Source organism: Anomaloglossus baeobatrachus, chromosome 1 (assembly GCF_048569485.1).
Source record: "Anomaloglossus baeobatrachus isolate aAnoBae1 chromosome 1, aAnoBae1.hap1, whole genome shotgun sequence".
In the NCBI taxonomy this organism is placed as follows: Eukaryota; Metazoa; Chordata; class Amphibia; order Anura; family Aromobatidae; genus Anomaloglossus; species Anomaloglossus baeobatrachus.
The window spans coordinates 55,333,021-55,456,517 of record NC_134353.1 but is presented as its reverse complement, the minus strand read 5'-3'; the positions used below and the strand labels follow the sequence as shown (position 1 = coordinate 55,456,517).

Sequence of the window (123,497 nt, the reverse complement as noted above, 5' to 3'; positions counted from 1 at the left end):
GTGCATAAGTGTGTGTGCATGTATGAGTGTGTGTGTATGTATGAGTGTGTGTGTGTGCATGTGTGTGTATGTATGAGTGTATGTATGAGTATGTGTGTATGTATGAGTGTATGTGTATGTATGAGTGTGTGTATGTATGAGTGTGTGTATGTATGAGTGTATGTGTATGTATGAGTGTGTGTGTATGAGTGTGTGTGTGTATGTATGAGTGTGTGTGTGCATAACTGTGTGTGCATGTATGAGTGTGTGTATGTATGAGTGTGTGTGTGTGCATAACTGTGTGTGCATGTATGAGTGTGTGTATGTATGAGTGTGTGTGTATGTATGAGTGTGTGTGTGTATGTATGAGTGTGTGTGTGTGTGTGTGTGTGCATAACTGTGTGTGCATGTATAAGTGTGTGTGTATGTATGAGTGTGTGTATGTATGAGTGTGTGTATGTATGTGTGTGTATGTATGAGTGTGTGTGTATGTGTGCGTATCAGTGTGTGTGTGTATGTGTGCGTATCAGTGTGTGTGTATGTATGAGTGTGTGTATGTATGAGTATGTGTGTGTGCATGTGTGTGTATGTATGAGTGTGTGTGTGTGTGTGTGTATGAGTGTGTGTATGAGTGTGTGTATGAGTGTGTGTGTGTATGTATGAGTGTGTGTATGTGTATGTATGAGTGTGTGTGTGTGTGTATGAGTGTGTGTATGTGTATGTATGAGTGTGTGTGTGTATGTGTATGTATGAGTGTGTGTGTGTGGTGTGTGTGTATGTATGAGTGTGTGTGTGTGTGTGTGTATGTATGAGTGTGTATGTATGAGTGTGTGTGTGTGTATGTGTGTGTGTGTGTGTGTGTATGTATGAGTGTGTGTATGTGTATGTATGAGTGTGTGTGTGTGTATGTATGAGTGTGTGTATGTGTATGTATGAGCGTGTGTGTATGTGTGTGTGTGTGTGTGTGTGTGTGTATGTATGAGTGTGTGTATGTGTATGTATGTGTGTGTGTGTGTATGTATGAGTGTGTGTGTGTGTATGTATGAGTGTGTGTGTGTGTATGTATGAGTGTGTGTGTGTGTATGTATGAGCGTGTGTGTATGTGTGTGTGTGTGTGTGTGTGTGTGTATGTATGAGTGTGTGTATGTGTATGTATGAGTGTGTGTGTGTGTATGTATGAGTGTGTGTATGTGTATGTATGAGCGTGTGTGTATGTGTGTGTGTGTGTGTGTGTGTGTGTATGTATGAGTGTGTGTATGTGTATGTATGAGTGTGTGTGTGTGTATGTATGAGTGTGTGTATGTGTATGTATGAGCGTGTGTGTATGTGTGTGTGTGTGTGTGTGTGTGTGTATGTATGAGTGTGTGTATGTGTATGTATGAGTGTGTGTGTGTGTATGTATGAGTGTGTGTGTGTGTATGTATGAGTGTGTGTGTGTGTATGTATGAGTGTGTGTGTGTGTATGTATGAGTGTGTGTGTGTGTATGTATGAGTGTGTGTGTGTGTATGTATGAGCGTGTGTGTATGTGTGTGTGTGTGTGTGTGTGTGTGTGTGTCTCTTCTCTGAGGCATCCCATACATCCCCAGTGACTATTGCCCCCCTGCAGACAGTGGCTTGTATGTGCCACCCTCTTGAGTTGTGCCCCTTGTTGGCTGCTTTCTTGGCTCGCACTCCCCGGTGTGTTTCATCTTTTGCATACTTCTCTCTTTAGCTTGATCTTGGACCCTGCCCTCCTCCGGCAGTGAAAGGGTGGGCTGCACAATAATAATATCATGTCTCATTTTCCTGGGATTCCTCAGTTCTAAAGGAAGCAGCTTATTCACATTCACAGAACAAAGAAGGGGATTGGCAGCTGTTACACAGGGAGAGGGGAGAAAAAGGCTTCCTGCCCCTTTAAAGAGCGGCTGCTGTGTGCGGCTCTGGGCTGGAGAGCCTCCTGGCTGCGCAGCGGCGGCATGCTGACTGATCTCACTAACAGGGGCTTCTGTGTAAGCCGAGGCTAAACAAACACAGATGGGGAGCTCAGTGCGCACTCACCAAGTATGCTGCCAATGCGGCCGGGACAGCAGATGACAGCGCGACTGCCCGACACAGGAGCCTCGCCATCCTCACCACCACTGCCCCCCAACTATGAGGAGCCTCCAGATCCTGCAGGACCCCCAGTGGAAGAGCCACTGCCTGAAGGACATCAAGAGGCTGAAGAGGAAGAACAGGGAGCTCCTCAAGCAAGTCAATGGCTACCCAACTTTCCAAGTGGACCTGGGTGGTCATGTCAAAGGGGAGGCTAGCCCAGGGCAGGAGACGGCTGCTCCCTCTGTGATGGACAGGAGGGTGGCTGCTGAGGATGCCTTGGACTTGAGTGGGGGGCTTTCTGGGCAAAAGGGGTTCATGCCTGCCACTGCTGCCTCTGCAGGGCTGGAGATTGGGGAGCAAAGGGTGCAGTCCAGGGTGCTGGTGTGTCACCGACCCCCAGAGACCTCCTACTTGTCAGTGACTTACAATGACAACAGTCCAGAGCCCTGTGCATCTCCAAGGAAGAGGCTGGGGGAGACCGCAGAGGTCAAAGCCATCCAGCAGACCCGGAGGCTCCTGGCCAACGCCAGGGAGAGGACCAGGGTGCACACCATCAGCGCCGCCTTCGAGGCTCTCAGGAAGCAGGTATGGACCCCCCTCAAATAACACCCCCCTAATCATGTGTTATGGCATTTACATCTATCTTCTGCACATTGGCCAAAGAGCTTGCAATCTAATGTCTATCTGAATGCATTATGCCATTTAGATTTGTCTTCTGCACATTGGCCAAAGAGCTTGCAATCTAATATGGCATTTACATCTGTCTTCTGCACATTGGCCAAAGAGCTTGCAATCTAACGTGTATTTGAATGCATTATGGCTTTTACATCTGTCTTCTGCACATTGGCCAAAGAGCTTGCAATCTAATGTCTATCTGAATGCATTATGTCATTTACATCTGCCATCTGCACATTGGCCAAAGAGCTTGCAATCTAATGTGTATCTGAATGCATTATGCCATTTAGATTTGTCTTCTGCACATTGGCCAAAGAGCTTGCAATCTAATGTGTATCCGAATGCATTATGGCATTTACATCTGTCTTCTGCACATTGGCCAAAGAGCTTGCAATCTAATATGGCATTTACATCTATCTTTTGCACATTGACCAAAGAGCTTGCAATCTAATGTCTATCTGAATGCTATATGGTATTTACATCTGTCTTATGCACATTGGCCAAAGAGCTTGCAATCTAATGTCTATCTGAATGCATTGTCATTTACATCTGCCATCTGCACATTGGCCAAAGAGCTTGCAATCTAATGTGTATCTGAATGCATTATGCCATTTAGATTTGTCTTCTGCACATTGGCCAAAGAGCTTGCAATCTAATATGGCATTTACATCTGTCTTCTGCACATTGGCCAAAGAGCTTGCAATCTAATATGGCATTTACATCTGTCTTCTGCACATTGGCCAAAGAGCTTGCAATCTAATATGGCATTTACATCTGTCTTCTGCACATTGGCCAAAGAGCTTGCAATCTAATGTGTATTTGAATGCATTATGGCTTTTGCATCTGTCTTCTGCACATTGGCCAAAGAGCTTGCAATCTATTGTGACATTTACATGTTTTCTGCACATTGACCAAAGAGCTTGCAATCTAATGTGTATCTGATTGCATTATGGCATTTACATGTCATCTGCACATTGGCCAAAGAGCTTGCAATCTAATGTGTATCTGAGTGCATTACTGCACTATAATGTATACATTATTGTGGCACTATAGTGCAGCACTCATCTCACCAGGCAGCAGAGCTTACACTCTAATCTCGTAGAATCAATGCTGTGATATTTTATATGGCCAATCCACCAGTGTATAGGGGGTTAATGATTTATTTAACCCTTGTGATATGGGAACTTCCCAATGATACATAACACCGGAGATCTGATACAGAGAAGTGGGCTGTCAAAATGGGACCAATGGTCACCGGGTAGAAAAAAAAAAAAACTGGCAGCGACTCTGGAAGTTTGTTTTGTGCCTGTCTGAACTCCGCTGTCAGACGCCAGATGTCTGCGTTACTGTTTCATCCCATAATAAGGGAATGGTGCCGCTGTAGTGCACCCATGGGTGCGGGGTCGTCCGGTGGCCAATAATCTCCAACCAATAGGAATCTCGTCGGATATTTTTAAGGATTTAGTAATTTTGCAACAACTGTATTGCTTTATTAATATAAAATATAGAAATGTTTATGAAAGCTGAGCTGCAATACCAGACATGGCCTATAGGCAAGAGTGGCGCTGTTTCAAGTGGAGGATAGACTTTAATTTTCCAATACTAGACAACCCTTGTAAATATATATGTGTGGTCCATAAGCCCTGTTCCTACTGACTAATGACTCCCCCCTGATTTTACAGCACGTCACACAGGTCAGTAACAGTATATTGGGTGACTTGGTATACATGTGTCAATCACGTCATGGTCTCTGGTGCTCGGATATAATCCCAGGCCGGGCCCATACTGACTGGGACGAGAGGTTACAGGTCACTGTTCATCTGTCATTGTGCGGGATAATTTGATCCCGGTGCCAGCACTGGCTGACATTGACCAGATGGTGCGGGGCTGACTCCGGTCCGTGACAGGCAGAATGTGGTGTGACATATAATAATGCAGCAGGTGACACCAGGACCTCATAATCATGGCCATTTCCGCATTCATTCAAGTCATCGGAGATACAAGTTGGGTTCCATCATAGTCCTGCATGGGATATAGTTGTCAGACCCCCGTATATGAGTGTTATTTGCGGGGTCTGACAACTTTACTACTACACTGTGGAGTGTTGGGACTTTTGCCAGTCTTTTAATAAGTGTCCATTGCTTACTATGTGGCATTAGACTGCACATTTGCAAATTTAAAGGGAATGTGTCACCCCTAAAATGTAAATGATTCTGCCATTGTAAAGTATCGGCTTTTTTATGGAAGTAGGGGGGCATGATAGTGACGATGCACAAGGCACAGGCGGGCATCAAGGGAGCACCAGTGTGCCTGTGGCGCCACTGAAACCATCAGGGTGCTACAAGGTTCTGCATCCCCACCAGGATGCAGGGCCTACCCCCTTAGGGACCCAGAACCCCAGTGCCGGTAACTCCAGGTAATTCCAGTTTTCCCCAACAATACCCCATACAATGGTACTTAGCTAGGGTAGGACCAATGGATGGCCGCCTAGAGGTGGAGTCACTCCAATCCACTAGTTGACCAGGTGGGAGGGGCAGACTGTGGAGAGTAGTCGGGAACACAGGAAGTCAGTAGGAGACAAGAGGTGACTGTGGAAGGTGGAAGTGAAGTGACGTTCTGGCTCGGGTTGATGGTGACCTGGTACCCAGGAGAGTTGGTTGCCGGTCGATTACGGTGGAGTACTCCCGGAACTACGCACTGACGGGGTACAGGACCCTAGGACAGGAAAGAGCTTCAAGCCGACCTGTTAACACCTGCACAGCAAAGGGGACCATCAAGGACCTTGCTGACCCTAAAGAATCCGAAGACTCAGTAGCAAAGAGAGAGTCGGGGACAGGACCAGAGACTCCATCCCCACAGGGTTCACGCTACCATCAGGCGGACAGAGGTGGACAAACCACAGAACGGGGACCCCCAGTGTTTTATACCACGGGGACCCACTTATCAGAGACAGGTCCAGGGGAAGAAGGTACCAGAACACCAGACTGGCACTGGGACGAAGGGGACCTGGAGGCGAATCCATCCGGCCTCGGGCAACCAGTTAACACCTGAAAAGTGAGTAAACCAGTTGCGCTGAATACCTGTCTGGACTCCTTCCTCCGCTCACTGCACCATACACCCGCTGGGGTAATACTTTACTTGCGGAGGGCTCAAGTCATCAAAGCTGCACATTCCATTAGCCCCAGCAAAACCTGCAGCGGCGGCTCCCTACACTTAACCGCAACACCGCAAGTGGCGTCACAAGTAACTTTATTCACAAATCCCCTGCAAACATCCCCATTACAAAAAGGGCCCAAGGCACGGAACCGGGTAACGGCCACCACCGTGACATTCCCAATAGAGACTCTGCCCTGAACCGAGTACCCCATATCCCTGGGTGCTGCATGCCCTTATGTGCAGGCATAATAAGGGCATTATTATGCCTGCCTCCTCCACCACCGAGAACAGCGGATCGGCGAGGGTGCCAGCTGTCAGATCACAGACGATCAGATACTGATGATCTATCCTAAGGATTGGCCATGAATATAAAAGTAGTGGACAACCCCTTTAAGCTTCCGCCTGTACTTTAATGTTCTACTTTGTGTAGTTTTGGAGCACAAATCATATTTGGAGATAAGCTGTATCACACACAAATCACTTCCCGGACCCTGAGTGTAATCACTCATATCTGGTGATAATTGTCACTCACCATAGAAAGTTTATTATTTCTTTCACTCATTTATATTGCAGCACTGATTCTGCAGCAATTTACAGAAATAATCATCACTGTCCCCATTGGGGCTCACAATCTATACATTCTGTAACTGTATGTCTTTGAAGAGTGGAAGGAAACTCACCAAAACACGGGGAGAACATACAAACCCCCCGCAGATGTTGTCCTTTTTGGAATGTGAACCAAGGAAGCAAAGCTTCAGCTAACCACTAAATAATAAATAAATATTAATAAATAATAAATTGTTATTAAAGGGGAACTTAACTTTAATAAAGTTTTGATGTTGCTTTGGTCAGTAAGGATCCAGATTCTCAGACCCCCACAAATTGCTCAAAGCAAGGAGCAAAAACGAGCAGGCCAGTATACAGACCCATAGACTTTTTATTGAGCCCGTATATTTCTTTGCTCTTACTTACCCCTTCTGTTCCAGGACTGGGACCCCCAGCCATAAAAAATGACTAATCCGTGGCTACAGCATATAATAACTAACAATGAGTGAGCACTACCATGCTCGGGTGCTCAGTACTCTTAACTAGTGATGAGCGAGTGTTGCGGGCGGAGGGGCTGCGCTCGCCACGCTCGGGTCCGCGGCTGCTGCGGCTGCTCGGTGGCTCGAGCGGTGGGCCGGACCCGGGGACTCGAGCAGCGCTCCTCGCCCACGAGTGAAAGGGATGGTTTGTTTTGGGAGATAGTTCATGACGCCACCCACGGGACGTGATGATGATGGGCACCACCGCTGCTGGTAACGGGGATCCCGGGAGAGATGGTAGGGAGCAGCTAGGATGCTGTCCCCTCCGTGGGTAGGGGTTGGTGATCACGGGCTCCGGTTGTGGAACGGGGAGGCTGGATGGCTGGGGTGCAGGGTTGCAGGGGCAGCGCGGCGCGGTGCCGGATGGCACTGTGGTACTGACTCAGGCACAAATTCACAGAGTCTCTGGTAAACCAAACGGCTGGATGGACGGGTCCCGCAGCCGGCTGCAGTGTCTTTGCTCTCCCCGGACAGGTTGGTGGTGGCTGTCTTTCCCTTAGAATGTTTTGACTCCTGTGGTTTCCCAACGGTAGTCCGCTCCCCGGTGTATAGGTACCGAAGGAGCCCGTTTTGCCCGCAGGCGCTGGCCCTTGGATCTCTAGCCTATGGTGGTGGCTGTGTATCCTCACGGTGTGGACTGTTGCCTTCTGTCAGGTCTTGGGTGTTAGGAAACCCCTGGAGTTCCGGTCACTTTCGGATTTGACCGTTATCGGCGGCTCCAAGCCTAGTCGGGGTCTGATGGCCCTGCCTTTGTGCTTAGCTTCACTCCGTTCCCCGGTTCGGTACTGGCGGGCCGCCGCCCGACCCCGGTCCTACAGTTCCGCAGAGGCCCACTAACTCCTGCAGACGGCCACCACCGTCTGCCGACTTTGCTGTTTGTGTCCGGGTCCCTACCCAGACACCGACAGTTCTCTCCTCCTCACACTTCCACTGTCTACTCAATTCTGTCTCTTTTCCCGCTTCCAGACCTGTGAACTCCTCAGTGGGTGGGGCCAACCGCCTGACTCCACCCCACCTGGTGTGGACATCAGACCCTGGAGGGAAGCAACAAGGGTTTTGTTTGACTGGTGTTAACTATCCAGGGGAGGGTGTGTGTGTGGTGTTATGTCTGTGACTACCTGGCTAGTCCAGGGCGTCACACGAGCACTACCATGCTCGGGTGCTGCATACTTATAACTAGTGATGAGCGGGCACTACCATGCTCGGGTGCTCCATACTTATAACTAGTGATGAGCGGGCACTACCATGCTTGGGTGCTCCATACTTATAACTAGTGATGAGCGGGCACTACCATGCTCGGGTGCTCCATACTTATAACTAGTGATGAGCGGGCACTACCATGCTTGGGTGCTCCATACTTATAACTAGTGATGAGCGGGCACTACCATGCTTGGGTGCTCCATACTTATAACTAGTGATGAGCGGGCACTACCATGCTTGGGTGCTCCATACTTATAACTAGTGATGAGCGGGCACTACCATGCTCGGGTGCTGCATACTTATAACTAGTGATGAGTGGACACTACCATGCTCGGATGCTCAGTACTCGTAACTAGTGATGAGTGAGCACTACCATGCTCAGGTGCTCAGTACTGGTAACTAGTGATGAGCGGGCACTACCATGCTCGGGTGCTCAGTACTGGTAACTAGTGATGAGTGAGCACTACCATGCTCAGGTGCTCAGTACTGGTAACTAGTGATGAGCGGGCACTACCATGCTCGGGTGCTCAGTACTGGTAACTAGTGATGAGTGAGCACTACCATGCTCAGGTGCTCAGTACTGGTAACTAGTGATGAGTGAGCACTACCATGCTCGGGTGCTCAGTACTGGTAACTAGTGATGAGCGGGCACTACCATGCTCGGGTGCTCAGTACTGGTAACTAGTGATGAGCGGGCACTACCATGCTCGGGTGCTCAGTACTGGTAACTAGTGATGAGCGGGCACTACCATGCTCGGGTGCTCAGTACTGGTAACTAGTGATGAGTGGGCACTACCATGCTCGGGTGCTCAGTACTGGTAACTAGTGATGAGCGGGCACTACCATGCTCGGGTGCTCAGTACTGGTAACTAGTGATGAGTGAGCACTACCATGCTCGGGTGCTCAGTACTGGTAACTAGTGATGAGCGGGCACTACCATGCTCGGGTGCTCAGTACTGGTAACTAGTGATGAGCGAGCACTACCATGCTCGGGTGCTCAGTACTCGTAACTAGTGATGAGCGGGCACTACCATGCTCGGGTGCTCAGTACTCGTAACTAGTGATGAGCGGGCACTACCATGCTCGGGTGCTCAGTACTCGTAACTAGTGATGAGCGGGCACTACCATGCTCGGGTGCTCAGTACTCGTAACTAGTGATGAGCGGGCACTACCATGCTCGGGTGCTCAGTACTCGTAACTAGTGATGAGCGGGCACTACCATGCTCGGGTGCTCAGTACTGGTAACTAGTGATGAGCGGGCACTACCATGCTCGGGTGCTCCATACTTATAACTAGTCATGAGCGGGCACTACCATGCTTGGGTGGGGGTGTGACGCCCTGGCAAAGCCAGGTTGTCACAGAAAGAGTTAGGCTATGTGCGCACTAGAAATGTGAAGTTTCTCGAGAAAATTTCTTGAGAAACTTCTGCCAGTGAAAGATTTCCGGACCTGCGGAAAAAATCCGCACCAAATCCGCATGCGTTTTTGCCGCGGATTTGCCGCGGATTTGCCGCGAATTTGCCGCGGATTTACCGCGGATTTACCGCAGGTTTGTCCCTGCAATAAATAATAAAGATAATCGATAGACAGATAATGGATAGAGGGAAAGATGGATAGATGAATAGAGGGATAGATAGATGAATAGATAGATAGATAGATAGATAGATAGATAGATGAGAAAAACCTATATAATGTTCCACCTCCCTGCATTTTCTAAGCTGGCACCCTTTAGTGACTTTCATGTGGCACTTAGGCTACTTTCACACCTCCGGTTTTTGCTATGCGGCACAATCCGGCACTTTGCATGAAAATCGCAACCGTTTTTTTTTGCTGCCGGTTGCGATTTTCCTGCATAGACTTTAATTAGTGCCGCATTGTGCCGCATGGCCTTGCGTTCCGTCCGTTTTTTGCCGCATGCGGCAGATGTAGCCGATGCGGCGGCCGGATGGAACGTTGCCTGGCACGTTTTTTCGTGCGGCAAAAAAAACCGCATCGCGCCGCATTCGGCCGATGCGGCACATTTTTCAATACATGCCTATGGCGGCCGGATGCGGCGCGATGCGGCAATAACCGCATCCGGCCGCCGCATGCGGTTTTTGCCACTGCGCATGCTCAGTAGCATGCCGCAAGCGGCAAAAACCGGACTGGCCGCAAAGGAAAAACCTATGCAAAGGATGCGGTGTTTTCACCGCATCCGTTGCATAGCTTGCACAGCCGGATTGAGCCGCAGAGCTCAAGCCGGATGTGTGAAAGTAGCCTAAAGGGTGCTTAGCCTTGTATTTAGCCATAAAATAAATAAATAATTAAAAAAAAATGACGTGAGGTCCCCCCATTTTTTGTAGCCAGCTAGGGTAAAGCAGACGGCTGCAGCCTGCAGACCACCGCTGGCAGCTTCACCTTGGCTGATAATCCAAAACAGTGGGCACCCCACGCTGTTATTTTAAATTATATAAATAATTTAAAACAAAAAACGTGGGGTCCCCCCCATATTGGATCACCAGCCAAGGTAAAGCGGACAGCTGGGGTCTGATATTCTCAGACTAGGGAGGTCCACTGTTATTGGACACTCCCCAGCCTAAAAATAGCAGGCTGCAGCCGCCCCAGAAGTGGCGCATCCATTAGACGTGCCAATCCTGGCGCTTTGCCCCAGCTCATCCCGCGCCCTGGTGCGTTGGCAAACGGGGTAATATATGGGGTTGATGCCAGATGTGTAATGTCACCTGGCATCAAGCCCTGGGGTTGGTGAGGTCAGGCGTCTATCAGATACCCGACATCACCAACCCAGTCAGTAATAATTAAAAAATAGACAACAAAAAAAGTTTTATTTGAAAAAACACTCCCCAAAACATTCCCTCTTTAACCAATTTATTGAAAAGAGCACAATCAATTCCACGTCCGGCGTAATCCAATAAGGGGGGGGGGGCACGGCGATCCATACCATAGTCGCTGTCCCAGTCAATGAAAAACAGAATGTTCCCCATTGGCTGGGAGAGCAATGCAGTGACCTGAGCTAACATCAATAGGTCAGCTCACTGCAAGGGATGACGAGCGCTGCCATCAGGAGCATAGATGAGATCATTACCTTCTGTGATCATCTCCTGTACTGCTGACGTCAGCGCTGTCACTGACTTATCGCGAGAGCCCGTGACGTCACCGCTAGTGACAGTCTCGGGCCGCTCGCGAGACAGGCATAGACAGCAGTGACAGCGCTGACGTCAGGAGGCAGGAGATCGTCACAGCAGGTAATGATCTCACCTCCTGACAGCAGCGATCGTCATCCCCGCGGCTGCCAGCACTGCTGTGTGTCAGTGTGTGCCCGCAGTATCGGCAGCTTGTCACCCGGCAGCGCAGGCAGACACTGACACAGGCAGACACTGACACTGCACTGCCGTGTGTCAGTGTCTGCCTGCGCTGTCGGGTGACAAGCTGCTGACACTGCGGGCAGACACTGACACTGCAGTGCAGGCAGCCGCGAGGCCGGAGCAGGACACACACTGCACAGACACCTGGAGGTCGCACGGAAGTGCTTCTGTGCGGCGTCCAGGGAGTGTGACGTGTGTTTCCTCTGCTCCTCTTCCTGGCATAATGACATCGCTTCCTGCAAAACCGCAGGCAGCGATGGGCATTACCGCAGGTAAATCGCGGCTATTCCGGTGGTATACCGCACATCATTGCTACCTGCGGAATACCCCCGGAATACCGCAGGTACCTGCGGAAATTAATGGACATGCACATTTTCTCAAGAAAGTTTCTCGAGAAAATTTTGTCAAGAAATTTTCTTGAGAAAAATCCGCACAGTGCGCACAGCTATTTTTTTTTCTCATTGAATTTCATGGGAAATGTCTGCACAAAGATTGCAGACATTTCTCAAGAAATTTCCGGGGCAAATCCGCGGGTAAATCCGCGGGAAAAACGGTCTAGTGCGCACATAGCCTTAATCCTCCTTGGTAATCTGATCCCACACCGTGCAGCAGGACAAACCACATCCCCCAGGGTAGGAGAAAAGCAGAGCAGAGGGGAGGGGCTGGAGCAGAGTGTTGGAGAGACAGACAGAAGAGGAGTCTGGAGTTGTAGCTCCCAGGCTGATAGTGAAGCGTGCTGCGAGAGGGCCGGGACAGGCTGCAGTGAGGAAGGGGCCAGAGGTAGCGAGAGCAGGGTAGTGGCCCGACGGTACCTAGGGTGACCCGGATCACTGCAGGGGAGTGGATTCCCCGTTCCCGGCTGAGGAGAAAGAGGAAGAGAGTGGAGAGAAAGGCACCTGGCTGCAGGGAAAGAACAACAGGAGCTGCTGCACCGTGTGTGGGACACTAACACTTCCGTACCGAAGGCTGCAGACATCGGCAATTCCTAGTTACCAGTGACTCTGCGTGAAATACTTGTGAGTACGCCCGTGCCCTCGGGCACCGCACCGCAGCACTGCGCCCTGCTCCCTGCTTACCCCATCACCGGGCCCCGGGACAACCAACCCCCCTACCCACGGAGGGGAGAAATAACAACCAAGCTGCTCCCTGTCACCGCTCCCGGGATCGCCATAAAGAGCAGCGGTGGTGTCCACAATCACCACAACCGTGGGTGGCGTCACGGACAATCTCCCTTACCAAATCCCCTTTTACTGTGGAGCCTGGGATCACAGACCGGGTCAAGCTACCGTGATACCCACAGGAGTGACCCCGTGGCCCGGATCTGAGTACCCCCTGGTCCCCGGGCGACACATTTTGGCGTCACGAACAGGATCGAACCCATCCAGTTACCTGGAGGAAGTGCGCCTTGTTCTGGACTGTCAGCGGTGATCCGCTGCAAAAATTTTGAAAGTCGCCATCTTTGCCGCCATTTTGGGCACGAAAATCTCCCGCCCAGCGCCTTCTTCCCCAAGCGGTGGGCGCGAAAAAAGAGGCTCCGCCCACTGAGAACACGGGCGGAAGTGAAGCTCCGGAGGACCGGAAGCGAAAGGAAAACTTTAAAAGTTGCTGGAAGGACTGCTCCCGAGTACCAAGGGGGAGCAGGAAGAAGGAACCGCAGTTCATGTGACCAGGACTGTAAAGGCAGGGACGCCAGGACTTTGCCTAATTCCGTTCCTGGACAAGCAGTAGCCGCAACCCCGATGACATCTTACCCGGCTCCGGGAGTCCGCCCAGCCGCCACGGTGATGACGTCGGCTCCGGCAGTCCGCCCGGCCGCAACGGAGGTGGCACCCGATTGGAAGTCTGCCCCAGATGTGGTGCCAGCCGCTCCCAGGTACCCCGTCACGGCTGTGGAGCAGCCGGAGTGCACCTGCAGAGAGGAGGAGCAGGCCAGTGAGAGATGGAGCCCTCGGCAGTTAGCGAGGCCGGTTGTAGCCGGCGCCGAGGGCATCCAAGTGGGCCTGGCTTCTGAGCAGGAGGCAGAGCACGGAACCCGTGCCCCGTACTGGGAGTGGCGGCAGTGGTAGTGGAGCATGGACGGCTACCCACAAGTTAAAAAGTTGACTGTTTTATGGACTGTCACCCCTGTTGAACGCCCTCAAGTTCAGGAGGAGGCCATCTGCTCCGCAGGTGTGGGGTGGCAGAACGGTTTAAAGTTTTAGAAAACGTACCTCCCGATGTGGGAAGATGTATGATTGTAATGTGTTGATTTTTCCAGTTTTAATAAATGTTGGTGGCCAGACGGCCCGAGGACGGGCAGTGTTTTACCAAGGGGGTGTGTGACGCCCTGGCAAAGCCAGGTTGTCACAGAAAGAGTTAATCCTCCTTGGTAATCTGATCTCACACCGGTGCAGCAGGACAAACCACATCCCCCAGGGTAAGAGAAAAGCAGAGGGGAGGGGCTGGAGCAGAGTGTTTGGAGAGACAGACAGAAGAGGAGTCTGGAGTTGTAGCTCCCAGGCTGATAGTGAAGCGTGCTCCGAAAGGGCCGGGACAGGCTGCAGTGAGGAAGAGGCCAGAGGTAGCCGGAGCAGGGTAGTGGCCCGACGGTACCTAGGGTGACCCGGATCACTGCAGGGGAGTGGATTCCCCGTTCCCGGCTGAGGAGAAAGAGGAAGAGAGTGGAGAGAAAGGCACCTGGCTGCAGGGAAAGAACAACAGGAGCTGCTGCACCGTGTGTGGGACACTAACACCCCCGTACCGAAGGCTGCGGACACCGGCAATTCCTAGTTACCAGTGACTCCGTGTGAAATACTTGTGAGTACGCCCGTGCCCTCAGGCACCGCACCACAGCACTGCGCCCTGCTCCCTGCTTACCCCATCACCGGGCCCCGGGACAACCGACCCCCTACCCACGGAGGGGAGAAATAACAACCAAGCTGCTCCATACCATCACTCCCGGGATCCCCATAAAGAGCAGCGGTGGTGTCCACAATCACCACAACCGTGGGTGGCGTCACGGACAATCTCCCTTACCAAATCCCCTTTTACTGTGGAGCCTGGGATCACAGACCGGGTCACGCTACCGTGATACCCACAGGAGTGACCCCGTGGCCCGGATCTGAGTTCCCCCTGGTCCCCGGGCGACACAGGGGCGTGACTTGTGTGTACAGAGTATAATGGAAGTCAATGGGGACTCAAGCATTTTTGGGGCAATCTTTTGGAAAATGCTCAAGTTCCCCATTTCTTCCATTATACTCTGTACACACAAGTCACGCCCCCACCCAAGCATGGTAGTGCCCGCTCATCACTAGTTATAAGTATGGAGCACCCAAACATAGTAGTGCCCACTCATTACTAATTATGAGTAACATTTTAAAAGTTAATTTACCCTTTAAAACTCCTATCTTTTTCTTAATTCTATCTCTTTCTACGACATTTGAGTGACTTCCGTCATGGTTTACTTATCAGGGGTTGTCATTCATTATTCCAAAGAGCCCTAAATGACCAATCATCCAACTCACGCAGTGATATATCCCGGCCGCCTTATTTGCTAGATTCCCAGGCACATTTGCTCTTCAGGACTGTGAAAGTTAGGTGACAACTCCTATAGGGGCTGTAAAAATCTTATCAAATATAGGATTGACAATCTACAATCGGGTTATGGAGGTGCGTGATTAGTGGGTGCATGGAATTTACTTATAGGGTCTGTTCCTTTTTTTTGGTGCCTACAGCTGCACCCGTCATTCAGAAGTTGTCAGAAAGGTTGGGACCTGGTCATTGGTGCGGGGTCTTGGCTGCCGGCACACGAGGGGCTGTCAGGTTGTGTTTTCAGGAAATATTGGTACAATTTGTTCTCGGTTCTTTCAATATTTGCTTTTTATGCAGAATGAGATGTGGTAAGAAGATAATGAGGGGTGATACATAACTCTTATGTCAGTGCATTTCCTCCATCCACTCCTATGAGACGCCAGTGGAGTATCGTTTAGGGCCGAGAGATTGGGGCCAAAACAATCACTAGATGTTGCTTTTTTGCTACTTTTTTGCTGCAGCCAAATCCTGCACTTTCAGCCGGATTTTTTGCTGCTTTTTTGTTGCATTTTTGCTGCAGATTATATGTCACGTGCCTACAGCGCATAGTTAAGGCTGCTTTCACACATCCGGTTTGAGCCATGCAACTCAATCCGGTTGTGAAACCTATGCAACGGATGCGGTGAAAACACCGCATCCTTTGCATAAGTTTTTTACATGTGGCCCGTCCGGTTTTTGCCACTTGCGGCATGCTACTGAGCATGCACAGTGGACAAAACCGCATGCGGCGGCCGGATGCGGGTTTTGCCGCATCGCGCCGCATCCAGTGTCCATAGGGATGCATTGAAAAATGCGCCGCGATGCGTTTTTTTTTTGCCGGAGCAAAAAACGTGCCAGGGAACGTTCCATCCGGCCGCCGCATCGGCTAAATCTGCCGCAGGCGGCAAAAAACGGACGGAACGCAAGCCCATGCGGCACAATGCGGCGCCAATGCAAGTCAATGCTGGAAAAAACGAAACCTGCGGCAAAAAAAAAACGGTTTTGTTTTTTCAGCAGAGCACCGGATTGTGCCGCACTGCTACAGCCGGATGTGTGAAAGCAGCCTAATAAAGTTAGTTTCATTCACTAAGGCTACTTTCACACATCCGGTTTGAGCAGTGCGGCTCAATCCGGCTGTGAAACCTATGCAACGGATGCGGCGAAAACACCACATCCTTTGCATAAGTTTTTACATGCGGCCCGTCCATTTTTTTCCGGTTGCGGCATGCTACTGAGCATGCGCAGTGGAAGAAACCGCATGCGGCGGCCAGATGCGTTTTTTTCCGCATCGCGCCGCATCCGGCGTCCATAGGCATGCATTGAAAAATGCGCCGCAGCGGCCGGATGCGGCGCAATGCGTTTTTTTTTGCCGGAGCAGAAAACGTTCCAGGCAACGTTCCATCCGGCCCCGGCATCGACTAAATCTGCCGCATGCGTCAAAAACCGGACCGAACGCAAGCCCATGCGGCACAATACGGCACTAATGTAAGTCAGTGCTGGAAAAAACGAAACCGGCGGCAAAAAAAAACGGTTTTGTTTTTTCAGCAGAGCGCTGGATTGTGCCGCACTGCTACAGCCGGATGTGTGAAAGCAGCCTAATAAAGTTAGTTTCATTCACTAAGAAAGCAACAAAAACGCAGCGGTTGCATTTTTGCTTTCTATGGTGAAAAAAAAATGCTGCAAAATTTGGAACTATTGACAAAAATGCAGTCGTTTTCCTTTTCACTCTGGAAAAAAAGCAATTGTGTTCAGATTTGGAAAATCTCATAGTTTTTCCTAACGCAACGTGTGAACAGAGCCGAATACTGGTTCCAAATTTCGTGAACCCTCGAGTTTCAGTTTCCATTTTATAGTCCCATTCATTTTTAGGAAAGTGCGTTCAGAATTAAAGAGGAGATGTGACCCCTCCTGACCCGTCCATTTTAGTAAATCTTTGTACTTTCCATGAGTTAAGAATTTTATTGCATCTGTTCTTATACAAATGTCTCATGCTGTTCCTCTGCCTGGAAACTTACAGAAAACCGATAACTGGGTGTTAAGGCCCCGTCACACGCGCTGATATATCGTGTAATCACACCCGCCCCCGTCGTTTGTGCGTCACGGTCAATTAGTTGCCCGTGGCGCACAAAGTCGTTAACCCCCATCACACGTACTTACCTTCCTAACGGCATCGCTGTGGGCGGCGAACATCCACTTCCTGAAGGGGGAGGGACGTTCGGCGTCACAGTGATGTCACACAGCAGTCGCCCAATAGAAGCGGAGGGGCGGAGATGAGCGAAACATAACATCCCGCCCACCTCCTTCCTTCCGCATTGCCGGCGGGATGCAGGTAAGCTGTGTTCGTTGTTCCCGTGGTGTCACACGTAGCGACGTGTGCTGCCTCAGGAACGATGAACAACCGGCGCACAGAAGGAGGAACGACATTATGAAAATGAGCGACGTGTCAACGAGCAACGATAAGGTGAGTATTTTTGCTCGTTAACAGTCACTCGGAGGTGTCACACGCTACGATATCTTCAACAATGCCGGATGTGAGTCACAAATTACATGACCCCGCCGACATATCGTTAGATATATCGTAGCGTGTGACGGGGCCTTTACTCTTCCCCAAAGGGGTGCACCCCTACACAGTTCGACACATTCAACCCTGATTTGACAGAATCAAGAAGTGCTAAGTTTACTCCCAAAAGAAGGCAGACACCCCCAGGAGAATCGCACTTACCAGACCCTGGACATATTAAGTTGGCAAGTGAATGGGCTCTCACATACAAGCGTCGTTATCAGGTCCCCCTGCGTTCTACAATGGTCGCTCCCCCTGTTGGCAGGAAGCAGTATCACTTGCGCAGAGTTCCAACCCAATGTGTCTGTATGAGCAGAATGGCAAGGGAACTGACAACGACGCAGATCTCTGTGTGAGAGCCTATTCACCACTAGTTGTTCGGGGTCTGGTGCGTGCAATTTTTTTTTTTTTTTGGGGGGGGGGGAGGCTGTCTTCTCTCTTTTGGGTATATCTTCTCTTTTTGGGGAGATGTCTGCTTTCTTTAATGTAGTGTTCTGCTGTATTCTTTTTTAGCTGCCTGGACACTTGCTTAGGGCTTAGTTTTGAAGTAGGGCTTATATTTTATGCTTACTCCAAGAAAGCTAAAAATTCCTGCTGGGGCTTATTTTAGGGTAGGTCTAATTTTTGGAGAAACACAGCTATGTACTGCTAAGTTTACCCCCAAAAGAAGGCAGACACCCCCCAGGAGAAGCGCACTTACCAGACCTTGGACATTTTGAGTTGGCAAGTAAATGGGCTCTCACATACAAGTGTCGTTATCAGGTCCCCCTGCGTTCCACAATGGTCGCTCCGCCTGCTGGCCGGAAGCAGTATCACTTGCGCAGAGTAAAGGGTGCTTTACACGGTACGACCGATTGTGAAATTTTACAATCGATCGTACCCGCCCCCGTCCTTTTTGCGTCACGGGCAAATCGCTGCCCGTGTCGCACAAAGTCGGTAACCCCCGTCACACGTACGTACTTCTCGTGCGACCACGCTGTGGGCGGCGAATGTCCACTTCCTGGAGTGGGAGGGACGTTCGGTGTCACAGCGACGTCACACGGCCGCTGGCCAATGGAAGCGGAGGGGTGGAGATGAGCGGGACGTAAACATCCCGCCCACCTCCTTCCTTCACATAGCCGGTGGCGGCCGTGTGACGCAGGTGAGCTGCTGTTCATCGTTCCCGGGGTGTCACACGGAGAGGCGTGCGCTACCACGGAAACAATGAACTATACTGCGTCGCTAGGAGGTGTCACACAGGCCGGCATCGCCAGCGATGCCGGATGTGCGTCACAAAAACCGTGACCCCGACGATCTATCGCACGATAGATTGTCTGGTGTAAAGCAGCCTTTATTGAAAGGGGAGTGATCTTCCAACCCAATGTGTCTGTATGAGCAGAATGGCAAGGGAACTGACAGCAATGCAGATCTCTGTGTGAGAGCCCTTTCACCACCGGTTCTTGCCAGCTGTAGTTGTTCGGGGTCTGGTGAGTGCGATTTTTTTTTTTTTTTTTTTTTTTTTGGGGGGGGGGAGGAGGCTGTCTTCTCTCTTTTGGGTATATCTTCTCTTTTTTTGGGGATGTCTGCTTTCTTTAATGTAGTGTTCTGCTGTATTCTTTAACTTTTTTAGCTGTCTGGACACTTCCTTAGGGCTTATTTTTGGAGTAGGGTTTATTAAGCCTACTCCAAGAAGGCCAGAAATTCCTGCTAGGGCTCGGGGTAGGTCTTATTTTGAAGGAAACACATAGAAAAGATGTTGTATAATCGGTATATTCTGAGGAATACAATTATTTACTAAAACAGACAAATCAGAAAATGTTATATGGATAGGTCTTTTTCACTCACACAAGTGGATTAGATCCAGATAATACAATCATGAACAGACATTTTCCCTGCAGTGGCTGTATTCGGCGCTTAAAGATGGTGGTGGAAGGGATAGGGGGATTGGAGCAAGCGTGTTATACTTACCAGTCTCCGGTATGGCTGTAACTGCCTCTACGCTGCTCACTCTTCTTTCAGGGCTGCTCAACCAATCACAGATGCCAGGACTGCCTGTGGGCGGGGGAAGTGGTGAATACTGATGAGCAATAGTGAGTGGCTCCTGAGGTAGAATGAGCGACCTGGCAGCAATTACAACCGTGCCGGAGATTCGGTAAGTATAGCCCACTTGCGTGATTCTTATTTTCTTTATTTTTCCTTTTTTTTTTTTTTATTTCCTGAGTTGCCGGATATGGATCATTAGCCAGAATTGCCTGAGAACTCCAGGCCCGGAACTCGGGTACGTCTGAAACCGTGCAGATCCAGACTTTAACACTCTGGGTCCACCTATCTCTAATGAGAAGCCATTGTATTTCGGTAATATGATCAGTATTTTGTAATTGGTTGGAATAAAATCCCACCCCCGAGGGAGCCCCCCTCTATGGGTCCTATTGGTCATCTACATAGTGGGTTTCTTTAATCCCTTTAATGGCAGCCTTCTTGAGTGACACCCCATATTTCCACATTGCAGATACCCTATATGCTATCACATATCTCTCCTAGTATCCCACAGTCAGATTTCCCTCTTTCACGTTTATTTAGTATGGGGGATTTTTCACCTTAATCAATAACAGAAACACAAAAACTCATCCATGAATGTTTTTGAAAAGCTGATTTCTCCTTCTCCAGGAATTTTTCTGTGTAATATCTGGTTGCCGTTTGAGTCCATTGTTCTGTCTGTTCGCACAGGAACTGATTTTGGGATAAATAGAAGATTAGACTAAACAATAAGCTGCCTTGTCATCTGGAACCTGTTACTGACCCCACAAACGCTCAATCCCTTAATATTTTATTATAAGTTAATGCCATAGACCTATACGATATATCCATGTGTATTCAATATCCAGTATAATGGAATTTCATGGCCATCATCTGTCTTCAAAACTATCTGTATTAATATATGGGAACATTCCAGGTTATGGTGTATGTAATGCATTTTCACCGAATGAGCTACTCAATTTTGACCAACCCTTTGTCAAATAGTTTATTGAGGGGCATACACATTACTAGGGGAACATACACATTACTAGGGGGCATACACATTACTGGAGGGCATACACATTACTGGGCGGGTGAAGTGGTGAATATTGATGAGCAATAATGAGTGGCCCAGGAGGTAGAATGAGTGAACAGGGAGCCGTTCCAACTGCGCCGGAGACTCGGTAAGTATAGCGCACTTGCTTGATTCTACTGTGGGGACATACACATTACTAGGGGGGCATAACCATTTCAAGGTGGCATATAAATTACTAGGTGGGCACATTACTGGGGGGCATACACATCACTGGGGAAAGGGGCACATACAGCTTTGGGGGCACATATAGCTTTGGTTTTGGGGCTCATACATCTCTGGGGGGCCCATACAGCTCTGGAAGCACATACAGCTCTGGTGTTGGGGCTCATACATCTCGGGGGGCCCATACAGCTCTGGAGGCATATACAGCTCTGTTGTTGGGGCTCATAGAGCTCTGGTGGGGCACATACAGATCTGGGGGCACATACAGCACTGGGTCCGTTTGACGTTGCCTGGTGCTGCGCCTTTTCTCTTATCTGTGGGACAGGAGCGCAGCACGTCTCATGGTAGCTACTCCCACAGATGAACACAAGCACCCCAGCATTCAGTAGTGAATGCTGGGGAGCAGTTCCCGGATTTAGAGGGCCGGCAGCCAAGAAGGTGCGGCTGGGGTTACCACCCTGAGATCCGGACCTCAGCCCAGGGACTGCAGAACTAATCACCGCCCCTGACTACGGGGAGTGGGCCCCCCCGGCTGTCCAGGGCCCCAGCACTTGCCCGTGTGTGCTGGGTGCTGACACCAGCCCTGCCTATACCTATCTCTTCTATCTCCCCCAAACACATGATCTCGACTCAACCAAGCTTTAGTTTTATCAATGGAGAGCGAGGAGACACTTCTTCCAGACTCCTCTAGAAGCCCACTATTTCCTCTGAAAACAAAAAGATCGGGTGTTATGGTGAAAATCTCAGGTCGGGGGTTGTATTAATCATCTGGACAGGTTAACAATGCAACAATTTGTATTTACAATAGTCCTTCTGCTCCTCCAGACAAAGGATATCAACAATATTTCTTAGGACAGTTCCTCAAATCTAGTTTACGTATATCAACAATAGTCCCTAGGATAGTTCCTCAAATCTTGTTTATGTACATCAACAATAGTCCCTAGGATAGCTCCTCAAATCCAGACAATAGATATCAACAATGGTCCTTAGGGATAGTTCCACAAAGCCAGATGGCAGATATCAGCAATAGTCCTTGAGATAGTTCCTCAAGTCCAGATGATAGATATCAGCAATAGTCCCTAGGATAGTTCCTCAAATCCAGATGATGGATATCAACAATGGTCCATAGGATAGTTCCTCAAATCCAGGCGGCAGATATCAGCAATAGTCCTTAGGATAGCTCCTCAAATGCAGATGAAGGATATCAACAATAGTCCTCAGGATAGTTCCTCAAATCCAGATGATGGATATCAACAATAGTCCCTAGGATAGTTCCTCAAATCCAAATGATGGATGTCAACAATAGTCCTTAGGATAGTTCCTCAAATCCAGATGATGCATATCAGCAAAAGTTCCTAGGGTAGAGATATCATGACCTTAGCACATGTATCCAATCTCTATAGTCCATTCATGGGCACCAGAACCTGGCTGCAGCAACAGATCCTCGCCACTCCATGTCAAAGTAAATACTCACAGACAAATGGCAGAAGATGTAAACTGCCCAGGCCAAAATAACTAATGCACTACCAGGATGCAGCAAGACCTCCAATAACTGGAGACATCACAGGTCCAAAAGGAGCAAATCACCCTACCGTTTCCAATGATGGAGGGGAGCAATTGCTTGATGGTAAAATTGCACACTTGTGGCTTTCATCTAGGACATTACCTCTATGGATAAATTCATATGTGACCCTTAATTGTCTGTCCTTTAATGGAATACTTCAAGAAATGGTATGGATTGAGTACAACCTATTCATTTGATCACCTCATTCTAGACTTTGTAGTCCAGTGGGTGGTCCTACATAGAGATTGACAGATTTCCTTATAACAGTGCATACAGAGATATCAGGTAAGGACCGCCTATTGGACTACTAGTCCCAAAATTAGCTGAAATTAAAATTAAAGCAATACGAGTTATACTTAATCATTTCCAGCAAAACTTTATATTATTCGTCACGGCTTCTCGTGCTCTGTACCATGCCGCCTGCAGATCAGAGGCCATGTTTAAACTCCCCTTTAAGATATCTTAACTTTGTTAGTATTGAAAGTCTTTAAGTGTGTCTGTATTTAATACAACAACAAAAAAAAAAGGATAAACTTGAAAGAGGTCATGTGAGAGGCGAACAGCAGCAGCGGGAGGTAGGCCCTTCTTCAGATCTTACATACCTAAGCTTATTTCCAAGATCTAGCGGAATACTAAAATCCCATCTCAGGCCTTTCCGCGGAGCGTTGGCTGCACATTCTGTTTGGATGGGGAATCTATTCAGCATCCAAGAAGGTTTTCTCTTTGTTTTTTTGCAGCGAACTCTCCCAAAGTGATTCCAGACTGGTAGCCAAAATGTACGTTTCGTCGGTGAAGTCTCTACATTCATTGTTCATTTTCCACACACGTGATCACCTCAGAATTCTAAGAGGTAAAAAAAAGAATTTGGGGGTTATATTAAGCTTATCATAAATGTTGTACCTCATCTTTTAAGTCAGGGTACTATTGTGTAGGTAAATAGGTTGTCCACTACTTTTACATTGATGGCTTAAGGGGGCTTTACACGCTACGATATTGCTAAAGAGATCTCGTTGGGGTCACGGAATTTGGCTTTAGCGATGTTGTTGCGTGTGACACCTATGAACGATTTTGAATCGTCACAAAAACGTTCAAAATCGTTCATCGGTGACACCCCCCCCTAATCTCGATTATCGTTGCTGCTACAGATACGATGTTGTTCCTCGTTCCTGCGGCACCACACATCGCTTTGTGTGACACCGCAGGAACAAGGAACATCTCCTTACCTACGTCTCGCCCGCAATGCGGAAGGAAGAAGGTGGGCGGGATGTTACGTCCCGCTCATCTCCGCCCCTCCGCTTTGATTGGGCGGCCGCTTAGTGATGTCGCTGTGACGCCAAACGAACCGCCACCTTAGCCGGCGTGGCTAGGCAGGTAAGTAGTGTGACGGGATTTTGTGCGCCACGGGCAGCGATTTGCTTGTGTCGCACAAACGATGAGGGTGGGAACACACACTAGCGATATTGGTAACGATATCGCAGAGTGTAAAGCGGGCCTTAGCCTAAAGGCCCCGTTACACGCAACGACATATCTGACGATATGTCGTCGGGGTCACGGAATTCGTGATGCACATCCGGCGTCGTTAGCGACGTCGTTGCGTGTAACAGCTCCGAGCGAGTGTTAACGATCAAAAATAGTCACCTAATCGTTGATCGTTGACACGTCGTTCATTTTCAAAATCTCGTAGGTCGTTGTGGACGCAGGTTGTTCGTCGTTCCTGAGGCAGCACACATCGCTACGTGTGACACCCCGAGAACGACGAACAACAGCTTACCTGCGTCCTCCGGCAACGAGGTGGGCGTGTCGTTAATGCGGCTTTTCTCCGCCCCTCCGCTTCTATTGGTCGGCCGCAGTGTGACGTCACTGTGACGACGCACGAACCTCCCCCTTAACGAAGAGGTTGTTCGCCGCCCACAGCGACGTCGCTAGGAAAGTAAGTATGTGTGACGGGTGTTAACGATATCGTGCGCCACGGGCAGCAATTTGCTAGCGATATCGCTGCGTGTAAAGCCCCCTTTAGGATAGGTCATCAAAGTCTGATCTTCCGGGGTCCAACACCTAACACTCCCACCGATCAACTGTTCTCTGTGCCGGCGGGGGTAGCAAGTGGTTGGAGATGTTCAGTTTCGGAGCTGCCCCATCAACTGCCTGGTATCCACTCATTCCAATAAATAGTAGGCGGATGGACAGTACCTGGCCGCTGCCGCTATCACAACACGGGGCAGCTCTGGAATTGAGCATTTCTGGCGGCTTGCTGCCGCCGCCGGCATCAAGGACAACTGATCTGCGGGGGTGCCGAGTGTCAGACCCTGGCCAATCAGACACTGATTACCCATCTTAAGGACAACCATCATTGTATAAGTAGTAGCCAACCTCTTTACATGGGCTGATCAAGGCAAGGCTAAGTTCTTTGAGTTATATGTGGTGCCCTTTTCAAGTTCCCTAAATCAGCATGTTTTGGCCTCTAAATCGTACAGAACGTCTGTCTTAGTATAATTATCTATAATTATTTCTGAACATTTGGGTGCTTTAAAGAGTAACAAACTTTTCATAATGTTGTCCAGAGTTGAAAGTTATAAAACTTTCCAAACCATTCTATTAGGAGATTTGTGTTCATTCATGTAAAAAATGGATGTAAGTGGCTTCCCAAACCCTGCTTTTACCCAGTCTATTTACCCGCCTTTAGCTGCATCAATATCAGAATGTACTCTTTTGGAGTACAGATGATGGCAGTGGTAGATCAGCTCAACACCCGAGTCTCACTATCTCTGGGGAGAAGCTGCTGCAGGATACTGCTCTGATAAGGGCTCACTCACACAAGCGTATAGCACAGACGAGGGCTACCTGATGTTTTATCGGATATCCCTCAGACCACTATACTATGGGGCAGTGGTGACCAGCGCTTTTTTTTGTCATGCCAATTCGGCATGCTGCAATTGGCAGCGTATATCAGCTGCCAGACACCCATTCAAGTCTATGGGTGCATGCAAAACATTGGACAGCACTCGCATGCAGTCCGATTTACGTGGACAATGGAGAAGATGTGAAATTAAGTTCTCCATCTTTTCCTCACCTATGGTACAATTCTCTCGCATCATAGTATATGAAACTCGTCTCAAACTCTGTCATTAGTGTAATCAGACAGATTCTCTCGCATGAATATACGCCCGTATGACCCTGTTCTAAGTCGAAGACTCAGATGAGGAGACAGATGCTGACCCATCACTGCCATCATCTGTACTCCACATGATATCAATGCAGTTGAAGGAAGGCAAATAGGCCCAGAAAATCAGTGTGGTTTAAAGCCAGTTACATGCATTTTCATTTAGGAATAAACACAAATCTCCTAATAAAGTGATTTGTAAAACTTCATAACTTTGCATGCTGGAAAAAATAAAATAAAACATTTAAAGTTTTGTTGCTCTTTAATGAGTACCAAAGTTGACATCAGTTTTCTTTTCCCGACATTATATAATTAGTCCAATGCACCAACAAATGTCAATGGCTGCCAAATTCTGTCCTGTTGCCCACTATGTCCTGTTGCCCACTATTGGAAGCAAGATTAGAAGAGTTAATATTTCCAGTCCAGTCCTATTCTTTTGAATTTGTCTACACTCTGAAGTCAGAAGATGCTGTATTCTGGTCACACAATGTAGAATTACATACCAGCCACATATATATATATATATATATATATATATATATATATATATATATATATAAAGCTGAATGTGTATGTGTGTGTGTGTGTGTGTGTCCTCTAAAAGAATCCGCACTATCGCATTCACAATCACGAAATTTTGCACAGACACCCCATGTGACTCAGGGAACGTCATTGTTACGGTTGCTGCGAGCGCTGGAGACTAAGTCCAGATTTCTTGCTACTGCACATGTGCGAGCGCTGGAGACTAAGTCCAGATTTCTTGCTACTGCACATGTGCGAGCGCTGGAGACTAAGTCCAGATTTCTTGCTACTGCACATGTGCGAGCGCCGGAGACTAAGTCCTATCTTGGAGCCATTGCACATGTGCGGGTGACATCATCGCTGACACGAGGTCACATGTCTCTGACACCTTCTATGCCGATTGGTCGCTGGTCATGTGCTTGTGATGCCTTGCTCGGTGATAGGCCAGCATGATGTCACTCATGTCGTTCTGGCAGCGGATTGGCTCTGGTGCCCTCCATCTTGGATGAGGCAGAGTCTATATAAGACCCTGACACACGCCGCATGGCGCTCAGTCCTCTTGGTTCATGCATAAGAGTAGACGCTCTGTGCGCGTTCCTCTAGGCATTCCTCTGTCTATGCTAGGTGAGCGCTACCGGCAGGGTAGCGTTCTTATACCTTACAGCTTTGGCTGCTGTCCGTATCCTTACCTCTTAGGGGAGCGGACATAGGCAGGTGCCTGAGGCACATGGTCTGGCTGGGCCTTGTGGTTCGACTCGTAGGTGGACGTTGCCGCTAGGGTAACGTTCCTTATACTGCGACTAGCAGTTGTTCGTATCCTCGCACACTAGGGGAGCGAACAGAGGTAGGAGCTTTGTGCGGCTTACGCTGCTGTTCGTCTCTTTTGCACCACTAGAAGAGCGGACCTAGGCAGGTGCCATATCTAGTGGTTCGTGTCCTCGCACACTAGTGGAGCGAACGCAGGTAGGAGCTTTGTGCGGCTTACGCTGCTGTTCGTCTCTTTTGCACCACTAGAAGAGCGGACCTAGGTAGGTGCCATTTCGCACACATTGTCTTTGTCTCTGTGATTATTAACAGAGATCATTCCACACACCCTCCAAGTAAGGGAGGAATTGCTTTACTTTCTTATTATATCCTTCTGTGAGTTAACAGAGGTATTGCACTCTGCCATAGTCTGCAGCAGAGTCTTTGCACGGTGGACCCTGACTGTCTGATACTCCTTTATGTTATTATCAGACAGCCCCCCGTAACATTAGGACTGAGCCAAGGGTCTGGCAGTTATGGCAGAATATCAGCAGTTACACCGTTACATACAAGTACTTGAGTCACGGCTCAAGAGTATAGAGGATAAACCTCAGACCATGGTGACATCTGCACATGATCCTCGACTTGCTCTGCCAAACAGATATTCTGGCGATGCCAGATCATGTCGTGGTTTCATTAGTCAGTGTCAGATACACCTAGAGGTCAACTCTTCTCGCTTCTCTACGGAGAGGTCCAGAGTAGGCTTTATCATCTCCTTACTTCAGGACAAAGCCTTAGAATGGGCGACTCCCCTATGGGAGCGCTCTGATGTGGTTACTCTGAGACATCAAGACTTTCTTGATGCTCTTAAGGCGGTATTCATGGGACCGCAGGTTACCCATGATGCGGCCCTGAGACTGTTAGATCTATCTCAGGGTTCGTTATCCACTAGTTCTTATGCCATTGCTTTTAGAACTCTGGTGGCAGAACTAGATTGGCCAGAGAAGGTGTTGATTCCTATCTTCTGGAGAGGGTTGGCAGGCTATGTCAAGGATGCTCTTGCTACTCGTGAGGTCCCTGCTTCTCTGGAGGACTTGATCACAGTAGCAACGAGGATTGATGTACGCCATAAGGAACGTAGACTCGAGGTCTCTTCCTCACGCCCTAAGCATCGGGCTATTCCAGTTGTTGAGGGTCCACTACCATCTTCCTCAGCATCTGAAACATCTCCCACTCCTATGGAGTTAGGTCATACGTCTTCCAGACTACGCAAGTCTGGTCCTCCTATATGTTACGTATGTCGTCAGGCTGGGCACTATGCCAACAAGTGTCCTAGTCGTCAGGGAAACTCCCTGGCCTAGTAACCATTAGAGGGGGGTTACTAGAGACGTCTTCTGCACCCTCTAAGTGTTGTATCCCAGGTCAGCTCTCGTTATCTGAGAATACATGGCCTATTATGGCTTTTGTGGATTCCGGAGCTGACGGGACTTTTGTGTCCTCAGGATTTGTAAAGGGACACAATATTCCCTCTATCATGTTAGAGGCGCCTATTCCTGTCCGTGTTGTTAATGGAACTATGTTGTCTGACTCCATTACATTGAGGACAGTTCCCTTGCGCCTTTCCCTGTCTCAGGGTCACATAGAGGAGATTTCTTTTCTTGTTTTGCCTGAGGGTATAGACGACATCCTTCTGGGTCTCCCATGGCTTCGGACTCATGCTCCTCACATTGACTGGGAGTCTGACAGCATTATTAGTTGGGGTTCGAAATGTCAGTCCCGATGTCTTCCCTTACCACCTAAGGTCATTGCGGTTGCATCTACTGATCTCTCTCCCATACCTACACCCTATCTGGATTTCGCTGACGTGTTCTCCAAACAGGGTGCTGAGGTTCTTCCACCCCATAGGCCGTATGACTGTGCCATAGACCTTATCCCAGGTTCGGTTCCACCTAAAGGCAGGGTTTACCCCCTGTCGATACCTGAGTCGGAGGCCATGTCGACCTATATAAGAGAGAGTTTAGAGAAGGGGTTCATTCGTAAGTCTGTCTCTCCCGCGGGAGCTGGGTTTTTCTTTGTTCGGAAGAAAGAGGGTGATTTGCGTCCCTGCATAGATTACAGGGGTCTCAACGCAATCACAATAAAGAACAAATACCCATTACCTTTAATTTTGGAGCTCTTTGACAGACTGAGAGGAGCTCAAGTTTTTACGAAGTTGGATCTGCGGGGTGCGTATAACTTGGTACGAATTCGAAAGGGTGACGAATGGAAGACCGCTTTTAACACCCGAGACGGTCACTATGAATACCTCGTCATGCCTTTTGGGTTATGTAATGCACCCGCAGTATTTCAGGACTTCGTAAACGATGTGTTCAGGGATTTACTGTTATCCTCAGTAGTGGTGTATCTGGACGACATCCTGATTTTTTCTCCTGATCTGGAGACTCATCGTCAGGATGTCGTTCGTGTCCTTTCCCGTTTAAGGGAGCACTCATTGTTTGCTAAACTCGAGAAATGTGTATTCGAGCAGTCCTCATTGCCTTTTTTGGGTTACATTATCTCACAAGAGGGCCTGGCTATGGATCCTGCGAAGCTCTCTGCTGTCCTGCAATGGTCCGAACCTCATTCCTTGAAGGCGGTGCAACGCTTCTTAGGATTCATAAATTATTACAGGCAGTTCATACCCCATTTTTCTACTTTGGTGGCCCCTTTGGTGGCCTTGACTAAGAAAGGTGCTAATCCCAAAGCCTGGTCTACTGAGACATCTCAGGCTTTTGAGGCAGTAAAAAGACACTTTTCAACTGCTCCCGTTCTTCAAAGACCCAATGAGAGTAAGCCCTTCCTCTTAGAGGTTGATGCCTCTTCAGTGGGTGCTGGTGCGGTCTTGTATCAAAAGAACGGTGCAGGTAGAAAAAGGCCGTGTTTCTTCTTTGCGAAAACCTTTTCACCGGCAGAGAGAAACTATACCATTGGGGATAGGGAACTGCTCGCCTTGAGATTAGCCTTGGAGGAGTGGCGTCACTTGCTGGAAGGAGCGAAACATCCTTTCCAGGTCTATACAGACCATAAGAATCTGACGTACTTACAAACCGCTCAGCGTCTGAATCCTCGCCAAGCCCGCTGGTCCTTGTTTTTCTCCCGCTTTCACTTCTCCATCAACTATCTGTCTGGGACTAAGAATAACAAGGCAGACGCCCTGTCTCGCTCTATGCTTTCTACCCAGGAAGAGATTGACGAACCTCGTCTTATCCTTCCCTCCAGGGTTTTTCATACGCTCTCCCCTGTGACGTTAGACCAAATCCCACCGGGCAAGACCTTTGTTCCGCCTGATCGACAGAATGATATACTGTCATGGGCCCACACCTCAAAGGTGGGTGGGCATTTTGGTATTAGACGGACACGAGAGTTACTGGAGAGGTGGTATTGGTGGCCACACTTAGCCAGCCACGTCAAGAGATATGTCGGTTCCTGCTACTCGTGTGCTCGCAACCGTCCATTACGGCAGAGACCGGCTGGGCTCTTGCATCCTTTACCAGTGCCAGATAGACCATGGGAGGTGGTAGGCATGGACTTTGTGGGTGATCTTCCATGTTCACAGGGACATAGATTTGTGTGGGTCATTACGGACCATTTCTCCCGGATGGTTCATCTCGTACCGTTATCGAGAATCCCATCTTCCAGGGTACTAGCCAAACTATTCCTCAAGCATGTCTTTAGGCTTCACGGGATGCCAGATCGTATCATTTGTGATAGAGGCCCGCAATTTACTTCCCGTTTCTGGCGAGATCTTTGTAGCCTTCTGCAAATTGAGTTGAATCTCTCTTCGGCATACCATCCGGAGACCAATGGCTTGGTTGAGCGTACCAATCAATCCATGATTATATACCTTCGACACTTTGTTGCTGAGAACCACGATAACTGGTCCTCCCTCCTACCCTGGGCAGAATTTGCCCTTAACAATTCGCTGGCTGAGGCCACTGGGCAGACACCGTTTGTACTCAATAATGGGCAACACCCTAGGGTACCGGTACCGTTTCCCGCTGCTGCACCTCCTCCTCTTGTGGCCGACTGGGCAACTAATGCCAGAGAGGTTTGGGATCGGACTCAAGAGTCGATCCAAGCAGCTAAGGACCGTATGAAGACGGTGTCCGATCGGTTTCGTCGCCCGGCTCCTGTCTTTTCTCCAGGGGACTTTGTGTGGCTCTCTGCAAAACACGTGAGACTTAGAGTGAGCTCTGTCAAATTTGCTCCTCGCTTCCTGGGTCCTTATGAGGTTCTTCGACAGGTAAATCCTGTAGTCTACCAATTGAAGTTACCCGTCCATCTTAGGATTCATGACAAATTCCATGTCTCACTGCTAAAGCCGGCTATTTTACCTCACGCTCGTGAGGTGCACTCTCCTGCCTCTGATTCCTCTCGCTCTAGCTATGAGGTACGAGCCATAGTTGGTTCTAAGATGGTTAGAGGGCGCAGGTTCTTCTTGATAGATTGGGAGGGTTACGGCCCGGAACATCGCTCTTGGGAGCCTGAGGAGGCTGTCCATGCTCCCAACTTAGTTGCCGATTACCTGCGTCGCCGGGAGGGGGGCCCTTGAGGGGGAGGTACTGTTACGGTTGCTGCGAGCGCTGGAGACTAAGTCCAGATTTCTTGCTACTGCACATGTGCGAGCGCTGGAGACTAAGTCCAGATTTCTTGCTACTGCACATGTGCGAGCGCTGGAGACTAAGTCCAGATTTCTTGCTACTGCACATGTGCGAGCGCCGGAGACTAAGTCCTATCTTGGAGCCATTGCACATGTGCGGGTGACATCATCGCTGACACGAGGTCACATGTCTCTGACACCTTCTATGCCGATTGGTCGCTGGTCATGTGCTTGTGATGCCTTGCTCGGTGATAGGCCAGCATGATGTCACTCATGTCGTTCTGGCAGCGGATTGGCTCTGGTGTCCTCCATCTTGGATGAGGCAGAGTCTATATAAGACCCTGACACACGCCGCATGGCGCTCAGTCCTCTTGGTTCATGCATAAGAGTAGACGCTCTGTGCGCGTTCCTCTAGGCATTCCTCTGTCTATGCTAGGTGAGCGCTACCGGCAGGGTAGCGTTCTTATACCTTACAGCTTTGGCTGCTGTCCGTATCCTTACCTCTTAGGGGAGCGGACATAGGCAGGTGCCTGAGGCACATGGTCTGGCTGGGCCTTGTGGTTCGACTCGTAGGTGGACGTTGCCGCTAGGGTAACGTTCCTTATACTGCGACTAGCAGTTGTTCGTATCCTCGCACACTAGGGGAGCGAACAGAGGTAGGAGCTTTGTGCGGCTTACGCTGCTGTTCGTCTCTTTTGCACCACTAGAAGAGCGGACCTAGGCAGGTGCCATATCTAGTGGTTCGTGTCCTCGCACACTAGTGGAGCGAACGCAGGTAGGAGCTTTGTGCGGCTTACGCTGCTGTTCGTCTCTTTTGCACCACTAGAAGAGCGGACCTAGGTAGGTGCCATTTCGCACACATTGTCTTTGTCTCTGTGATTATTAACAGAGATCATTCCACACACCCTCCAAGTAAGGGAGGAATTGCTTTACTTTCTTATTATATCCTTCTGTGAGTTAACAGAGGTATTGCACTCTGCCATAGTCTGCAGCAGAGTCTTTGCACGGTGGACCCTGACTGTCTGATACTCCTTTATGTTATTATCAGACAGCCCCCCGTAACAGTCATAGACTATGTTTTGACGGGAAAATGTAACCCTGCGCTTTACAGTTACTCTCCAAAAAACCTGCCTCCATTAAAGTCAATGGAGATGCGAGCTATAGGTTATTAATAGCAGCTGTGAGTGATTGCTATAGGAACAAAATAAATTGTTAGTATAAGAAGCTTATGTGTGAGGTAAAAAGATATCGGTGGGGAGACGTTTAGAGAGACAGAAAGAGACAGACATAGTCGTAGACAGAGTAAGAGGCAGACAGAGAAAGAGACAGAGAGAGAGAGAGGCAGACAGTCAAAGAGACAGACAGACACAGACAGACAGGGAAAGAGACAGACATACAGAGAGACAGACAGAGAGAGAGAGACAGTCAAAGAGATAGAGACAGACAGGGAAAGAGACAGAGAGAAACAGACAGACAGTCAAAGAGACAGACAGACACAGACAGACAGGGAAAAGACAAGGAAAGAGACAGACAGACACACAGACAAGAACAGAGAGAGAGAGACAGTCAAAGAGACAGAGACAGACAGGGAAAAAGACAGACAGGGAAAGAGACAAAAACAGGGAAAGATACAAAAACAGGGAAAGAGACAGGCGGGGAAAGAGACAGATGGGAAAGAGACAGGCAGGGAAAGAGACTGACAGACAGAGATAGAGAGAGACAGACAGACACAGAGAGAGACAGACAGACACAGAGAGAAACAGACAGAGATAGAGAAAGACAGACAAAAAGACTGATACAGAGATAGAGACAGACAGACATGGATAGAGACAGAGACACACATGGATAGAGACAGACAGACAGAGACAAACAGGGAAAGAGACAGACAGAGAGAGACACACAGAGACAGACATACAGAGACACACAGAGACACACACACAGAGAAAAAAAAAATCAGAAGTTTGAATTTGGGTGGGGGGTTGTGTCGCCATTTTCGAAGACCTGTAATGTTTTCTTTTTTCAGTTGATGAAGCTGAGTGTTGGCTTATTTTTTGTGGGGCAAGACAGCATTTTCATTGATACTAATTTGGTATAGATATGACATTTTAATCGCTTGTTACAGCATTTCTTATGGTATTGCATTGACCAAAAAAACATAATTTCGGCGTTCTTGAACATTTTCGTTTGTGTTTACCGATTCAGTTACTGTAATTATTTTTATATTTTGATAGATTGGACCTTTCTGAATGCAACGATACCACATGTTTATTTTTATTTATTTTTTTATTATTTGTTTTTATGGGGCAAAAGGGGGGAGATTTGAACTTTTAAAGTTTTTTTTTTATTTTTTTCATATTTTGTTCAAACAATTTTTTTTTACTTTTCACTTTTTTTCGATCACTTGTGCTATTTATATTGATATACTGTGCCACAGTATTGCTGCATATAGTAAATATCACAGACTTCTTTGAAGCCCGGCCACAGGCAGGTTTCAGAGGAGCGCTGCTATGAGAAACACAAAGATCTTCAGCAGATCCCCTGCTGTCATAGCAATCTATTGGCGACCCACAATCATGTCACGGGTGCGCCGATGGAGCTTAAAATGGCACACCCTGATGCCGATGCTTTTTAGGTCCTTCTTCAGTGGGATTTAAAAGGTTAACAATCGTAGGTGGAACTTCTGCTCCACCCGCAATTGTTACCTGCCGAGTATCCGTGCACTCACCCCCATAAGCCAACTCCATACACCCGCTACCAACTTTCGCCGTACATGTTTGGCCGATGTCGTAAAGGAGTCTTCTCATGATACGTAGAGGACCATTACAAGGACAGTGATCTCCGTTAGCAAATTCAAAGTGCCAACCTTTCTCAATTGAAATTTTGGGAAAGATAGTGTTGCACAAAGACTTCAAATCTCAATGGGGAAGGCCAAAGCTACATTTTTTCTGTCTATATCTGAGAGGAGAGGGTCTCAGAGAAGAGGCCTCCATCTCTCCGCCATCTATGCCATATCCTATCCATTCACAAGAACCATTTTGCCCCACTCAGATACCAATAGTGTTGCATGATTGAGATGTTAGCCCAAAAAAAACACAAAAAACAGTGAACCGTGTTATTCACGGATTCTTGTCAATGTGCACACCAACCTAATAATCTGTTTTTGTGAAATGAAATAATAAAAAATTGATATAAAATAAAGTGTCTTTGTTTCCCATAGCAACCAATCACAGTGCAGATTTCATTTTACCAGCGCTGTTTGAAAAATGTAAGCAGAGCTCTGATTGGTTGCTATGAGCAACAAGAGCAGGTCTTCTTTTAACTACTTTTCGTAAATTAGGTCGAGTAGGCCTCATTTACCAAAGCGGCCTTTGTTGCCCTTAGCAACCAGTCTAACAAAATGAAAGCTGCGATTGCTTACTATGGGGCAACAAAGGCAGTTTTCCATTTTAGACTCTTTTGATCAGTCCTATACTTTATCACCTATATGTCTGTGTCGTAAACATTCGGCAAACCCCGGCACTCGTGTAAAACAGGGTTTAAAAAACCTCCACGACTTGTGAAAAGGTGAATAAGTTATTGGATTTAACAAGTATGAATGTAGCTCCCGAGGGGAACGGCGCAGCCTCTCCAACAGGGAGGAAGGGGGAAGGGGGGAGGATATAATAATAAAAAAAAACATGCTCCTATTTATAAGAAAGAAAAAATACTTTTGAGAAGCCAATGACGTAATGAAGCCAGAAGTGGACATTTATGTGAACCTTCTGGAAGACGTTTTTGGCGTCTTGTGCCGCTGAAACAGAGACAGTTCAGTTATACAGAGCGTTCCAATAGACTCATCGAGAGCGGCCAGCGACCTCCCTGGTGGGACTTTAAAATACTTCGAATCCCCGAATAAAAATAAACTGAATGAATTAGAAGATATGGGAGTTCAGCGGCTTATTATGGAACAAAGTCGACTCAGCTCTATGCGAGATATCCCCCGGCCCGCCTTCGAAAAAAAAAAAAAAGCCGTTTTCGCCGTCTGCTTGAAAAACAGATGTAGTTTTATTTTTCTTTCTTTTTTTTTTTTTGGAAAAGAAAGTCTACAAAATCAATGTTATTTTTTTGCATCAGTGGGGACTACTGCAAAAAAGCAAAACTTCCTCAGATATTTCAGAGTTAGATATTGGGGTATTCCAAAAACAGACGTGATGAGTAAGGGTATGTGCACACGATCAGGACTCGCTGCGTCCTGGACGCGGCGGTTGCTGATTTGCGGGGCCGCGAGTCTCCTCCGCAAAAGAACGCAGGAGGCCACAGCTGCTCGTGCCCATGATCAGAGTTTGGGGTCTGCGGCCTCTCGCTTGTGTTCTCCCTATGGAGGACACTTGCGACTCCGCTGCAAACAGTTGACATGCTGTGGCTCAGAAAATCACACCGCAGGTCAGTGTTTGCTGCGTGCAGTACACACACAGTGGGCATAGGATTTTTAGAAATCCCATCCACTGTGCTTGTACTGTACATTGCAGCGTGCCCACGATGTGTGTTTGCAGCGTTTTGGATGTAGCGTGTTTTCGCTGCATCTAAAACACTGCGTTGTACAGTACAAGCCTAGTGGACGGGATTTCTAGAAATCCCGGGCCCACTATGCTTGTTTTTTCTGCAGCAAACACTGACCTGCGGTGCGTGTTTCCAGATGGCAGCATGTCAATTGTTTGCTGCGTACTCACATGCATCCTCCATAGGGAGAACACAGCGAGAGACCGCAGCGCACTGAACCCTGATCTTGGGCACGAGCAGCTGCAGTCTGCTGTGTTCTCCTGCAAGGAGTCTCGTGGCCCCACAGGTCAGGACGCGCCCGCTGCGTCCAGGATGCAGTGAGTCCTGATCATGGGCACATACCCTAAAGCGGGCTTTACACGTTGCAACATCGGCAACGAGATATCGTCGGGGTCACGTTGTTAGTGACGCACATCCGGCGCCGTTACCGACATCGCAGCGTGTAACGCAAATGAGCGACGATCAACGGGCACAAAAACGTCAAAAATTGTTGCTCGTTGTCACGTCGCTCATTTCCATAATATCGCTGCAGCGACAGGTACGATGTTGTTTGTCGTTCCTGCGGCAGCACACATCGCTGTGTGTGACACCGCAGGATCGACAAACATCTCCTTACCTGCCTCCACCAGAAAAGGAGGAAGGAAGGAGGTGGGTGGCATGTTCCGGTCGCTCATCTCCGCCCCTCCTTTTCTATTGGGAGGCGGTTCAGTGATGCTGCTGTGACATCACTGTGACGCTGAACGAACCGCCCCCTTAGAAAGGAGGCGGATCGCCGATCACAGCGACGTCGCAGGGCAGGTAAGTTAAGATAATGTTCGCTACGTCAGCGATCACCACATATCGGCCGTACGACGGGAGCGGGTGCTATCGCGCTCCGCATCGCTAGCATCGGCTAGCGATGTCGCAACGTGTAAAGCCCGCTTAAGGGTATGTGCGCACACATGGCAGTTTTGTTTCTCCAGCGAAAAATGCACCCTCTGGCAGAAAAATGCATCTCTGGACGAAAAAATGCATCAAAAAACGCATACGTTTTTGGTGCGTTGTTGCCCCTGCATTTTTTTAAACATTGTCAATGGCAAAACGCAGTGAAAACCGCAGAAAAAAAGTGACATGCTGCTTCTTTTGTCTGCAACCAAAACTTGAGGCAAAAAAAGAAGCAACGTGCGCATGCGCATAGCCTTTCGGATTTCTCATAAACTTTGCTAGGGAAGGTCATACATGCAGTTTAGGTCCAAAAACAGCAGCAAAAAAGCAGCAAAAACGCAGCAAAAAAAAGCAGCGTGCACACAAGGCCTTAGGGTTGGTTGACACAAGCTGACAGGCAGCGCTAAACAACCACTGATCAGTAAACATTTACAGACAAGCCTGTTTACACAGACAACTTCTCTGAATAATCTATAGAGGACCATTTCGTGTACAAAGACTTACATTTTTCTTGGAAAGTCTTGTTTAATTAGGATGATGCGCTGCCGAGAACAACGATTTTTAAGTAAGCTTAAAAGATCATTTCACCCGATGAGCGAGCGTTTTGTTCGGCATCCTGTTTACACTGGAATGTTATCATGAACGCTCATTCACAATAATCCTTCTATTTAAATGCAACTTAGCATTGTCCAAAAATGATAATTCATTTAGACAAGGCAATAATCAGGGAACAAGCGCTCCTTCCTGATATCGTCTTGTCTAAACAGGCCGGTAATCATTCTACTAATGATCAAAATGTTCATTAATCAGATGCAATGATCTCTAAGTCAGCTTGAAGATCATCATTCTTGGCAGCTTATTGCCCCATGTAAACAGGTGATGTGCTGCCAAGAACATGATATTCTTTGCGCACACAATGGTCGTATTAATGTAGCGTATTTGTCAGCCAGTCTCTCTTTCTCTGTTGTTATTTTTCTCTCTCTCTCTTTCTCTTTCTCTTATTCTCTATCTTTCTCTCTCTTTCTCTTTCTTTCTATCTCTTTCTCTTCCTCTCTATCTTTCTCTCTCTGTTTTTCTCTTTCTCTCTCCTCTCTTTCACTCTCTCTGTCTTTCTCTCTTTCTTTCTCCCTCTCTCTCTTTCTCCACTCTTTTTCTCTCTCTTTCTCTCTGTTTCTCTCTCCGTCTTTCTTTCTCTCTCTGTTTTTCTCCTTCTCTTTGTTTCTCTCTCTTTTTCTTGCTCTCTCGCTTTCTCTTTTTCTCTTTCTCTCTCTGTCTTTCTCTCTTTCTTTCTCTCTCTGTCTTTCGCTCTCTTTCTCAAATTCAAATTCAAAATAGCTTTATTGACAGGACCAAGTATATGTTGGCACTGCTATACCAAGTGGTAAAAATAGGGATGGGGATAGAGGCTTATCCAGGATGGGGATAGAGGCTCATCCAGGGTCGGAATAGAGACTCATCCAGGGTTGGGATTGGGGCTCATCCAGGGTGGGGATAGAGGCTCATCCAGGGTAGGGTATAGAGGCTCATCCAGGGTGGGAATAGGGGTTAATCCAGGGTGGGGATAGAGGTTCATTCAATGTGGGGATAGGGGCTCATCCATTGTGGGGATAGATGCTCATCCACGGTGGAGGCTCATCCAGGGTGGGGATATAGGCTCATCCAGGGTGGGGATGGGGGTTCATCCAGGGTGGGGATAGGAGCTTGTCCAGGGTGGAGATAGAGGCTCATCCAATGAGGGGATAGGGACTCATCCAGGGTGGGGATATATGCTCATCCAAGGTGAAGCTCATCCAGGGTGGGGATAGAGGCTCATCCAGGGTGGGGATGGGGGCTCATCCAGGGTGGGGATGGGGGCTCATCCAGGGTGGGGATAGAGGCTCATCCAATGTGGGTATAGGGGCTTATCCAGAGTGGGAATAGAGGTTTAACCAGGATGGAGATTGAGGCTTATCCAGGGTGGGAATAGGGGCTCATCCAGAGTGGGGGTAGGAGCTCATCCAGGGTGGGGTATAAAAGTCCATGATATATCAGGTTCTTCTTAATCTGTGACAGGCACTAACATATTGTGCTGCTATGACCACTGCACTTTCCTCTTCCCCTAGTAGTATGGGCAGTTTCTCTTCTTCATCTATGGAATTGAAGTTTGGGAAGAGATCAGACCATCTCCTGAAGTGAGTGGCCCTCACTGCGGAGTATTTGGGGCACCTCAACAAGAAATGGGCCACATCCTCCACGGGCTCCTGGGGCCACTGTTGGCACAGTCTGCTCTATCGGGGTCTGTAGTTCTGTCGATACCGCCCGGATTTGATGAGTAGACTATTGGCGTTCAGTCTGTACCTGTGATCTGTTTATGTCATTCTTCCAGATGCTGAGATATTCTTCCTTTCCTTTGTGCACAATATTCTGGATTTCCCCTTTTGTTAGGTCATGTAGGTTGGTGGCTTGGTCAGGCTGGTTTTGGGTGCTTTGTGTTGGAGGGCTTTGTTCTCCTGGGTTTTCCTGGTGTGGCCAGTCTTTGTGATAATAGGAGCTGGGAATACTGTTTTGTAGATGAGCCTTGAAAGACAGCACCTTCTTCTGGATCACAAGGTGTAGAGGGAATCCGCCCAGCTCTGCTCGGCAGGCACTGTTTGATGTGCTTCGTTGGGCTTAGAGGAGGACCTTGCATAACTCTAGGTGGAATATTTCTGTTGGCCCAGCTTCCATCTTTGATCAGTTTGAGTATGAGACTGGGCCCCAGACTTCACTGCCATACAGAAGGATTGGGGAAATTAAGGTATCAGAGATTTTTAGCCAGACGTTTACAGGTGCCTTGAGATGGTAAAGACGACTTCTGATGACATAGAAGGCCTTGCACAACTTGTCTTTCAGAAGCTCTATGGCTTGCTATAGCACGAGCAACTAACTATTACTATATTAGTGGTCGTAACCATGGGATACCTAGGCTGCAATGCCCTGCACATGAGATAAGAGACGTGGCTATATCAGGAGAACTATACTACATTCTACAGTAATCGGAGGTATGTCTATGAGAAATTTCATGAGAAGTGGTGATCATGATGTCGGAGGAGAGAAGGACCGAACACAACCAGTTGATGGTGGGAGAAAAAAAGATCAGGAATGTTGAATATCTGGCCGCATCTTATTTCTCTCTTCTCTATGAGAAACACGTGCACACTCAGCTTAGTGTGCACCTACATGAGCCCACAGTCATCTAACCTTATTGAGCACTTTATCTGTTTTCATTTTTCCCACAGACTTGGATGGAGCATGCCTTGCACATTTGCAGTGTCTGCTTCATTCATCAATTTCACCTACTTCCAGTGTGGACTTAGAGAATGGAGGCCACCCAAACACTAGGACCCCTACTGGTCTAATATTTAGCACATATCCTTTAGATCAGAGGTCTCCAACCTCTATGACCTTGAGAGACACATTCAGCTCTGAGAGAGCATAGTGAGCTACATCCCCATCACATTAGTGATGCCCAGAGCCCCCATTACCGGTATAATCACAGCCAAAGCTTCTCCACACAAATCACACGGAGGCAGTATACCAAGTTCCACGGGTTCCTACCTTACTTCCCCTTTCAGATCTGCTCTTCTATGTTTGCTGTTTGCTTGATCTAGTGCTGGAAGACAGCCGCGAGCCACACATCATGGACCCGCGAGCCACAGGTTTCGGACCCCTGATTTAGATAATACATGTAGAGGGCACCACTATACATCTGTCTATGATGATGGCTAGTGGTGTAACTAGAGTCTGATGGGCCCCGTTGCAAATTTTGAACCTGGGCTCCCCACACGTTAGTCAGATGTATGGGCCGTTGCAGCATTTTAAATCCTATAAAGACCTACAAGTTGACTCACCCTTCATTGTGTAGTACTGACCCCATCCTGTATTAATGTCCCCCATCCTGGGCCACTTTCTGATAAATATGATCCCTATCCTTATGTATGACCTCATCATTGCTATATCCTAGAATATATGGTTATCCTGCTATATATGTCCCCATCATGACCCCATCCTATCATGACCCCATCCTGGTATATGTCCCCACCATGGCCCCATCCTTGTACATATATGGCCTCATCCTGGTATATATGTCTCGATCATGACCCATCCTGGTATACGTCCACATCCTAGTCCCATCCTTGTAGATATATGGCCTCATCCTGGTATATACAGTATATCTCCATCATGACCCCATCCTGATATATGTCCCCACCATGGCCCCATGCTTGTGTATATATATGGCCTCATCCTGGTATATATGTCTCGATCATGGCCCATCCTGGTATACATCCACATCCTAGTCCCATCCTTGTAGATATATGGCCTCATCCTGGTATACATGTCCCCATCATGGCCCCATCCTAGTATAGACGTCCCCATAATGGACACTTCCTGGTATATATGTCCCCATCATGGCCCCATCCTTGTGTAGATATGTATATGTATATATATATATACAGTTAGGTCCAGAAATATTTGGACAGTGACACAAGTTTTGTTATTTTAGCTGTTTACAAAAACATGTTCAGAAATACAATTATATATATATAATATGGGCTGAAAGTGCACACTCCCAGCTGCAATATGAGAGTTTTCGCATCCAAATCGGAGAAAGGGTTTAGGAATCATAGCTCTGTAATGCATAGCCTCCTCTTTTTAAAGGGACCAAAAGTAATTGGACAAGGGACTCTAAGGGCTGCAATTAACTCTGAAGGCGTCTCCCTAGTTAACCTGTAATCAATGAAGTAGTTAAAAGGTCTGGGGTTGATTACAGGTGTGTGGTTTTGCATTTGGAAGCTGTTGCTGTGACCAGACAACATGCGGTCTAAGGAACTCTCAATTGAGGTGAAGCAGAACATCCTGAGGCTGAAAAAAAAGAAAAAATCCATCAGAGAGATAGCAGACATGCTTGGAGTAGCAAAATCAACAGTCGGGTACATTCTGAGAAAAAAGGAATTGACTGGTGAGCTTGGGAACTCAAAAAGGCCTGGGCGTCCACGGATGACAACAGTGGTGGATGATCGCCGCATACTTTCTTTGGTGAAGAAGAACCCGTTCACAACATCAACTGAAGTCCAGAACACTCTCAGTGAAGTAGGTGTATCTGTCTCTAAGTCAACAGTAAAGAGAAGACTCCATGAAAGTAAATACAAAGGGTTCACATCTAGATGCAAACCATTCATCAATTCCAAAAATAGACAGGCCAGAGTTACATTTGCTGAAAAACAACTCATGAAGCCAGCTCAGTTCTGGAAAAGTATTCTATGGACAGATGAGACCAAGATCAACCTGTACCAGAATGATGGGAAGAAAAAAGTTTGGAGAAGAAAGGGAACGGCACATGATCCAAGGCACACCACATCCTCTGTAAAACATGGTGGAGGCAACGTGATGGCATGGGCATGCATGGCTTTCAATGGCACTGGGTCACTTGTGTTTATTGATGACATAACAGCAGACAAGAGTAGCCGGATGAATTCTGAAGTGTACCGGGATATACTTTCAGCCCAGATTCAGCCAAATGCCGCAAAGTTGATCGGACGGCGCTTCATAGTACAGATGGACAATGACCCCAAGCATACAGCCAAAGCTACCCAGGAGTTCATGAGTGCAAAAAAGTGGAACATTCTGCAATGGCCAAGTCAATCACCAGATCTTAGCCCAATTGAGCATGCATTTCACTTGCTCAAATCCAGACTTAAGACGGAAAGACCCACACACAAGCAAGACCTGAAGGCTGCGGCTGTAAAGGCCTGGCAAAGCATTAAGAAGGAGGAAACCCAGCATTTGGTGATGTCCATGGGTTCCAGACTTAAGGCAGTGATTGCCTCCAAAGGATTCGCAACAAAATATTGAAAATAAAAATATTTTGTTTGGGTTTGGTTTATTTGTCCAATTACTTTTGACCTCCTAAAATGTGGAGTGTTTGTAAAGAAATGTGTACAATTCCTACAATTTCTATCAGATATTTTTGTTCAAACCTTCAAATTAAACGTTACAATCTGCACTTGAATTCTGTTGTAGAGGTTTCATTTCAAATCCAATGTGGTGGCATGCAGAGCCCAACTTGCGAAAATTGTGTCACTGTCCAAATATTTCTGGACCTAACTGTATATATATATATATATATATATATATATATATATATATATATATATATATATATATATATATATATATATATATATATATAGCCTTATCCTGGTATATATATATCTCCATCATGACCCCATGATGGTATATGTCCCTATCATGGCCCCATCCTTGTATGTGTGTATATACAGTTAGGTCCAGAAATATTTGGACAGTGACACAATTTTCGCGAGTTGGGCTCTGCATGCCACCACAATGGATTTGAAATGAAACCTCTACAACAGAATTCAAGTGCAGATTGTAACGTTTAATTTGAAGGTTTGAACAAAAATATCTGATAGAAATTGTAGGAATTGTACACATTTCTTTACAAACACTCCACATTTTAGGAGGTCAAAAGTAATTGGACGAATAAACCAAACCCAATCAAAATATTTTTATTTTCAATATTTTGTTGCGAATCCTTTGGAGGCAATCACTGCCAAAAGTCTGGAACCCATGGACATCACCAAACGCTGGGTTTCCTCCTTCTTAATGCTTTGCCAGGCCTTTACAGCCGCAGCCTTCAGGTCTTGCTTGTTTGTGGGTCTTTCCCTCTTAAGTCTGGATTTGAGCAAGTGAAATGCATGCTCAATTGGGTTAAGATCTGGTGATTGACTTGGCCATTGCAGAATGTTCCACTTTTTTGCACTCATGAACTCCTGGGTAGCTTTGGCTGTATGCTTGGGGTCATTGTCCATCTGTACTATGAAGCGCCGTCTGATCAACTTTGCGGCATTTGGCTGAATCTGGGCTGAAAGTATATCCCGGTACACTTCAGAATTCATCCGGCTACTCTTGTCTGCTGTTATGTCATCAATAAACACAAGTGACCCAGTGCCATTGAAAGCCATGCATGCCCATGCCATCACATTGCCTCCACCATGTTTTACAGAGGATGTGGTGTGCCTTGGATCATGTGCCGTTCCCTTTCTTCTCCAAACTTTTTTCTTCCCATCATTCTGGTACAGGTTGATCTTTGTCTCATCTGTCCATAGAATACTTTTCCAGAACTGAGCTGGCTTCATGAGGTGTTTTTCAGCAAATTTAACTCTGGCCTGTCTATTTTTGGAATTGATGAATGGTTTGCATCTAGATGTGAACCCTTTGTATTTACTTTCATGGAGTCTTCTCTTTACTGTTGACTTAGAAACAGATACACCTACTTCACTGAGAGTGTTCTGGACTTCAGTTGATGTTGTGAACGGGTTCTTCTTCACCAAAGAAAGTATGCGGCGATCATCCACCACTGTTGTCATCCGTGGACGCCCAGGCCTTTTTGAGTTCCCAAGCTCACCAGTCAATTCCTTTTTTCTCAGAATGTACCCGACTGTTGATTTTGCTACTCCAAGCATGTCTGCTATCTCTCTGATGGATTTTTTCTTTTTTTCAGCCTCAGGATGTTCTGCTTCACCTCAATTGAGAGTTCCTTAGACCGCATGTTGTCTGGTCACAGCAACAGCTTCCAAATGCAAAACCACACACCTGTAATCAACCCCAGACCTTTTAACTACTTCATTGATTACAGGTTAACGAGGGAGACGCGTTCAGAGTTAATTGCAGCCCTTAGAGTCCCTTGTCCAATTACTTTTGGTCCCTTGAAAAAGAGGAGGCTATGCATTACAGAGCTATGATTCCTAAACCCTTTCTCCGATTTGGATGTGAAAACTCTCATATTGCAGCTGGGAGTGTGCACTTTCAGCCCATATTATATATATAATTTTATTTCTGAACATGTTTTTGTAAATAGCTAAAATAACAAAACTTGTGTCACTGTCCAAATATTTCTGGACCTAACTGTATATATATATATATATATATATATATATATATATATATATATAGCCTCATCCTGGTATATATGTCTCGATCATGGCCCCATCCTGGTATATGTCCACATCCTGGTCCCATCCTGGTATAGATGTCCCCATTCTGGTCCCATCCTGGTATAGATGTCCCCATCATGGCCCCATCCTGGTATAGATGTCCCCATCATGGCCCCATCCTGGTAAATATGTCCCCATCATGGCCCCATCTTGGTATATATGTCCCCATCATGGCCCCATCTTGGTATATATGTCCCCATCATGGCCCCATCCTGGTATATGTGTCCCCATCATGGTGGCACAGTCTATAGCGGAGTACCTATTTAGGTTTTGTAAATCTTAGACGATACACAGTACATTATTCCACACATCTATTGACATTGCATTATGTATAGGGATATTCTTCCTTCTGTATTCTTGCTGAGCTATGAATCTGATTATGAGCTGATAGCGGCGTTAATGGATCTGTAATTTGCTCCGGCGCCTAAAGGAACTTCCTTCTGTAATGTTACACAACTGTCTGTGGTGTTTGGAATTTCATTTTCCTGCTGCTTTTCACTCCCTCTACCCAAGTTGTTGGTAAAAGGTCTGATCTATGTAGCAGTAATATATAAGGTAATTGCTTTAAATGTAAAAGCTGGAGTGTAACAACCGTTCCTTTAAGTGTGCCAAATACAAGGTCATTAAGTGTAAAATGGAAGTCAAGACTTATTTAACGCAAGAAGAGAACAATGCAAAGAAGTGTTGGTGTTGGCTTAGACATGAAGCGCTCGTTTCCATCCAGTCGCTAGATTTATGGTTTATTACAACATGGAAGACGGATAATTATACTCAGTATCATACCAGACAAGGCTGCCACTGTATACAACTTTATATAGTGACAAAAAAAAAATCTGTAACAGGGGCACATCTGAACCTTACATGTTAGGTTACCGTTAGTGAATCTCAATGATGATCTAATATAGAGGAGGGTATAACTAGAGGCTGGGGAAGGTAGTATTCCACCTGTGTTTTGGTGCCCAAGATGGCGTGAAGAATCCCCTGCCACAAAAGAAGACACCGTTTTTATAAAAAATGTTACAATTGCAAATTTTTGCACTGAGGGGTACTTTGCACGTTGCGACATCGCTACTGCGATATCGTCGGGGTCAAATCGAAAGTGACGCACATCCGGCGCCGGTAAAGACGTCGCAACGTGTAAAGCCTAGAAGCACCGATGAACAATCGCAAAAGCGTTGAAAATCGGTGATCTGTGTAGTGTCGATCATTTCCATAATTTCGCTGCAGCGACAGGTACGATGTTGTTCCTCATTCCTGCGGCAGCACACATCGCTGTGTATGAAGCCGCAGGAGCGAGGAGCATCTTCTTACCTGCGTCCCGCCTGCAATGAGGAAGGAAGGAGGTGGGCGGGATGTTACGTGCCGCTCATCTCCGCTCCTCCGCTTCTATTGGCCACCTACCGTGTGACGCCGAACGACCCGCCCCCTTAGGAAGGAGGCGGGTCGCCGGCCAAAGCGACGTCGCAGGGCAGGTAAGTGCGTGTGAAGCTGCCGTAGCGATAATGTTCGCAACGGCAGCTATCACAAGATATCACATCTGCGACGAGGGCGGGGACTATCGCGCTCGGCATCGCTACAATCGGCTAGTGATGTCGCAGCGTACAAAGTACCCCTGAGGCCCATATACCCGTCTGTGATGTAAAGACCAGGTTGTACCAAGTATATAGTTGTTGCCTATCACTAGGATAGGGAATAATTTATTGATCTGAGGGGGTGTGACAGTTGCGACCCCCAATGGACTCCAAAAAAATTGTTTCACCTTTTGTGACTTTTTTAAGCATCAAGCATAGATGGAATGAAGGACTTATTATGGAGTGCCAAGATGGAAAGCTCAAACATGGGACTCCTACTCAATACAAGGAAGACAAAGATATTGACTACTGCCAGGTATGACTGTGACACATTTGAGATGGACAGCGACAAACTGAAATTTGTAAAGGACTTCAGCCAACTCGGATCAATGATCACGCAAGATGCAGAGACGACACCAGAAATCAATAGAAGGATAGCTATGGGCAAACCATCATTGAAGTCACTGGACAAGGTCCTCAAATCGAGGAACATTTCACTTGATGATGAAGATATGACTTGTACACAGTCTGGTCTTGCCTCATACATAGTCTGGTCTTTTCTGTGGTAAGATACGGATGCGAAAGATGGATGATAAAGAAACAAAACAGAAGAAGAATCCATGGCTTTGAAATGTGGTGCTGAAGAAGGATGTTATCAATATCATGCATGGCAAGGAGAGCAAACAAACCAATTGTGGAACAAATCAAACCAGACATGTCACTCTGAGCAAGGATCACCAAGCTACGACTTGCCTACTTTAAACACATCGTACAAAGAGATCAACCACTGGAGAAGGACATCATGGTCTGAAGAAAAGAAAGAACAAGGTGGACGGGAAGACCAGTAACCCAATGGCTTAATACTATCAAGATAACAGTAGAGAAGACCCTGCTGGACCTAACTAGGTGGAGAAGACGCTTCTAAACCTATCTAGGCGGAGAAGACCCTGGTGGACCTATCTAGGCTTGCCCGCGATCGATCTTCCTACAGAGTGTTACCATGGCTCGAGATCGAGCTGAAGGCCATTAAAAGAAAGAAAAAAATGCTTCTTTTTGTGTAATAAATCTAAAAGTTACTAAGTTAGTTCTTCATTCCTCTAACGTAGCCATGCACTTCAGGAGAGAAAATAATTTGATTCTGTTACCTTGTAGCCAGAACACAAGTAGTGAACCTTTCAGACGCTTGGGAAAACTAGGTGTGCATGTTTACCAGTGTGTTGCCCAATACAGGCATCTTGCAATAGTTGGCAGCATAAAGTGATAAGTGGATGTGGGGACTGTCCGTGGGGGGTTGCTTAGTTCATTGTTGGCCTATTGTGATAATTGGGTGGATGAGTGGGTGGGAAGCGGAGTCCCCCTTTATGGTTACATCTGTATGTCGTGTGCGAGGGGTGTTCGTGGCAAATTAGTGGCAGTAGTAGTATTGTTTGTGTCAAATTGGTGGCAAAGGTAGGGGTGTTTGCGACTATGCTCCAGAGGAGCATCACAGCTATAGGACTCCTCACTGGCAGCCAGATTGGTTTGTCAGTCTCCGCAAGGAGAACATTTTTCCCCTTAGACCTGACTATGCTCAAAAACAGACATTGAAGATAATCATTTGGGTGCACATGCACTGTAATGTGAATTATCGTACAAACCATGGTTTCTGGTCTATGCCACCTGTCAACCCAAACCACGAAGATCTGAGGATCCGCTACTAAACACCTCAATTTCTCATCCTTTGGAGGACAGAAAAGCAACTTGATACTTGGGTCATTTCTCTCCTTTGCCACTTTGATGAGATTTGGAGACCTTGCCGGATGAGGGGAGCTGGCGAACTTGAAATTTGACTTCGGCTTTCCACATTCCCCATAACGATTGTAGCACTGGCTGAGAAATGTATCTAATTTTTAGCAATGTTTCAGATTACTATGCATTTCTGAATGCGGTTCCAGAAGAAGACTAACCACACTGATGTCTACGGTGCTACTAATAAGAACCTCGGAATGTCCGGAAAGCCCGTTGGCCACAGCTTGGCAACAAATAGCAATAAAGGAAGAGAAAAACTAGTAATTCCATAAAATATAAAGTATTTCATTCCTAAGCCATGAAAATAGAATCGTCGATATGGAGAGGTAGTTCACGTTGATGCGTTTCGACCAATATGTCTTAGTCGTTACTTTGTATTTTATGGAATTACCGGATTTTCCTTATATTCCCCAACTAGAGAAACATTGTTAGACTTCTCTCCTTTCAAGTAGTGATCAGTAAATCAAGTCAAAAATGACTGCCCGCTGTTCTGTCTCTTTTTGTACACGGTGGTGGTCTGAATTACAATAACACCCCCCCCAAGCTTTCCAGATGAGCTACAAATATGATTGATCTATATATGTATACACATCTTACAAATGTGCAGTTTTATCTTCTTATTCTTTTTGTTTTTCCATAGTGCATGTCATTTCATCAGGCTGCCATGAGTAGGAAGCTGTAGATTAGCCCATGTGTTGAGAAGGAGTCTTTCCTCCTTGGAGCAGACCCCAAGTGTCAGGAATACCAGCCGCTGGATACAAGATAACGAATGGGAAGGGTGTTCCAGCTGATGGAAATGTGTCTTGATAAATAGAGCAGATGGAGCCAGCCGGTAGATACATAGAGTGCTTGATCTATAGGTTGTGTTTGTTAGTGCCTTGGCGTGACCTGACACTTAGGTCAATTTAAGGTTGTCAGCATATATCGGGTGGCAGCTGAACTTGAGAACTGAATGAAGTGTGTGTAAAGAGGTCTAGACGAGGATTGAACGATTTGGGAATTGTCCTCATGTCTCAAATTTGTCTATTCTATTTCTGCATTAATTGCCTTTACAATACAATGACGAAGTATATCATTGCCAACATAAAACGTAGGTCTTTGACAACTTGACTTGGTGGCCTAGGCCATTGGCAACCAAAATTAATGACTTAGACCTTTTCACCATCTGAATTGGTGACCTAGAACACTGACAAACTGCATTGTAAACCTTGAAAGACTGGGTTGGGCTTTGACGTGAATGGTTTGCTTCGATGACTGATGACCAGAATTGATTGCCTAGATCTTTGTTAATCTGAGTTGTTGTCACTGACACACGATATTTGTCTAGATGACTGACAAAAGACGTTGATGGCCTAGATCATTGAAGCCAGGAATTAGTGCCCTAAATTATTAGTAGCTTTCATTGTAAACGTAGTGATAGCCTTTAACTTTTATAACCTGAGTGGTTTATCTAGGTAACTAGTGACCAGAATTGATGACCTTTTAACAATCTGAATTGGTGGACTAGACAGTGGTTCTCGAGGCTCCTAAAACAATTACCGTACCTCTTTCTTAAACTGCTAAGGTTATGATTAGTGATGAGCGACCACTACCATGCTCGGGTGCTCTGAACTCGTAAAGAGCAGTTGGCGCTAAGACGGGCTTGACTGGTTCACTGAGTATAATGGAAGTTAATGAGGAACTCAACCATTTTTCCCTAAGATTTTCCAAAGAAATGCTCGAGTTCCCCATTGATGTCAATTATACTTACTAAATGAGTTAAGTCCGTCCGAGCATCCAACTGCTCGTTACGAGTACCAAGCATGTTAGTGCCCGCTCATCACTAGTTATGGGAACTGAGCACCCGACCATAGTAGTGCTCACCCATCACTAGTTACGAGTACCGAGCACCCAAGCATGGTAGTGCCCGCTCATCACTAGTTAGGAGTACAGAGCACCCAAGCATGGTAGTGCCCGCTCATCACTAGTTAGGAGTACAGAGCACCCAAGCATGGTAGTGCCCGCTCATCACTAGTTATGGGAACTGAGCACCCGACCATAGTAGTGCTCACCCATCACTAGTTACGAGTACCGAGCACCCAAGCATGGTAGTGCTCGCTCATCACTAGTTAGGAGTACTGAGCACCCGAGCATGGTAGTGCCCACTCATCACTAGTTAGGAGTACAGAGCACCCAAGCATGGTAGTTCTCGCTCATCACTAGTTAGGAGTACTGAGCACCTGAGCATGGTAGTGCTCGCTCATCACTAGTTAGGAGTACTGAGCACCCGAGCATGGTAGTGCCCACTCATCACTAGTTAGGAGTACTGAGCACCCGAGCATGGTAGTGCTCGCTCATCACTAGTTAGGAGTACTGAGCACCCGAGCATGGTAGTGCTCGCTCATCACTAGTTAGGAGTACTGAGCACCTGAGCATGGTAGTGCTCGCTCATCACTAGTTAGGAGTACTGAGCACCCAAGCATGGAAATGCTCGCTCATCACTAGTTACCAGTACTGAGCACCCGAGCATGGTAGTGCCCGCTCATCAATAGTTACGAGAACCGAGCACCCGACCATAGTAGTGCTCACTCATCACTAGTTACGAGTACTGAGCACCCAAGCATGGTAGTGCTCACTCATCACTAGTTAGGAGTACAGAGCACCCGAGCATGGTAGTGCCCGCTCATCACTAGTTAGGAGTACAGAGCACTCGAGCATGGTAGTGCCCGCTCATCAATAGTTACGAGTACAGAGCACCTGAGCATGGTAGTGCCCGCTCATCACTAGTTACGAGTACTGAGCACCCGAGCATGGTAGTGCCCACTCATCACTAGTTATGATCACAGACTAGTGACGCAATTTCATGATGTTGGTCATTGTGTTTATCAACTCCATCATCATGAGTGTTTCTTGCCTCAAGTCCTCAAGGCCCCCCAACAGGTCATGGTTTCAGGATTTCCTTAGTATTGCACAGGAGAAGGAATTATTAGTAGGGAATCAGAAACTGGCATAGGTTATCTCTATAGAATATCCTTAAATCATGACCTGTTGGGAACTTTGAGGGCTGGCGTTGAAAAACAATGGCCTAGATTGTTCAGAATAAGGAATTGAGTCTACATGGATGATGTAGATAGGATATTCTGGATTATTAGATATTTTTGTCAGTACAATATAGTGTATTAGAAGTCTTCCACTTACTTTCATGCCCCTTTAGGCTTCTTGCCCAGATTTGGCTCGCTTGACTTGCTTTGGGCATTTTTCTCTTGTACTTCTATCACAAAATTATTGCCAATTTAATGTGCACCCAAGGTCATAAGCTAACTATGAAGGAGGTTTAGCTGTACAAATTATGTGTAGGCTTATTTAGATAAAATGTACACCATTTTGAATCTCTAGAAGTAAAAAAACACTTTTCTAGAGATAGTGTCAAGCGATGTTCGGCTCTGCACACACCTACTGGCACGGCGTTGTCAGACACTGTTCACACCAGAGTCTGGCAAGCAATCTGAGGCTTCTGGATTGCTCAGCCAGAGCCAGGCGTTGGCTGGTTCAGGTTCACTGGTCTTCAACTCTGCAGGAGTTAATTTCTGCAGACATGTGAGCAGGACCTAAGAGCTCAGGTTGCTATTTGTCACGTGCAGCGGTCTCCTCCCTATTTAAAGCATGGCTTTCTTCCAGTAGGCGCCGATGATAGCTTCAGCATAAGCTCCAGCGATCCCGGTCTTGGTGGTTATCCTGTTAATGGTGATCCGTGTTGCACTTTTGAGTGGTGTGAGCGTTCCCCTGTTGTGCGTTACTTCCTTCCCTTTTTCGTTGCTCCCCAGTAAACATATTGTCTCTCCTGTGTGTTTTGAGTGCTGTGTGTATGAGTTTCCATTGTCCCTTGTCCGTGTCGTTTTGTGGGGTTTTGTCACTGTGTTTTCCAGCCCGGGAGTGGGAGAGAGGGAGTAAAATCAGGGCTCGGATAGGAGTTAGGGTCACTCTGGGGGCTCGGACCTGGCTACCATCAAGCCTACCTCCAAGATAAGGAACAGCGGAGGGTCTCAAGTCTGAGAGCCAGCCTAGGGGCCCCTGTCTTGTCATTACATACCCCGTGATAGATAAAGACAGACTAAATATGGGTTGTATGGAGTGTAGGAACTCAAATCATTTTGGTTCCATCTAATTGGAGATATAAATATGAGCAGGACTCCCAGGTCACACAAATCATTGGAATGGATGCAGGGCGAACAAGTGCTAAGTCTTTTCCTCCTGGTATAATGTTTATAGTAATTTGCATGATGAGAGACCGCAGAACAAGACATAAGTAAAGTCAATAAACGTTCCGAGCCACAATTTTTGTTAATCTGCTAAGCAGTTATGAGTCAATTTACTCTAAAATTGTTTGTATTACCGTAATTTATTTACTGCTAATAATATAACTACTACTGATTATTTGTATGTGTCCTTCTTCTGTTCCAGGTGCCATGTTATTCATACGGACAGAAGCTTTCTAAATTGGCCATTTTGAGAATAGCGTGTAACTATATCCTCTCTCTGGCAAAACTGGCTGACCTTGACTACAGCGCTGATCATAGTAACTTGAGTTTTTCTGACTGCGTAGACCAATGTACTAGGACTTTACAATCAGAAGGAAGATCAAAAAAGAGGAAGGTAAGAGAAGAAGAGCTTGGAATTCCCTGGGATTTTCCAATAATGTTTTTTTTTTATATATTTTCATTCATGGTGGAAAGGCCGTAAATTAAAGGAGTTCTCCGACATAAACTCAAAAAAATGTTTTAAGCTAATCTGTGCTGTATTGTCATATAAAACACTCCTACATTATTATTTTTTTGTTTTCTAACGTTTTCCTCTTGAATTATCCCTTTATCTCTGCAGCTCTTTGTTTACCTGCAGCTCAACCTAACATTACATCTTCCCGTGCCAAACTCACAGTCACAGCTGGCTCCGCCCGACCTAACTGTCCAGCCCGGCCCCCTGCCCGACCTCAGTATCCAGGCCCGCCCTCTGCACACACATTCCCTGTCAGTATTCTGCCACAGCACCTGACAAATAAATAAATACTATGTAATGAAAACTATATATAGCCGCCAATGTGAGTCTAAAGGAGATATACACACATACACATATGCTCACATACACCCACCCACCCACACCTAGAGTTATATAATATATATAATCCCCCCAGCATTCCCTTCCCCCACTCTGTCTCTCACCCGTGCACTGTCTTCTCTCCCCCTGCACTCTCTTCTCTGCCGCCCCCTCCCCCCACTCTGTCTCTCACCCGTGCACTGTCTTCTCTCCCCCTGCACTCTCTTCTCTGTCGCCCCCTCCCCCCACTCTGTCTCTCACCCATGCACTGTCTTCTCCCCCCCTGCACGCTCTTCTCTGCCGCCCCTCCCCCCACTCTGTCTCTCACCCGTGCACTGTCTTCTCTCCCCCTGCACTCTCTTCTCTGTCGCCCCCTCCCCCCACTCTGTCTCTCACCCATGCACTGTCTTCTCCCCCCTGCACGCTCTTCTCTGCCGCCCCTCCCGCTCTGTCTCTCACCCGTGCACTGTCTTCTCTCCCCCTGCACTCTCTTCTCTGCCGCCCCCTCCCCCCACTCTGTCTCTCACCCGTGCACTGTCTTCTCTCCCCCTGCACTCTCTTCTCTGTCGCCCCCTCCCCCCACTCTGTCTCTCACCCATGCACTGTCTTCTCCCCCCTGCACGCTCTTCTCTGCCGCCCCTCCCGCTCTGTCTCTCACCCGTGCACTGTCTTCTCTCCCCCTGCACTCTCTTCTCTGCCGCCCCCTCCCCCCACTCTGTCTCTCACCCGTGCACTGTCTTCTCTCCCCCTGCACTCTCTTCTCTGCCACCTACACCCCCTCTCTCACCCGTGCACCGTTTTCTCTCCCCCTGCACTCTCTCTGCTGCCCCCCCCCTCCCCTCGCTCTGTCTCTCCCCCTGCATGCTCTTCTCTGCTGCTACCCCTCCCCCACTCTGTCTTTCACCCGTGCACTCTTTCTTCCCCTGCACTCTCTTCTATGCCGCCCCCTCTCTCACACATGCTTTATCTTCTCATCCTTGCTGTGATGAGTGCAGCCTGCTTACAGCTAGGTGATGGAGAGCTCAGTGCTGTTGTTCGCTGGTGTCAGGTGATGTCCCTGCTTTCTGCTCCTGGCTGTACTCAAAAGCCAGGAGCGCCGAAATCTGCATTCATCACAATGTGAGGAGAGAGACAGCGCATGGGGAAGGGGGGACACAGTTACCCGGGCCCCATATATCACAATGAGCTGTGGCAAACAGCGCTGACGGTATACTAGACAGAGAGGGCAACCCTGTTTGTCCAAGACCTGGGCACATACAGGGCACATATAGCAGCGCACAGGGGGCGGGGGAGAGTACGGAATGTGGGGAGGGGGCGGGGAAGGATGAGAGGGACGGGGGCTCATCGTACTGTACCTGGTCAGCTACAGGGTGGCAACATGACGTAGGCTGTGATGCCCGTCAACAAGGTCCTGCCTCTGTTGACGTATCATCACAGGAAGCAGCAAAATCTTGGCAGGAGCGGTCACCTGACCACTCTGAGCCGGGGGAGAGGCGCTGACAGCAGGGCAGATAGGTAGATGCTATCTACTTACCTGCCCCAATGTAGCCCAATAGTGAAATAACAAAAAAATAAGTAAAATAAGCCGGATAACCCCTTTAATTTTGTGATATGGTGGCATATTGGGCTGCTCTTCTAGTATCTTGGTGCTCGGGCAGCATGCTTGAATCCCTGCCCCACATGTTTTGCTGCTGTTAGACAGCCAATCAACATAGGGGGATTCCCTGCCATATGCAGTAATGCCAGAGCCATGTTGGCTACTGGCATTAAGTTGATTGGCTGGACTCATCACTTTATTGGGTCTTATATAAGTCTTGGTGATGTGATGATCAGCACACTCTCTTAACAAAGCAATTTAGAGAGAGTTGATCTAAAAGGGAGAGCTTTGATTAGAGCAGGCATATATGCAGTGTTTTATTTCTATTGCAGAAAGTGCATACCACTGCTGCACCATTAAAACAAAAAAGTCCTTTTCACGGCTACATACTGTCCATTCTCTAGTAAAACTGCTGTTACCAGCATTCACTGTAGGAATTGCTGGTGGAGAAGGAATGGTAAATAATAAATAAATAAAATGACGTGGGATCCCCCTATTTTTGATAACCAGCAAATATAAAAAAAGACAGCTGCGGGCTGGTATTACCAAGCTGGGAATGCCCATGGTTATTTGGCTCCTCCCAGTCTAAAAGTAGCAGCCCGCAGCCACCCCAGAAGTGGCATATCACATTAGATGGTCCTTCACCTCGGCTCTTCCTGATTGCTCTGGTGCGGTGGCAATTGGGGTAATGGTTTTTGAAGTTGATGTCAGCTGTGTAATTTCCGCTGGCATTAAGCCCTGGTGTTAGTAATGGAGAAGTGTCTATCAGACGCCCCCATTACTAACCCAGGAAGTATAAAGATAATAAAACACAAAAATAATTAAATTTAAAAAACACTCCCCGACTCTTGCCCTAGTTCACCAATTTAATAAAAAAAAAGCCATGCAGATACGAAGTAGTCCACTGGATCTCACGTAGTCCACAAATGGGAATCTGAAAGGAGTAAAAAGAGAGAAATAAAAACAAGACATTCCCTCGTTAACCGAAACTCCTGACTACCCTTCCGTTCATGTGACCTAGTAAGGTAGTGACAAGCGTTACATTACAATTGGCAGAGCTCTGGGGGAGCATGCTTGGTAAAGAAACCTATGCAATTACACCTGAGTAACCAGCACCTCCCAGAACCAACCTGGACTCCAGTATAGTGACCAAGCTGCTAGTTCATTAACAAGGTCGGCGCCGCAGAGCATTTCCAAGGGCAAGATGCTCTGCACAAAGGAATAGACACTGCCAGATTTGTAAGTGCCGCAGAGCATCTCCAAAGGCAAGATGCTCGGCATTAGGAATGGACACACTGTCAGATCTGCAAGTACCGTAGGGTTGTCCTCATGACACAATCCCCTCAATGTCGAATAATGCCCAACAGGCCAAGTTAAGAACCTTTTCCCCCTCAACACTTTAATTTATTACATCCAGTAAAACACCATGAATCACGTCTTCTTCTCGGCTTCTTGGATCCAGTCGCTCTCCCTAAATTATGTTCCCACAAGTAGCAGCTAATTGCAGGTTTATCTAAAGACACGTAGCCAAAAAACGGGTATCTAAAGGAAACAGCACAGAGTCTTAATTACTGAATCACATTCCTTCAGGTTACTTAACACTGAACCAATTACATGAAATCATCATCAAACTGTGTTGGAGAGGAAGCCAACTGTTCAGCCAGTTTTCCTTTTCGGAAAATAACATGGATGAATAAGAAGAAAGTGATTGATGTTTGTGCTTACAGTATTATTACAAAAGGAGGCTCGTAAACTTCATTTGAACCTCCCAGGAGCCTCTCGTTCGGACCATTAATAGACTGGTCCGTGTCAGTGATCTGGGGTGGGGTGGTCACTCTACCATCTTTATTGTCTCCGGTTTCACCTTGGAAAAAATATGAGAATATTTTGTGTCCGACGTATTTTACGGATGACTACTAACACAGGGTTGTCATGCAATTGGACTGTAACACAATTCTTGCTTTATAATTGTCTGGCCAAAAGGGGCACTGTTGGTTTTCACCCTTAATGCCTTATGAGGTCAAGATGGGTGGTTTACCCCCATCATATACACTGGAGATCAACACACAATTTCCTAAATGTTGCGGTCATTGTGTCATCCTATGTGATTATATCCTAACATGAGGAAACTCGCAGTATTTTAAGCTTATTTCATAAATCAATTTATTATAAAGCACATAATAAAAATGTAAATAAGATAAATGTAAGAGAACACTGAGCAAAATTAGAGAACATTTTCAGATACCTGCAGGTTATTGGTGTTAATCTGGCACCTGGTGCTAATTTCCTTAATTATCTCACAAACCCTATGTAACTGGCAGCCTAACCTTCCAGTTTGCACTGACTTTCCAAAAATGTTGTGCCGTTCCAAAATGACTGAAACCCTCCGGAAGCAGGTTGTCCAGATGAAGGCCAAAGGGGTGACCCTGTCAGCCATAGCAAGAGAAGTTAGTTGTTCCAAGTCTGTGATTTTGAGAATATTGCCTCTTTACAACATCACAAACTTTTTCAAGTCCCCCAAGAAGGTTGGTCGCCCTCGAAAGACAAATGCAAGAGAGGACAGGATAATGCAAAGAATCTCCATGGGTAATCGTTTCAACAGTGCAGCTGGAATTGCTCGCCAGTTCAGCAGTGAACAGGGTAAGGAACTGTCTTGTCATACAGTGTCACAACGTTTAAAAGCATTTGGACTGAAAGCCCACTCTGCAGTAACCAAACCTCTCATTAGCAGAAAGAATCACAAGGCTAGACTCACCTTTGGTGAGGAGCCTTTTGTGTGGACAGAGGAGAAGCGGTCCACAAGTTATTTTAGTGATGAAGACAAGTTTAAGTTATTTGGGTCTTATGGGAAACATTATGTTCATCAACAAACTGGGGAAAGACTGAACCCAAATGTGTTAATAAGTCAGTGAAAGATGGTGGAAGAAGTGTCATGGTTTGGGGAATGTTTTCTGCAGCAGGAGTTGGCCCTCTCATACAGCTACATGGCAGAGTGAATGCAAGTGTGGATCAGAACCTTCTTCACAACACGTGGATCCTTACTTGTGTTCATCACTCAATCAGCCAGCAATTTCCATGCAGGACAATTCCCCTTGTCACATAGCAAAACAGGTAAAGTAGTTCCTTGAAACAGAAAACAATGAAATGCCCATAGTCCTGATCTAAACCCAATAGAAAACCTCTGGAAAATCCTTGGTGACAAAGTTATGGCCAAGAAACCCACAACAGTCAGAGAACTGTGGAAGAGACTGGAAGAAGAGTGGACCAAAATCCCACCAGAGCAGTGTGAGAGACTAGTGATGTTCTGTGGACACAGATGTGCTGAAGTCATTCATAGCGACGGCCGGTGCACGTCCTACTGATTGTGACTGTTGTTACCTTCAGAAAATTTACTGATAATCTCTCTCTGTGCTACAGTCATTGCTGTTCTCTAATTATCATCATCTCGTTTTGGGCAAAATGAAGGTTTTATGGTGTAAAACACTGTCCTAGTGGCATGGTGCACCCCCAAATGATCAGACATTGTTCTCTAATTTTGATCTCCAGTGTAAATAATTTACAATTTTTCACTTTTGTATATTTGTATTGTACCGTATACCTGTATTGTCTCCTGACAAAAGACGAGATAATACTATGGTATATACCGTAGTCGTGCAGTATTCTGTTCCTTTATATATCGAGCCTATGGGAATAATATACTCCTGTCAGGCAATGACCCAGACAAAGGGGCTTAAATCGTGCTCTCACATTTCACAGGCGACCGCTTGTAGGCTCCATTAAGTATGTAACCAGCTGGACCACGACTCTGTTCGAATACTTGATTTTAATGATTTTTTTTCTATATTATGGACCACATGTCAAAAAACAAAGTCTCCTTCCAAAATTTGATAAAACAATTTTCAGCAATTCTGCTGCCAGAGGACATAACAGGAAACGGCTTCAATTTATTTTTATTTTTAAGTTATGGAACAGCTGCTAGAAAAGCAAAATTTTGGTCAGTTTTCAAACCTTGAGGTGGACCTGTCACAGTATGGGGGCAAGAAAATATACATGGAGTGTACGACCACAGGGTCCGGAGGGCTGTAAGAAAGGTATACACAAATAATACAAAAAGTGGGATTCCAGATCCCTACTACTCTACTCTGTCCCCCTAGTTTGCCACTGGTCACATTCTTTCTTTTTAGCTATCCCGGAGTTGAGGACTTCTCACATAACCTGTAGAACAGATTGTCCATGAGTCGCCGTCAATGTTTATAGAGTAAATATATGGTCTTAAAACCAACTAAACTGCTAAATAAAACCTTTAATTTGCCACTAAATGTATCTTAAGGCCCCGTTACACGCAGCAACATCACTAACGAGATGTTGTTGGGGTCACGGAATTTGTGACGCACATCCATTCTCGTTAGCGACGTCATTGCGTGTGACACGTACGAACGACCGCTAACGATCACAAATACTCACCATATCGTTGACACGTCATTCTAATCCCAAATATCGTTGATGGTGCTGGACGCAGGTTGTTCGTCGTTCCTGAGGCAGCACACATCGCTATGTGTTATGTGTGACACCCCAAGAATGACGAACAACACCGTACCTGCGTCCTCCGGCAACGAGGTGGGCGTCACTTTCTTTTGGCTGCTCTGCGCCCCTCCGCTTCTATTGGCCGCCAGCCGTGTGATGGCGCTGTGATGCCGCACGAACTGCCCCCTTAGAAAGGAGGCGGTTCACCGGCCACAGCGACGTCGGTAGGCAGGTAAGTACATGTGACGGGTCCTAACGATGTTGTGCGCCACGAGCAGCGATTTGCCCGTGACGCATAACTGACGTCGCTGCGTGTAAAGCCTCCTTTAGACTCAGTCCTTGGTCTGATCTAACCAACTGTCACAAGGAGGTTTTTACAAACATCGCCGACTATCATGGGGATAGGATCTGTGCAGACTACAGATTCTGGCATTCTGCCTGCTAACATCTTTAATATCTGTGATCAGCGCAGGGAGACGCAGACGTGTGGTTCATAATCAAGCTACGAAGAGTTAATCTCTGTTGGTCTGCTTGCTAGTCTCCTTTGATCACATGATGTGAGGGAGCATCCTATACATGCCGGCTGGAGTCTTCCTTTAATGCCAGCTAAAGCTTCTCTATACTTGTCTGGTGAGGAGTTGTGATCCAGACTTACTGGTGTTTATAGTACTTTGTTGCTGTGAGTGGTTGTGGTGTTAACCCTTGTTGTCCTTTTGTTGCTGCCTTCCTTCTCTTCCTTTTCTCATTAGTCTCTTATTGTTTGTTCTTGTGAGTTTGTAGTCTGTCAGAGTTTTGGTTTTTCATTGTCTGTCTTAATCTGTGTTGCCATCACACTCCTACCCCTTATTCCTTGGAGGAGGAATCAGTTTAGTTCTGGTCAGGAGAATAGTAAGGCACAGGACTGCGCCATCTCCACCATCAAGGGTAATCCAGAGGTTAGGGATAGCCTAGAGTTCCTTAGCATGAGGGACAGTACAGAAGCTCCCTATCCCTTGCTATCCTACACCAACAGGCTCGATTTACCTGCCAATTTCCACCCTTTTGTTCCTTCTCATTTTCCTCTGAACTATTCAACACAACCTGGCGACATTTTCTGTACTTACTCTACCTCCTTACTAAGGACCAAAGAGCCTGTGCACTGAGGTTTATTTCAGCACCTCTGTTATTATTTATTCCCCAATTATCTTTTGGCCAAATCCTAATTGTGTCATTTCCTCATGGAGACAAGAAATATGGAAACTAAAACCTACATGAGATGTTGGGTAACATTGTGACTCTCACTTTTACTCATCTTTTACTGATCCAAGGTTGCACAAGGTCTTCTTCCCTCAAGTTCTAATGGTTTCATCTTACAAAGAACGTTGCCCTGAGTGACCTCAGATGAAAGTTAAAGATGTTGCCCTATGGCAGCTCTTTGAGCCAAATCTACACTGTGCAATACTTAATTTCCCATGTGGTGGCGCTGTAGGGAAATTTAACACTTACTGCCAGCTTTCCTCACCGATTACAGGTGATCACTGGAGGTTATTTTCTGATCAGTTTCTAATGTTGGGTGAATCTGCCAAAGTTTGTGTAACTCTCACGGCCAGTGTAGGGGCAGCGAGAGGGATTAGTCGACCCACTGGACCACAGGGGAGACCCGGGCTTACCCTTTAGTGGGAGGGGATTAACTAAGTGCCCACTGTGAGACGGATGCCTAGGGTAGTGACCAGGACTTTGGCAGCTGACCCCCAGGACAGGTGACGGAGATAGGTATAGACATAGGTACAGGGTGACTGAGGCAGGCTGGACAGGCAGGTACAGATAGGAATGGTAAGCACGGCAGGCATAGGCAGGTATGGGAAGGCAGACTCAGATAACGGACACAGGGGTAACAAGACCTGACAACTAGCTAGTAGACTGGTATACTGACTAACTTAATGCGTTGCACAGACACCTCCCCTAAAGGGAGGGTGCCTTAAATACATAGTGCCGCTTCCAGGAAATGGAGCATCAGCCCTTTAAGAGTAGGGCCAGCTTGCACGCGTCTTAGGTGCACTCCCAGGAATTCTGTGGGGCATGTACAGGGCCCGGGAGAGGAGGAAGGAGGCAGCAGCATACGTGGATGGCCGGGAGAGGACACAAGACGTCAGTACTACAGTTTGAATTCAGCAATTCTCGTGAAAAAAAATATTTGATGCAAATTGAATATTCCAGACTGCAGACCCCAGAACATAATAACCATGGGGTGAAATAAAAATTCTCAGCTCACTGCTCACCTGTTTCATTGCTTGTCCGGTGCTCCATGGGTCTTCTTCAGGATATCCGAGTGCCCTTCTGTGTCCTCAGGTCCTCGTCAGTGATCTTCACTTAGCTTCAACTAGACCTCAGATATCATCACACCATGAAGCTTTGCCCAATATCTAGATAGCAGAAGAGCACACAGAGATAATAATTCTCAGCTCACTGCTCGCCTGTTCCGTTGCTCATCCAGTGCTCCATGGGTTTTCTTTAGGATTTTTTAGTGCCCGTCTGTGTCCTCAGGTGATTTTCACTAAGCGTCAAGTAGACCTCAGACATCATCATGCCATGAAGCATTGCCCAAGAACTAGTCAGCAGAAGAGCACCCAGAGATCCCATGTAGATCACTGAAGATGACCCACGGAGCTTTGAATGGTGGCGAGGTGAGTATTTTTTTCTCCCGAACACCATTTTGCTGAATTCACACAAAGTGAAAAGAAATACAAAAAAAATTGGAATAAGGAGAAGCTAAATTTTTGGGTGATATTCAAATGCGTTTATTTCTAGAGATGAGTGGACCTGTGGAAGTTTGGGTTCTACAGGTTCAGCCGAACTTTAGCTAAAGTTCTGTTTTGGACCTAAACCTCATTGGAAGTTACTGATTGGGCTGTTCGGCTCCCTCCCCACATACAGCCAGCTATAAACAGATCACATCCGGGGGAGGAAAGGCAGGGTGTTTGGGTTTTTTCATTTTTTTTTTACATCAAATAGCACTTATTTTACCCCCAATGTGAACTATTCAGAGCCTGCAAGCTACTCGTACTGGGCCGAGCACCGAGCGTACCCAAGCACAGCAATTCTTGATCGAGTGGTCAGCATACATGAAGCACCCACGGTACAAACACCGAACTTTAAAGTTTAGGTCCGCTCATCTCTACTCATTTCTACTTTTAACAAGTAGTAACAAATCATTTATAATAATGCCTCACATATAATACTTTATTACCTCTGTGGGGGCCACTGATGAAAAATTGAGCACTTTTACCCCTTTTTATCAGCTTTCCCCACTGATTACAGCTGTTTACTGGAGGTCTTACTGTAGCGCCCCACGGGGCAGGTGGTTAATCTACTCATCGTCGGGCCGTTTCGGGTCGGGTCAGGCATTGTCACAGGGTGGCCTTGCCCGGCTCCGTTGCCCCGAGGTGTACACTAAATTGTGGGGGAAGCAGGGTATTGGGAAAGTTTGTAGTGATGCCACCTGTGGTATGCGGCCAGGGAATAGCCGCCGCTGCAGGGTTCCTCGCCGGGACAAGTGTTAAGGCAGCCGAGATGGTGTCACTCCCCACAGGTGGAGCGAGCTCTGGGTGGATGAAGAAGGAAGGGAAGGCCGTTGGCGCCTAAGCCAACACAGTCTCTGCGGGGTCAGGGTGTAGTTTACTCACAACTTCAGCTGCCAGCCTGGTTACACTGGTCACTGCTTTGATGGGCTCTGGTCAATCCCAGATCCGGTAAGGGGCCACCACTGGTGTTTTGAGAGAGAAGGAGTGAGAGTCCTATTTCTAGGGTGTCCCCCTCCGCAGTTAGGTACCCCAGCTGAGCTCCAAGCCCCAGGCCTAGTAAAGTCCAAGTTTTCCAGAGATGTCTTGCCAGAACTATGGTCCTGACGGGTCTGTTTTTGATGGGAGTGTGTTGCGCCTATTTATACCCCAAGTGGAACTCTCCCACCCCAGTTGGCTGCCTTCAGTGACCGGGAAGTCTCATGATCGTCTGTCTACCCTGAGCCAACCCACCCTGTGTGAAGACTCCTAAACTGTATGTAGTGATTAACACCCCCCCCTTACCTGAGATAGATACCGCACCTTAATTGAGGTGTAGTACCCTTTGGCGACCAGAGCCTCAGGGGCACCACACCACCGGAAGAACACTTTGTGATCAGCTACTAACAAGTAAGGGCAAACCGTTGCTTCAAATGAGAACAGCGTAATACTTATTTTGCCCTGTGGGGGCGCTGCAGGAATATAGAACACTTGTTGCTGATCACTGGAGGTTTCAGCACATTCTGATCAGTTTATCGTAACGCGCTCTTCTAAAAAGAAGGGATTGTCCAACCCCTTTGTTATTATTATTTATTATTATAGCGCCATTTATTCCATGACGCTTTACAAGTGAAAGAGGGTATACGTACTACAATCATTAACAGTACATAACAGACTGGTATAGGAGGAGAGAGGACCCTGCCCGCGAGGGCTCACAGTCTACAGGAGGAGAGAGGACCCTGCCCGCGAGGGCTCACAGTCTACAGGAGGAGAGAGGACCCTGCCCGCGAGGGCTCACAGTCTACGGGGAATGGGTGATGGTACAATAGGTGAGGACAGAGCTGGTTGCGCAGTGGTCTACTGGACTGAGGGCTATTGTTGGTTGTAGGCTTGTTGGAAGATGTGGGTCTTGAGGTTCCTCTTGAAGCTTTCCACGGTAGGTGAGAGTCTGATGTGCTGGGGTAGAGCGTTCCAGAGTATGGGGGATGCACGGGAGAAATCTTGTACACGATTGTGGGAAGAGGAGATAAGAGAGGAGTAGAGAAGCAGATCTTGTGAGGATCTGAGGTTGCGTGCAGGTAGGTACCGGGACACTAGGTCACAGATGTAGGGGGGAGACAGGTTGTGCATGGCTTTAAAAACCTTACAGACCCCAGTAACATTTTTCCCTTCCCGCACCCTATATATAATGTATATAAATAATGATATAGAGTCCATATATGAACGCACAAGCTCTTTTTACAGTTCTAACCCCGGATCCATGAACAGCGGGCGTATGTGGATTTTTTTGTTTGACCGCAGCTGTTAAATAAGCTTGCAAGTTCCTATTCTTATTCTTTTTTTTTTTCATGTGTTCTCCCAGGCTGTAGGTTTTTAGGAGCACAAGCCTAGGCTGAAGCATGCTTTTTTCTTTTTTCTCCCCCCCCTCCCGCCTTCCACCACTACCCCCCTCGTCTCTCTGGCAGTCTCAGACTCCAGATGTTCAGAGTGCTAGTTGGGAAGTCCTACTGGCGCCACTCAGGGCAGAGGGCAGAGGAAAGGCACGCGAGCTGGAACCCAAAGCACTCAGTCTCTGCTGGATTTGGCACATTCCCCAGCATTTTGCTGGCATGCTCCACAGCTCTCTCCTGGCCATCTGTTCCAAAAAAACACTTTCAGGACCTCATCATCACTCAGGATACTACAGTGAGAGCAGCTGTTTCAGAGGCACAAGGAAAAACCGTGCTAAAGGTCTCTTTATGAGAGAGGAAACCAGATTATGAAGAACAGCAGAACAGTTGGGGCTTCATAAAACTTGTCGGCTGCGGTTTTGGAATTCGTTCACCGCGTGTGTCATATTGATATTTCTATGGGTTTTATCACGGCAAAAAAAAAAAAAGCCGAGATCTGGAGAAGATAGAAAAAAAAAAAGAAAAAGAATAAAATAAATAAAAGTAAGATGTTTCCACACGGAAAAGATTTATGTATTAATGACAAAAGGCAAAAGCCGAAGCGTGACATCTGCCAAATCAGGAAGGGAGACGGAGGAACGGCGGCGAGAAGAGAGCGCCGAGAAATGGCGGAGGACAAAGTGTGCTCCAAGGAGGGACGGAAGGAAAAATAGAGGGATAGATAGATAGAGGGATAGATAGATAGATAGATAGAGGGATAGATAGATAGATAGAGGGATAGATAGATAGATAGATAGATAGATAGATAGAGGGATAGATAGATAGATAGATGGATAGATAGATAGATAGAGGGATAGATAGATAGATAGATAGAGGGATAGATAGATAGAGGGATAGAGGGATAGATAGATAGATAGATAGATAGATAGATAGATAGATAGATAGATAGAGGGATAGATAGATAGATAGATAGATAGATGGATGGATAGATAGAGGGATAGACAGATAGATAGAGGGATAGATAGATAGAAAGATAGATAGATAGAGGGATAGATAGATAGAGGGATAGATAGAGGGATAGATAGAGGTGTCGTGGGCGGAGGAGGGGACGCTGTTCTCTCCCACTGCTCGGGTCCGGCTGCCGCTGCTGCTGCGGCCTGCTGCTGCTCGGTGGCTCGAGCGATGGGCCGGTTCCCGGGGACTCGAGCGGCGCTCCTCGCCCGTGAGTGAAAGGGGTTTGGTTTTTGGGATAGTTTATTGTCCGTGACGCCACCCACGGTTGTGGTGATTGTAGGAACACCACCGCTGCTCTGTATGGGGATCCCGGGAGCGGTGACAGGGAGCAGCAAAGTTGTTAGTTCTCCCCTCCGTGGTTAGGGGGTGGCTGTCCCGGGGCCCAGTGATGAGTTGAGGGATGAGAGATGGCGGGGCCGGTGCAGGGCCTGGTGGGGTGCAGGGACGCGGGGGCAGCGCTGTGCCTCACGGCACTGTGGTACTCACTCAGCCTGAGACGGTGACACAGTTCTCGGTAAAACACACGGCTGGAAAGACGGTTCCCACGGACGGCTGCTGTTGCTTTTCCCCGGTAGTTGATGGTAACGGTCCCTTTTCCTGCACCTAAGTCTATGTTGGTAGCGATGGGTTCCCACCGGTAACCCGCTCCCCGGCTTGGATATGTGCCGGAGGAGCCCCTCTTTGCCCGCAGGCGCTGGCCCCGAGAAACTGGTGCCTTGGCGGTGGCGGTGTCTCTCTCTAACGGTCGGACTGCTGCCTTCAATCGGGACTTGGTTGTTGGGAGACCCGGAGGTCCCTTTCACTGACGGATTTGGCAAATTCACGGCGACTCCTAGCCTTGCCGGGATCCGAAAGGCCCCTGCCAATGGTGCTGGCTTCTCTTCGTATACCGCTCCGGTACCGCCGGGCCACCACCCGTCCACGGTCCTTTCGGCAACCTCCAAGTAGCCTCTCCTGCAGACAGTCGCCGCCGTCTGCTGACCTTCCTGTTCTCAGTCCGGGGCACACACCCGGACCAACTTCAGGCTTTCTCAACTGTCACCTTCTCTGTCACTACTCTCACTGTCCTCCTTCTCCTTCCTCTCTTGCTCCTCTACCCCTTCACTGTTTACTCCTTCACTTCCACTCTCTATCTCTCTCTAAACTGATCTGCCTGGTTTTCCCGCCTCCAGGGCTGTGAACTCTTCGGTGGGCGGAGCCAACTGCCTGGCCCACCCCCTGGTGTGGACATCAGCCCCTGGAGGAAGGCAGCAAGGATTTTTGTGTAGCTTTGGTGTACCTATCCGGGGTGTAGGGTGTGGTGGTGTCATGACCTGTGACCCCTGGCTTACCCAGGGCGTCACATTCCCCCTTAGCAAAATGCAGACCGTCCGCGGGCTGCCCGTCCAACACCGGTTTTATTTTTCTGAAAAAAGATAAAAACATAAACACAAGCATAATAACTTCATCCCACAGCGGGAAGCACTTTTTCTTAAACGTTACGTAACATTAAAACGGTTTCTGCTGCCGCTCTCTCCCACCCAAGTAACCTGGCCCTGATGCAGCCTCTAAGAAACAGGCAGCACCCCTTGACCCCAGTCCTGAACCAAATTACCCGAGCGGGATCTGTCCTTCCCCTCCAGAGGGTAGCCACCAGTTCCTGTGGTGGCTGGGCCCCAGCCTGCTCTACTGCGGGCCCTCCCTCCAACCTGCCTCTCCGGAGGCGGTAACGGTGCTGCAACAAACATTTTTATTTACAAGCCACTTAACGTTTGTGGTTGCCCTGCAAGTTCACGGGCTTGTCCATAGAGAGTTCCCTATGCAACTTTTTGAAGGGTCCCTACGGGGACAAACAATGCCGGCAACGGCCGGTTCCAATCACGGTGCTGACAATCAGGTGACTTTTCGGTTATCACACATTTTCATCTTTTGCAAAACTTTAAAACTTTTTCAAAACAAACAAGTGGTCCCAACGGGGACTGCGCAACGGTGTCCCGCTGCCATCACTCGGAGTCCTCAGCATCACCTGAGGGAGGGGTGCGGCGCTCACACGGGCCTCCTGGCTGCCCCTTAACTTAGCATCCAGCGCGAACCACCTCCTCTCCCCACAGTGCCGGGTGTACTGAACTATGTCGCCCGGCATCAGGTTACGACCGGGATGCTCCTCTGGCAGGTGAACATTCACATCCCGCCAGGCTATAAACACTTCGGCCTCCAGGCCCGGTTTATAAATAAATCCATAGCCCCGGCTGACATCAAACCGCCTCACCTGCCCCTCATACAGCGGGTCCCGGACCCGGAAGGTAGCTTGTCTCAGGCTCTCCTTCTCCCGGATCGTACGGGCCACCATCTCCGCTTTCTTTCTTTCTCTCTCACCGATTTCCAAGCCCAGCGGTACCGGCTCCCTGTCCCAGTACGGCGCTGCTGCGAGCTCCGGCGCACGGGTCGGGCCCCGCGGGACATTTTGGACGCTGCCCACTGTTAGGGATCTGGGCGGCAGGTCCCGCGGTGTCTTGGCCTTGGACGCCGCCTTGCAGCGGCAACCCGGCGCAACCTCAGCCGTGGTGTGGGGGATGGGCACAGGGGCTTTCCTCTCCTGGGCCTTCGGCACGGAGCGGGCTGTCGGCTCCGGCTCGGGGGACTTCTCGGGGGATGCCTCCAGTTCAGACTTTGGGGCTTTCCACGGCAGCACCTCCGGTTTGCTACGGGCTCCAGCTACAGGTCGGCCCGCCGGGGCGGGTATGCTGGGTATCGCTACCGGTTGCGGTGGCAGCGGGCCTAGTGGCGGGGTCACGGCTTCCAAGATGGGTGGCGAGGGAGGTAACAGGGCGAGAGGGTTTAGACCGGGTCCCGCAGCCGCGGCTACATGCGCTCAGTCGCCATTTCGTCCCCCTTAGCCTCTTTCCGGCCCCTCCTCTCTCGGGGCGGGGTTTTGACCTTCGCGCCTCTGCTACTCGAGAAGACGCTCGAGCGGGAACTCTTCGCGCCAAAGATGGCGGCTTCTGGAATTTTCCGGCCGGACACCTCCGGCGGTCACAAGGCGCACCTCTACCCAACGGCAGAGCGGTAAGATCCTGTTCGTGACGCCAAGTTGTCGCGGGCGGAGGAGGGGACGCTGCGCTCTCCCACTGCTCGGGTCCGGCTGTCGCTGCGGCCTGCTGCTGCTCGGTGGCTCGAGCGATGGGCCGGATCCCGGGGACTCGAGCGGCGCTCCTCGCCCGTGAGTGAAAGGGGTTTGGTTTTTGGGATAGTTTATTGTCCGTGACGCCACCCACGGTTGTGGTGATTGTAGGAACACCACCGCTGCTCTGTATGGGAATCCCGGGAGCGGTGACAGGGAGCAGCAAAGTTGTTAGTTCTCTCCTCTGTGGGTAGGGGGTGGCTGTCCCGGGGCCCAGTGATGAGTTGGGGGATGAGGGATGGCGGGGCCGGTGCAGGGCTTGGTGGGGTGCAGGGACGCGGGGGCAGCGCTGTGCCTCACGGCACTGTGGTACTCACTCAGCCTGAGACGGTGACACAGTTCTCGGTAAAACACACGGCTGGAAAGACGGTTCCCACGGACGGCTGCTGTTGCTTTCTGCTGTTGCTTTTCCCCGGTAGTTGACGGTGACGGTCCCTTTTCCTGCACCTAAGTCTATGTTGGTAGCGATGGGTTCCCACCGGTAACCCGCTCCCCGGCTTGGATATATGCCGGAGGAGCCCCTCTTTGCCCGCAGGCACTGGCCCTGAGAAACTGGTGCCTTGGCGGTGGCGGTGTCTCTCTCTAACGGTTGGACTGTTGCCTTCAATCGGGACTTGGTTGTTGGGAGACCCGGAGGTCCCCTTCACTGACGGATTTGGCAAATTCACGGCGACTCCTAGCCTTGCCGGAATCCGAAAGGCCCCTGCCAATGGTGCTGGCTTCTCTTCGTATACCGCTCCGGTACCGCCGGGCCACCACCCGTCCACGGTCCTTTCGGCAACCTCCAAGTAGCCTCTCCTGCAGACAGTCGCCGCCGTCTGCTGACCTTGCTGTTCTCAGTCCGGGGCACACACCCGGACCAACTTCAGGCTTTCTCAACTGTCACTTTCTCTGTCACTACTCTCACTGTCCTCCTCCTCCTTCCTCTCTTGCTCCTCTACCCCTTCACTGTTTACTCCTTCACTTCCACTCTCTATCTCTCTCTAAACTGATCTGCCTGGTTTTCCCGCCTCCAGGGCTGTGAACTCCTCGGTGGGCGGAGCCAACCGCCTGGCCCACCCCCTGGTGTGGACATCAGCCCCTGGAGGAAGGCAACAAAGATTTTTGTGTAGCTTTGGTGTACCTATCCGGGGTGTAGGGTGTGGTGGTGTTATGACCTGTGACCCCTGGCTTGCCCAGGGCGTCACAGAGGGATAGATAGAGGGATAGATAGAGGGATAGATAGAGGTATAGATAGAGGGATAGATAGATAGATAGAGGGATAGATAGATAGATAGAGGGATAGATAGAGGGATAGATAGAGGGATAGATAGAGGGATAGATAGAGGGATAGATAGAGGGATAGATAGATGGATAGATAAATGGATAGATAGAGGGATAGATAGATAGATAGAGGGATAGATAGATAGAGGGATAGATAGATAGATAGAGGGATAGATAGATAGATGATAGATAGATAGATGATAGATAGATAGAGGGATAGATAGATAGATAGATGATAGATAGATAGATGATAGATAGAGGGATAGATAGAGGGATAGATAGAGGGATAGATAGATAGAGGGATAGATAGATAGAGGGATAGATAGAGGGATAGATAGCTAGAGGGATAGATAGATAGATAGAGGGATAGATAGATAGATAGATAGATAGAGGGATAGATAGATAGAGAGATAGATAGATAGATAGATAGATAGATAGAGGGATAGATAGATAGATAGATAGAGGGATAGATAGATAGAGGGATAGATAGATAGATCCAGTAGATCTGTGCAGTGTGTGAATCCTCTCCTACGTGGCCGCTGCGCAGCATGTTGTGTCCTTTCTTGCGCAGCACAATCATTTCCCTTTCACGTGACTTTTTGAAGAATTCTTATTGTTTTCAAAATCATTCAGGAAACTGACCTTGGAGCTTCTTGCAGAGCATTGGTGGGGCGTCAGGAAGAAATAATAGACATGAATGTCAAAAATGTGCAATATTTGTTAATACTGCACTATAGTGCAAGTAGTGATATACCATAATAATACGGTGATATGCTATACCACAAATTAGGTGGAAATACCTGTCTAGATAGTGCCAGCAGCATATTAGTATCCAGTAGATTGTCACCTATACTCATTATTGGTGTGGGGGGAGGGGGGGTTATGCAATGTTTTGGTTACTTCACCCTTTACAGTGGCCCTTGAGCACAATGCAGGGGCTCCCAAGGAATGGACGGTGTTAATTTTCCTTACTTCAGAGGAAAGAAGTTTTCACTTAGGGCCATTAGTGAGCTGACAGCGGATTTATGTCTCACAATGCATCATCCCCTGTTCCTCACTATGATAAACACTTTCATCATTTTTATTGAATGTTGTCATTGGATCGTCCTGTTCTCTGTGTGCTGATAGCAGAGAGAAAAGCATTTACATTCCAGGAACGGTCAAAGAGACGAAGGTCTGATCCTATAAGGCACCGGAAAATGCTATATACAGCCCTGGATACAGGGTATTGTACAGTGACATTACTCCAGTGGGATCCAACATCTGTTTTTGGGCTCATTGACACTTTTTTTGCATTGGGGCAGTATTATGGTAGTTATATTCTTGTACATAGGAAGCAGTATTATAGTAGTTATATTCTTGTACATAGGGAGCAGTATTATAGTAGTTATATTCTTGTACATAGAGGGCAGTATTATAGTAGTTATATTCTTGTACATAGAGGCAGTATTATAGTAGTTATATTCTTGTACATAGAAGCAGTATTATAGTAGTTATATTCTTGTACATAGGGAGCAGTATTATAGTAGTTATATTCTTGTACATAGAGGCAGTATTATAGTAGTTATATTCTTGTACATAGAAGCAGTATTATAGTAGTTATATTCTTGTACATAGGAGCAGTATTATAGTAGTTATATTCTTGTACATAAGAGGCAGTATTATAGTAGTTATATTCTTGTACATAAGAGGCAGTATTATAGTAGTTATATTCTTGTACATAAGAGGCAGTATTATAGTAGTTATATTCTTGTACATAAGAGGCAGTATTATAGTAGTTATATTCTTGTACATAGGAGCAGTATTATAGTAGTTATATTCTTGTACATAAGAGGCAGTATTATAGTAGTTATATTCTTGTACATAAGAGGCAGTATTATAGTAGTTATATTCTTGTACATAGGGGGCAGTATTATAGTAGTTATATTCTTGTACATAGAGGCAGTATTATAGTAGTTATATTCTTGTACATAGGGGGCAGTATTATAGTAGTTATATTCTTGTACATAGGAGGCAGTATTATAGTAGTTATATTCTTGTACATAGAAGCAGTATTATAGTAGTTATATTCTTGTACATAGGGGCAGTATTATAGTAGTTATATTCTTGTACATAGAAGCAGTATTATAGTAGTTATATTCTTGTACATAGGGAGCAGTATTATAGTAGTTATATTCTTGTACATAGAAGCAGTATTATAGTAGTTATATTCTTGTACATAGAAGCAGTATTATAGTAGTTATATTCTTGTACATAGGGAGCAGTATTATAGTAGTTATATTCTTGTACATAGAGGCAGTATTATAGTAGTTATATTCTTGTACATAGGGGCAGTATTATAGTAGTTATATTCTTGTACATAGGGAGCAGTATTATAGTAGTTATATTCTTGTACATAGAAGCAGTATTACAGTAGTTATATTCTTGTACATAGAGGCAGTATTATAGTAGTTCTATTCTTGTACATAGAAGCAGTATTATAGTAGTTATATTCTTGTACATAGGGAGCAGTATTATAGTAGTTATATTCTTGTACATAGAAGCAGTATTATAGTAGTTATATTCTTGTACATAGAAGCAGTATTATAGTAGTTATATTCTTGTACATAGGGAGCAGTATTATAGTAGTTATATTCTTGTACATAGAGGCAGTATTATAGTAGTTATGTTCTTGTACATAGAAGCAGTATTATAGTAGTTATATTCTTGTACATAGGAGCAGTATTATAGTAGTTATATTCTTGTACATAGGGGCAGTATTATAGTAGTTATTTTCTTGTACATAGGGGGCATTATTATAGTATTTATATTCTTGTACATAGAAGCAGTATTATAGTAGTTATATTCTTGTACATAGGAGCAGTATTATAGTAGTTATATTCTTGTACATAGGAGGCAGTATTATAGTAGTTATATTCTTGTACATAGGAGGCAGTATTATAGTAGTTATATTCATGTACATAGAGGCAGTATTATAGTAGTTATATTCTTGTACATAGGGGGCAGTATTATAGTAGTTATATTCTTGTACATAGGAGGCAGTATTATAGTAGTTATATTCTTGTACATAGGAGAAGTATTATAGTAGTTATATTCTTGTACATAGAGGCAGTATTATAGTAGTTATATTCTTGTACATAGGGGGCAGTATTATAGTAGTCATATTCTTGTATATAGGAGCAGTATTATAGTAGTTATATTCTTGTACATAGTGGACAGTATTATAGTAGTTATATTCTTGTACATAGGGGGCAGTATTATAGTAGTTATATTCTTGTACATAGGGGGCAGTATTATAGTAGTTATATTCTTGTACATAGGAGCAGTATTATAGTAGTTATATTCTTGTACATAGGAGCAGTATTATAGTAGTTATATTCTTGTACATAGGGGCAGTATTATAGTAGTTATATTCTTGTACATAGGGGCAGTATTATAGTAGTTATATTCTTGTACATAGGAGGCAGTATTATAGTAGTTATATTCATGTACATAGAGGCAGTATTATAGTAGTTATATTCTTGTACATAGGGGGCAGTATTATAGTAGTTATATTCTTGTACATAGGAGGCAGTATTATAGTAGTTATATTCTTGTACATAGGAGAAGTATTATAGTAGTTATATTCTTGTACATAGAGGCAGTATTATAGTAGTTATATTCTTGTACATAGGGGGCAGTATTATAGTAGTCATATTCTTGTATATAGGAGCAGTATTATAGTAGTTATATTCTTGTACATAGTGGACAGTATTATAGTAGTTATATTCTTGTACATAGGGGGCAGTATTATAGTAGTTATATTCTTGTACATAGGGGGCAGTATTATAGTAGTTATATTCTTGTACATAGGAGCAGTATTATAGTAGTTATATTCTTGTACATAGGAGCAGTATTATAGTAGTTATATTCTTGTACATAGGGGCAGTATTATAGTAGTTATATTCTTGTACATAGGGGCAGTATTATAGTAGTTATATTCTTGTACATAGGGGGCAGTATTATAGTAGTTATATTCTTGTACATAGGGGCAGTATTATAGTAGTTATATTCTTGTACATAGGAGCAGTATTATAGTAGTTATATTCTTGTACATAGGGGCAGTATTATAGTAGTTATATTCTTGTACATAGGGGGCAGTATTATAGTAGTTATATTCTTGTACATAGGGGCAGTATTATAGTAGTTATATTCTTGTACATAGGGGGCAGTATTATAGTAGTTATATTTTTGTACATAGAGGCAGTATTATAGTAGTTATATTCTTCTACATAGGAGCAGTAGTATAGTAGTTATATTCTTGCACATAGGGGCAGTATTATAGTGGTTATATTCTTGTACATAGGGGGCAGTATTATAGTAGTTATATTCTTGTACATAGGAGCTGTATTATAGTAGTTATATTCTTGTACATAGGGGCAGTATTATAGTAGTTATATTCTTGTACATAGGGGCAGAATTATAGTAGTTATATTCTTGTACATAGGGAGCAGTATTATAGTAGTTATATTCTTGTACATAGGAGCAGTATTATAGTAGTTATATTCTTGTACATAGGGGCAGTATTATAGTAGTTATATTCTTGTACATATGGGGCAGTATTATAGTAGTTATAGTCTTGTACATAGGTGCAGTATTATAGTAGTTATAGTCTTGTACATAGGGGCAGTATTATAGTAGTTATATTCTTGTACATAGGGAGCAGTATTATAGTAGTTATATTCTTGTACATAGGAGCAGTATTATAGTAGGTATATTCGTGTACATAGGGGCAGTATTATAGTAGTTATATTCTTGTACATAGGGGCAGTATTATAGTAGTTATATTGTACATAGAGGCAGTATTATAGTAGTTATATTCTTGTACATAGGGGCAGTATTATAGTAGTTATATTCTTGTACATAGGGGCAGTATTATAGTAGTTATATTCTTGTACATATGGGGCAGTATTATAGTAGTTATAGTCTTGTACATAGGTGCAGTATTATAGTAGTTATAGTCTTGTACATAGGGGCAGTATTATAGTAGTTATATTCTTGTACATAGGGGGCAGTATTATAGTAGTCATATTCTTGTATATAGGAGCAGTATTATAGTAGTTATATTCTTGTACATAGTGGACAGTATTATAGTAGTTATATTCTTGTACATAGGGGCAGTATTATAGTAGTTATATTCTTGTACATAGAGGTAGTATTATAGTAGTTATATTCTTGTACATAGGGGCAGTATTATAGTAGTTATATTCTTGTACATAGGGAGCAGTATTATAGTAGTTATATTCTTGTACATAGAGGCAGTATTATAGTAGTTATATTCTTGTAAATAGGGGCAGTATTATAGTAGTTATATTCTTGTACATAGAAGCAGTATTATAGAAGTTATATTCTTGTACATAGGAGCAGTATTATAGTAGTTATATTCTTGTACATAGGGGGCAGTATTATAGTAGTTATATTCTTGTACATAGGGGGCAGTATTATAGTAGTTATATTCTTGTACATAGGGGGCAGTATTATAGTAGTTATATTCTTGTACATAGGAGCAGTATTATAGTAGTTATATTCTTGTACATAGGGGCAGTATTATAGTAGTTATATTCTTGTACATAGGGGGCAGTATTATAGTAGTTATATTCTTGTACATAGGGGCAGTATTATAGTAGTTATATTCTTGTACATAGGGGGCAGTATTATAGTAGTTATATTTTTGTACATAGAGGCAGTATTATAGTAGTTATATTCTTGTACATAGGGGCAGTATTATAGTAGTTATATTCTTGTACATAGGGGGCAGTATTATAGTAGTTATATTCTTGTACATAGAGGCAGTATTATAGTAGTTATATTCTTGTACATAGGGGCAGTATTATAGTAGTTATATTCTTGTACATAGGAGCAGTATTATAGTAGTTATATTCTTGTACATAGGGGCAGTATTATAGTAGTTATATTCTTGTACATAGGGGGCAGTATTATAGTAGTTATATTTTTGTACATAGAGGCAGTATTATAGTAGTTATATTCTTGTACATAGGGGCAGTATTATAGTAGTTATATTCTTGTACATAGGGGGCAGTATTATAGTAGTTATATTTTTGTACATAGAGGCAGTATTATAGTAGTTATATTCTTGTACATAGGGGCAGTATTATAGTAGTTATATTCTTGTACATAGGAGCAGTATTATAGTAGTTATATTCTTCTACATAGGAGCAGTAGTATAGTAGTTATGTTCTTGCACATAGGGGCAGTATTATAGTGGTTAAATTCTTGTACATAGGGGGCAGTATTATAGTAGTTATATTCTTGTACATAGGAGCTGTATTATAGTAGTTATATTCTTGTACATAGGGGCAGTATTACAGTAGTTATATTCTTGTACATAGGGAGCAGTATTATAGTAGTTATATTCTTGTACATAGGAGCAGTATTATAGTAGTTATATTCGTGTACATAGGGGCAGTGTTATAGTAGTTATATTCTTGTACATAGGGGCAGTATTATAGTAGTTATATTCTTGTACATAGGGGCAGTATTATAGTAGTTATATTCTTGTACATAGGAGCAGTATTATAGTAGTTATATTCTTGTACATAGGGGCAGTATTACAGTAGTTATATTCTTGTACATAGGGAGCAGTATTATAGTAGTTATATTCTTGTACATAGGAGCAGTATTATAGTAGTTATATTCTTGTACATAGGGGCAGTATTATAGTAGTTATATTCTTGTACATATGGGGCAGTATTATAGTAGTTATAGTCTTGTACATAGGTGCAGTATTATAGTAGTTATATTCTTGTACATAGGGGCAGTATTATAATAGTTATATTCTTGTACATAGGGAGCAGTATTATAGTAGTTATATTCTTGTACATAGGAGCAGTATTATAGTAGTTATATTCGTGTACATAGGGGCAGTGTTATAGTAGTTATATTCTTGTACATAGGGGCAGTATTATAGTAGTTATATTCTTGTACATAGGGGCAGTATTATAGTAGTTATATTCTTGTACATATGGGGCAGTATTATAGTAGTTATAGTCTTGTACATAGGTGCAGTATTATAGTAGTTATAGTCTTGTACATAGGGGCAGTATTATAGTAGTTATATTCTTGTACATAAGGAGCAGTATTATAGTAGTTATATTCTTGTACATAGGAGCAGTATTATAGTAGCTATATTCGTGTACATAGGGGCAGTATTATAGTAGTTATATTCTTGTACATAGGGGCAGTATTATAGTAGTTATATTCTTGTATATAGGGGCAGTATTATAGTAGTTATATACTTGTACATAGGGGCAGTATTATAGTAGTTATATTCTTGTACATAGGGGCAGTATTATAGTAGTTATATTCTTGTACATAGGGGCAGTATTATAGTAGTTATATTCTTGTACATAGGGGCAGTATTATAGTAGTTATATTCTTGTACATAGGAGCAGTATTATAGTAGTTATATTCTTGTATTCTTGTACTTAGGGGCAGTGTTATAGCAGTTATATTCTTGTACATAGGGGCAGTATTATGGTAGTTATATTCTTGTACATAGGGGCAGTATTATAGTAGTTATATTCTTGTACATAGGAGCAGTATTATAGTAGCTATATTCTTGTACATAGGGGCAGTATTATTGTAGTTATATTCTTGTACATAGGGGCAGTATTATAGTGGTTATATTCTTGTACATAGGGGCAGTATTATAGTGGTTATATTCTTGTACATAGGGGCAGTATTATAGTGGTTATATTCTTTACATGAGGCAGACTTTGCTTATATTTGAGGACAGTACATAATAATCATAGACCGTCTTTCCCAGACATAATACCTCATGTTACCTGCCTCATAAATATTTAGACAAACGTCCCATCGAATCAGCAGAGTATAGTCATTTTTCGAGGTCTCCAAAGAAATAACATGGTAAGCTCTTAATCCTCACGCTTTTCAGAAAAAACAACCAGTGAAGTTACAACAAATCTTAGGGGATTTATAAGACACTTGATCAAAGATAAAGTTATGTTAAACAGCTGCCGGGGCTGACAGGCGAATGGACGCAGGATAATTAAAGGTGCAGCACAAAGAAGAGCATAATCGTTTATAATATCGGATGTATAGGGCAGAATGGCAGGAACGTCATTGTGGATTATTGACCGGCGATATTTCATAGGGGACCAGTCAATCATTAGTGATCATAATGCTATAGTTACATAGTCCATAATTTGTGCTATGAGACACATTGATCACATAGGTTATTACACACTTGTACGCATACAAGTCTTCGTAGAGTAGGCCACTTTTAAGCTTCCTCCCAGGTGACTAAGTTAACTGGGTTCACAGGTGTACAGTAGTTGAGTTCAGAGGTCCATGATAGCAGAGCTCAAGGGTCCTTCCCAGCACAACTCAGTAGGCCTCAGAACCCAAGAGGTCAAGGGTCTTCAGTAGCTGAGCTTTGGTTGCTGAGTTCAAAGGACATGATATCTAGCTGATCTCAAAGGTCTACAATAGATGGCTTTAGAAGTCCTTAGTAGATGGGTTCAGAGGTCTTCAGTAGCCAAGTAAAGGGGTCCTAGAGTTAAGGGAGGTCTAACGTAGTTTGGTTCAGTGGTTCTTGGTATGTGAGCTCATAGCTCCATCGTAGTTGGTTTCCGGTGTCCTTAGATAGGTTCAGAGGTCCTCAGAGCTGAATTCAATGAGTGAGGACCACAGTTCAGTAGACCATAGATGAGCTCAGAGATCTTCACTAGCTGACTTAAAAAAGTCCCTTAGTTCAGAGCATATTTTAGTTCATGGGTTCTTGGTTTGTGAGCTTATAGCTCCACAGTAGTTGGGTTTAGGTGTCCTTAGTAGATAAGGTTAGAGGTAGTAAGTATCCTAAGTTGAATTCACTGTTTAAGGACCCAAGCTCAGTAGTCCATAGCTGAGCTCAGCGGTCATCAGTAACTAAAGGGGTCCTAGAGTTCAGATAACTCTAGCACAATTTGGTTCAGGTCTTCAGCAGCTGACTAAAATTTACAGTTTAGAAGTGTACCATAATTGGTTTTAGGCCTTTGTAGGAGACCTCAAAGGTTCACAGTAATTCAATTCCTGGGACCTTAGTAGATAAGTTCAGAAATCCTCAGTAGCTGAGTTCAAGGGTTGATGACATGAGCTTAGTATTTCCTAGCTGAGCTGAGAGGTTGTCAGTAGCTGACTTTTTTGGTAGGTGCGTTCAGTGGTCCACAGTAGATGAGTTCATTCATCATTTGTCCTTTCCCAGTAATCGACCTTTGGTTTCTTTGGTAGTTGAGATCAAAGGTTAGTATCTGGGATCCGTGCACATTTTCTGATTATAGTGGTCATCAGTAAATAAGTTCAGAGGTCTTCAGGAACTGAGTAGAGAGATACTATAGCTCAGAGTTCTACCATTTAGGTTCTGAGGTTCTTGGTGGTTTACTTCAGCATTCCTTGGTCCATTCACAACTAAGATTTAGTGGAATCTCAGGTGAGTCCAACAATGGGCGATGTTTCACATGAAGACCATCAAGCATCAGATTGAGGTCTAAGGCCTGCTTTACACGAGACGATAGATTGTGCGATAGCACAATCGATCGTACCCGCCCCCGTCGTTTTTGCGTCACGGGCAATTAGTTGCCCGTGGCGCACAAACTCGTTTAACCCCCGTCACACGTACTTACCCTCCGGACGACCTCGCTGTGGGCGACGAACGTCCACTTCCTGGAGTGGGAGGGACGTTCGGCGTCACAGCGACGTCACACGGCACCCGGCCAATAGAAGCGGAGGGGCGGAGATGCCCGGGATGTAAACATCCCGCCCACCTCCTTCCTTCCATTAAGCCGTCGGGTGCCGCGGGACGCAGGTAAAGCTGCTGTTCATCGTTCCCGTGGTGTCACACGGAGCAACGTGTGATCCCACAGAAACGATGAACAACCGCCGCCATTTTAATTAAACAATTTTATGAAACCTAGCGACGAGTACACGACTCACGATTTGTGAGCGATACTGCGTCGCTAGGAGGTGTCACACGAGACGTCGTGCGGTATGCCGGATGTGCGTCACGAAAACCGTGACCCCAACGACACATCACATCTATCGTCTCGTGTAAAGCCCGCTTAAGAGTCATAGCTGCCGATATAGATGAAGGGTTATGTTTACTGGGCAATGTAAGTTTCACTGCGAGTGATATATATGTGAAGACAGAAACTCATATATACAAAATCTAATTAATAATGCACTTTTAATGAGATTTCGCAAGGTAAATAGGGTGTAAGAAATCACGGTTGTACAGTTTTCATCTCTTACCAGTATATCATTGTGTAAAAAATCATTACTGTCATGGTTCTACTCCATGATTCTAACCAGTGATCTCTGGTTGTTGGTCAGTTTCTGTCTTCATTAAACCACAGCCTGTTTTGTGCTGGTTCAACTGCAGAAGGATCTCTTGTCTTTCTATCTTATCATCTGCCTTTCTGTCCCAGTTCTATTCAGGTGTGTGCACTTTCTCGGTTGGTTTGCCCAATCACATTTTGGGGTGTGTGCACTTTCTCGGTTGGTTTGCCCAATCACATTTTGGGAGGGGCTATTTATTCTTACTACTCAAATGCCACTCACATGCCTCATTGCTGGCTGTATTTCTGGATGAATGGTTGTCTGGAGTCCCAGCTCCTCGGTTGAAGTTTTCTTACTGAAACATTGCTATGGCTATGCCCTGCAGTTTGTGGGAATCCCTCCCCAGTTATCTCCTATTTTGTTTCATTTAAGTTTGGGAGAGTTTCCTCGTATTCTGTTATTCTTTTTAGTTTCTTTTATTCCATCATTCCTGTACAACTATTTGTACATTCCTAGCCCCGTGTCAGGGTCATCCGACGACGAGTGGGGGCACCATTGTGTGATCTTAGGGTGCCCACCTCTGCTGTCAGGCAGGGACAAATCAGGGTCAGGACTAAGGCAAGTACTAGCTTGTTTCAGGACGTGTGGATTTCGGGGTTTTACATCTCCCTTGGTTTCACGATCCCCATGAGCGTGTTAGGGTTGAGGTCATAACAATTACATTTTGCCCATATCACTAAAAACAGAATAATCAGGTCTAGAGTCTGTAGAAAACCACACACGTGTCCTCTTGGAGATAAGTACTCAGGTCTAGCGTCTGTAGCATACCACACACGTGTCCTCTTGGAGATAAATCCTCAGGTCTAGAGTCTGTAGCATACCACACATGTGTCCTCTTGGAGATAAATCCTCAGGTCTAGAGTCTGTAGCATACCACACACGTGTCCTCTTGGAGATAAATCCTCAGGTCTAGAGTCCGCAGCATACCACAAACGTGTCCTCTTGAAGATAAGTCCTCAGGTCTAGAGTCCATAGCATACCACACATGTGTTCTCTTGGAGATAAGTCCTCAGGACTAGAGTCTGTAGCATACCACACACGTGTCCTCTTGGAGATAAGTCCTCAGGTCTAGAGTCTGTAGCATACCGCACATGTGTTCTCTTGGAGATAAGTCCTCAGGTCTAGAGTCTGTATCATACCACACACGTGTTCTCTTGGAGATAAGTCCTCAGGTCTAGAGTCTGTAGCATACCACACACGTGTTCTCTTGGAGATAAGTCCTCAGGTCTAGAGTCTGTAGCATACTACACACGTGTTCTCTTGGAGATAAGTCCTCAGGTCTAGAGTCTGTAGCATACCACACACGTGTTCTCTTGGAGATAAATCCTCAGGTCTAGTGTCCATAGCATACCACACACGTGTCCTCTTGGAGATAAGTCCCTTTGTAAACTTTAGTACCATTTTGCTATTACTTTAGAACCTGTCAAATTTGAACCCAAAATATGTATTTATTTCATTTTTTTCCATGTTGGAGGCACATCTGCTGATGCACTGTCTCGGTCATCTGACTGCTGCAGCCAATCAAAGGGCTCAGGGGTCAGGTGACCGAAGAATTTGACGTCATCATTTCCTGTCCCATTTCAGACCGTCAGAGTTGACTGCCCTAAATCCTAGGGGTTTGAAGGAGGTGAATATCCCGGACTTCATTATTTTCACATCATCTGTGCCACCTGTTAATTATCGTTCAGAAAATATGTTTAACATTTATATTTCAGATTATTTATTTAATATTCAAGTTTATATATGCATAAAAATTTGATGTATGGTAAAACAACGTTTTTTCAACTACCTATGTTCCACTCAATGCCTTAAATTGTCTGTATTTGACTCTGTAGAGACATTGGAGAACGTCATTACAAAAGTTAGCAGCTATAGGGTGATCATGCAGCTGTAGAAGTGGGGAGATGACTGGGCTCCCTACCGAGAAGACAGAAGTGGTTTATTACTATCTCTGCCTTCCTGATCACTGTATTATTTAGTGCTTCCTCCTCCTGTCCTAGTAATCATGTAATCGCAGATCCAGATCAGCTCAGCAGTTCAACCAGGAGGCAGAATTTCCCTTGTAACTATGGAAATAGACCCATCCAGTTACAGGGGAAATCAGCAATAAAAACATACTTAAAGGCAACCTGTCAGGTGCAATATGCAGGCAGGACCACAAGCAGTTCTGGGTGCTAATCCCTGCCTAACTGTCCCTGTATACACTAGCATAGATAAAGAGATCTTTAGAAAAAGTATTTCTAAAGATCTTTTATCTTATGCTAATGAGCGCAGGGACTAGTCCCAAGGGCATTCTAATTATATTCCCTGACTAGCCTCCCTCTTAGCATGGTAGCACACCCACAGGGGCATACTAACATGCTACTGAATTCAGCATCACCAGTGGTGACACACGTACCTGTGTCCGCTGTGACCGATCTTCTGAATGCCCCGGCACTTCCGGTCATGCGAACTAGACCTTTCTGAAGCCGCGACGCATACACCCGGCTTCATACAGTGCATGACCGGAAGTGCCGGGGCATTTAGAAGATCGGTCACAGCGGACACAGGTACGTGTGTCATCACTGGTGATGCTGAATTGAGTAGCATGTTAGTATGCCCCTGTTGGTGTGCTACCATGCTAAGAGTGTGGCTAGTTGGGGGATATAATGCCCTTGGGACTAGTCCCCTTGCTCATTAGCATATCATAAAGGATTGTTAGAAATACATTTTCTAAAGATCTCTTTATCTATGCCAGTGTATACAGGGACGGTTAGGCAGGGATTAGCATTATGCACCCAGAACTGCTTGTGCTTCTTACTGCATATTACACCTGACAGGTTCCCTTTAAATATGACCTTACGAGGGGGTACAATGTGTGAAATAAATAAAAAACCTAATAAAAGACAAGGCAAGAACAAAAAAATAATTAAAAATTAAAAGAGAAGAAATCTGCTGCCAGTCCAAACAGCTGCTATCAACTTTACACCCCCCCCCCATGAAAAAAGAAATCTCAGTCGGATATATAAATACAATTAAATATTGTTACAGAAAGGTAAAAAATAAGTTAAAATGAACTGTAGTGGCCCTTTTATGGTCTTAAAAAAAATCCAAAAGAGGGGAAAAACAGACACAAATTTCATGGGGTTTTTTTTTTTTTTACATTTTCTCCCTGCTTAAAAATAAAACATCTCACAAAAAGGGGGAAACATTATTTGAATAACCGAATGAGAAACAAAATGTTCGTAGGCTATGTGCACGCGCTGAGTTTTTCGTTGCAGAAATTTTCTGCACCTTGTGGCTGAAAAATGCATTTTTTTTAGTGAAATCATTGGCTGGAAAGGTGATAAAACGTAGGCAAAAACGCACCAAAAACGCATGCTTTTTTTAGTGAAATCATTGGCTGTAAAGCCAGCTTTACACCTTACAATTAGGTGTGCGATCTCGTATGCGATGTGACACGCCCAGGGCGCATATGCGATTGAATGAGATTGCACGTAGGTCGTTCATTTGCTGTCACACGTGCGTTAGTAGTCTATGTTAAATTGATCAATTTTGGGTGCGATCCTTTAGATCATGTGTTCTGTGATGTATGCATTGGGCATCCTTTTTTTTTTTTTATTTATTGACTTGCCAAGCGTGTGTAATGTGTAGGGATGCGTTTTTACTATGTCATCTGCCATTCAGCTCTGCTACATGGCCGCTGACAGCAGACACAGACAGCCATGTAGCAGAGGTGAATGGCAGATGACAGCAGACACAGACAGAGCCGCACTGTCAGAATGAACTCGGGTGAACTTCACCCGACTTCATTGTGATGCTGCGGCTCTGTCTGTGTCGCTTCCTGATTAGCGGTCACCAGTGAAGGACTCACCGGTGACTGCTAAACTCCTGAGTAACTGAATTGAGCAGCCCTCTCTCATATACTCACCGATCCCCGATCCCCGGCGCTGCACGGCATTCACACTGATCCGGCGGCTTTTACTGTTTTGAAAAAGCCGGCCGCCCATTAAACAATCTCGTATTCCCTGCTTTCCCCGCCCACCGGCGCCTATGATTGGTTACAGTAAGACACGCCCCCACGCTGAGTGACAGGTGTCACACTGCACCCAATCACAGCAGCCGGTGGGCGTGTCTATACTGTGTAGTGAAATAAATAATTAAATAATTAAAAAAAACGGCGTGCGGTCCCCCCCTATTTTAAAACCAGCCAGATAAAGCCATACGGCTGAAGGCTGGTATTCTCAGGATGGGGAGCTCCACGTTATGGGGAGCCCCCCAGCCTAACAATATCAGCCAACAGCCGCCCAGAATTGCCGCATACATTATATGCGACAGTTCTGGGACAGTACCCGGCTCTTCCCGATTTGCCCTGGTGCGTTGGCAAATCGGGGTAATAAGGAGTTATTGGCAGCCCATAGCTGCCAATAAGTCCTAGATTAATCATGTCAGGCGTCTATGAGACACCTTCCATGATTAATCTGTAAATTACAGTAAATAAACACACACACCCGAAAAATCCTTTATTGGAAATAAAAAACACACACATATACCCTGGTTCACCACTTTAATCAGCCCCGAAAAAGCCCTCCATGTCCGGCGTACTCCAGGATGATGCAGCGTCGCATCCAGCGCTGCTGCATGGAGGTGACCGGAGCTGCAGCAGACACAGCCGCTCCGGTCACCTCCACACAGCAAATGAAGACAGCCGCGCGATCAGCTGAGCTGTCACTGAGGTTACCCGCTGTCACTGGATCCAGCGGTGGATGCAGCGGTGGCCGCGGGTAACCTCAGTGACAGCTCAGCTGATCGCGCGGCTGTCTTCATTTGCTGTGTGGAGGTGACCGGAGCGGCTGTGTGTGCTGCAGCTCCGGTCACCTCCATGCAGCAGCGCTGGATGCGACGCTGGATCATCCTGGATTACGCCGGACATGGAGGGCTTTTTGGGGCTGATTAAAGTGGTGAACCAGGGAATGTGTGTGTGTTTTTTATTTCCAATAAAGGATTTTTTCGGGTGTGTGTGTTTATTTACTGTAATTTACAGATTAATCATGGAGGGTGTCTCATAGACGCCTGACATGATTAATCTAGGATTTAGTGGCAGCTATGGGCTGCCAATAACTCCTTATTACCCCGATTTGCCAACGCACCAGGGCAAATCGGGAAGAGCCGGGTACTGTCCCAGAACTGTCGCATATAATGTATGCGGCAATTCTGGGCGGCTGTTGGCTGATATTGTTAGGCTGGGGGGCTCCCCATAACGTGGAGCTCCCCATCCTGAGAATACCAGCCTTCAGCCGTATGGCTTTATCTGGCTGGTTTTAAAATTGGGGGGGACCGCACGCCGTTTTTTTTTAATTATTTAATTATTTATTTCACTACACAGTAAGACACGCCCACCGGCTGCTGTGATTGGGTGCAGTGTGACACCTATCACTCAGCGTGGGGGCGTGTCTCACTGCAACCAATCATAGGCGCCAGTGGGCGGGGTAAGCAGGGAATACGAGATTGTTTAATGGGCGGCCGGCTTTTTCAAAACAGTAAAAGCCGCCGGAGCAGTGTGAACGCCGTGCAGCGCCGCGCCGGTGATCGGGGATCGGTGAGTATATGAGAGGGGGGGTAAGAGGGATAGACTGACATGGACAGAGAGTGAGGGACAGAGATAGTGACCGACTGACAGAGATTAGTGAATGACAGACATTGTGAGGCGCTTAAGAACGCAGCTTTTCAGCTGCGCTCTGAAGCAGACCTTTGTTAAGCTGCGGTGCAGAGCGCACACCTGCGCACATAGCATCAGACACAGAAATCGTATGATGGATGTCACACGTTACAATTGACTAGTTTCGTACTACCAAACGTCCAATGTATGAGGAATAAACGACGTGTATGCGATCACCGTATTTTCGTTCAATATCGATCGCATGTAGGTTTCACACGCAAATACGTCACGAACGATGCAGGATGTGCGTCACTTACAACTTGACCCCGACGACGGATTGAAAGATCTATTGAAGTGTGTAAAGCAGCCTTAAGGGTTAAAAAACTCAGGAAAAGAACGCACCAACAATTGACATGCTGCTTCTGTTTTTCTGCACCCAAAACTGCAAGGAAAGAAGAAGCAACGTGCGCACAGGACTTCAGGATTCTCATTAACTTTGCTGGGAGAAGGAGAAACATGCAGATTTGGGCAACAAACTGCACCAAAAACTGCACCATGCGCACAGGGCTTAAGGCTATGTGCACACAGTGCGTTTTTCGCGGCGTTTTTGCACGTTTCTCGGGTGCTTTTTTGGCCTTAAAACTGCATGACTTTGCTTCCACACAACTTTTTTTTTTAAGCTGCGTTTTTGAGCTTAAAAAAAAAATGGACGTCAATTCTTTCCTGCGTTTTTCTGCATTTTCCCCCCATGCAATGCATTGGAAAAACGCAGAAAAACGAGGAGATAAAAAACGCAGCCAAAAATGCACCAAATCGCGGCAAAAACGCATGCGGGTGCGTTTTTGTGCGTTTTTAGCGGCCAAAAACGCAGCGTCAAAAAAAACGCAGCCACATACTGCTTCTGTTTTTCTGCACCCAAAACTGCAAGGAAAGAAGAAGCAACATGCGCAGAGGACTTCAGGCTTCTCATTAACTTTGCTGAGAGAAGGATAGAAATGGAGATTTAGGCAACAAACTGCACTAAAAACTGCACCATGCGCACAGGGCTTAAAACTGCAAACAAAAATGTACCTGGTTCTAAGCGGGTAAAATATTTCAATCTGGTTTTCTGTTCTGTCCAGTATTTTTACGTCTGTGTTTTTTTTTTTTTTGGTGGGCTATGTGCTCACAAAAAAAGTCGCAAAGATCCGGTAATCAGATAAATGACAATGAGATTTTTAAACCCCTTTAATAATTAGTACACGCTACAATATATAATATATATTGCCGGGGGGCAGAGATGATCAACCTGCGGATCTCTGGCAGCTGGAAAGCTGCTGGCCTGCGACTGCCGTCTCCAGGACTCAGCTGCCCGAACACAAAACAGATGCAGCTGTCTACAAATTGGCACCATTGAGACGAGCTGTCACTCGTGGCGCTGGTTGACAATCCAAATATTGTGTATACCTCCCTCAAGACCGGGCTGACGCTCCGACAGACAGTGCCAAATGAGGCAGACAGACGTGTAGGATCTCGAATGATGACGGGGATGAAAAATGGCAGGACGGAGCGGGGGATACAGACGTGGAGACACAGCGGTGACATGTTCTGTATATAGGAAACAAACAAGAACAGAAATCTCGAAATTCGATTTTGGACAGACTCGCTCACACAGATGTGACTCGGTCTGGATAAATCTAAACTGTCCCAATTGTCATGAAAGATTTTGCTGGATTCAAGCTCATCGAATTTCGAAATATTTTAATATGGCGGAAACTGAATTTTCCTGAGAAATTCCTTGCAAAATTGATTTATTTAGAATCGATTTGTTGAAAGCGCTCCATTCATAGAGGACTCTAAGGGCGGCTTTGCACGTTGCGACATTGCACGTGCAATGTCGGTGGGGTCAAATCGAAAGTGACGCACATCCGGCATCGCAGTCGATATCGCAACGTGCAAATCCTTTTTGATACGATGAACGAGCGCAAAAGCGTCGTTATCGTATCATCGCTGCAGCCTCCGACATTTCCATAATGCCGGTGCAGCGACAGGTGCGATGTTGTTCCTCGCTCCTGCGGCAGCACACATCGCTGTGTATGAAGCCGCAGGAGCGAGGAACATCAACTTACCTGCCGCCGGCTGCAATGAGAAGGACGGAGGTGGGCGGGATGTTTACATCCTGCTCATCTCCGCCCCTCCGCTTCAATTGGCCGCCTGCCGTGTGACGTCACTGTGATGCCGCACGACCCGCCCCCTAAGGAAGGAGGCGGGTCGCCGGCCAGAGGGACATCGCACGGCAGGTATGTGCGTGTAAAGTTGCCGTAGCGATAATAATCGCTACGGCAGCTTTCACTACATATCGAACGTGCGACGGGGGCGGGACTATCGCTGCAGCATCGGTAACACATTGTTACCGATGTCGCAGCGTGCAAAGCCCGCCTAAAGGCCCCATTACACGCAACGACATCGCTAACGAGATGTCGCTGGGGTCATGGAATTCATAACGCATATCCGGCCTCGTTACCGACGTCGTTGCGTGTGCCACGTACGAGCGATCGCTAACGATCCCAAATACTCACAAAATCGTTGATTGTTGACACGTGGTCCATTTCCCAAATATCGTTCTTTGTTCTGGACGCAGGTTGTTCGTTGTTCCTGAGGCAGCACACATCGCTACGTGTGACACCCCGGGAACAACGAACAACAGCGTTCCTGCGTCCTCCGGCAACGAGGTGGGAGTGACGTTCATGCGGCTGCTCTCCGCCCCTCCGCTTCTATTGGACGCCTGCTGTGTGACGTCTCTGTGACGCCGAACGAACCGGCCCCTTAAAAAAGTGATTGTTTGCCGGCCACAGCGACGTCGTTAGGGAGGTAAGTACGTGTGACGTGCACTACCGATTTTGTGCGCCACGGATGGTGATTTGCCGGGTGCGGGTGCTATCACTAGCGATGTCGCTGCTTGTAAAGCAGCATTAAGACCCCTGTTGTCAGGTCGCTGGTGGTCCCAGCAATTAAACCACAAGTCATCTGGTTTTTAATTCTAAGGGGCACTTTGCACACAACGACATCGCAAGCCGATGCTTGCGATGCTGAGCACGATAGTCCCCGTCGCAGCAGCGATATCTTGTGATAGCTGCCGTAGCGAACATTATCGCTACGGCAGCTTCACATGCACTCACCTGCCTTGCGACGTCGATCTGGCCGGTGACCCGCCTCCTTATTAAGGGGGTGGGTCGTGCGGCGTCATAGCGACGTCACACAGCAGGCGGCCAATAGAAGCGGAGGGGCGGAGATGAGCGGGAGTAAACATCCCGCCCACCTCTGTCCTTCCGCATAGCCGGCGTGAGCTGCAGGACGCAGGTAGGAGGTGTTCCTCGCTCCTGCGGCTTCACACACAGCGATGTTTGCTGCCGCAGAACGAGAAACAACATCGTACCTGTTGCAGTCGCGTAATTATGGAATTCCCAGACACTACACCGATGATACGATTACGACGATTTTGCGATCGTTAATCGTATCATCTAGGATTTACACACTACGATGTCGAGTGCGACGCCGGAAGTGCGTCACTTTCGACATGACCCCTCCGACATCGCACCTGCGATGTCGTAGTGTGCAAAGTACCCCTAAGAATCAATCAAAATATTTCTTCTTAATCTATCATTAACCATGTAACAGTAGAGGGGAACCAACGGATCAACGACAAGGCTCCGCTGTACTTCACCAGACTGAACCTTTGTGTGTGATCCAGTCTGGACGGGGGGGTGCGGAACCTACTTCAGTCTTCAGGGGTGCTTCCACCTTCCTGCAGCCAGTCACCATCGTAGACATGAAAGGCCAACACATCACACAGTCTCTTTACAACGCAACATGAACTGGTTTATTCATTCTCCAACCTTCTTGCACAGACATGGCCATTTCTATCCTGTTCTGTTGCCGCTGTTCTCTGGGGTACTTCTTTTGCTTAGCCCTGTAGATTAGCCTTCCAGCAGCTGAGTCTAAAGCTGGCTTTACACACTACAATATATCTAACGAGATGTCGGCGGGGTCACGTCGTTAGTGACGCACATCCTGCATCGTTAGTGATATCGTAGCGTGTGACAGCTACGTGCAACGGTGATCGAGCAGAAATACTCACCTTCTCGTTCATCGTTGACACGTCGCTCATTTTTAAAAAATTGAGCGTCCGGTTGTTCGTCTTTCCTGAGGCAGCACACATCGCTCCTTGTGACACCCCGGAACGATGAACTAGAGCTTTTACCTGTGGCCGCCGGCAATGCGGAAGGAAGGAGGTGGGCAGGATGTTTACGTCCCGCTCATCTCCGTCCCTCCGCTTCTATTGGGCGGCCGCTGTGTTTTTTATATCCGCAGCTTCCCTTGTCCAATTGCTGCCATGGACGGCTACACTATGTCCGTCCCGAGGTGAGCCGTAGGCTCCGTACACAACGGAGGATACTTCCCAGTTCCCTGACAGGCCCAATTTCCAAGACACACCTGGAACCTCTCTGCAGAACTCTCTTCTGGTTTGTCTCACTAACCAACCCTCTGCTCTCTGACACTCTTCCAATCCTGGCAATAAAAACACTTTAATCTGTTGGCTGCTAGATGGCGCTGACCGCTACACTGCTTCAGTTCTGCTACATAGCTGTATTGTGCATCACCAACTCTAAGGGGCACTTTGCACACTACGACATCGCAGGTGCAATGTCGATGGGGTCAAATCGACATTGTCGCTCTCGACATCGTAGTGTGTAAATCGTTTTAACTGCGGTTACCGAGCGCAAAAGCATCGGTATCGTATGATCGGTGTTGTGTCGGTCATTTTCATTTTTTTGGCTGCAGCGACGGTACGATGTTGTTCCTCGTTCCTGCGGCAGCACACATCGCTGTGTATGAAGTCGCAGGAGCCAGGAACATCTCCTACCGGCGTCCTATCTGCAATGAGGAAGGAAAGAGGTGGGCGGGATGTTTACGTCCCGCTCATCTCCGCCCCTCCGCTTCTATTGGCCGCCTGCCGTGTGACGTCGCTGTGACGCCGCACGACCCGCCCCCTTAGGAAGCAGGCGGTTCGCTATCACCATGATATCGCAGCTGCGATGGGGGCGGGGACTATCGCGCTCGACATCACAGCATCGGCTTGCGATGTCGTAGTGTGCAAAGGGCCCCTTAGACAGACACAATGTAAAACATTATATGTACACTATAGGAGTAGAGTAATCTAATCTGCCCCCTGCCGAGAGATGGCACCCTACTACACTTATTTCTGCCATAAACTTTACCTGTAGCCACCACTAGAGGAAGCACTCTGCAGCTGAGTACCTGTAACCACCATTAGAGGGAGCACTCTGCAGCTGAGTACCTGTAACCACCACTAGAGGGAGCACTCTGCAGCTGAGTACCTGTAGCCACCACTAGAGTGAGCACTCTGCAGCTGAGTACCTGTAACCACCACTAGAGTGAGCACTCTGCAGCTGAGTACCTGTAGCCACCACTAGAGTGAGCACTCTGCAGCTGAGTACCTGTAACCACCACTAGAGGGAGCACTCTGCAGCTGAGTACCTGTAGCCACCACTAGAGGGAGCACTCTGCAGCTGAGTACCTGTAGCCACCACTAGAGGAAGCACTCTGCAGCTGAGTACCTGTAGCCACCACTAGAGTGAGCACTCTGCAGCTGAGTACCTGTAGCCACCACTAGAGGAAGCACTCTGCAGCTGAGTACCTGTAACCACCACTAGAGGGAGCACTCTGCAGCTGAGTACCTGTAACCACCACTAGAGGAAGCACTCTGCAGCTGAGTACCTGTAACCACCACTAGAGGAAGCACTCTGCAGCTGAGTACCTGTAACCACCACTAGAGGGAGCACTCTGCAGCTGAGTACCTGTAACCACCACTAGAGGGAGCACTCTGCAGCTGAGTACCTGTAACCACCACTAGAGTGAGCACTCTGCAGCTGAGTACCTGTGACCACCACTAGAGGGAGCACTCTGCAGCTGAGTACCTGTAACCACCACTAGAGTGAGCGCTCTGCAGCTGAGTACCTGTAGCCACCACTAGAGTGAGCACTTTGCAGCTGAGTACCTGTAACCACCACTAGAGGGAGCACTCTGCAGCTGAGTACCTGTAACCACCACTAGATGGAGCACTCTGCAGCTGAGTACCTGTAACCACCACTAGAGGGAGCACTCTGCAGCTGAGTACCTGTAGCCACCACTAGAGTGAGCACTTTGCAGCTGAGTACCTGTAACCACCACTAGAGGGAGCACTCTGCAGCTGAGTACCTGTAGCCACCACTAGATGGAGCACTCTGCAGCTGAGTTTCTTACTAGTTGTATAAATCTGTACACAGATAGCTCCCCCTAGTGGCACGAGCATGCAATAAAAAAAGGATTATGTTAAAAAGTTTGCAATCTTTCGCCCTTTAGAAAAGTAACAAAAAAAAAGGAAGAGACGCCTGCGACCTAACGAATTTGCTATACCTTTTTTAAACCAAGAAATTGTCAGAAATTATAGCAAAGTCCACCCCAGACATGAACGATCTGATCCCCAACCCTTTTGCAGCATAACTTTAGGGGTTACAGAAGGAGAAATTGTTCCCTACCCCGATGTAAGAAAGGGCCCCAGAGGGCAGTCTGCCATATGAGAAGACACCATTATTATAAATGGTACTTGGCAGGGGGATGCTGCTGCAGATTTCTCATTGGAGCCGAGGAGCTTGAGGTTATATGTCTGTAGGCTGTTACTAAAGCTACAAACAGTAAACAGCCGTGACACTGATTTCAAGAAACTGATGAAAATCAGATATAGTAGACAGCACCGCCTGCTGGTAGTTGCTGGTAATACACTTTTCTCTCATTTTTTTTTTTTTTTTTCATTTTTTAATACATTTTGCAACACAATAAATTTAACAATAAAAATTGATATATTAATTATGGATAAAAAAGGGAAAAAAATTATGTACTGCACCTAATAATGCTATATAGTGAAAAATATATTTGGGGGGATCATGCACGGGGTAGCTGTATTCATTCAACTTTTCTTTCCAAGTCTTCCCTATTGGTTCAATTGCTTTGTGCCAGGCTTAGTATCACAATCACGATAAATCTTAGGTTACACTACATTGCCAAATGTGACCAACAATTTCCCCTATCTGCCTGGTTTCCATTAAATGAGAGTATGATTTCAAGAGCATCAGTCCTTTTACACAAAACTTATAGAAAAGCATGATCTTGCTGTCCAGAAACTATCCCAATTCTCATGCCCTGTAATTTGCCATTCACTCTTTTTCACTGGGCATCTCCCCTGTATCTGCTATCTGCCAGTACTATATGTGCTGGGACTTTCTTGGCTGCACTTCCCATCATGCATGGCTCTTGCCATTGTGCTGAACTGAAAGCTGCCTGTCTGTTATGCCTGTAAGCAGTTTGACAAAAAAATAGAGCAGAAGTTGAGACCAAGCCACTACCCCATTTTTTGTAGAAAGACAAAGCCGCACCCCACTTCTTGTAGAGAGACAAATCCCAACCACCACTTTCTGTAGAGAGAAAAAGCCACCCCCACTTCCTGTAGCAAGAAAGTGAAACAAAGCCCCACCCCCACTTCCTGTATAGAAACAAAGCCCCACCCCCACTTCCTGTATAGAAACAAAGCCCCACCCCACTTCCTGTATAGAAACAAAGCCCCACCCCCACTTCCTGTATAAAAACAAAGCCCGACCCCCATTTTCTGTATATAGACAAAGACCCACCCCCACTTCCTGTATAGAGACATAGCCCCACCCCCACTTCATGTATAGAGACATAGCCCCACCCCCACTTCCTGTATAGAAACACAGCCTCACCTCCACTTCCTGTATAGAAACAAAGCCCGACCCCCATTTTCTGTATATAGACAAAGACCCACCCCCACTTCCTGTATAGAGACATAGCCCCACCCCCACTTCATGTATAGAGACATAGCCCCACCCCCACTTCCTGTATAGAAACACAGCCTCACCTCCACTTCCTGTATAGAAACAAAGCCCCACCCCCAATTTCTGTATATAGACAAAGCCCCACCCGGACTTCGTGTATAGACACAGCCCCAACCCCACTTCATGTATAGAAACACAGCCCCACCCCCACTTCCTGTATAGAAACAGCCTCACCCTTACTTCCTGTATAGAGACAAAGCCCCACCCCCACTTCCTAAATAGAGATAAAGCCCCACCCCAGCTTCCTGTATAGATATAAAGCCCAATGCTCACTTCCTGTAGAAACGCAAAGCCCCACCCCACTTTCTGTAGAAAAACAAAGCCCCACCCCACTACCTGCAGACAAAACCCCACCCCACTTCCTGTATAAAGACAAGGCCCCACCCCCATTTCCTGTACAGAGACAAAGCCCCTCACTCTCTTCCATAAAACACTGTCTCATATTTTGCCCCACGCAAGGTTTCACCCTCCCGGCTTTGTCAAGAGCATAAATAGCATCATACCCTTGACAAAGTCGTTAGGGCGACACCCTGGGACATTGTTAGAACAGCATTAGTCTGGGTGATGTGTATAAGCTGGTTTGATTTTTCTATAGGGGCCTGTTTAATTAAAAGTGAATCTCCAGCAGGTTATTGCTACCCCATCTGAGAGAAGCATGGTGTAGGGGAAGAGAAAGTGACTCCAGCGATATGTCACTTACTGGACTGTTTGCTGCAGTTTTGAATAAAATCACTGTTTTATCCGCTGCAGATCTAGCCATTCTCTAACGCTGAGCTGTGTATAATCCTGGCCACACTACTTATTGGCCACTTTCTGTGTACACTGTGCATAGGCAGAAAGTTGCCAATCATTGGCTAGGGTGGGGACTACATGGCAGCAAGCAAGTTTACTAGACCTGTAGTTATCATCTGCTCATACAGCGATTTTATCAAAACTACAGCAAGCGGCCCAATAAATGACACATCGCTGGAATCAGGGTCTCGGTCTCTACATTATGGTGCAGTCAGGTTGGATAGCAAAATTTGGTGACAGATTCCTTTTAAGAAAAGCTTTTTCAAGTACTAGAAAATGGTGACTCCTATAAATAGGAGAAAATGGGAACGTAGATTATACGGTGCAACTATGTGTTCGTGTTTTTTGCTTTTTTCTCCTGCTGTGTTAATGTTGTACATAGGTGCTGGTTGTATTTCTGTGAAATAATAGGTTTGTCAGAGTTACCCTTTAATTCACAATAAAGCCGCCATTGCACTTGGCCTTGAGGAGAAAGGTATATTTTAGGTTTTATTTTGGCTCTGATTTCCTTACGTCGCCTTTTGGTCTATTTAAAGTTTTGCCGTGTGCTCCTGCGGCTTCTCCCAGCATCACCTCACAGCAGGAGAGGGAGGATCAGTCCCAGAAGGACACAACACCGGGGCCTTCATATCCCATCTCAGATGTCTTGCTTCCTCTGCACAATCTTAGATAACGTTATCAGCTGCTTCCAGTTCTCGCTGAAAAATTGGAGTATAATCAGTAATCCAAAAGGAGAAGGAGGGCATGGCGAGGAATAAAGGGGGCTATGCAATACCCATAAGGTGCTGGATTTTAGTGGAATCCCAGCAGGAAGTGTTCAGTTTCCCAGCAGCACCCCCACACGGGAAATTAGGCATTACACGCTTCTCATAGGTATGTTTGGATTGGCCGTGTAATCCATGAACACGCGGGGTCCTCTAGAGCAGAGGTCCCCAACTCCAGTCCTCAAGGCCCACCAACAGTGCAGGTTTTTGGGATTTCCTGTTGGTGGGCCTTGAGGACTGGAGTTGGGGAACCCTGCTCTAGAGAGTAGGTCCTTTTCTGTAGCCATTTTCTACTTTGGCTAGTACCTGGACTGGCTGTGTAATGCATGGTTGTGCTGGGTCCTCACGAGAGAAGGTCTTTGTAGATGCTTCCTACTTTGGCTAGTACCTGGACTAGACGTGTAATGCATGAACGTACTGGCTCCTCCAGGGAGAAGCTCTTTGTAGCCACTTTCTACTTTGGCTAGTATCTGGACTGCCCGTGTAAGGCATGTGTGGCACCCCTGAGTACATCATCCTTACCCAGGGTACAGGGTCTACACCCCCCCCCCCCCATGGTTCCAGGTTCCTAAGAAAATCAGTGTCACTACCGACAGCACCACAAATACTAATCAACACCTCACATCATGACCTGTCAGAGCTAGGCCGTGGTTGGGTCGCAGACGGTGGTCCGGGACCAGAGGAGTCGAGGACCGGTGGCAGTGACATTGGAAGGGGTGCGAAGGACATAGTCTAGGAGTACTGTCTGCACCAGCAAGCCCAAAATAAACTGACCGGTACCGAGCACGACGGGGTACAGGACCATAGGTCAGGTGCCGATTCAACGTCCTGGCAATTAACCTGCAGAGAAAGGAGACCTTCAGGGATCTTTCCACAGAGCTCAGAGATTGGGGGCATCAGCACAACGCGGGGGACAGGGTTTTCCAGCCAAAAGCAGCCTACTGAAGTCCCAAGTGCCAGCTCCCAAGAGCACAGCTACACTTTACAAGGGTAGCGGGGCCCTAACAGCTTCAAGCCGAGAGGCCACAGACAGACAACTAAATTGTGCACGGAGGTGGGCTCTGGACTATCAAGTGACACCGGTGGGAGCGGACACCTGGACGGGCTCCCTGCAGTAACTGTGGCACACCGAGGACTTAGTTTACTTGTAGCGTGTGTCGCCCTTTATAATCCTCATCCTGCACCACGATTACCCACAGTGAGTACCCTGATTCCCCTGCACCCTGCACTCCCAAACAACTACTAACATCCCTGAGCCCGGGGCCGTCCCTACCTGTGGAGGGACTAACATCAGGTTGCTTAACTCCATCTGCCCCGGTACTCCGTACAGCAGCGGTGGTACTCCCATTACCGCAACCCACAGGTGGCGTCATGAACTTACCCCCTTTTCACGGATCAAAGTGTCCGCCAACCCGGGTCCGGGCCCCTCGAGCCACCACTATCCCGGATCCGAGCAGCCCGACCAACACCGGGGCGGTCCACATGGACATTGTAGGTCCTCCAGAGAGATGGCCCTTGTAGCCACTTTCTACTTTGGCTAGTAGATGAGGATCCTGGACTGGCCGTGTAATGCATGAACGTGCTGGGTCCTCCAGAGAGAAGGTCCTTGTAGCCGCTTTCTACCTTGACTAGTACCTGGATTGTCCGTGTAATGCATGGACGTGCTGGGTCCTCCAGGGAGAAGGTCCTTGTAGCTGCTTTCTACTTTGGCTAGTACCTGGACTGGTCGTGTAATGCATGGATGTGCCACTCCCGTGGAAGCAGCTGAGCTGCTCGGATCCGGCTTCACTGTGGCTCTAGGGTCTCAGGATACGGGGTCGTGCGACAACTCAAATGAAGTGGGAGTATGTACAGGGGAATTTAGTTATAGTTCGTGACGCCACCTGTGGTGTACGGTAGTTGGGAGTACCCGGGGTGATGAAGTGGAGCAGCAAGGTGTCGTAGCCCTCCACGGGTAGGGGGATGCCCCAGGACTCGGTGTGGGATGCAGGAGTTACTCTCGTACTCACTCAGTCCATAAGCAGACGCTGACAACTGGGTAAACCAAGTCTCGGGGTACCGCTGCCGCTGAGGGGAGCTCGTCTGGGTACCGTTCCCTATAGTGTTGCCTCGTGATCCGTGACCTGCCTCCTCCGTGGTGGCCCGAGCCCCGCTCCCCGCTGTGGCTAAGTGTGGGAGCTTGCTCTAAGGGCTCACGCTTGGGATTTTCTGGACCGTTTTGGGTTGGAAAGTCCTATCCTCCTCGTTGCGCTAATGCCCCGATTCTGGAGCGGGTGGGAACAGATCATAAAAGCTCCGTTCTCCTCAGGTGAATTGTCAGGTTGCCTGAAACTTCTCCCCGACCTTGGGTCCGTGTACCCCGTCGTGCCTTTGGTCCCGGAACAGTGATAGTGCTAGGCTGCTGGCCGTCCTCCTTGACAGGTCCAGGCACCTTGTCACAATCCCGTGCGACCGGGGGTCCGACTCCTCTAGGTCCAGACCACCGTCTACAACCTAGACAGCTTCTCTTGGGAGCCACTACTCCCAACCTCCTCTGAGCTCCTCAGAGCTCGAGGGGTTCCTCACTCCTCACTCTCTACTACTCAACTCACTACACTCCTCACCTCCCCTCCCTGACCCCACCCAGGTGGGCGACTCTATTCCACTCAAGCCGTCCACTGGTGTGCCTGGTGGGTGTGGTACAGAGTGTATCTAGGATTTGATTAGCTGTTGGAGGCAACACTATTTAGATAGGGACCCAGAACCAAGAGGGAGATGGAAAACTGCACGAGAGGATAGGTAGTGCAATACCATGTGACAACCTGATAGTCCAGGGGCGTCATATGAACATGCTGGGTTCTCCAGGGAGAAAGTCCTTAAAGCTGCTTTATACTTTGGGTAGTAGCTGAACTGGCTGTGTAATCCATGGACATGCAGGGTCCCCCAGAGAGAAGGCCCTTGTAGCAGCTTTCTACTTTGGCTAGTACCTGGACTGGCCGTGTAATACATGGACGTGCTGGGTCCTCTAGAGAGGAGGTCCTTGTAGCCGCTTTCTACTTTGGCTAGTACCTGGACTGGCCGTGTAATACATGGACGTGCTGGGTCCTCTAGAGAGGAGGTCCTTGTAGCCGCTTTCTACTTTGGCTAGTATCTGGACTGGCCGTGTAATACATGGACGTGCTGGTTCCTCTAGAGAGGAGGTCCTTGTAGCCGCTTTCTACTTTGGCTAGTATCTGGACTGGCAGTGTAATACATGGATGTGCTGGGTCCTCTAGAGAGGAGGTCCTTGAAGCCGCTTTCTACTTTGGCTAGTACCTGGACTGGCCGTGTAATACATGGACGTGCTGGGTCCTCTAGAGAGGAGGTCCTTGTAGCCGCTTTCTACTTTGGCTAGTACCTGGACTGGCCGTGTAATACATGGACGTGCTGGGTCCTCTAGAGAGGAGGTCCTTGTAGCCGCTTTCTACTTTGGCTAGTATCTGGACTGGCCGTGTAATACATGGACGTGCTGGGTCCTCTAGAGAGGAGGTCCTTGTAGCCGCTTTCTACTTTGGCTAGTACCTGGACTGGCTGTGTAATACATGGACGTGCTGGGTCCTCTAGAGAGGAGGTCCTTGTAGCCGCTTTCTACTTTGGCTAGTATCTGGACTGGCCGTGTAATACATGGACGTGCTGGGTCCTCTAGAGAGGAGGTCCTTATAGCCGCTTTCTACTTTGGTTAGTACATGGACTGGTCTTGTAATGCATGGACATGCTGGGTCCTCCACACAGAAAGTCCTTGTAGCCGCTTTCTACTTTGGCTAGTACCTCGACTGGCCGTGTAATACATGGACGTGCTGGGTCCTCTAGAGAGGAGGTCCTTGTAGCCGCTTTCTACTTTGGCTAGTATCTGCACTGGTCGTGTAATACATGGACGTGCTTGGTCCTCTAGAGAGGAGGTCCTTGTAGCCGGTTTCTACTTTGGCTAGTATCTGCACTGGTCGTGTAATACATGGACGTGCTGGGTCCTCTAGAGAGGAGGTCCTTGTAGCCCCTTTCTACTTTGGTTAGTACATGGACTGGTCTTGTAATGCATGGACTTGCTGGGTCCTCCACACAGAAAGTCCTTGTAGCCGCTTTCTACTTTGGCTAGTACCTCGACTGGCCGTGTAATACATGGACGTGCTGGGTCCTCTAGAGAGGAGGTCCTTGTAGCCGCTTTCTACTTTGGCTAGTATCTGCACTGGTCGTGTAATACATGGACGTGCTGGGTCCTCTAGAGAGGAGGTCCTTGTAGCCGCTTTCTACTTTGGTTAGTACATGGACTGGTCTTGTAATGCATGGACATGCTGGGTCCTCCACACAGAAAGTCCTTGTAGCAGCTTTCTACTTTGGCTAGTACCTGGACTGGCCGTGTAATACATGGACGTGCTGGGTCCTCTAGAGAGGAGGTCCTTGTAGCCGCTTTCTACTTTGGCTAGTACCTGGACTGGCCGTGTAATACATGGACGTGCTGGGTCCTCTAGAGAGGAGGTCCTTGGAGCCGCTTTCTACTTTGACTAGTACCTGGACTGGTCTTGTAATGCATGGACATGCTGGGTCCTCCACACAGAAAGTCCTTGTAGCAGCTTTCTACTTTGGCTAGTACCTGGACTGGCCGTGTAATACATGGACGTGCTGGGTCCTCTAGAGAGGAGGTCCTTGTAGCCGCTTTCTACTTTGGCTAGTACCTGGACTGGCCGTGTAATACATGGACGTGCTGGGTCCTCTAGAGAGGAGGTCCTTGTAGCCGCTTTCTACTTTGACTAGTACCTGGACTGGCCGTGTAATACATGGACGTGCTGGGTCCTCTAGAGAGGAGGTCCTTGTAGCCGCTTTCTACTTTGGCTAGTACCTGGACTGGGCGTGTAATACATGGACGTGCTGGGTCCTCTAGAGAGGAGGTCCTTGTAGCCGCTTTCTACTTTGACTAGTACCTGGACTGGCCGTGTAATGCATGGACGTGCTGGGTCCTCTAGAGAGGAGGTCCTTGTAGCCGCTTTCTACTTTGACTAGTAATTGAGGCTCCTGGACTTCAGTTGAAAGTTTAGTCAAGTGACTTGTAATGGCTCAAAATTACTTGTTCTCCATGTGATGGGATTTCTGAGAATGTAGAGAAACAAAGAGCATATTGTACAATGAATATTGCGAGAAATTGGGCTTACATGTGACTCTTAGGCCTCACTCACACCAGCGTATAAATCGGACTGAGAAAATCTTACATTGCACTTGGACCGATGTTAGTCAACGAGGCAGAGCAGATCTGCAATTTTTTTTTGCATAACACTACTCTACTGGGTAGAAATCAGTCAGATTTTGTATACGCTCGTGGGACCATGGCGTTAAAGGGAATCTGTCAGCAGGTTTTTGCTTCCTTATCTTGAAAGCAAGACGATGTAGGAAAAGAGACCCTGAATCCAACGATGTATCACTTATATTATAGCCTCGGCCATCTTTATGTAGAGCAACAATTCTTTTTTTGTCAGATCCTCAGATAATTCTTTGCCATGAGGAGCCATGTTGAGAATCCAGTGACCAGTATGAGAGAGTGTGTGAGAGATAACACCAAATGTAACACATCTGCCCCCATTCACACCTGAGACCTTGTAACACTAATGAGTCACATGACACCGGGGAGGGAAAATGGCTAATTGGGTACAATTTGGGCATTTTCACTTACCGGGTGTACTCACCTTTGTTGCCAGCGGTTTAGACATTAATGGCTGTGTTGACTTATTTAGAGGACACCATATTTACACTGGTATACAAGCTGCACACTGACACTGTACATTGTATCACAGAGTCAGATCTTCAGTGTTGTTCCAGGAAAAGATATAATAAAATGTCAGGGGTGTACTCACTTTTGTGATATGCTGTATATCCATCAGTCTCATATCTATCTATATACTATGTATCTCAGCATTTCCCAGAATAGATAGCCTATAGATGGAATGATAGACATTTATCCCTATGCATAACCCGGTATCGTTGTGTTCTTTCTCCTAGGAGTGACGTGCGGTGACGGTCGGCCCCTTCACAGGAAGGTTCCCGCTCTCTGGCAAATGTAGGATGGTAAATCCTGAAGACGGCTCCTGGCTGAGACTCCTCAAAAAGACATCTGGATCTCGAGCTTCGAACACAAAGGCAGAGAACAAAACCTGCCGTTCGGCTTTACAGCCTGTGCAATTTATCTAGCCGTAACCGCCCGTGTGTTGGCCTGGGATATTTTCCTGTTACTTCATCGCACATCCAGATTGATTTTTCTTTTTTTTTGCTCTTGTGCCAAAGATATTACAAAGCTTTGTGTCATTTATCCGAATCTTTTCATTTTCCTCCGGAGAAGCCGAGAAGCTCCTACACAAAAATCTAATATTTATTGCCATGTGTATAATGGAGTTCCCCTTTAAGGGCCATGATGCTTGACTGCCAGAGGCTTCCACCAGACTTTGCTTTGTGGACTGTATGTTTTTGTCACACATTGATCCAGATTTGATAATATGTAAAGTCCTGACCGGATAAGGGCTTGCATTGGACTTCATGGATCATAGTGGAAATAATAATATGATGCTTTTTTGCCAATTGAGTACACTATAAATTGCTATTATTCTACACGGATTGTGTGCAGTCTTTATTCATACACTTGGAAAATCTACGGTCGAAGGCAAAAATACACATTCAATATACAGTGTGTCCACCCATATCCTGTCCACCGCCATTAACTTGAGAACGGCGGCAGCTATAGGCATAGAAGTGGTGTCTAGGTATAGTAAAGTAGCCATGCACTACGCAATGAAACCACCTATAGCGCCACCTGGTGGAAAAAAACGGAGTTAGCATTTTTATCTCGAAAACAGAACGAGATAGAGAAAAAAAAGTGAATTACAAAGTTGTAGGGCGTCATCAATTCAATACGAATCGACACCTTGAATACAGAAATGCTATGATTAGAACGTGTAAAACTCACAAGATTGCGGACGTGAAGCGATACTTCATGGAGACCTTCCTACAAGTCATTGGGTATGGTGGCTGTGTGGAGTGGTCTCCATGCTCACCTGACCTGACCCCATTGGACTTCTTTCTGTGAGGTCCCATGGGGGGTCATGGGTTTCATATCATAGCATTTCTGTATGTAAGGTGTCGATTCGTATTGAATTGATGATGCCCTACAACTTTGTAATTCACTTTTTTTCTCTATCTCGTTCCGTTTTTGAGAAAAAAAATGCTAACTCCGTTGTTTTCCACCAGGTGGCGCTATAGGTGGTTTCATTGCGTAGCGCATGGCTACTTTACTATACCTAGACACCACTTCTAAGCCTATAGCTGCCGCGGTTTTCAAGTTAATGGCGGTGGACAGGATATGGGTGGACACACTGTATGACAGAATTGATCATTATGTTAGAAATGATGGTTTTTAAAGTGAACCTGTCATCAGAAATTTTGCTTTAAACCTAAATGTTTCCCCCTCTGCAGCTCCTGGGCTGCATTCTAGCAAGGTTCCTGTTGGTTTTTTGTTCCCTTTTAGATCAAATATAATACTTTATAAAGGTGTACCTTTTGGGATGCAAATTCTCTAAATCGTCCATGGGGGCGGGCTCTCTGGTGTCCGTTATGTCCATCCTGCCGATTTACGACGTCCCCCAACGAGATTATGGGCGACGCTGTGATTATCATTGCAAGTGCCCACCCATAATCTAGTGCACGCGCTTTCCTCTCTGCCTCCAGCGTTCTGCGCAAGCGCTGGCCGTAACCGGTGGTGTCCTGCTCCGATCCTCCCATCTATTTCCTGCTCCAGAAAAAGATGGGAAAGAGGGGACGTGCAGTCATCTGGCCAGCGCTTACGCAGAACGCTGGAGGCAGAGGGGAAAGCGCGGGCACTTGCGATGACAACACAGCGCCGCCATTCTCGAGCCTGCGCAAACGTCACCAGCGGTCACACTGTGCACGCAGTGCACAGTCCCGCTACAGTGGCACTGCGCATGCGCCGGACCACGGGCTCACTGGGCGGCATCCTGGAAGTATGAAATGCTGCGTTGGGGGACGGCGTAAATTGGCAGGATGGACATAACGGACACCAGAGAGCCCGCCCCCATGGACAATTTAGAAAATTAGCATCCCAAAAGGTACACCTTTATAAAGTATTATATTTGGTCTAAAAGGGAGCAAAAAACCAACAGGAACCTTGCTAGAATGCAGCCCAGGAGCTGCAGAGGGGGAAACATTTAGGTTTAAAGCAAAATTTCTGATGACAGGTTCCCTTTAAAAAAAAAATAAGCATTACCTAAAAGTCTCTGCTTATAGCATGGGACACAATTATGCCGCTGGTCTGAACTGTCAATCATCAGAAGCCCACTGCCCCCAAAGAAGCTGGAAGTTGGTAAGAAGGGGAATGGTGCGCTCCTGAAGATATCTAATGAGAAAATAAGTTTACATTTATCATTAGTGTGACTGCACAAAAAAATCTTTTGTGTCAACTACAAGCCTTTACCTCCTACATCTTACTGGTCCTTCAAACCCAATAGTCCCACTACTGGTATACACCAACAATTTTACAGCAACACTACCAATTAGGCAAAGATGATTGAGTTATTCATTTCAAAGGCCCACTAGTGTTAAGGAGAAATTACATAGTTTCGGGAAACCTCCTTCTTAACAGTGAATGTCTGCTGTAATCTCCGATTGAAGGTCACTGAGAGCCGGGAGAGAAATTCAGACCACACAATATAGCTGGTATAAATTCCTTTCTTAGTTAGAGCAGGTGCACATGTGGCATGCTTTTATCACAAGCCTTTTTATAGAACCGTAATGGGTTAATCTTTTAGCAAAATTCCTAAGTATACTATTGGTTATATTAAAAGCATATGCAGAAAGCCTGTGACGTTTATCCATTTTTGAGACTTCCTATGTTCCAACTCCATAACTTGCAGAGTCTTTGTCACGTACCACACAGTCATAAATTTGGACTTGCGCAGATACAGCCAGCTATTGTTCTTCATTCTTTTCCCTTGTTTCATGATATCAGCTGCTGACCTTAATGTACACAATCTTGCAGTATCTTGTTACACATATAGAAAAGAAAGCTTAGTTATAGAAAAAGCATATAGAAAAATATATATTGTATTCTCACAGTAGAAAAGCACATAGAAAAATATATTGTATTCTCACACTAGCACCCATGTGGTCTGTCTTTATAATAATAATAATATTTATTCATTTGTATAGTGCCATTCATTCCACAGCACTTTACATATATTGGCAATGCTGTACCCATTGCGGCTCACAATTTAAGTTCCTATCAGTATGTCTTTGTAGTGTGTGAGGAAACAGGAGAACCCGGAGGAAACCCACAGAGAACATAGAAACTCCTTGCACATGTTGTCCTTGGTGGGATTTGAACCCAGGACCCCAGTGCTGCAAGACACTGAGCCATCGTACCGCCCAGTAGTTAGCACTGCAGTTTTGCAGCGCTGGGGTCCTGGGTTCAAATCCCACCACGGACAACATCTGTAAAGACTTTGGTCCGGAAAAGAGGCTTCTATAGAAATAATTGGTGTTCTTTAACAGTGCAAGTACGAGATGCCACCACGTTCGTGTGTAACTATGACGCATTGTGTGCCATTTTTGGGAAATGCACCATAAATCTTGCGACGGCGTTATAACAAAATAAGTTACTTATGCAAAAAGCATCTGTGATAATAGAGTGCCACCCCATTTGCATGCATGGGTAGCAAATGTGATGTGGAATTGGTAGAAGGTTGTGAAAAGGCCTTTTTGTCCTGGGTGGCTAAACAAAGAACCACATTGGGGGCCCATTTTGATCATATTTTGCTATGGGGAAACCAGCTTTCTGCATGCCATTGTTTAATTCAATTCTTTTATAGATTCCCTACAGGGCACATACACACATGAATCAGTTCCTTCACTGTTTATTTATCATAGGAACCAAGCTCTATAAATGTATAGTACTTGGTTCTGGGCTTGAAACCCTTTACTATGGTAGGTTGACAGTGCAGGGTTAAAGCTTTTTCTGATAAGGGGGCTTTACACGCTACGATATCGTTAATGTTTGATCGTCAGGGTCACGTTGTTAGTGACGCACATCTGGCATCATTAACGATATTGCAGTGTGTGACACTTACCAGCGACCTTAAGCGACCTCAAAAATGGTGAAAATCGTTCACCATGGAGAGGTCGTCCCAAAACCAAAAATCGGTAATGGTTGATTATCGATGTTGTTCGTCGCTCCAGCGGCATCACACATCGCTGTGTGTGACACCGCAGGAGCGAGGAACGTCTCCTTACCTGCCGCCGGCCGCAATGAGGAAGGAAGGAGATGGGTGGGATGTTACGTCCCGCTCATCTCCGCCCCTCCGCTTTGATTGGCCGGCCACTTAGTCACGTCGCGGTGACGTCGCTGTGATGCCGAATGTCCCTCCCCCTTGAGGGAGGGATTGTTCGGCAGTCACAGCGCCGACGCCGACCAGGTAAGTGCGGGGGACGCTGCCGTAGCGATAATGTTCGCTACGGCAGCGATCACACAATATCGCACATACGACGGGGGCAGGTGCTTACACGCTCTATCGCTAGCAATTGCTAGCGATATCGTAGCGTGTAAAGCCCGCTTAAGTCATGTCTCTGGCTGTCAGATACAGTCAGGGAACAAGGGGAGAAGACAGAAGTGGTTTATAACGGATTCTGTCTTCTATTCTTTTGGCTACATAGCACTCAATTAATGATCAGCAGTTCTGATTCTACTGTAGGACTTGATGATCAATAATCTCCAGGTGCCTGCCATCATTGCAGAGCTTCTGACCCAGGTCAGCTTTGCAAGTGAAATGTGTTACTGTAGTGGGCTATTTCCTCTGTAATTAGGGCTCTTTTGAATGTCCCAGTTACAGTGGAAATAAATGACCAATAAAGTAAAAGCAAAAATGTTCCCCAAAGATATTTAATGATCTGTTAGGGAACAAATTATGTATGCATAAAAATGGGCAATAAAATAAAAAAAATAATAATAATTAAAAAAAAAAGTAAAAGTCGCCATTGTGGAAAAATACATTTTTTTTCATCCAATGCACATCTTACATACATGTGAGAAAAAAAAAGACATACATTAGGTATTTTCACAAGCGTAATAACCTGGTGATATCATTCAACATGTTATTTGGTGTGGAACATGAAAAGTAAAAAAATAAAATATCAATACTAAAACAAAATAAAAATACAATAAATAGATTATATGTCCACCAATACAGTGCTGAAAAATACTATTTGTAGTCTTTACAATTAAGATTCATGCAACTACTCGTTACTGGTAAAAAAAGAAATAAAATGGTTATGGTTGATAAAAAGTGGAATGGCCAAAGCAAAAAAAAAAAAGATTGGTTGGTCACCAATGGGTTAAGGGAAAAATTCCTAAATCAGGGCTTAAAATATGTAAAGAAAGTTTAGTGTCTGATACGCCTGATTTCATGTAAATAGATGGAAAATCCAGATTCATAAGAAATTACAGCATTTTCTGCTTATTAGACCTCGGCAGATACATGTGAAAGTTATACAACACGTGCAACCGTCCGCCTCTCATGACGGCCTGGAAGATTGAAAGCACATGAGCATAGCCCAGAGATGGGTGCGGGGTAAGGGGTGGTAGGCCATAGACAAATGTCTGTTTTTTACTGTATGACAAGTGCGGACTACATGGTAACTTCTGCCAATGTGATTACCAGGGCGCCTGATTCCCGGTATTGCGGTGTCGGGCCTCGTTCTTTCCATACTCATTCATCTAACTCCACAGCTCCTTTGTGGAGTGGAGTCCTGTATAGGTTCTTGCCAGTATCAAAACTGATGGAGTCAACCAGCGCCTTACATGTAGTAGTGGCTGTGCCTGGTAATACAGCTCAGTCCCGTTCTCCTAAATGGGACTGAATTGCAGCAAGTAGATCCATGGAGGTGTAACGGGGGCAGGGGGCGCCTCAGGGGGTGTAGTCGGGTCCCCTCGCCTTGTGGGCCGCAGGCTGAACCCCGGCCCGGCCGTTACTTGCAAAACAGGTGTGTTGTTGGGGCAGAGTGTGGATGCATGGGGCCCATTCATGACAGCGTTCTTTCTGTGCTCTCCAGCTCCTTCTTCACTTTCAGGAAAGAGACAATTGCAGGCAGCGGGTAAACCAAACACCGTTTTATTAAAGAAAGCTTCCATCTTTCTGTTTGCAGCAGGCTTACTTTAGTACGTTACAAGTTACAAGTCCTTTTCTACGAAAACGGTTTCCTTTTTCTCTACGGGCACTTTCCTTTGCCTGCAGGGGCCAATTGTTATCCCCCTAGCAGTGGTACTCCTATCCCGATTTTAGTCCAGCCATTTCCCAGGGATTTGTATTGAACTAGGGGACGGCTCCAGTACTCACTACCGGCTCCGGATTAGCTCCAACTTCTTCGCTCCACTGCCACAGCACCCACTCCTGCACTCTGCCCCGGCACTTCTCCTCAGCTCTCTCCTGTTACATCTCACAGCACACTGCCCTGCATTCAGAGCCCAACCCCCCTTCTCTTCCCTCCTAAGCTGCCCTGCCCCTTCCTTCCCTGTCACTGTTACCAGGGGAACCACTCACTACACTGGCACCTAGTGGGGAAACAGTTTATGACAGGTAACATTTTACCATCAACATTTACAATTTGCCACCATACTACTGTGGCGTCTTCAGGGGGGGAAAAACCGCTCCTTCACTACCAGGGGTCCGACTACCCCTTACATTCCTCCCCTCTTTAACCTCAGCCTCCTGGCGAGGTTCGTACCTGCAAAACAACACATGTAGGAAAACACAATACTTAAAACACACAGACTGGCACACAAGTTTGGTGCTCGGAGTCCCTCCAGGGAAGCTCCCGGTCTTAGTCGCACATCTGCCCGGAGGCCCTCCTCAGGCGCTCCCGGTCTTAGCTGACCTTCTGCCCGGAGGCTATTTCCAAGCGCTCCCGGTCTTTGGGTGGGCAGAAAACAACAGGACAACAAGATTCCTTCTTAACAGTCACGGAAGGAGTCCACGCACAGTTCTGCATTAAGCTCCTCCCGGGTTCAGTACTTTTAACATTACTGTAAATGGAAACATTCACCGGCTTTCAACAGTACCGGTTTTCAACGGCAAACAAATCACTCTCTTCCGGACGATTACCTCTGGTTCTGGGATATCTTGCCAGTACAGGGCCTTAACTCCTGAGGGGGGCAGAGGGCCTACCTTAACAGACGCGGGCGCCTCCGGAATCTGTACGGATGCTCCTGGTGGCCTGCTCCCCAGAGTCAGCCGGGACTTGTAGGTGGCCCGGACGTCCGTCGTCGTTTCCCCGGTAACGGCATCCCATGAGGTAAAAAACGTGACCTTCGCTGGTTTCTCCGAGACTCCAGTCACGGCCGGTATCATGTTTGCCAGCAACGTGATGGTGGGTAACTCTCCCACCGAGCTCTCCATCGGACGTTCTCTTCTGCGTCCTACGGGCACCAGCGCGCCCGCTACGGCTTGCTTGTCTGTCCTGGCCTCCATTCTGTTTAGCGCAGGTAACTGGAACTGTTGCTTCTGCTGCTGGGATTGCAATCGCGCCGGGGAAGGTGGAGGCGGTTCTTCTTTTCCCGCTTCTGCCCATACTCCGCCCCCGGCTTCACCCACCAGGTCTGCATAGCGTTGGCGACGCCTTTTCTTTCTTGCGGCGCCGCCCACGTCTCTAGACCTCTGCAGCTTCTTGGGGCAAGTACCTCCCCTCTTTGGGTGGCGCACTCCGGGCTTCTTCCTCCCAGGCAAGCCCAGCGCTTTTCGTTTGGCGCCAACTTTTCGCGCCTCTGCTGAGTCCATGAGGACAGCCGCCATTTTGCCGCCATCTTGTGGCCTGTTCAGCACGTCAGGCACCACTTGATCTTCCTCACAGTTTTCAGTCGGGGTCTCTTGCAGGGCATCCTGCCGACTACGCCAAAATGTAACGGGGGCAGGGGGCGCCTCAGGGGGTGTAGTCGGGTCCCCTCGCCTTGTGGGCCGCAGGCTGAACCCCGGCCCGGCCGTTACTTGCAAAACAGGTGTGTTGTTGGGGCAGAGTGTGGATGCATGGGGCCCATTCATGACAGCGTTCTTTCTGTGCTCTCCAGCTCCTTCTTCACTTTCAGGAAAGAGACAATTGCAGGCAGCGGGTAAACCAAACACCGTTTTATTAAAGAAAGCTTCCATCTTTCTGTTTGCAGCAGGCTTACTTTAGTACGTTACAAGTTACAAGTCCTTTTCTACGAAAACGGTTTCCTTTTTCTCTACGGGCACTTTCCTTTGCCTGCAGGGGCCAATTGTTATCCCCCTAGCAGTGGTACTCCTATCCCGATTTTAGTCCAGCCATTTCCCAGGGATTTGTATTGAACTAGGGGACGGCTCCAGTACTCACTACCGGCTCCGGATTAGCTCCAACTTCTTCGCTCCACTGCCACAGCACCCACTCCTGCACTCTGCCCCGGAACTTATCCTCAGCTCTCTCCTGTTACATCTCACAGCACACTGCCCTGCATTCAGAGCCCAACCCCCCTTCTCTTCCCTCCTAAGCTGCCCTGCCCCTTCCTTCCCTGTCACTGTTACCAGGGGAACCACTCACTACACTGGCACCTAGTGGGGAAACAGTTTATGACAGGTAACATTTTACCATCAACATTTACAATTTGCCACCATACTACTGTGGCGTCTTCAGGGGGGGAAAAACCGCTCCTTCACTACCAGGGGTCCGACTGCCCCTTACATTGGCACCAGGTGTCCCCACACCTCAATGATCTGATGTTAAAGCACCACTCCAGCGTTTTGGAATCTGGAGTGGTACTTTAAATGTATTATACTCACCTGTCGCCATTTTCTTCTGTTATCACTGCTGCTCCATCAGTCGGTCACGGGCACTTTGTGACCTGCAGAAGCTGCAGTGTTTCATAAACTCTTCAGTGGTCACAAAACCATGCAAATTTATGAGTTTCGTTCTTGCTCTCATAGACTTCTATTGAGCACTTGTGACTAGAGATGAGCGGACCTGTGGAAGTTCGGTTTAAAGAGGTGGTTCACTACTCTGCAATAGTGGCCACATCTCTGTAGAACTGATGGGGAAGGCTTTTTCTAAATAATTGTTCAGCCAATTCTGCCTCTGAGTGGCGCTATCGCAGTCCGCTCATCCCCATGAAGTGACCCCCAAGGCTGCGTGACCTCTGAGGTCCGGTGATGTCATATCAACTTCCAGATGACCCGACATCACCGAAGCTGGCCCCGGTCTTCCTCAGTAAATGGGCTGTGGGGGAGTTTCATCGCTCGTCACAGCCAAGCATCGCTCCTGCTTGTGGCGCTCTGCAGTGAAGGAGAGCGCGCATGACTTACTGGGTAGTGATGAGCAGTGAAACGCCACCCACAGCCTAGTCACTCAAAAAGACTGTGGCCGGCCACTGTGATGTCGGGTCAACTAGAAGTTGACGCAACATCACCGGATCTCAGAGGTCATGGAGCCCCGGTGGTCACTTCATGGGGATGAGCGGTCCGCAGTAGCGCCGCTCAGAGGCAGAATTGGTTAAACAAAGTATTTAGAAAAAGCCTGCCCTATCATTTACAGGGATGTGGCCGCTATTGTAGAGTAGTGAACCACCCCTTTAAATAAAGTTCAGTTTGGGACCTAACTTGACCTGAACCCCAATGGAAGCCACTAATTGGGCAGCTCGGGTCTCCGTCCACATGCAGCCAGCCATAAAGAGAACAATTCCAGGGGAGGGTAGGCGAGGTTTTTCCATTTTTTTTGTTTGGTGCACAATACATCCGATAACACTGTTGGTGGAACCTTGGTGGACCAGAACAGGGTAGTGGCCCGCCTCTGGCCGTGCACCTACCTACCCCCCTCCAAGTGCGCCAGCAGCCCTTTCAGAGCGAAGTGACCCCAGGTTCGGAGGTGCTCGAGCCACCCACCAACGAGCCCGGATCCGAGCGGCTCGGCTGCAGCCGAGTGCGGGACGGTACACTAGAACTGTAAAAAGCAGCTTTTTATTAGCATGGATTTGCATTAAACCAAGGCAAATCTGCAGCTAAAAAAACGCAGCAAAAACTTACCAAAAAAGCCCTGTGTGAACATAGCCTAAAAAGTAAATAACCATTTTGGGGTGTTACAAGCAGAGTCATATGCGCTATTTGGAATTCACATGTAGTATTAGGTCATGTCTATTGTGCATACATTTAGCAGAGGCTAAAGCGAAAAAGTTTGTGCACCTCTTTCAGACTCAATAGTTGGTGTCTTAAAAAAAAAAGAAAGCTTGATTGGCCTATAGGATGCTGAAGTTCTAGTCTTATCTTAGCAACCAATCAAAATACAGCTTTCATTTTTCTAACCCAGTTGAGAAATGAAAGCAGCAATTTTACTGGTTGCCATGCCTCTGTTACTACTAAGAGGGAATCTGTCACCATGTTTTTCCCTTATGAGCTGCAGCCATCACTCGTGAGCCCTTATATACAGTGTTCTAGAATACTGTATATAAGAGCCCAGGCCACTGTGTATAACGTAAAAAACACCTTTATTATATTCATCTTGGGGGCGGGCCTGTCCAATGGGTGTCTCTGGTCTCAGTCTAGCGCCTCCTCCATCTTGTGCGATTGCCATCCTTCTGCCCAGCCGTGTGCTTGATGTGCCCTGCATCATTCACACAGAGGCCTCCATTGCGCTCCTGCGCATTTTGATCTGCCCTACTGAGGACAGAGCAAAGTATTGTGATGCGCAGGTGAGAGAAGACGTCAAAGACTATCCACGCATGCGCACTTCAGTACTTTGATCTGCTTTCAGTAGGACAGATCAAAGTGCGCAGAAGCGGAATGGAGGCCTCTGTGTGATTGACACAGGACGTGCATTGCACACAGGGCTGAGAAGGCAAACGCACAAGATGGAGGAGGCGCCGGACCATGAGCAGCAACTTCCATCAGACCGGACCGCAGGTATTATAAATGTGTTTTTTATGTTCTACAAAGCGGCCTAGACTCTTATATACAGTATTCTAGCATGCTGTATATAAGAGCCCAGTGATGGTGGCCGCAGCTCGTAAGGGAAAAACCTGGTGACGGGTTCCCTTTAAAACCTATTTAACAACCTATCAGATTACAGCTTTCATTTTCTTAAGGCTGGTTGAAAAGTGAAAGCAGCATACAAATTGGTTGCTATGTCTTTCAGACATGTGTATATTCTGTCCCTAGCAACCAATCAGATTATAGCTTTTATTTTCCAAAGGCTGGTGGAGAAATGAAAGAAGCAATCTTATTGGTTGCTATGCCTCTGAGCTTACTGAAATCCAGGGTCGGCAGGCCATAGCAACCAATCAGATTACAGCTTTCATTTTTCAATGACTTGTTGAAAATGTAAACAGCAGCCTGATTGGTTACTCGAGTAAACATGGCAATAACTGATATAAACGTCCACCATGGTTTGTTGATATCACACTATAATCTGATGGCCTCATTCCCTTGTGTCTTCCCTCAGCTGATATACGGTCTACACTGGGAGGACAATAAACTTTTCCGACTTTCACTAAATCATTTACACTTGAATAAGTTACCAGGCGGTTTTCATTTCTGGCCACTGTGGTAACAGGGAGAAGGCAATATATCTATGTTTTTGCTTCATTTGTCAGAAATAAAACCAAAAAACAGATGTGGGAGCGATTATGACGGCAGATAACTGGATTCCTCACGAGGAGTTTTGCAATCAAAGTTACTGCAAAAGCTGCTTAAAATAATAACAAGGAGAATACCGGGGAAATCTGGCAAGACACTCGCCCGGAAAAAGGGGCTTCTCAAGGGCTCCGGAATAGAAGGTGGATAAAACCACCCTCCCGTCTACAATACATTTCAGAAAGAAAATATGTTTAAAAAGCCGATGAAACGCTTCCTTGAAAAACTGGTGACTGCATTATCCCCGTTTTATGGCCTTAAAATGAACTTACAGTTAGGTCCAGAAATATTTGGACAGTGACACAATTTTGGCGAGTTGGGCTCTGCATGCCACCACATTGGATTTGAAATGAAACCTCTACAACAGAATTCAAGTGCAGATTGTAACGTTTAATTTGAAGGTTTGAACAAAAATATCTGATAGAAATTGTAGGAATTGTACACATTTCTTTACAAACACTCCACATTTTAGGAGGTCAAAAGTAATTGGACAAATAAACCAAACCCAAACAAAATATTTTTATTTTCAATATTTTCTTGCGAATCCTTTGGAGGCAATCACTGCCTTAAGTCTGGAACCCATGGACATCACCAAACGCTGGGTTTCCTCCTTCTTAATGCTTTGCCAGGCCTTTACAGCCGCAGCCTTCAGGTCTTGCTTGTTTGTGGGTGTGAGGTAAATCCGGAGATATGACGATAAATCATGATATTATTATTATTATTATTATTATTTATTATTATAGCGCCATTTATTCCATGGCGCTTTACAAGTGAAAGAGGGTATACGTACAACAATCATTAACAGTACAAGACAGACTGGTATAGGAGGAGAGAGGACCCTGCCCGCGAGGGCTCACAGTCTACAGGGAATGGGTGATGGTACAATAGGTGAGGACAGAGCTGGTTGCGCAGTGGTCTACTGGGCTGAGGGCTATTGTAGGTTGTAGGCTTGTTCAAGTTATGTCAGGAAGCCCTCTCCTGGTGTCACCCCCCCTTTCCTTCACACAACTCCTTCAATCAGAAAATTTACCACAGGGATAAACGGTTTGTTTAGCAGATAGGTGTCAAAGGAACTGGTCTGTGTTCCACTTACACCTCCAACAGCCATCTCCTCTGATATGGAGATTAGTGTTCTCTCAGGCCTCTAAAACAAAGAGAGAGAGGAAGAGCCCCTGGGAGCTGTCCACTCATCAAAGAAAGTGGACAGTGACCTGGCAAAACCAAAAGGAAGCTAATCACCACAGGAGAGCATACTGCTGGCTCCGTAATATCATACCCAGTTATGATATTACCGTGCGTCTCAGCCATACACCCCCTACATCGTTAGAATCGGGACTTCGAGCCGAATCTGTGCATATCCTCTGAGTGTATATGGCACCCTGGGGCGGCGAGATATAGAGCACTGCTAGTAGGAGTCCGGTAAACGAGTCGTGCTTGGACTCAAAATGCAGAGGGGACCCGGGCGGATGTGATGGCACCAGAACCATCCCGATCGGACCTCCCAGTCCGGAGTTGCAGGTAATAGCCCCTTCTGGGATATTACTCTGACTCCATGCAGGGGGAGTGGCAGTGCTTCCCTGTGAGGTCACTAAGGTAGGAGGGGACCTGGATTTGCCCAGGTTGATAACCCTACTTCGGCCATTTTCCAGTGTTCTTTCGCCAGGGGTCACGTGTAGGAAACATCTGTGGGAAGGATCCTAGAAACCTGGTCCACGGCGCCCCCCTGTGGCCAGACGCACAAGGTAACTGCTGGAACTGTGTATGCCTGTTTGTAAACCATGCTTTATCTGTAACTGTACTCTGACCTATGTATATTCTGTAGATCCCCTATTGTATATATTGTAGTTTCTAGTGTGGCTTTAGGCTGATTAAATTATATAATTAATCTTGGGCTGTTCTGTTATCTCGATCTTGAATCCCACGTCGGTGTGTTCGGCTAATAGTTACCGTGAAGCGGTTGGTGGCAGCGAGTTGTGCCAAGGATTATTGTGGGGAGGCCAGTGAGATCTGGGAGGTTTAGATATATTCCGCCCGCGGAGGTCGGGGGAATATATACCCTACTCTCACCGGGGACCCTTCAATAATCGGCATAAGTAGTATAGCGGCCTCCTTGCTTATTGTCGGGCAATTCCATAATTGGCCTGACTATAAGAGGGGCGCTAGAGAGCGCGTCACGTGCTCTGTCTGTCGGTCGGGAGGTATAAAGGAGGGGTGACCCCCACTTGTTACCCCCCGATTGTGACGTACTGGTAGCCAGCGCGGGGGATTTTTGAGTGACCCCCCCCGGTGGTTCGTGACATATTGGTGGCATAGCGGTGGGATCGAGATAATAGTGTGTGTCAGTGTGAGACCCATACTCCCAGACACTAAAGACTGCCTGCAGCAGCTGTGGCTGCTGGGGTCTTCAGACTAGCTCAACACTAGAGTTTCAGAGTGCAGATACTGTAAGGTGTGTGGGCGCATCAGGTGTCAGTTCTGTGTCGGTGACCAAAGTCTGCAACAATGGCTGAGAGCACCAGGAGCAAAGCCAAAGGAATGGCCGATGCTCAGGCCAGAGACGATGAGGAGGTTGTCCACGAGCCCTCCAAGAGCCCGACGCCAGAGAACAGCTCTGCAGAGGACATTGCACAACCTGGCAATTATGGACAAGATGAGGAGCAGCTCACCCAAGGGTCCTCAACGAGCCAGATGCCAGCCCTCCGCTCTGCAATGGACAGTGAATCACCAGGCTCCGCAGCGGGCCGCAGATCACCACGTGCCATTCCACCGAGCCTGGGAGGCTCGGATAGCCTTCTTCAAATGGCTATGGCCCTACTCCAGGCTGGAGACCGGGAGGGCTACAAGGAACTTATGGCAGAGCGCAGGGCAGAACGTGAAGCTGCAGAGCGCAGGGCAGCGTGTGAGGCTGAGGCTGCGGAGCGACAGGCAGCGCGTAAAGAGCGAGAGCGCCAGGCAGAGCGTGAGGCTGCGGAGCGACAGCAACAGGCAGAGCGTGACTACCAGCTGCAGCTAGCTCAGCTCCGGCCCTCATCAGCCACATGTGACCTTCAAGACACCAAACTTCCAAAGGTCCGTGTTGAGGACTTCCCAGTGCTGGAGAAGGATGGAGACTTGGACTCTTTCCTGACTGCTTTTGAACGGACTTGCCTGCAGCACCATCTGGACAAGGACCAGTGGGCCAAATACCTGACCCCCCGTTTAAGGGGTAAGGCCCTGGAAATCCTTGGGGACTTGCCTACTGAGGCAGATCAGGGCTACGACACCATCAAGCGGGCCCTGATCCAACAGTACAACCTCACTCCGGAGTCCTACCGCAAGAAGTTCCGGACCCTGCAGAAGGGACCAAAGGACTCCTGGGCTGACCACCGGCGGGCACTTGCCCGAGCTGCCGACCACTGGACCCAAGGCCTGCAGCTTACCACCGGACCAGAGATCCTAGACTTGGTCATCACAGAGCAACTCTTGTGGAACTGCCCTGAGGATCTCCGCCAGTTCATCCGAGACCAGAAGCCAAAGGGGTCCACGGCTACAGCTGCCCTGGCCAATGACTACACCAACAATCGGGCTCCTGAGGCCAGGAGAGCAGCCACCAGCAGCACCTGGAGAGGGGGTAAGATGAATTCTGCGACTGCCCCACCTGCCCCTAGACTGCAGGGGGTGTCCCCCTCAACTCCCCTCTCCAGGCCCGTGGCAGAGCCAAGACGGTGCCACCAGTGCAACCTACCTGGACACTTCAAGGCCATGTGCCCTCAGCGTCCCAAGGCCCCGGCTCCGTCCCCGTCCCAAGGGCCGCCCAAGGTGTATTGTGTGGGTGGGGGTGGTGGTAGGTCCCTGGACAGCTTCCAACCTGTCACCGTCGGCCGGTCTGTGACCATAGGACTGTGAGACAGCGCCTCGGAGGTGACTCTGGTGCGGCCTGAGATGGTGTCCCCCCAAGACTTGATACCTGGAAAAACCCTCGCTGTCTCCGGGATTGGAGGCATTGACCCGGCGCTGCCTGTTGCTGGCATTTATGTGGACTGGGGCGCAGGGCGAGGGGTGAGAGAGGTGGGGGTAACTGATCGGATCCCCGCAAACGTGCTACTTGGGACAGATTTGGGGCAGATAACCTCCCAGTTTGGGCCCCCCCCAAGGGCTGAACCTTCAGCCAGTACTGACGTGCCTCCGGACAATGTTAATGTGTTATCTATGAATGATGTGAGAGAGGGGGGAGTGAACTCTGATATTTCTGCTTGCACAGACACCATAGACACACACACAGCTGCAGCTGTGACAGGGGAGGGGGTCAGAGAAAGGTGTGACAATGCCTCTACAAGTGATCAGCCAGTGAGCTGGGATCTGTTGCCCTCTGCAGGGATAAGCAGAGAGCAGGGTGCTGCAGGGGGAGGACCAGTGTGTGGGGTGGGGGCTACCACAGCAAATGTGGGGACCCCAGAGATTTCACAGCGGGGTTCTGTTGCTGCAGGAGGGGAACAGGCAGGTGAGATTGGGGCCGGTCCAGGAGTGGAAGTGCTCCCAGGTAAGATCTCGGTGCATGGTTCCCCCACAACCGGGGTGTCAGGAAGCCAGGTAGGTCTGCCTGAACCGGCGACTTGGTCAGGAACGGAGGAGGAGCAGGCACGACCCACGGTCGCAGCGGCTGTGGCCGCTGTCACCCGCAGTGGGAGTGCTGGAAGCCAAGGGGCCTCCCGGAGGTCCGATAGCTCTTCCCCTTCTGACCAAGTGGCAGCCGAGTCAGGTGGAGGCCAGGACACAGGTCCCGGGGTACTGACTGAAGATGTGACAGTCTCGTCGATTCTGGCCACATCTAGTCAGGGGTTTCAGGCAGCGTTAGAAGCTGACGACAGCCTGAAAGCTCTAAAGGTGCAGGCGGCACAGCCTCCCTCGGACCCGGAGCGAGTGGTCTGGGACCAAGGACGGCTGTACCGGGTCACGGTCCAGCAGGGTTCACCGGAGGAGTGGCCCAGGGACCGACAGTTAATGGTACCCTATCCGTTCCGGACGGAGTTGTTGCGGATCGCACATGAGATTCCGATGGCCGGACACCTAGGGATCGCTAAGACCAAGGCCAGGTTAAACCAGCATTTCTACTGGCCAAAAATGGGGGCCGATGTGGCTGCCTACTGCCGTTCGTGTGAAACCTGTCAGAGAGTGGGGAAGGCGGGGCCACACCCCAAAGCCCCACTGGTATCTCTGCCCATCATCGATGAGCCTTTCAGGAGGGTGGCTGTGGATCTGGTCGGCCCGCTGGCCATCCCCAGCAGCTCCGGGAAACGCTTCATACTGACGGTAGTGGACTATGCCACCCGGTACCCAGAAGCAGTGGCCTTGTCGTCCATTCGGGCTGACAAGGTGGCCACCGCATTGCTGGAGATTTTCTCCCGAGTGGGTTTTCCCCAGGAAATGCTCACTGACCGGGGGACCCAATTCATGTCCCAGCTGATGGAGGCCCTCTGTAAGCAAGTCCAGGTGCGACATCTGGTGGCCAGCCCGTACCATCCACAGACTAATGGCCTGTGCGAGCGGTTTAATGGCACCTTAAAGCAGATGCTTAAGATGTTGGTCGACTCCCATGGGCGTGACTGGGAGCGGTATCTCCCACACCTGTTATTTGCTTACCGGGAGGTTCCACAGGCCTCAACAGGATTCTCACCATTTGAGCTCCTGTACGGGCGACGTGTGCGGGGCCCCCTGGCTCTGGTGAAAGAGGCTTGGGAAGGAGATTTGGCCACCCCTGGAGTGTCGGTTATCGAGTATGTCATGCGCTTCCGGGACAAAATGCAGGCCTTGACGCAACTGGCACACGACAATATGGCTCAAGCCCAGGCCGATCAGAAGCGTTGGTATGACCAGAACGCTTGTGAGAGGACCTACCAAGTGGGTCAAAAGGTGTGGGTACTGGTCCCCGTACCACAGGACAAGCTTCAGGCAGCCTGGGAAGGCCCATACCTCGTGTACCAGCAGCTCAACCCTGTAACGTACCTGGTCACCCTGGACCCTGCCCGTGGAAGGCGGAAGCCCTTCCATGTGAACATGATGAAGGCACATCATGAGCAGGAGGCATGTGCACTCCCTGTGTGCAACCTGCCCGAGGAGGGAGAAGCGGAAACCCTCTTGGATATGCTAGCCCAGGTTAGGGCAGGCGGATCCATTGAGGATGTGGAGGTTGGCCACCAGCTCTTGGAGGACCAACGGTCCCAGCTGTGGGCCACCCTACACCCCTTCCGGGGGTTGTTTACCAACCAGCCCGGAAGGACTGACTTGGCTGTCCATCACGTGGACACTGGGGATCATCCCCCGATCCAGCGTTCAGCATATCGGGTCTCCCTGGAGGTGCAGCAACACATGCGCCAGGAGATTGACGAGATGCTGAAGCTGGGGGTGATCCAGGCATCCAACAGCGCTTGGGCCTCGCCTGTAGTCCTCGTCCCTAAGAAGGACCGAACCACTCGGTTCTGCGTGGACTACAGGGGGCTCAATGCTGTCACGGTCGCCGATGCGTACCCAATGCCACGCATCGATGACCTGCTCGATCAGTTGGCCGGGGCTCAGTACCTGACCATCATGGACCTGAGCCGGGGATATTGGCAGATCCCCCTGACTCGCAAGGCCAGGGAACGCTCTGCCTTTATTACCCCATTTGGACTGTACGAGTCCACGGTGATGCCATTCGGGATGAGGAATGCCCCTGCCACTTTCCAGCGGATGGTCAACACCCTGCTCAAGGGACTTGAAGGGTACGCGGCCGCGTACCTGGATGACATTGCCGTCTTCAGTCCCACCTGGGAAGATCACCTAGAGCATCTAGCACAGGTGCTCAGGCGGATCCACCAGGCAGGTTTGACCATCAAGCCGGGAAAGTGTCAGCTGGCCATGAGCAAGGTCCAGTACCTCGGTCACCGGGTAGGCGGGAGAACACTGAAGCCCGAGCCTGAGAAAGTGGAAGCCATCGCATCCTGGCCCACCCCCAGGACCAAGAAGCAGGTGATGTCCTTCTTGGGGACCGCTGGGTACTATAGGAGGTTTGTTCCATGCTATAGTAGCCTGGCAAAGCCCTTGACGGACCTCACCAAGAAGAAGCTGCCCTCTGCAGTCGATTGGACAGTGGACTGCGAGACAGCCTTCCGGGCCCTAAAGGACGCCCTGTCCAGCCCGCCCGTGCTACAGGCAGCCGACTTCACGCGGCCGTTTGTAGTACAGACCGACGCCAGTGACTTCGGCCTCGGTGCGGTGCTCAGCCAGGTGGACTCTGCGAGCCAAGAGCACCCAGTCTTGTACCTGAGCAGGAAGCTGTTACCAAGGGAAGTGGCCTACTCCACAATGGAGAAGGAATGCCTAGCCATAGTGTGGGCTCTGCAGCGTCTGCAACCCTATCTATACGGGCGCCACTTCATCGTGGAGACGGACCACAATCCCCTCAGCTGGTTACACACTGTCTCCGGGACGAATGGCAGGTTGTTGCGATGGAGCCTGGCGCTCCAGCAATACAACTTCACCATTCGACACAAAAGGGGCCGTGACCACGGTAACGCAGACGGGCTGTCCCGACAAGGAGAGGTCGCGGACGGGCGCACGGGGGAACACCGGAGTGTGCTGCCCCCTAGCGCCCTCAAAAGGGGGGAGGTGTGAGGTAAATCCGGAGATATGACGATAAATCATGATATTCAAGTTATGTCAGGAAGCCCTCTCCTGGTGTCACCCCCCCTTTCCTTCACACAACTCCTTCAATCAGAAAATTTACCACAGGGATAAACGGTTTGTTTAGCAGATAGGTGTCAAAGGAACTGGTCTGTGTTCCACTTACACCTCCAACAGCCATCTCCTCTGATATGGAGATTAGTGTTCTCTCAGGCCTCTAAAACAAAGAGAGAGAGGAAGAGCCCCTGGGAGCTGTCCACTCATCAAAGAAAGTGGACAGTGACCTGGCAAAACCAAAAGGAAGCTAATCACCACAGGAGAGCATACTGCTGGCTCCGTAATATCATACCCAGTTATGATATTACCGTGCGTCTCAGCCATACACCCCCTACATCGTTAGAATCGGGACTTCGAGCCGAATCTGTGCATATCCTCGGAGTGTATATGGCACCCTGGGGCGGCGAGATATAGAGCACTGCTAGTAGGAGTCCGGTAAACGAGTCGTGCTTGGACTCAAAATGCAGAGGGGACCCGGGCGGATGTGATGGCACCAGAACCATCCCGATCGGACCTCCCAGTCCGGAGTTGCAGGTAATAGCCCCTTCTGGGATATTACTCTGACTCCATGCAGGGGGAGTGGCAGTGCTTCCCTGTGAGGTCACTAAGGTAGGAGGGGACCTGGATTTGCCCAGGTTGATAACCCTACTTCGGCCATTTTCCAGTGTTCTTTCGCCAGGGGTCACGTGTAGGAAACATCTGTGGGAAGGATCCTAGAAACCTGGTCCACGGTGCCCCCCTGTGGCCAGACGCACAAGGTAACTGCTGGAACTGTGTATGCCTGTTTGTAAACCATGCTTTATCTGTAACTGTACTCTGACCTATGTATATTCTGTAGATCCCCTATTGTATATATTGTAGTTTCTAGTGTGGCTTTAGGCTGATTAAATTATATAATTAATCTTGGGCTGTTCTGTTATCTCGATCTTGAATCCCACGTCGGTGTGTTCGGCTAATAGTTACCGTGAAGCGGTTGGTGGCAGCGAGTTGTGCCAAGGATTATTGTGGGGAGGCCAGTGAGATCTGGGAGGTTTAGATATATTCCGCCCGCGGAGGTCGGGGGAATATATACCCTACTCTCACCGGGGACCCTTCAATAATCGGCATAAGTAGTATAGCGGCCTCCTTGCTTATTGTCGGGCAATTCCATAATTGGCCTGACTATAAGAGGGGCGCTAGAGAGCGCGTCACGTGCTCTGTCTGTCGGTCGGGAGGTATAAAGGAGGGGTGACCCCCACTTGTTACCCCCCGATTGTGACGTACTGGTAGCCAGCGCGGGGGATTTTTGAGTGACCCCCCCCCCCCGGTGGTTCGTGACAGTGGGTCTTTCCGTCTTAAGTCTGGATTTGAGCAAGTGAAATGCATGCTCAATTGGGTTAAGATCTGGTGATTGACTTGGCCATTGCAGAATGTTCCACTTTTTTGCACTCATGAACTCCTGGGTAGCTTTGGCTGTATGCTTGGGGTCATTGTCCATCTGTACTATGAAGCGCCGTCCGATCAATTTTGCGGCATTTGGCTGAATCTGGGCTGAAAGTATATCCCGGTACACTTCAGTATTTATCCGGCTACTCTTGTCTGCTGTTATGTCATCAATAAACACAAGTGACCCAGTGCCATTGAAAGCCATGCATGCCCATGCCATCACGTTGCCTCCACCATGTTTTACAGAGGATGTGGTGTGCCTTGGATCATGTGCCGTTCCCTTTCTTCTCCAAACTTTTTTCTTCCCATCATTCTGGTACAGGTTGATCTTTGTCTCATCTGTCCATAGAATACTTTTCCAGAACTGAGCTGGCTTCATGAGGGGTTTTTCAGCAAATTTAACTCTGGCCTGTCTATTTTTGGAATTGATGAATGGTTTGCATCTAGATGTGAACCCTTTGTATTTACTTTCATGGAGTCTTCTCTTTACTGTTGACTTAGAGACAGATACACCTACTTCACTGAGAGTGTTCTGGACTTCAGTTGATGTTGTGAACGGGTTCTTCTTCACCAAAGAAAGTATGCGGCGATCATCCACCACTGTTGTCATCCGTGGACGCCCAGGCCTTTTTGAGTTCCCAAGCTCACCAGTCAATTCCTTTTTTCTCAGAATGTACCCGACTGTTGATTTTGCTACTCCAAGCATGTCTGCTATCTCTCTGATGGATTTTTTCTTTTTTTTCAGCCTCAGGATGTTCTGCTTCACCTCAATTGAGAGTTCCTTAGACCGCATGTTGTCTGGTCACAGCAACAGCTTCTAAATGCAAAACCACACACCTGTAATCAACCCCAGACCTTTTAACTACTTCATTGATTACAGGTTAACGAGGGAGACGCCTTCAGAGTTAATTGCAGCCCTTAGGGTGCCTTCACACTTAGCGATGCAGCAGCGATCCGACCAGCGATCTGACCTGGTCAGGATCGCTGCTGCATCGCTACATGGTCGCT

The 123,497-nt window shown here is 47.3% G+C and overlaps 1 protein-coding gene across 1 annotated transcript; it reads left to right on the top strand.

The window, feature by feature from the left end:
- The first annotated feature begins 1,808 nt into the window (after window positions 1-1,808).
- On the top strand, window positions 1,809-102,291 carry ATOH8 (atonal bHLH transcription factor 8). The gene is made up of 3 exons (XM_075332681.1): window positions 1,809-2,638; window positions 52,817-53,008; window positions 101,689-102,291. The coding sequence occupies exons 1-3, from the start codon at window positions 2,111-2,113 to the stop codon at window positions 101,692-101,694; spliced, it is 726 nt and encodes a 241-aa protein (XP_075188796.1). The 5' UTR covers window positions 1,809-2,110; the 3' UTR covers window positions 101,695-102,291.
- The last annotated feature ends 21,206 nt before the right edge of the window (window positions 102,292-123,497 follow it).

Excerpts from the sequence above, each read along its gene's own strand:
- ATOH8 (XM_075332681.1), top strand. The coding sequence starts at position 2,111 with ATGAGGAGCCTCCAGATCCTGCAGGACCCCCAGTGGAAGAGCCACTGC. Across the intron at positions 2,639-52,816 it reads TCGAGGCTCTCAGGAAGCAG|GTGCCATGTTATTCATACGG; the intron begins GTATGGACCCCC and ends CTTCTGTTCCAG.